The following is a 115355-nucleotide window of genomic DNA, read 5'->3' as shown; positions in this document are numbered from 1 at the left end:
ATTCTGTTAAATTTGGTCGCAGCTAAAATTCCTTCCTTTACTACCATCTACACATTAAGGTTGGTCATCCCTGGAAGTTTAAGCAAAATCTGCCATCTGGTTTAAGAGGAGTTGCGTTCACAAAATTTCTACATAGTATATAGTGAAAAAATCAACAAAGGGCCATAATTCTGTTAAATTTGGTCGCAGCAAAAATTCCTTCCTTTACTACCATCTACATATTAAGGTTGTTCATCCCTGAAAGTTTAAGCAAAATCTGCCATCCGGTTTAAGAGGAGTTGCGTTCACAAGATTTCGGGACGTACGGACAGACAAACGGACGGACGTACGGCGTGACGGACGGACAAGTGCAACGCTATATGCTCCCACTCTGTGGGGGCATAAAAATTGAATACATAGCTAGTTCAAAGAAAGTTAAAGACAAGACATCTAAGACATTCATTATGTAAATAACAAATGAAACATAACCTACATTGTAGATGGAATGAAGGAAATATTAATAAAGGTCACTGCAAAACAATCATCACAAAATTGTGTTTGTTTATAACTGGACTTTATAAAGCAATTTTGATGTCAGAAAAAATTCCCACTCTGCATACATGAAAATGAGGGGGAAAAAAGTCAGCATTTTGTTACGACTCTTTTTCCATTAAATACCTCTATAACTAAGAAGAAACCACCGAAACATAAGTTCAAATAGTAAAATTGACTAAATAAGTCAAATGAATAATTTTTTTTTTCATTTAGGAGTTGGATAAAATATGGTCCAAAGACATATTGCTAAAGAAAGCCCAGTGTAATCAAAATTAAATGGAGGGAGAAATACAGCTCTATATCTACACAAGAACACACGCAACAAACACAAACAGACACGTACAGAACTGGCTTACATTTATGTATTTCCCTGTAACAGATGGCCATCGCCTGTAATGTGGCCTCATCTGTCGGATGCTGGTCGTGCACGTCATGGAGGATAACAGAACTGTCGTCATGGCGACCAAGTCTCAACAAAGCCAGTGACTTCAGTACCTATTCAAGGAAAAATCGTATCTGATTGTTATGTTGGGTCAAAGAATTAAATTCTGTGTCTTACTAAACTAAAATACCAAGCTGACCTTCCAGTTATAACACCCATATCTATATACATGTATATCATTATTCTAGACTAGCAGTGCTGTCACTGTACAGTGCATGTTACTTTTACTGATATAAGCCGTGTCACGGCAAAATTAACATAGTGGGTTTGTGACCAGCATGGATCTAGACCAGCCTGCGCATCCGTGCAGTCTGATCAGGATCCATGCTGTTCGCTATCAGTTTTTCTACTTGTAAAAGAGTTGGTAAGCGAACAGTATGGATCCTGATCAGACTGCGCAGGCTGGTCTGGATCCATGCTGGTCGCAAACCCATTATGTTGGTTTTGTCGTGACGCGGCTCATATCTCTTCAGAAAGTATGAAGAATGACATTATGATACAGTATATAGAAAGAAGCATCTTAGAAATTAAATCATTCTGTATTCATTTTCTATCGCAATGTATTTCAAGTAATAATTTGCTCGTTTTTCATATAAGAAAGTTGTAATTAAAGTGAATTGGTCTAATTGAAGTGTATTGGTCTAATTATAGTGTACCGGTCTAATTAAAGTGAATTGGTCTAATTGAAGTGTATTGGTCTAATTATAGTGTACTGGTTCAATTAAAGTGAATTGGTTTAATTAAAGTGAATTGGTCTAATTAAAGTGTATTGGTCTAATTATACTTATAGTGTATTGGTCTATGATCAAAAGGTTTATAATTATTAATTCAATAAATAATTACGTTGATAGTATTTAGATTCAGACAGTATTAAGATTCAGACATAACTACAAAGCATAAGAGAATTATATATGGATGTTATTGCCAAGTGTGAGATACACGATCTAATATTACATTTATTACAGATAATACAAAATATTATCATTCATAAATATTCATACTTAATCACTTCAGAACTTTATCAACATTTTTTTCAAGCAAAATTTTATAAGAAATGATACAAATATGTCCAAATGATTCATTTCTATTGTTTTATTATCAATATTTGAATGTGCTAACAGAAGACCAATCCTCTTTGATCACAATCCTTACATTGACTGATAGAAAGATATCGAAAATATAAAGTATATCAATATCATTTCTTTCTATGAAAGCACTACCGCAGAACCATTTCCGTGTTCTTTACAAGATTAAACATAAAATATTAATATATACTTACCCTGGCACATTGGAGATCTTTCTGCTTCTTCAACACTTTGTCAGCCTCTTGTAATGCTTTCTTATTATTTCCATTATCCAAACAATCTGAAAAAGTAGAAATAAATGAAACAAAATGTCCTTGAAACCATACCATGCCTAATATTTTAAATGGACTTATCCATCAATTTTGACAAAACCATTTAAGCCACGTCACGACAAAACCAACATAGTGCGTTTGCTACCTGCATGGATCCAGACTATCAGTTTCTCTACTTGTAATAGGGTTGGTAAGGGAACAGCATGGATCTAGATCAGACTGCGCAGGCTGGTCTGGATCCATGCTGGTCGCACACCCATTATGTTGGTTTTGTCATGACACGGCTCATTTATCATTTGTAGGGAATATTTCAAAATATTTTCTAACTGAACAGTGAACTGTGCAGACCATGATCAGACAGCACAAATGTGCCGAATGTTCTTTGTCTGTATCTGTTGGTAGGTAGAATTTTTTGCCATAAAAATGTAACGAGGTCGCTCACCTGTATATAGCCCCCACCCCCGCAGGGCCAATTTTAACCCAAAGGCTTTTATTTGAACAAACTTGGTAGCCACCCATAAGAAGATGTTTCATGCTAAACATCTTAGCTCTAGCTCATTGGGTTTTTTAAAAGAAGATTTTTTAAGTTTTTACTATACACATAATTATAGTTAAAAACAATGACACCCCTGGGGCGGGGCCAGTTTTGACCCCAGGGCTTTTAGTTGAACAAACTTTGTAGACACTTGCTAGAAGATGTTTCATGCTTAATATCTAAACTCTAGCTATTTGGGTTTTTTCAAAGAAGATTTTTAAGTTTTTGCTATACACATATAGGGAATATCAATGACCCCCCGGGGCGGGGCCAATTTTGAACCCAGGGCTTTTATTTGAACAAACTTTGTAGACACTCACTAGAAGATGTTTCATGCTTAATATCTAAACTCTAGCTATTTGGGTTTTTTCAAAGAAGATTTTTTAAGTTTTTGCTATACACATATAAGGAAAATCAATGACCCCCGTGGCAGGACCAATTTTAACCCCAGGGCTTTTATTTAAAAAAAACTTGGTAGACACCCATTAGAACATGGTTCATGATAAATATCTTAGCTCTAGCCATTTGAGTTCTTTAAAAGAAGATTTTTTAAGTTTTTACTATATGCATATAGGGAAAATCAATGACCCCCTGGGGCGGGGCCAATTTTGACCCCTGGGCTTTTATTTGAACAAAGTTTGTAGACCCTCATTAGAAGATGTTTCATGCTAAATATCTTAGCTCTAGCTCTTTGGGTTCTTTAAAAAGATTTTTTAAGTTTTTACTATATGCATATAGGGAAAATCAATGACCCCCTGGGGTGGGGCCAATTTTGACCCCAGGGCTTTTATTTGAACAAACTTGGTAGATACTCACTAGAAGATGTTTCATGCCAAATATCTAAGCTCTAGCTCTTAGGGTTTTTTAAAAGAAGATATTTAAAGTTTTTTCTTTCGGTTGCCATGGCAACCAGAGTTCTGCATGGAATTAAATTCTTTGAACAATTTTTAAAGGTGACCACCAAAGGAACATTTCTGTGAAGTTTGGATGAAATTGGCTTAGTGGTTTATGAGGAGATGTCATTTAAAGTAAAAGTTTACGGACGGAAGACGGACGGATGACGGACCAAAAGCGATCACAAAAGCTCACCTTGTCACTTTGTGACAGGTGAGCTAATAAAATGCTATAAACATCAATATGTCTATGAATATACATGTACGCATAACAGTGTTCAGCACTAAAAAAGTCCTATGGTACAGAGGACACCAAACACGGGGAAGGGATTTCTCAAGTCACAAGACAGGTATCCCGCTGGGACTTTTAATTTTTCAATGGAAAATATAATAAATGATTGAATGGGTTGTCAAAAAACATTAAAATATTCATTAAACAATGTACACTTGCAAAAGTCAAAATAAAAATGAAACCCACTGCTTACAAAACATGAAAATTCTCAACATTGTCCACATTAGTCATTCGCTGATATTTTGCCGTATTTTTAAACATCATGGTAAAAATAATTAGCTTAAGCAGCTTATATGATATTTTTTCAAATTAGATATTAACTGGCATGTCACAGTACTTATTATATATCATGATAAAAGTAGGCAATTTTATGATCAACATTGTACTACATTTGAGATATACAAATTTGGATTATAAATATTTACTTTTTCATGCACTGATTTTTTGTTGTTTTTTTTCCGTTCAATATAATTGAATCAACGTTTTTCACAGGTTTAAATAATACTTAAATAAATTAAAAAAATTTCAAATTTGAAGTGGGAAAATAAATTTGAAATTGATATCCATGTGATTAGTAAAGGAATTAAGAAGGGAAAAACAAAATTGCTTCTCCTTCTCTGCGCTGTTTTTTACCTGGCAGACAGAGTATGTTACGTTTTTCTCTTGATAACAAAAAAACAAAAACAATTAGGGACTTCTAATCTAAATTAAGGACTTCTAATTTCTGGAAGAGGCTTCAGGATACATGGTACTAAAAAACAATGTGTGACCAGGGTAACAAGTTTGTAGCTTAACAAGAGCGATCAGTAATCACATGTGTCGCCTCATGATGGCCAATTTCATGTTGGGACAAATTTTGTGACAGACGGACAGACAGACGGACAGTGCACAACTAGACTTTGTACTGATCATTCCTGTAAAGTTTGGATAAAATTGCACCAGTAGTTTATGAGGAGTAGTTCGGACAAGCTTTTGCGTATCTGGCAACACACAGAAAAAAACTCCTTTTTATCAAAGGGCCATAACTCGGCAAAAAATCATTCAACCGGAAAACCCGTGCAATATGCGCAAGGACTTGAGCTACAGATCAATCCTGTAAAGTTTCATTGAAATTGCATAAGTGGTATAAGAGAAGTAGTCTGGACAAACTTTAAAAATAAAAATTATTAAAGTGCCATAACTCAAACAAAAATCATTGAACTGGAAAATGCTGACAATATGCACAACTAGACTTGGTACTGATCATTCCTGTAAAGTTTGGATGAAATTGCACCAGTAGTTTATGAGCAGTAGTCCGGACAAGCTTTTGTGTATCTGGCAACACACAGAAAAAGAAACCTTTTTATCAAAGGGCCATAACTCGGCCAAAAATCATTCAACCGGAAAACCCGTGCAATATGCGCAAGGACTTGAGCTACAGATCATTCCTGTAAAGTTTCATTGAAATTGCATGAGTGGTATAAGAGAAGTAGTCCGGACAAACTTTAAAATTAAAAATTATTAAAGGGCCATAACTCTGACAAAAATCATTGAACCGGAAAATCCTGACAATATGCACAACTAGACTTGGTACTGATCATTCCTGTAAAGTTTGGATGAAATTGCACCAGTAGTTTATGAGGAGTAGTCCGGACAAGTTTTGTGACAGACGGACGGACAGACAGACAGACAGACGACGGAGAAGTGATCCCTATATGTCGCCACTACTCCGTAGAGGCGACACAAAAATCAAGGTCACACCAAGACTTTTAAGGTTCATAGATGAAAGTACATTGATGGTCATATTCTGTCATCAATTCTGTGACCTTGACCTTTCAACAGTACTCCTATTTACAACACATCATCATCATGTGATGTCTAACACATTTATGATGAGTTAAGTTATTGTAAAATCCATCCAGGAATGACAAACAACAGTGCACTTAAGTATTAAAACATTGTATCACAGCTTTAAAAGTATAAATGTGACCTTGACCTTTGGATAGCGATCTGATTCATTTGTGTGACACATCATCTTATGTCTAACACACTTATGCATAGTAATATTTAAATCCATCTAAGCAGGACATGACCATCATTGCACTTTTATAGAATTACATATCATGCCCACATTTAAATAAGATGAATGATAAAATGGATGAAATATCTGTTTTTCCAGATGATATTATCCATTGTGATATTAATTATATCACTACATTCCACCACAGATTAACTGATAAGATAATACTTATTGCTTAACTGCAGATGTTTAATACCTTTCCTGTTGCAGTGCTGATGGGGGTGAAGATTAGCATAGGTTAGCCCTAATGTATGGACATTCTAATTCCGTTACAAAAACATATGTTCTGTGAAAATTTACATATTACAAAGCAAAGAACAACAATCTACATATTCTACATATAAAACAATTCTACAGATAGATACAATCATGTACACGATAACACAATATCATTTGCTTATATTTTCCACACATGCAGGTAGAACTTCATTTAAGCAAAACAGACCTGTACCACTAGCCTTACGTTGTGAACATTTGAAAAAATCTAGTTTGGTGCCAGGAAAATATCAAGAACCTATGAAAAGCTTAATATATTTTTTGTACAGTGTCAGTGAATGTTAAAGCAAAAAACAAGACAGTTATATGCACCAGCCTATAAATTAAAATACAGGAAAACAAGGAAGTAAAAATGTTGTAGCATTTTTTCATGGTTGCAACACAATAACCTGTCATATTACGTTTTGATCTATTGAAGCACTTCTGTTTAAATTAAGTGCTTTAGCCTTTACATAAAACCTGGGTATGTTTTATGTTTAATTATTCTGCTGTTGAAACTAAGTAGCGAGTTTGTATCACTATGGCAACACTTCACATGTTTTCAAAACTGGAGCGTACATATTGAGATCATGAGAAGTGATATTCAATTGCCAAAATTCTGTTAATTTTTATGAACATCATTATTTTGAAATTATAACAAAGCGATTACAGCATTAATTTAGTCAATAATAAATTCAGTGTTTTTTTCTTTATATAACTTACTACTACCCTAAAACGGTACTGTTCCCAATAGAAAATAAACATAAAAATTCCCAATTTCTTATGATTTAATTCCCAAAATGGCTGTTCAAAATTCCCAAGTGTAAGGCCAAGTGATCTCTCTAAAATCATTAAAATTCAACATAATCACATAAAAATCACCACTCAATAGTTCTACCTGGTCAATGGAAGCTGTTAGCTATCTTTATTCATGATGACTAATCTTATTTGTAGCTGCAAAATGCATAAAAAATTCCAATTTAAGTCAAAATAACGCATTTTTTTTCAGTCTGGCAGTGTTTCTTCCAGCTCCAATTTTTTGGGGGTCATTTTTGACCACCTGTATCAGATTTTAGGGGTCACTTGAAATGTTTGAGGGTCATGCCAAACCATATATTTTATTAACCAAGAAGAACATAAAAGAACTGGAACCACTAATTTATTAGCCTCTTTCCTATAGAGTCACCGTACCAGTGCTTAACCAGTTTTTCACAAAATCACATAAAAACTCTTTGAGAACAAAAAAAATGCTGGGAAACTTATTTTTATTACAAAGCTGGCCCTTTCAAACTCACACTAAGCTAAAGCGTTTTAACGACACAGATCAGGATACAATTTACCACGGAGTTCTACATAGGGTATAAAACCACTATATTTTTCAGGCAACCAAACCAGTGCTCGACCAGGTGGTTTTATCTCTATCAGAACTTTTATTTTTTAAAAACAGATATGACTTTTTATGTTCAACAATTCTATTTCAAAAATATTTTGAAACATTTATGTTTTAGTGTCTATAGGTGTAAATATGAGAGTAAATATGATACGAAGGAAATGCTATATATTGACAAATAAAGTGTTTATAAGAGTTTTGGAATGTACATTTACTGGGGTGTTTGAGATTACTTATTCTCATATTTTTTACTAAAATCACTCTGCAAACATAGTTAAGTGTGATACTTGGTGTAATATACAAATTGTCTATGCTTTTAGTGGTGTGTTCCCGATTTGTTTTCGTACAGCTGCCATATTTTTTTACATGTTCATAGCCCCTGCCTTATATGGAAAGCTGGGTTTTGATGATTTTTGGGCGCCTTTCCTGATGGAAATAAATTCGAAACATAAGAGTTTAGGCAATTTAACAAAGTATTGTCCACATTTGCCCTAAATTATCATTATTTCAGTGTTTTGAAAAGTTTTTACTGCTACTTTTATTATAGAATAGTATTTTTGTACTGTTTAATATTGTCTGCAAAATGGCCAATCTTCTACCAAACTTGTAGTACTTGTACATCGTGTAGAGGTAACAGGTCAGGTACCAATAGCACACATAAACTCCCAGGATTTTTCCACTTTAATGCATAAATCGTACACAGATAGAATTATTGGTCGAGCACAGGTACTATGACTCTAATTCATTCAGCCATTGAAAAAAAAATAGATGTTGCATGAAAAATAATTTGAAGAATCTTTATAAACAGAAGAAAAAAATTCTTTAATTATCCCCAGTTAGCTACTGTAATTCATGCAGCTTAATATGTACTGACAACTTTAAATCTTAATCAGCAAGGCAGTTGTTTACACAGTTGCATCATCCTTCCCATATTTGGTTGTATAGCTACGTCACTAGCAGTACTGTATACAGGTAAAATGTGTAACAATTGAAAGAGAGTTGTGTAGTACATACAAGTTTGTTTTGAAAATTGGATAATTAATTGATAGAAAAGTGGACAATAATTGGATATAATTATATTGTCCTCTTGGATGCATGAAAGGGAATTTTTGTCTGATTAACAGACAATTAAATTGAAAGGTATTAAGTCGTAAGTTGTATTTTAATTTGTTAAATAGTTTGCAATGGATTTGAAATTGTCATAATTTGAGATTTACTGTAAATAAATTGAGAATAAATAACTGCATCACTGGAAACGCACAAATTGAGTCTCATTGCATCAAGGCCTTAAAAAATGTGTCAAAAACACGCTCCGGAAGAAACACTGGTCTGGTACTGGTACCGGCACCATTCCTAAGGTAAAAAAAACAAACGCTGAAATTAAACCGAAATTGGACCAATATGATAATCTTAATTTAGATTAAGACAAATTATCGGTCACCTGTATTGACAATTGTCACAGTGATTTATTCGACAGAGGTGATATTCACCAGTGTGAATTTCACCTGTTAACAGGTCTAGGATTTCATGATATTTACGGACAGTCTTTAAATTTATGGACCATCTATAATTTTACAAATTTTTTTATCTGTAAATTTATAGACATTAAATGCGAAAATAGTATAAGTTGTATTAAAATTAAAAACCACAGGTAAATAAGAATAAATTTACTGATTATATGATTAAATGTAACAGTATGATAAGATTCAGAACAATTTGAAGACTTTCAATTTTCACTTTTAACAAAAATTTCAAAGTCATCATACAAAGATGAAACTTATCTTATTACCTTTGTTAATAGAAACAATCAATATAACAACTTGTTTTAAGCTGCGGATTTTAGTATAAAACTAAAAACAGCAAATTTAACATTGAGGATCTGTAAATTTATGGACTGAAAAATCTTTAAATTTATAGACTATCCATAAATTTACTGACAGTCCATAAATATCATGAAATCCTAGACCTGGTTAAAGTCAGGGGTGGTATCCACCAGTGTGAATCTCACCCGGTAAAGTGAGGATCGGAAAGGCGCAACTATTGCGGTACATTGGCAGTTACTCCATTCGGGGTAATTTGAAAAACTTGTTTAAGCTGAACAGTATCAAATTTATGATTCAATCATACAGAACTTGTAACGGTGAACCTGAAAACTGTCATGCATCTACAAAAAATGCTAAGTTTCACACATGTACTAGGCAAATAAGGTATTTTTGAAGAAAGAGAAAACTTAAATCCTTTTAATTAAAAATAAAGCAATGTAAAATTAACCATAAATAGGTCGAAGTCTTCTTTCAACCACTTCAGGGGATACTTTTGCATTATCCACATGGCTACGCGACGCCATGTTTGACAATTTCTCGCGGAAGCTTGCGAGAAAAAATCGGAAAATCCGATTCAACTACCAAAAAGAAGAAAAGGTAACAAAAAGAACACCGGAAGTATTTACAAAGGAAAAGCTGGCTGGTATTACGAGATATGGCAAATATACATGTATATGAAATGTTAATTAGATGTTAATTATATGTGATGAATGTGACCTATTAATTAGAAATAAACTCTAGTCTGTTATGTTCCATTATGTTCTTTTCTATTCTATTCTATTGTATATTCTATTCCATTCTATTCTGTTCTTGCGGGCACTTTATGTTTGACCTGTGTTTGTCTCTTCATTGGCCCATAAGAACTGGATCCTGGTACTGAAAATATTTTCATAAAATTTTATAAATGTTTAGATGACAGTGTGGTGATTATGTACATCATTTTATTTTCAGAAAAATATTGTTGCCATATATGGTAACAAATAGACTTAAAATATAGCAAAAATACCAGTGTATAATTTGTTTCCATCTATAACTATATATAATTGCATATTTTTCCGTCCGTGAAACTGACTCACGTGATCATCTCTTTTATAGTACAAAGAACTATCAAACAAATTTGCATAAAATAGAGCAAAAATGAATGACTAGTTATATAAAGTAGTACTGAGAAAATTTGATTAGCTGTTGTATAAACATATTTTCTTTAATATGAGGTAGGGGAAAGTTAACATATTTCGACAAAAGGACAAAACCTCGAGGATGTACGTAAGATTTCAAAAGTTAATTCATATCTTCCTCAATAGCATAATTTAAATATTTTTTTAGGCGTTCTTTATTGTTTCTTTTTTCTATATGGGTGGCTGGAATAATCATTTATTATATATCTTGCAGCTGCTTGAGCTTATTGATGAATAAATGATTTTTCCCGAGGGTGCCAAACTGTGTTATAATGCTTATGTCGGGGGCCTTACTCATTAATATATTTGTAATTTGCTTGGATCTCTTTTAATAAATCTCAGGGTGTTCATGGACTTAAATGATCCTTTTTTATGTGTGAGTTTTGTTGTTGTTGTTGTTTTGTCTACCGTCTTGTAAGACTTACTAAACAAATAATTATTTTCAGTTTCTTGATGTCCGACCCCATGGAGTTTATAGGGAATGGAAAAATTTCCTTAAGATTTGAATAATTTTATATAATTTCACATTTATCTGTATTAAATTCCATTGAGCATCTCCTGTTTAAAAGATTTTTATTAAATAGTGTTCCTTATCAAACAATTTGATTTTTCATGAAATTTCTTCGACATATCAGACAATGTTTTCGTTAATTTTACCCTTTCTAGAAATTTCATCTGGCATGTTGGCAGGGCAGATGAAATAGTGAAAACAAATCCCTAAAAATCAAACATGGCAAAATTGAAAATGTTGGAGGCTCAGTTTGATTGAGCCTGTTAGTGGACGGTATTAGTAATTGCATGTTACTATCCACCCCCTAAGCACCAGCTTAAGCCGAATCCAACATTTTAACACAAAAACTGTAATGTAATATGAAATCCAGAAACATCCGCAGATATGTCCATCAGGCGGTGATCATGGAACCCTCAATGTGACACGTTGGTGCCATTCCATGACAAGCGGCTATGGTCCACAATTAAGAAAATGCGTGTGAAGGACACAATACCACTCCTGTTCATTTTTCCCCAGAAGTATTCTTCTGTGGAATGGCCTACCCGTGTCCTTACAAGCTAGTCCCAGTTTAGACCTCTTTACTTAGCAGCTGCAACCTTTTTATCAGTTCTAAGCCAGCTTTGTTTTTAACTTTTATCTCAGTCTTGTAGTTCTTTTTAACTTGCTTTTATCTTATGTCTATAAATTTGCACTTAACATATTTGTTTTTAACAGCTATTCCCAGACAACGCACCTGCTTAGTGTAATTGATAACGATTTTGAAGCAGTATAATGTAGATGTAGATGAATCACGAGTTCCAAAGTAACGTCTTTTTGTGCATTTTAGAATGATACGCTGTTTTTAAGATGAAGTCATTTCCCATGATAAATAGTTTATTGAGATAAACCATTCAAAATTTAGTAATGTTTTTGTTGTTCAGATCATTTCCCTCATGACTGATGTTCTGATCCGAACTGCAAAATATGACAGATATTACCAACTTCATTTAATAATAATCATTAAAATGTAATGAAAATTTGGACAACAAAATTACATGAAAATTGCAGACTCGGTTTGATTGCGTATGTACATGAGTGATAATGAATAAGTGCAACATCCCTCGGACCCCTAGTATTGGCTTGAGCGGAACTCAATTCTCAACACTTAATAGTGCTGGCATCAATGATGAAACTTCAATTTTACTTATAGATCAATTGGTCCATGATAGATGGTTTGTAATTCCATAAAAATATATGCTGAAAGTATGTAGTACCATATGTTATCACAACGAAATAAATATATACGGAAGTTGTTTGTTAGTGTGTGATACATGAATTTATATATTGATCTAGAACAAAATATTATTATTATCATTATTTATATAAATGTCCATACAAAACCAAAAATAACTTTATTAACATTTTTTTCAAGAAATATCTTATAAGAATATCTAAATGATACATTGTTTTTATCAATATTTAAAATACATAAACGCCGGGTCTCACTTGGCTAATACAGTGGCAGTAAAGCCATTAAGCATAATTGTACAGTAGGCTGGACTTATTTGACTGACACATAATTTATTGTAACATAAAAAAAACGTTATCTCATATAAACAATACCTCGTACGTGTAGTGTATTTTGAGAAACAGCGGTTTACATCAATATCTAATTACATTTGTTCAACTTAAAGGGACTCCACTGAGTTTTTTTATATGAAGGGACCGGAAATATTTATTCAAGATTTTTGTGTAACTGAATGAAAGTATGGACCAATAGTTCATCTGCAAAATTTCAGATTATTTGTTCTCTCCGCTTCCCAAGTATAATAACTTTATTGCTACATTTGACCCCAAAATGGAAAGCGTTGCAAAGCCTTTTACTGAAACTGGTACACAAAATGCATACTTCGACTATCAATTTAGTACCAAGTATATTTACATATTGCCTGTTGCATAGTTATCCATTTTAAGTGCACTAGCTGATTTTAAAAGAATTTCAAATTTTATGATTTTAGGCCATTAGACCTCAGTGGCGTTCCTTTAATAATGTAATTTCTAAATGCACAGTAAATTACTTAAAGCTGCATGCCTCCAGATGAGCCAAAATATTTCAATAAAATCAATATTGAGAAAATGCACTAAAGTTTTAAGAAAGGTTAAAACATTCAACGTCCAAGTTATATTTTACATGTTATGTGCGGTTTAACACTGATTTTGCAGCATTTTATCACCATATTTCTACTGCGTTACTAACGCAGTGAGGGCTGTTTTTGTATATGTTGGCCACTTTTGGTAATATTCGTGGATTGTAAGTGCCGATTGCAAAATGTAAATTACTTTATTTGTTCACCTGACATTATTTTACTTTTAAATACATTTTCAAAATTTTTATGAAAATTAACATGAATCTGGAGGCGTGCTGCTTTAAATATCTTTTAATTTTTCAAGAGTTTAATCTTTAATTCATGTTTACTTCATTAAATTTCTTTCTGTATCATGAACTGTATAGAAACTATACGGATAACCTACATTTTGTACAATGGGGCAGCTTTCTGGAAATAGAACTAGATATAAATCACATTTATCTACAGCTTTCAAGTTGCTGATCGACTTTTTAAAGTACAAAAAATGTAATTAACTCTAAGGATGCAATTTTGGACCCGTTATTAACAGATAAGTTGCAACACCTGGGATTAACTATAAATTTGCAACAAGCTAATTCAGGGAAACACTAAATACTTCATAGAATTACAAATGTAATACTTGATCTTTAATAAAGCAAAAATATCAAATATATATATAGATGATCAATTTATTCATGATATAAAATATCAATGAAACACTTTGTCACAGGAACCGTTGAATGCAATAACAATACTTTATATAAATCACAGTGAGTTGGGATACAATATAAATGTTGTAAGGAATAATCATAAGTATTTAACTTTTTTTAAACAGAGTGTCGTTAAGTCACGAGCAGCAGAGGCAACAATAATCAGAAATTTACCCACAGTATAATATTACTGTGACTTTAGAATTGAAATAGATAATAAAAGTGAGGAATGTCTGTATTGTGTTTCATAAACATTTATAACAAATGACACAGCTTTATGGGGAGATGAAACTATAGCATCTTATTACAACTCTAAATTACAAAGGAAAATTGTAATAGATTTTGTGTATATAAATTTCAATGTGAAAACTCTCTCACGATCAGTCAGAGAAAGCGTGACACAATGAGTTAGTGATATTCAGTTTGCTGTTAGAAGTTCATGACCTCAAAATAGGCTTTTGGTTTATCAGCTACAGGGAAATTTGAATTTGTAGTAAACAACATCAAAACTTTTTTATTATTTAAAAAAGCTCATTATAGAAATATTAAAAAATATTCATAAAAAAATAAAACTGGAGTCGATATGAAACCAAATTTATTAATGAAATGTCGCTATTTCGGTTTTCTTGAAATTTATTTCATGCAATTTTAATAAACAAAAGTCATTTTAATATATATTATCAGTGGCATAAAGAAACATTTTGCCAATTTCAAAGTAATTTGTGTGAAGGAACCATAGAAAAATTAAGATTTTATTTCAATGTTTTAGCTCTTCAATGGCTTGTGTGTAACTGAAAAGTAGATTGTAGATCAATTCACTTTAGCAAATGAAATTTAATTACCAAGAAAAATGCTGAACAGGTATAACGCTGAAAATGCAAATGGGTCATTATAAGTCTATTTTCATAAAAAATCACTTTATATATCAAAAATGATAAAAAAATTCATAAATGTTGATATAAAACAACCAGGGGATTTATAATACAAAAGTATGAGAAAAAATATGTGGCCAGTTACGTTCATAATTCACTGATTTCAAATCATTATTTCAAAGTTTTTAGCAATATTATAATGTATCACTAAATTCTCCAGATATTGATCATTATCGAACAATTGATCCTTATTTTGATACGATTAATCTTTTACTTTATCATTATTCATTTAATTTATCCAAAATATTTTTTTCTTTCTTCACAAATATCATTTTTTGATATTTTGATTTTATACCATATAAATTTAGCCCAAGACTAATATATTTTGTAATATATTTTGTTTAATTTAATACAGTAAAGAAATTAAAATGTATGTAATTTGATTCTGATCCAGATTTTATCTGATTGAACACGAGACAAGAGCTATTAATGGATATAAATCTAACTATCTATCTCTTCGAAGTGCGAAGAATTCCATATCACCAACTACAAAACTTTAATCAAACACCAATATATGCACCATGGCCAAGACCTAGAATCGGCCATTGCTAAATACGTCGGTCGAGATCTTTCTGCTGACCTTAAATTTATGGGTGCCACTAAAATATGCAACGGAGATTTTTTGGCGCAACGGACGCAACGGGCGCAACGGAGATATTTTTTTAGAAAAACCGGCACGCCTTTTTTTAAAAAGTCAATGTGCTATATTTAAGCATCTAAAATGACTGTTTAGCACTATTAAGTAAGTATGTTTTAGAATGTTTCATAAATTGTATCTGTTTAATTGCACTGAAGGCTTATATATGCCTGGCGAAATGAAAATTTCATGGCGCAACGGAGATAATTTTGGAAAATCGGCACAACGTATGTACAAATATATGAAATTAATTAACACTAATGTTATTTGAATAAATAAATTTTAAAAAAAGATATAAAAACCTTAATCGTATATCAAATAGCTGCAATGTTGATGTTGTAAAGGATTGTGTGCCGGCGAAATGGACATTTTGTCTGCGCAACGGAGTTTTTTTTTTTTTTTTTTGGCGCAACAGAATTTAAAAAGAAAACAATGTTTGTCCTAAGTAGTGATATGAAGAAGTAAATCGTTAAAGATATTAACTGAATTACTGAAGTGGTGTAACAAAAGTCTGTTTTATTAATTTAATAAATGGAATTAAATATTGTTTGAAAGATTATATGAAAATTGACTGATGAAATTATTAAAATAACAAAACGACATGCATGTAGAATTTGCTGTTCTTCCTATTTCCATTTTAAAACAGTAAAAAAACATAAAATAATTAAATTGAACTTTACTTATAACAATTCCTTCCCGAATTAGAAAAAAAACCCGTTAAAATCAAATCAAATAATTGTTTATTTAGCGAAACTGTTTAAAAATGGTAATTGGTACTGTACGCAAAAATGTATAACAGAGCATGCTTCTAGGTCTCTATACGGTTTAATATCTATTTTAAATAACATTGAATTACCTGTGAAACAGATCCTTCAACTATTTGATAGTCTCGTTGGTTCGATCCTCCATTTTGGTTCGGAAGTATGGGGAATGCACGAAGCAACAGACGTGGAATTAGTTCACACAAAATGTTTACGTCGAATCTTATGCGTTAAACGTTCCACAAATTTATCCGCTCTTTACGGTGAGCTAGGGCGCATGCCACTCTAAGTTTACAGAAAAATCAACATAATAAAGTACTGGGTGAAAATTTTAAAACTTTCAGATAACTCATTAGTTAAAAAACGTACATTTTTCTTAAGTCAGATGTTGAAAACAGGGTAAATTATAGAGGGGAAAATTGGGCCGGCCAAGTTAAAAGTATACTGGAAACACATGTAGAAACCTGAAGAAAATAACTCACAAAAATTGTATTTGTGTCAAGACTTTGTAAAAATAACTAACACAAAATTATATTTGTTAAAACAATTTGTATGCTTTTTTCTCTTTTTGGGCCAATGTATATATTTGTATGTGCTATAAGCATTGTAAAATGTTTAATGCAATAAAGATATTGAATTGAATTGAATATTTAGCGAAACAACAGCAATTTGGTGATTGGCAGATTGTTTATCACGGGTGTTAAGTACCGATAATTAAATTACCAATGACACGTGGTTGATGTTTATTGAACAAGCGTTTTCACACCATTTAGATAATGTAATTAAGAGGAAACATGTATTGACTTTAAGATATTAAATAATTTTTTATAACTTGTTATTGTCGAAAAAAATGCTTTTGAAGCTTACTATGCCAATATTTCACTCAAACTATGAGAAAAAATGTATATTAAATGTGAGACGTAATAAAACATTTTGGAGATAAACTAAATTGTTTAAGTTACAAATTATATAAGAAATAGATGAGACTATATATTTTTTGTCAATATAACTACACTTCTTCGTATCATAATTTACATTATAGTTGAAAAAATAAAGTACATGTAATTCTCGAAATACGTTTAAATTAAAATTAATCGAAAATATGAAGATCGTTTTCAAGTAACAACCAATTATTGTTTGATTATAATATAATAAAACTATTATGATAATCCCCGTTGCGTCGAAATGTGTCCATTTCGCCGTAATTTAAATATCTTTTACAATATCCTATTTTCAACATTTTCTAAAATAAAGGAAAATAAATCATTTTTAATTTAAAAGACTGTTACTTGTTATTCTCAAATTCTTAAGTTATGTTAAAACATAAGATCTATCCGTTATGCAAATCTTTATTTTACATGTACGTTGCGCCGAAATTATGTCCATTTCACCGTCCATTTAGAATCTGATATACTCAGTATTCTACCTAGTAAAATCAAATATGTACAGTATATGTATAAAATATTAACAATACCAACTTATATAATTATTTTATGTTTTAGACATAAAAAACAGTACACAGTTTTGAAAATAAAATCTCCGTTTCGCAATAATCAATCGGCGTAACGGAGTTTATGAAAGGTATAACATCAATAAAATGAATGTTCATAATAAAAAATGCTTAAAGTTGATTCTGTAATATCAACATATGACTTTATTTAGCATATACTAATGCAAATTCAATAAAAAGTACTTTGTTTGCGAGTTTTGAAAAAAGTAAATCTCCGTTGCGCCAATGAATTTTTGCGCAACGGAGATATGAGCGGTATTACAACAATACAATGCTTATAATGTAGAAAATATTGTTTTTAAATGATTTCTATAATTTCAAAATATTATTTTATTCAGCACATACTAACATAAAATTTAAAAATGCATGGCGTATTTATTGTCACATTTTAAATTTTGCACTCCGTTGCGCCCGTTGCGTCCGTTGCGCCAAAAAATCTCCGTTGCGTATTTTAGTGGTACCGTAAATCTATACACACATATATCTAGAATAACTTCGAAGGCACATATACAGTTTCACCTTTCCTTCCTCCAAGGTATGTAGTTTGGTGGGTAGCTAGGTAGATTGTTACACTGTTTTGTTTCCACGGGCACATATTTACTTATACCTGACATGGCTAAGTGGCCTAAGTGTCTTTCTGTGAGTATGTGAGCGTCGCCTTACCTTGTTGATCTTTGGTCTCATTTTTTTTCTCGTATTTTTTATTCTTTAGGTTCATTGCAACGACCTTCACCTACAAGGTCCGCGCTGATTTCAACTGCATAATGCAAAAAGAGTCGTTTCAGTTTTTAATTTTGCATAAATTGTGAAGCGATGGCCAAAATGTACATCGATTGATAGCGTATCATTTATTGTACGATATGCGGTTGCTAAAGCCAGCGTGGGTTAACCACAAAGAAGGTATATTTTCTATTGTACTAGTTGTCGGATAGTCACGATTAAACTGGAAAAGAGTCAACTCGGCCCTATACCAACTCGGCACGGTTCAACTCGACACGGGTCAACTCGGCCAGCTTTACAAAAATATATATAACGTATTAACTTTGCTTTGCATGTTGTTAAGGTAAATGAATAATAAGAAATGTAATGTCCGATTTTAAAATTTATTACACAAATTAAAAGCTGGTGATCTTAGCTTCCTCTCAGTATATATTTCCAGGGCTCATCTGGAAGGGCGATTCAGGCGAAAACTTCGCCGTGTATATTTCCATTTCGCTCTCCCAATTGATCAAAGAGAAGTCAACATCGCCGATAAAATCTTAATTCCCAAAGAGTAATTACTTGGCGATGTAAAGAGCAGAGATTGTATCCGCCTATATGACGACTGCTAATTATCATTATCCAATCAGAGCGTCGCTTTATACTACCCGTCTACCTGTATGCAAAGCGATAGACCGCCTACTCTAATAAGTAAAATAATGAGAGCATCGGCCCGAAACGGGTTTAATTGTGTGTGACAGTTTTGCGAGTTTAATACGGGATTAGGCGATAATTATAGATTGTTTTTTCCCGAACATCTAAACACATGCAAATCTTCCCTAATTGATATACACGCGGTGTTTAACCCGAGTAACGGTGATTTGCAATGGGTTTTTCACGGCTATCACAAAACTGTTAGTCAATTTAAAATAATCAATTTCATTACTGATCAGCGACTGGATTAAAAACTTAATCATATTCTGAATGATTTCAGTCCGTTAACATCAATTAAAAATTGTTATGTCGCCCACGTCATGGCTACAAAATGCCCAAAACTAGCAGTAAAAGAAAGTTACTGATTCTGATACATCTATGCGAAAATTTAGAAAGCCAATTCGCAAAAATCTTACGATTGGTATATTGTAGACAATGAGAGTGTTTGGCATTGTTATCTTTGTAGAAATGCCAAATTTGACACAGCTTACGCACGTGGGCACGACATCCCGGAAAAACTACGAATCATGATCGGCATGCTACATATCGGTCGTATATCATGACGTGTACATGTATATAACAACAAAATAGTCAGGAAAGAAGTGTTCTTATTGTTTCAAAATAGATATGTGTTTTAATGTCATAAATATGACGCTCAGATTAAGATTGATCAATATTGTAAATATCAAAAAGCATTATTTATAAAGATATTACAAGTTTAACATTTCAGGAAAATAAAGGGAGGTAATTAGAAATTTATTTTCTATAATTTCTCAGTCAAATTTTTCAATAAGAAATGAATGTATATAATTTTAGTGATCAAATATAATGTGCACAAATGTTGCAGTACATATTTTACATATTCTTCGATGTTTGAAAATTGTTTTATAAGCATAATTATATGCACATAAATATGGCATTACAACATAATAGGTCATAAAAGAATTTCTGTAATCAGAACAGAATAGACAGATACTGTGAAACAATATCAAATGTAACTTTATATTCTATTAAAAGTGAGGAAAGTAGTTATATAAAATTAGCTTATTCATCATATTTTTTCTTACACTTCATTATCAATAAATCTACATGAAAATACATAAACAAATATTTAGAGAAAGCTTATAAATAGCTGATTTATATTATAGTTAACGGATGTATAGCCATGCATGTTAATGCATACACATTGGGTTGTTTCCCTTCTCCCTATTTTTTGCGAAGATGTCACTTCTCCCTAAAATTTCCACCCAGGATGAGCCCTGATATTTCAACACATTGTTTGACACTGAAGGTATTTAGAAGTTTCACCTACCACAATGAGATACTCAATCGGTTATCTTTACTCGCAATTCTACTGATAAGAAAAGCCTGTCTGCTGCTAGTTCCGAAACTGTTAATCCGTGTATTAAAAATAATTACAATAAATAGTGATAACACAAACCTAAACATTAATAATTGAAAATTGGGCCGAGTTGACCCATGCCGAGTTGGAATAGGGCTGAACTGACTCGGGGCCAAGTGCGTTTTAGGGCCGAGCTGACCCGGATTCGATTAAACTTATTATACTTATTATTTTTAATCAAAGAAGGGATCGTTTCGTGTGGCCGTTTAACACTGTGTACAGATTGTTCGATTTTTTGTCAGTTGTGCAATGCCCTACTCTGTACAAATGTTAAGTTTTAAGATAATGTGGATCTCAACAATAAATCCATCAACTTCAAAATTATACATTGAAATTGAAGATAATTTTACTCATCTGTCAGTTCTTTAAATGTAATGTCAATTTTTAGGTCGGGCAATATTTTGTATCAACATGATATATAGGCATTATTTTATTCATCTGTCCGTTCTCTAGAATTACAGTCAACCCGGCCCCAAGTTAACCCGGCCTTGAGTGAATCCGGCCCCAAAATTAGTCAACCCGGCCCCAAAATTGGTCAATCCTTTTTTAACTAATAATAAAAAAAGGGCCAGGTTGACCGGATATCAGATTGAATTGGGGCCAGATTGACTAATTTGGGGCCGGATTCACTTGAGGCCGGGTTGACTTGTACCGGTTCTCTAAATGTAATGTCTATTTTCAGGTCAGGGAATATTATCTATATATATTGTATTGACATGGTTTACAATTTTATCTCTTTATTTAATGTTTATTTTTAGGTCGGCCAATATTTTCCATTGACATACATCCAGATGGATCAAGGTTTGCTACAGGAGGGCAAGGTGTGTAATACTAGTGTCCCTGATAAATCCAGTATGCCATAATATGGCAATCTTTTGAATTTGAACTATAACATGGAATAAAAAAGATTTATTATGCCACTGCATCTGCATATTCAGGGTTTTCATTTTTATCTGAGGCAAGAAAACAAGCAATTTTGCCAATGGTCAAGGGTGATACTTCAATATACATGCTGAAAAATTTAACTGATTTTAACAGCATTTAAATTGATTGTTTGGATTGCCAATCGGTTAATAATAAAACTCTGTTTATTTCATGTATGTAAGTGATTTTCAGTCTTTCATTATTTGATCTGTCATTAAAACTGACCAAACATTTTTTAGCTCACCTGTCACAAAGTGACAGGGTGAGCTTTTGTGATCGCTTTTCGTCCGGCGTCCGTCCTTCCATCCGTAAACTTTTGCTTAAAATGACATCTCCTCATAAACCACTAAGCCAATTTCATCTAAACTTCACTGTTCCTTTGGTGGTCACCTTTAAAAATTGTTCAAAGAATTTAATTCCATGCAGAACTCTGGTTGCCATGGCAACCGAAAGAAAAATCTTTAAATATCTTCTTTTAAACAACCCTAAGAGCTAGAGCTTAGATATTTGGCATGAAACATCTTCTAGTGAGTGTCTACCAAGTTTGTTCAAATAAAAGCCCTGGGGTCAAAATTGGCCCCGCCCCGGGGGGTCATTGATTTTCCCTATATGCATATAGTAAAAACTTAAAGAATCTTCTTTTAAAGAACCCTAAGAGCTAGAGCTAAGATATTTAGCATGAAACATGTTCTAATGAGTGTCTACCAAGTTTGTTCAAATAAAAGCCCCAGGGTCAAAATTGGCCCCGCCCCAGGGGGTCATTGATTTTCCCTATATCCATATAGTAAAAACTTAAAAAATCTTCTTTTAAAGAACCAAAATAGCTAGAGTTTAGGTATCAAGCATGAAACATCTTCTAGTGAGTGTCTACAAAGTTTGTTCAAATAAAAGCCCTGGGGTCAAAATTGGCCCTGCCCCGGGGTGTCATTGATTTTCCTTATATATGTATAGCAAAAACTTAGAAATCTTCTTTGAAAAAACCCAAATAGCTAGAGTTAAGTTATTAAGCATGAAACATCTTCTAGTAAATATCTACAAAGTTTGTTCAAATAAAAGCCCTGGGGTCAAAACTGGCCCCGCCCCAGGGGTGTCATTGTTTTTAACTATATGTGTATAGTAAAAACTTAAAAATCTTCTTTTAAAAATCCCAATGAGCTAGAGTCTAGATATTAAGCATGAAACATCTTCTAATCTAGTGAGTGTCAACAAAGTTTGTTCAAATAAAAGCCCTGGGGTCAAAATTGGCCCCACCCCGGGGGTCATTGATTTTCCTTATATGTGTATAGCAAAAACTTAGAAATCTTCTTTGAAAAAACCCAAATAGCTAGAGTTTAGATATCAAGCATGAAACATCTTCTAGTAAATATCCACAAAGTTTGTTTAAATAAAAGCCTGGCCCCCGCCCCAGGGGTGTCATTGTTTTTAACTATATGTGTATAGTAAAAACTTAAAAAATCTTCTTTTAAAAAACCCAATGAGCTAGAACTTAGATGTTTAGCATGAAACATCTTCTTATGGGTGTCAACCAAGTTTGTTCAAATAAAAGCCCTTGGGTTAAAATTTGCCCTTAAGGGGGGGGGGTGTTGGGTTGGGCTGGGGAGGGCCTATATACAGGTGAGGGACCTCAGGGCCATCATGGCCCTCTTGTTTCATTTTGTTATTTTGGTTAGTATATAGAATGTTACAGAATGCTGATTCACCTACACATGTATGTGTTAATTAAGCCTTTACACAATTAAGTGTCTAGGACTATTCATGTACTGATTTATGTTTTTAATTTTAACTTTTTATTATAAATATATTTTAGGAGATGATACTGGAAAGATCATTATCTGGAACATGGCACCAGTCCGTGATGAGCTGGCAGACAAGAATGAAAACGTTCCAAAAATACTCTGTGAAATGGACAATCATCTTGGTAACATTTATGATTCCATTCAGTTATTTATGAATTACAACATTCCTTGAAAATTACATGAAAGAAAAAATGTAATTGAATAAAATATATTTATTGTGTGTTACTAAATCTTTTGCTGTTGAAAGATAAGTATTTCACAATGATAAAAGTATATTAAGAAAAATAAAGTTACATTATCATTCTGCACATCCAAGTTTAAATGGTGAGTGTACAGGTCAAAGTTAAAACAACTTCAGATTTTTAGATAATTGTTTCCAATTTTATAATCTAGTTCATGTGTATAGTCAATATCCCATGTCACAAGAAAATTCTATAAATATCCTTTGGAATGTCTGTATCATTAATGTTCAATTGATAAAAAGAGTGGGGCAGTCTTTTTATATGTAAGGCAGTTGTTACATTTTATCGGAAATTTGTTTCAGTATCAGTAATGAATTATATTGGCCGATGACCATTATGGCATTATGATAGTCAAAAATCTTTTTAGATATATAGCCAATACAGCTCAATTTGATAACAGAAAAATGAGCGTTATGTCACTTTAACTTATATCAACAAATATTAAAAGTGTCATTGACTGACTTATAAGAATGCATGATTTCAGCATGTGTGAATAGTGTGAGATGGTCAAACAGTGGACGATTCCTGGCCTCAGGTGGCGATGACAAACTTGTGATGATTTGGCATATTACTAAGTAAGCGGTTGGCTTATGAATTGAAAATTTCAATGTATAACAATACAAACATAAAAGGGATATCTGGTTTTAATCTGATGTGTCATGACTGACTGACTTATCATCCACTGGTATGAATTAGGGGGCATGAGAGATGATGCACCTTTGTTTATCTCTCATGGACACGCTCGATTAAACTGAGTATGCAATTTTCACCTATTTACTGTTAGTTTATACTAATTTTATTATACCCCCACCACAAAATGTGGGGGGGGGGCTATAATGGATTCGCTTTGTCGCGTCGGTCGGTCGGTCGGTCGGTCCGTCCGTCTCCATTTTCGTGTCCGCTCTATAACTCCTATACCACTTGAAGGATTTTCTTCAAACTTGGCTCAAATGTTCACCTCAGCAAGGGGATGTGCAGAACCCATGTTGCCCATGTGTCAGCTCAAGGTCAAGGTCACAATTGAAGGTCAAATATCAAACACAATCATATATATAAGACAGTATGTCGTGTCCGCTCTGTAAGTCCTACAATAATTGAAAAACATTTTCTTCAAACTTGGTTCAAATGTTCACCTCAACAAGGGGATGTGCAGAACTTATGTTGCCCATGTGTCATCTTAAGGTCAAGGTCACAATTGAAGGTCAAATCAAACAATCAAATATTACACAATATGTCGTGTCCGCTCTGTAAGTCCTACACTTATTGAAAGATTTTCTTCAAACTTGGTTCAAATGTTCACTTCATCAAGGGGATGTGCAGAACCCATGTTGCCCATGTGTCATCTTGAGGTCAAGGTCACAATTGAAGGTCAAATATCAAACAATCAAATATTACGCAGTATGTCGTGTCCGCTCTGTAAGTCCTACACTTATTGAGAGATTGTCTTCAAACTTGGCTCAAATGTTCACCTCAACAAGGGATGTGCAGAACCCATGTCACCCTTTTGCCGGCTTAAGGTCAAGGTCACAATTGAAGGTCAAATATCAAACAATCAAATATTGCGCAGTATGTCGCGTCCGCTCTGTAAGTCCTACACTAATTGAGAGATTTTCTTCAAACTTGGCTCAAATGTTCACCTCAACAAGGGGATGTGCAGAACCCATGTCACCCTTTTGCTGGCTTAAGGTCAAGGTCACACTGAAGGTCAAAATTTGACTTAGAAAATGTTCTTAAATTTTAACATATATCTGAATATTTCTGAATCTAGGAAAGGTATTTGGTTGAAACTTAAAATATATATGAAATGTCACAATTAAGATATGCTGGTCAAGTTTCATAACTCTGTATTGCATTTAAACAAAGTTATGCCCCTTTTAATCTTCAAATTTACATACAATCACATATTAGACAATATGTCGTGTCCGCTCTATAAATCCTATACTAATGGAAGAATTTTATTCAAACTTTACTCAAATGTTCACCTAAACAAGGTTATGTGCAGAATCCATGTCACCTTTGTGCAGTCTAAAAGTCAAGGTCAAAAATTGACTTAGAAAATGTTCTTAGATTTTAACATGTTCTTGAATATTTCTGAAACTAGCACAGGTATTTGCTTGAAACTTAAAAGATATATGAGGTGTCACAATTACGATATGCAGGTCAAGTTTCATAACTCAGTATTGCATTTTGACAAAGTTATGCCCCTTTTAAGTCTTTAAATTTACATACAATCAATACTAGAAATATATGTTGTGTCCGCTCTATAAATTCTATACTAATGGAAGGATTTTCTTAAAACTTTACTCAAATGTACACCCCAATTGGGCGATGTGCAGAACCCATCTTACCCTTGTGCCAGCTTAAAGGCCCAACTGGACTATAAAAGCCAGCAGATGGCGCTAGGGCAGGTTTCTTATTAATTTTATGCATGCTTCACTTCAGGGACCCTTTTTCAAAGATTTAAGATTAATTACCAAATGCATTTAAAACAACACTTGGCATGTTTGTAGGCAAAGATATTTTTGATAAAGATTGACCAAAAATATTCAAAAATATAACTTTGTTAAGTGTATTTCTGGAAAAAAATACTGGCTGTCAAATTTTGAAATTTGAATTTCCCTGGGAGGAGCCATGTGATCATTACAGGTCATGAACCTTCAGTAGTAAACAGACGCACGTGGCAGTGTTTATTTCAGGGAGAGAGATTTGTAGCAGACGATGTATATTTCAGGGAGGGAGATTTTCAGCAGACGACACATTGGAATGCTGAATAAAACAATAACTTTTACTGACTTGCTTTATCAAATCCAACAAATTTACAATAATCCATTAATCTATGATTTTTTTTTAATTTCAAAGTACTGATTTAACTTGTTTTTGAATGGTTTAAACTTCATGAAAACAGTAAAAAACTTCCAGGTATATTTCATTTACTTGTAAATATCTTGTAGTCAAAAAATTACATTTCACAAATGTTAATCAAAACTAAATGTTGGATATGCATAAAAAATTTATACATTAACAGTTTAAAAGTATTTTAAATTCCTGTCAAGAACATTTTTTAGCAGGTTGTTCCTAAAAGAAATGCCCCATGTAAGGCACATCTTTTGGATTTTGATATAATTGTCTGACTTGATGAATGACACATAAAGCATTCCAGTGAAAAAAAAAGAAAAACAACTGACTTCAAAAATAGTATCTGGACAAGATGACTTGATAATGTCTTTAATTAATCTTTGAGTATTAAACCTCTCCTGTGTAAAATCAGCTGTTTTTGTTTACATTCTCTCTGCAGGTTAACACTGCATGCTATTTATAGTTCAGGGTTTATAACAGACAGTTTTATATCACTGATTAGTCACACCCACAAATACTCGCTGCCGCGGCAGCGAATGTTGCCCCTTTAAGGTCAAGGCCACACTTGAAGGTCAAAAATTGACTTACAAAAAGTTTAGTATATTGGGAAAATGTAAGGTTATTTGTAACTGTTTCGAACATGATTTGATAATAGATATTTATACTATTACCTGTACAATAAGTCTTTTTTTCAACAGAGATAATTTCTTTTTATGTATTTGTGCGACTTAAGTTATTTCCTTAACCACCTTTCCAAGTCGTCTTCTGTCAAGGACATTGGTGGGGGTATGAATCGCATTCAGCGATAGTTCTAGTTTTAGTTTGATTGTGTTGGCAGCTATAAGCTTATTGAAACACTTTGGAATCTTTTCCTATAACCAACCAATACTTAGCAAAGATGTAAAGTTTCTTGCTCACAGAAATAACGGCTTGCCCCAGACGGGGTTTGAACCCATGCAACCAGCAATCTATAGGTTACTTCTCTGACATGTTTACTACTCAGACATTTCACCACTATTATTATCATATTTACTATGTTGTCACAGCTGTCTTGGGATCTCTACTTTTTCCAGATTTTAATACATAATCAATTTTGTAAAGAGATACAATTTATGTCACATGTTTTACTGTATGTGTAGAAATTTTCGCAGTCTTCAAATTTTCGCGATCTTTGCGGTGACATTCGATCCGCGAATTCATGTTTAGCGCGAATATTTGTGCACCAATAATTTCTTAATAGTGACATTTTCACGCTTCTATAGAGTATAGAACAATGTTTATCAATGTGTTATATGCTTTCAATACATACCATATTATTAAAATTATTACCTAGTAATTGTGTTTTGTTTTCAAAGTTTTTCATCAGTTTAAATTGTTTATGTTTGTGTTGTTTAGAAAAACACAAAATATGATCTGATCATTAGTCAAGACGTTTATGATGCAAACTGTGAAAAAGCATGCACGTTAACGGGCATTCTTTTGTTTGCCATAATGTGTTTGCTAGACAATGTCTTTGTTCTTGATTATAGCATATTATTTGACACCAGGTATTGAAAATAACTGTGAACTCCAACAATGATTACAGTATATTTTTTTTAACCTGAGGGGTGGTCTACGCGAATTTATGATTTTCAGCAGTCACCTCCGCGAATTCAAAATAGCGCGAATATTTGTATGGACCCCCAAATTGGACCTTTCCGCAAAAATTTGCTTCCGCGAATTCAAATACACACAGTATTTAATGGGACGTCTGAACAATAAAACTATTTGTTACATTGTTGTGTTAACATTAAAAAAGAAAAAAGGGTACAAATCTAACATTATGAGTTAAATATTTTTTCTACTTTGTTGTAGATATGGAGTGGGTGGTACAGTGTTTGGATCAGACTCAAAGATCGTAGAGTCCTGGAGGCCAGCTCACACCTTGAGAGGACATGCTGGAGGTGTGTGTAATGGTTTTCTCCATTTTGTTGCAATTTTTGTTGAAATACTCTTTTCTCCTATTGTACATTTGTATAGGTATTTGTATAGTGAACAAATAAGTAAATAAGTAGCCATTTAAAGCTCTATGCTTTTAGTTAGTAGAACAAAGTCTCATAAAAAGTAATTGGTAAAATAGGAAAAGTTCGAGCAATGAATAGATATTCTATATGATTCTTCTTATGCCTGTTGCAGAATTTGACTGAATTCACTTTGTTAGCTGGAGTTTACGATGAATAGCTAGATCTGCTATATTTATCCCAGTATCAGTGTCAAACAGTTTTTATGCTCCCCGAAAAATTTCGGGGGAGCATATAGTCGTCGGGTTGTCCGTCAGTCCGTACGTACGTACGTCCCGAATTCGTGTCCGGCCCATAACTTTGTTATTTGAAGTCAGATTTTAAAATTATTTCACAGAAGTGGTTTATGAGTCGCGCACAATATTTGGGTCGCTACCTTGAAGGTCAAGGTCACAGCATGACCTTGCAGCAAAATCGTGTCCGGTCCATAACTTCATTATTTGAAGTCGGACTTTAAAAATATTTTACCGAAATGATCACCATATTGAGACGACGTGTCACGCACAACATTTGGGTGGCTACCTTGAAGGTCAAGGTCACAGCATGACCTTGCAGCAAAATAGTGTCCGGTCCATAACTTTGTTATTTGAAGTTGGATTTTAAAAATATTTCACAGAAATGATCACCATATTGAGACGCATGTCGCGCGCAACATTTGGATCGCTACCTTGAAGGTCAAGGTCACAGCATGACCTTGCAGCAAAATCGTGTCCGGTCCATAACTTTGTTATTTGAAGTCGGATTTAAAAAATATTCCACAGAAATGATCACCATATTGAGACGATGTGTCGCACGCAACATGTGGGTCGCTTCCTTGAAGGTCAAGGTCACAGCATGACCTTGCAGCAAAATCGTGTCCGGCACATAACTTCATTATTTGAAGTCGGATTTTACAACTATTTCACAGAAATGATCACCACAATGAGACATTGTGTCGCGCGCAACATTTGGGTCTCTACCTTGAAGGTCAAGGTCACGGTATGACCTTGCAGCAAAATAATGTCAGGCGCATAACTTCGTTATTTGAAGTCGGATTTTACAACTATTTCACAAAAATGATCACCATATTGAGACAATGTGTCGTGCACAATATTTGGGTTGTTTTTACACTTTGAACTTTGTCTGTGACATAACTCTGACACAACAAGAGGTATACCTTCCTGTGTCCAAAACCTATTCGGGGAGCATCACCCGGTTCAACCGGCTCTTGTTTTATATTACCGCAATAAAATTATCTACTTTCATTACGTAAAGCTGTGCTTGCAAATCTTGATAATTTTTCGGTAATTTATTTGGACTGCAAGTGCCAATAGATGCAACCAAAGGTTATTTATTTGCTTACTTGACTGTAATTTAACTATGTTTAACACTATGGAATTACAATGTTTATCATAAAGCTGCAATGACCCTTACCACCCTAAATATTTTAGATGGACATGCCCATCTTCCAATTTTGACAAAATCATTTTTAGGAGAAATTTCAAAACATGCACTGCCTGACTGAGGAGCAAATACTGCAGACGATTTTTTTTAATCATATTAATAAAGTCACTGTGAAATGGTTACAGATGTGCTAGGATTGGCATGGTCACCCGGAGACGTGTGGTTAGCAACGTGTAGCATAGACAACACTATTATTGTTTGGAATGCGGAAAAATTCCCAGGTAAATGCGTGTTTTTCATGTCTACATCAACACATCAACATTACATAAATAGGCAGCTTTTATAAAAGATGTTTATAAGAAAACAAATACTGGATTCATGCTTTTTATACCCCGAAACAAAGTTTGGGGGGGGGGTGTATATAGGAGTCACTCGGTGGTCTGTGGGGCGGTCCGTTGGCATTTTCCTTGTCCGGAGCATAACTTGAAGACTAAGGTACAACTTCATACAATGGTCAAGCACATTGAGAGGAAGTGCAGTGCACAAGAATCATAACTCTATCTCCACTAATTACAGAGTTATTGCCCTTTGTTACTTTTCCTTGTCTGGAGCATTTGAAAAGTACTGGTTGGAATTTAAAACAACTTCATACTATGATCAAGCACAATAAGGGGAAGTGCAGTGCACAAAAACAATAATTCTATCTCAAGAAATTACAGAGTTATTGCCCTTTGTTACTTTTCCATTGCTTTCTTTTGTCGGACCATAACTTGAAGACTTATGGTTGGAACTCAATATAACTTCATACAATGGTCAAGCACATTAAAAGGAAGTGCAGTGCACAAGAACCAAACTCTATCTAAAGTAATAACAGAGTTATTGCCCTTAGTTACTTTTCCATTGCTTTCTTTGGTCAGGACCATAACTTGCAGATTAATGGTTCGAATTCAATATAACTTCATACAATGGTCAAGCGCATTAAGAGGAAGTGCAGTGCACAAGAACCATAACTCCATGTTGACTAATTACAGAGTAAGTGCAGTGCACAAGAACCATAACTCTGTCCAGAGTAATTATAGAGTTATTGTCCTTTGTTACTTTTCCATTGCTTTTTAGCTCACCTGTCACAAAGTGACAGGGTGAGCTTTTGTGATCCCTTTTCGTCTGGCGTCCGTCTGTAAACTTTTACTTTAAATGACATCTCCTCATAAACCACAAAGCCAATTTCATCCAAACTTCACAGGAATGTTCCTTTGGTGGTCACCTTTAAAAATTGTTCAAAGAATTTAATTCCATGCAGAACTCTTGTTGCCATGGCAACCGAAAGAAAAAACTTTAAATATCTTCTTTTAAAGAACCAAAAGAGTTAGAGCTAAGATATTTAGCATGAAACATGTTCTAATAAGTGTCTACCAAGTTTGTTCAAATAAAAGCCCTCGGGTCAAAATTGGCCCCGCCCCGGAGGGTCATTTATTTTCCCTATATGCATATAGTAAAAACTTAAAAAAATCTTCTTTTAAAGAACTCAAAGAGCTATGGCTAAGATATTTAGCATCAAACATGTTCTAATAGGTGTCTACCATGTTTGTTCAAATAAAAGCCCTCGGGTCAAAATTGGCCCCGCCCCGGAGGGTCATTGATTTTCCCTATATGCATATAGTAAAAACTTAAAAAATCTTCTTTTAAAGAACCAAAAGAGTTAGAGCTAAGATATTTAGCATGAAACATGTTCTAATAAGTGTCTACCAAGTTTGTTCAAATAAAAGCCCTGGGGTCAAAATTGGCCCCGCCCCGGGGTGTCATTGATTTTCCCTATATGCATATAATAAAAACTTAAAAAATCTTCTTTTAAAGAACTCAAAGAGCTATGGCTAAGATGTTTAGCATCACACATGTTCTAATAGGTGTCTACCAAGTTTGTTCAAATAAAAGCCCTGGGGTCAAAATTGGCACCGCCCCGGGGGTCATTGATTTTCCTTGTATGTGTATAGCAAAAACTTAAAAAATCTTCTTTGAAAAAACCCAAATAGCTAGAGTTAAGATATTAAGCATGAAACATCTTTTAGTGAGTGTCTACAAAGTTTGTTCAAATAAAAGACCTGGGGTCAAAATTGGCCCCGCCCCGGGGGTCATTGATTTTTATGCCCCCGCCATATAATGGCAGGGGCATATAGTGTTACCCTGTTCCGTCCTTCCGTCATCATCAGTTTCCGTTCATTATCTTAATAACCCTTGCACATATTGAACTCAAATTTGACATATGGATATGTCATGAGGAAATACAGGTCAAGTTCGAAATTGGTCATGGTTTCGATGATTTTTGGCAGAGTTATGCCCCTTTTACATTGAAAATAATATGAAATTTTCAGTTTCCGTTCATTATCTCCCAAACGATTCAAAACTTTCAATTCAAAATTGACATATGGATATGTCATGAGAAAATACAGGTCAAGTACGAAATTGGTCATGGTTCGATGATTTTTGGCAGAGTTATGCCCCTTTTACTTTGAAAATAATATGAAATTTTCAGTTTCCGTTCATTATCTCCCCAACGGTACAACACATTCAACTCAAACTTGACATATTGATATGTCATTAGAAAATACAGGTCAAGTTCAAATTTGGTCATGGTTCGATGATTTTTGGCAGAGTTATGCCCCTTTTACTTTGAAAACAATATGAAATTTTCAGTTTCCGTTCATTAACTCCCCAATGGTACAACACATTCAACTCAAACTTGACATATGGATACGTTAAAGTAATGCGCAGGTCAAGTTCAAATTTGGTCATGGTTCAATGATTTTTGGCAGAGTTATGCCCCTTTTACTTTGAAAATAATATGAAATTTTCAGTTTCTGTTTATTATCTCCCCAACAGTATTAAACATTCAACTCAAATTTGACATATTGATACGTCAAAGGAATGCGCAGGTCAATTTCAAATTTGGTCATGGTTCGATGATTTTTGGCAGAGTTATGCCCCTTTCACTTTAAAAATAATATGAAATTTTCAGTTTCCGTTTATTATCTCCCCAACAATATTACACATTCAACTCAAATTTGACATATGGATATGTTTTTGGAATGCCCAGGCCAAGTTCGAATCTGGTCATGGTTCAATGATTTTTGGCAGAGTAATGCCCCTTTCACTTTGAAAATGATATGAAATTTACAGTTTCTGTTCATTATCAACCCAACAGTGTTACATATTCAACTCCAAATTGACATATGGATATGTCAAAGGAATGCGCAGGTCAAGTTGGAATTTGGTCATGGTTCGATGATTTTTTGGCAGAGTTATGTCCCTTTCACTTTGAAAATAATATAGATACATCTTAGGAATAAGCAGTTTAAGTTTGAATTTGGTCGTGGTTCAATGATTTTAGACAAACTTATCTTTCCTGAATGTTGGAAAAATTTTGAACTTTCAGTTTCAGCACTCATACTTTTGTGGAAATGTATATAGCCATTATTTTGGCTACAAATATGCAATATGCTATTTTTAAAAGGTTAAGACTGAATAATTTCAGTGCCTTGAACATTGTATAAAAATGGTTTGTGTTAACATTGAAAAGTTTTAAGGGCTTTGAACTTAGAATGAAAAAAATAATTTGTGCAAACAAATTTGGAACTAAATATTATAACATTTGAAATTTTGGCTGCATGCGGGGGCATCCGTGGCATGATGACACATTTCTAGTCTTTATATGTGTATAGCAAAAACTTAAAATCTTCTTTGAAAAAACCCAAATAGCTAGAGTTTAGATATTAAGCATGAAACATCTTCTAGTAAGTGTCTACAAAGTTTGTTCAAATAAAAGCCCTGGGGTCAAAACTGGCCCGGCCCCAGGGGTGTCATTGTTTTTAACTATATGTGTATACTAAAAACTTTAAAAAAATCTTCTTTTAAAAAGCCCAATGAGCTAGAGCTTAGATGTTTAGCATGAAACATCTTCTTATGGGTGTCTACCAAGTTTGTGCAAATAAAAGCCCTTGGGTTAAATTGGCCCTGCAACATTGGGGGTTGGGGGTTGGGGGGGGCCTATATACAGGTGAGCGACCTCAGGGCCATCATGACCCTCTTGTTTCTTGTCCAGAGCATAATTTAAAAGACTAGTTTTTGGAATTCAATACTATTTTGACTCATTACAGTTATTGCCCTTTGTTACTTTTTTGTCCAGTGCATAACTTGATAACTAGTAGTTGGAATTCAATACAACTTCATACAGTGCTCAAGAAGCGTAACTCTTTCTGGATTTATTACAGAGTAATTAAATAAAACTTCATCAATGGTCAACCATATTGTAAGGAAATGCAACATACAAAAACCGCAACTTTCTTTAATTGCCCACAACCATAACTCTATTTCAATTCTTTTACAAGGTATTCTGTTACTTGGAACTTCCTCATTTCCGAAGCAGTCTTGCAGGGGTATTAATCACATCTTGTGATAGTTCTAGTTATCTTTAATTACAGAATATGTATATGGTTAAAAGTTACCTAATATTTTTTTGAGAAAAGAGAAAATATCTGAGACATGGTTCCCCAGATGTTATTATTATGTTTATATTTCAAAAGTTTGATGACAAAAAAAATAAAAAATGACTTTGATATGACAATTTAAATTTTTAGAATTTTTGTTCATCATCAATTATTTACAAAGGCATTTTTTTTTTCAAATATGTTATTTTTTAAGATGATCAAAGACATTTATGCACAAAGTTTAAATCAGTAACACTTGTAACTAAAATAAGTTGGTTTAAATGACATTTATGGTAGTACCAGGGAAAGTGTCTGTTGTCGCCTTAAACAGGGTCATTTTATATGTAGGGTATATATATAAAATAAACACTAGACTATTATACAAGGTACATTTATAAAACAATACTTATAATAATAACTGCCAATAATATAAATATTGCCAACAATAGAATACTAGCTAAAACTGTTTTGATTACTGTATAAAAAAGCTTGGAAAAAAATTCACCTTATAAACCAAAATTTAAAATACATTTTCATGAGCAATACTGGTCCTCTACACAAGATGCTCTTACTTCTCAAATGTAAAGTCAGATATTCAAAGTCAATGAAGTTGGAATCATTCAATCAATTTAACATGTTTAATGGTATTTCAAAATAATATGTGATAAAAGTGTAACGACAGGCCTACATTTTGTCGTTTTAGCTGTTTGATATCATTGAAAATTAAAGTCTCCATACTTTTTTTTAGCTCACCTGTCACAAAGTGACAGGGTGAGCTTTTGTGATCGCTTTTCATCCGGCGTCTGGCATCCGTCCGTCTGGCGTCCGTAAACTTTTACTTTAAATGACATCTCCTCATAAACCGCTGAGCCAATTTATCCAAACTTCACAGGAATGTTCCTTTGGTGGTCACCTTTTAAAATTGTTCAAAGAATTTAATTCCATGCAGAACTCTGGTTGCCATGGCAACTGATAGAAAAAACTTAAAATATCTTCTTTTAAAAAACCCAAAGAGGTAGAGCTTAGATATTTGGCATGAAACATCTTCTAGTGAGTGTCTATCAAGTTTGTTCAAATAAAAGCCCTGGGGTCAAAATTGGCCCCGCCCGGGGGGTCATTGATTTTCCCTATATGCATATAGTAAAAACCCAAAGAGCGAGAGCTAAGATATTTAGCATGAAACATGTTCTAATGGGTGTCTACCAAATTTGTTCAAACAAGATATGTTTGTAAAACATGTATGCCCCCTATCAGCAGCCAATTAGTCATGTGATAAGGTTATTATGCATGACTTCTGACCCAGTGATCAAACAATTAATAAGGGTTATAAAGTATCTACTGGTCATGACCTTGACCTTTGACCCAAAACTCAATAGGGGTCATCTGCTGGTCACGACCAATCATCATACAAAGTTTGAAGTTCCTAGGCCTAGGCGTTTTTAGTAAATTGATCAGAAACCGTTTTTACCTACAAGGTCAATGTGACCTTGACCTTTGACCCCTTGACCCCAAAATCAATAGGGGTCATCTGCTGGTCATGACCAATCACCATGCCAAGTTTGAAGTTCTTAGGCCTAAGGGTTCTCTTATTATTGATCGGAAACCGTTTTAACATACAAGGTCAATGTGACCTTGACCTTTGACCCCAAAATCAATAGGGGTCATCTGCTGGTCATGACCAATCACCATGCCAAGTTTGAAGTTTCTAGGCCGAAGCGTTCTTTAGTTATTGATCAGAAACCGTTTTTACTTACAAGGTCATTGTGACCTTGACCTTTGACCCCTTGATCCCAAAATCAATAGGAGTAATCTGCTGGTCATGACAAATCACCATACCAAGTTTCAAGGTTCCTAGGCCTAAGCGTTCTTGAGTTATTGATCAGAAACCGTTTTTACTTAAAAGGTCAATGTGACCTTGACCTTTGACCCCTTCATCTAAAACTCAATAGGGGTCATCTGCTGGTCATGACCAATCATCACACCAAGTTTGAAGTTCCTAGGCCTAAGCGTTTTTAGTTAATTGATCGGAAACTGTTTTTACCTACAAGGTCAATGTGACCTTGACCTTTGACCCCTTGACCCCAAAATCAATAGGTCATCTGCTGGTCATGAACAATCACCATACCAAGTTTGAAGTTCCTAGGCATAAGGGTTCTTAAGTTATTGATCGGAATGCATTTTTACCTACAAGGTCAATGTGACCTTGCCCTTTAACCCCTTAACCCCAAAATCAAAAGGGGTCATCTGCTGGTCATGACCAATCACCATACCAAGTTTGAAGTTCCTAGGCCTAAGGGTTGTTTAGTTATTGATCGGAAACTGTTTTTACCTAAGAGGTCAATGTGACCTTGACCTTTGACCCCTAGACCCCAAAATCAATAGGGGTCATCTACTGATCATGACCAATCAACATCTCAAGTTTGAAGTCCCTAGGCCTAAGGGTTCTTTCATTATTGATCGGAAACCGCTTTACCTACAAGGTCAATGTGACCTTGACCTTTGACCCCTTAACGCCAAAATCAATAGGGGTCATCTGATTGGTCATAACCAATCACCATACCAAGTTTGAAGTTCCTAGGCCTTAAGGTTCTTTAGTTATTGATCGGAAACCGTTTTTACCTACAAGGTCAATGTGACCTTGACCTTTGACCCCTTGACCCCAAAATCAATAGGGGTCATCTACTGATCATGACCAATCACCATACCAAGTTTAAAGTTCCTAGGCCTTAAGGTTCTTTAGTTATTGATCAGAAACCATTTTTGCTTACAAGGTCAATGTGACCTTGACCTTTGACCCCTTGACCCCAAAATCAATAGGGGTCATCTACTGATCATGACCAATCACCATACCAAGTTCGAAGTTCCTAGGCCTTAAGGTTCTTTAGTTATTGATCGGAAACCGTTTTTGCTTTCAAGGTCAATGTGACCTTGACCTTTGACCCCTTGACCCCAAAATAAGTAGGGGTCATCTACTGGTCATGACCAATTACCATACCAAGTTTGAAGTTCCTAGGCCTTAAGGTTCTTTAGTTATTGATCGGAAACCATTTTTGCTTTCAAGGTCAATGTGACCTTGACCTTTGACCCCTTGACTCCAAAATCAATAGGGGTCATCTACTGGTCATGACCAATCACCATACCAAGTTTGAAGTTCCTAGGCCTTAAGGTTCTTTAGTTATTGATCGGAAACCGTTTTTGCTTTCAAGGTCAATGTGACCTTGACCTTTGACCCCTTGACCCCAAAATAAATAGGGGTCATCTACTGGTCATGACCAATTACCATACCAAGTTTGAAGTTCCTAGGCCTTAAGGTTCTTTAGTTATTGATCGGAAACCATTTTTGCTTTCAAGGTCAATGTGACCTTGACCTTTGACCCCTTGACTCCAAAATCAATAGGGGGTCATCTACTGGTCATGACCAATCACCATACCAAGTTTGAAGTTCCTAGGCCTTTAAGGTTCTTTAGTTATTGATCGGAAACCGTTTTTTGCTTTCAAGGTCAATGTGACCTTGACCTTTGACCCCTTGACCCCAAAATCAATAGGGGTCATCTACTGGTCATGACCAATCACCATACCAAGTTTGAAGTTCCTAGGCCTTAAGGTTCTTTAGTTATTGATCGGAAACCGTTTTTGCGTTCAAGGTCAATGTGACCTTGACCTTTGACCCCTTGACCCCAAAATCAATAGGGGTCATCTACTGGTCATGACCAATCACCATACCAAGTTTGAAGTTCCTAGGCCTAAGGGTTCTTTAGTTATCACTCGGAAACCATTTGGTCTACGGACCGACGGACCGACAAGTGCAAAGCAATATACCCCCTTTTTTTCAAAATGGGGGCATAATAAGAGCCCTGGGGTCAAAATTTGCCCTGCCCCGGGGGTCATTGATTTTCCTTATATGTGTAAAGCAAAAACTTTAAAAAAAAATCTTCTTTGAAAAAAAACCAAATAGCTAGAGTTTAGATACTAAGCATGAAACCTCTTCTTGTGAGTGTCTACAAAGTTTGTTCAAATAAAAGCCCTTGGGTCAAAATTGGCCCCGCCCCAGGGGTCATTGATTTTATTTATGTGTATAGCAAAAACTTAAAAATCTTCTTTGAAAAAACCCAAATAGCTAGAGTTAAGATATTAAGCATGAAACATCTTCCGGTTAGTGTCTTCAAAGTTTGTTCAAATAAAAGCCCTAGGGTCAAAATTGGCCCTGCCCCGGGGGACATCGATTTTCCTTATATGTGTATAGCAAAAACTTCAAAGTCTTCTTTAAAAAAAAACCAAATAGCTAGAGTTTAGATATTAAGCATGAAACATGTTCTAGTGAGTGTCTTCAAAGTTTGTTCAAATAAAAGCCCTGGGGTCAAAACTGACCCCGACCTAGGGGTTTCATTGCTTTTAACTATATGTGTATAGTTAAAACTTAAAAAATCTTTTTTTTTAAAACTCAACAAGCTAGACCGTAGATGTTTAGCATGAAATATCTTCTAATGGATGTCAACCAAGTTTGTTCAAATAAAAGCCCTGGGGTTTAAACTGGCCCCGCTCTGGGGGCCTATATACAGGTGAGCGACTTCAGGGCCATCATGGCCCTCTTGTTTTATTATCCAAGTTTATTGGCTAACCAGTAAGCCAGAAAGGAGCTTACATATATGGATATTTGCTACATTGTTCTTTGCCCTTTGTTGAAGAGAAAGCATATAGCACTTTAATGCTTGTTGAGGTCTGTTTTCTTGTTCCATACATTGTCCTAAAATGTTGAGAGCTGTTTCTCTATGTCCAAGATCTTCATCTGTTTCTATGATTCTTATAAGTTTACAAAGTGCTTGTTGTTGATCTTGATGTCTTTGTAGATGGCGATAGATCTTGTATTGTAGGAAGTACAAGAAAGGTAGAGAATCAACTACAGCCCAGTCCATCCAACAGTCCTTTAGTCGATGTCTGTGTATCATGTCATCTTGTGTAGATCTGAACATTTCATATTGTAGTTCATGAGGAACACAGTTGATCTCTTCCTGTATAAATCTGACACAAAATGATGTAATATGTTTTATACAGTCCTCACTTTGTTCACTACATACCCTAATTAATTCTGCTGTTACTGTTTCTTGGAGCTGATTATGACAGGCACAGATAGGTAAAACAGGATAGGAAAAATATTGTTGTTCTGTGTGTCTCAGAATTTGTTCAGCTCTCTCCATATCTCCTGTACTGTAAAACACTGAAGCCAATTTAAGTCTGCTAGATGAGATATCTGAGTTTAAACCAGCTGATAGCCAAACCAATGCTTGAGGTGACACTTGATTATTTTCACCAATGCTGGATGATGCTAGGATTGATCCGTATGTGGTAAAAACAAAAGGTGCTAGAAGTTTGAATGCAGCATGTTCTAATCTATTACCATTGTCACTGAAGGTCATTAGTTTACCTACATGTTGTTTTATTGTTCTAATGTTTTTATTGAGGAAATGTTTTAAAATAATCTTATGCTTACCACTTATGTTATTTGCTAATTCTACTATAACAAACATCGTAACAAGTTTTTGTGTTTGAAGAGAAGAAAGAAAACAGTAAATTCCATGTAGTACCCTGTTCAGTTTAACTTGAAGTCTATGACCAAGATTATCAATATCAATACTAAGTAACCTTTGTCTATCATTCTGTATAAAATCACAAATATTTTTTGAAAGTTCATGTTTTGTCTCAGCTGTAAATTGCCCTGCCATCAAATTATTTTCTGTTATAATGAAATGTGAACAACAGTCATTTTGTACACAACTGTGTAATTTCAATAAGCAGTATGTTAAACATGTAAGTAAATTGTTATCTTTCCATATTCCTGACTCTGTGTTTTCTATACAGTGTAATAAAACTGTTTTGCACATGAAACTTGAAATGTTGATTTCATCTTGAGGATTAAGGAAGGACTTGAGAATCATTTTCAATAGTACATAGCACCTTATTTGTGTTATATTAAGATTTAACATACAAAATCTTTCTGCCAATGAGGTTGAAATTCTATATTCCAGTTCAGGATATTCACTGACCTTACTTCCAGTGTAAACAACAAAACACTTAGTCCTGACTGCATATCTTCTCATTTCTTGTGTTGGCCATCTGCCAATACCTTGTCTATCTAACCAACCTGATGCTGATTGAGGCCATGATTTACATGGTAAAGCGTACACTCTGTCTACATCATAATGTCCAGGTCCTCCTTGTGTAGCAATAGATGGTCCATGCTGCTGAGCACCCTCAAGCAATTCATTTATCATCGTGTTTTTATACAATATTCTTCCTCTTCTATCAGTAATATAATGTCTACAAGGAGTGACAGTGGCAGGAAGAGGTTCATCATTTCTTAGTAGTTGTAAGAAACAATACCCAGGGGTAGTGTTCTCATCCTGTATCATGAGGTAGTTTCTCTTGTCAGGTTCCCACTCTGACCAGTCTTGTATTATATTGTCTCTATGCAAACAGCCTAGTAAATCAATGTCTGAATGAAGTCCTAAAGTAGTTGTACCTTCACTTTGACTCCCTAGATAATATTGAGTTATATTTAGATCAGTTAACCTGCACCTGATATTACTCATAGTCTCTTCCAGCATGAATTCTCTTCTCCTTCTCATCACAATTCTTTCATTGACACCAATGTCATGTAAAACCTCTGATAACATCAATGATAAGTTTTCTCTGTAGTCAGGTTCTTGAAACATTCTGTAATATATTAGTAAAAGAGAAAATTGTTTCAGTCAGCAGTCAAATTAATTTTATCACATACTTCTACTTGTTACTTATTTGTCCTTTAAGTCCTAGAACAGAACAGAACAGGAGAGCCTGAATCTGGACATTAGGAAACATAAGATACAAAATATCGGGTAGTTATCGGTTATTGCATATTTTTCTCGCTATTTGGTTGTGGTATTTTCCTTCTCTATTACATAAATTTGAATATTTGTTTTTAGAATTTTGATATAAGAAAGACACTAAAATTTAACACGCATTCAATTAATCATGCAACACTTTCTTACATTATTCAGCCAATAGTGATGAGAAATTTTGCATATAAAATAAAGTTTTAAACTTACTTTGAATTTTTTTATTTAATTTATTTTATTTTCTTAAAAATGATCAAGAGAAAAGGTTTCTTTTCATTTGACTAGATATGTGGAAATTTAGATTTATATGACACCACAAGATAATGTGAAAGATACATGAGCCGCGTCACGACAAAACCAACATAATGGGTTTGCGACCAGCATGGATCCAGACCAGCCTGGACGGATGCGCAGGCTGGTCTGGATCCATGCTGGTCGCAAACCCATTATGTTGGTTTTGTCATGACGAGGCTCACATTATAATGTAAAAATTAATTATGTATATTTCTTTTAATTTAAATACATAATTCATTTAAACAATTTTTTTTTTTTTTTTGAGATTGATGAAAGGGAGGCACAAAAATCAAAAACACTGTCTAAAATATTACTTGAACTACTTTCTAACATAATATGTTCTGTATAAATGAGAAATTAAGTATTTAAAATAAAATTTTAAACTTACTTTGAATGTTGTATTTAACAGTATTTCCTAGAAATAATTTAGAAAAATTAACAATAATCTTGAAAAATATTATCAACAGATATATAGTTTATACACATTAACTTCCTTGAAAACATTTTGAAACAGAAATTTAATTGTAGGATTATATTAACTGGAAAATGAGAACTTGAAAAGGATTTTTATAACATTTCCTTGAAACTTGTAATCATAGGGACAATAAATATAATTAAAGTTTTTTCAGATAAATTTCCTGAAAATGGTCTCTCCACAAGTTGAAAGTTTATTGTTTTAGTCTGGTTGAGTGTATATTAATGTCCTCTTTTTGCAGTGTTGGTGTTACTGATACATAAATACTGAAATATTTTTAGCTCACCTGACCACTAAGTGCATCATCAACATTTGGGTTGTTAACACTCTAGCAGTCACAGTTTTGATTGGATCATAGTCAAACTTGGTCAGAATGTTTATCTCAATGAAAATGGATCATCTCTGGCCAAAAACTAGGTCACGGGAGCAAAATATATAAAAATTTTGTTAACACTCTAGAGGCTGCAGTTTTGATTTAAATATTATGGAAATTGGTCAGGAAGGTTGTTTTGATGATTGGGTCAAAAACTAAGTCACAGGAGCCAAAAATAGAAAAATCTTGTTTACACTTTAGTGGCTACTGTTTTTATCAAAATATCCTGGAAATTTGGTCTGTAAGTTTGTTTTGATGATTTCTTGGTCAAACTCAAATATTGGTCACCTGGGGTCAAAAACTAGGTCACAAGGTCCAAATATGAATGCTCTAATGGTCACATGTTTTACTCTTTTGTCATCAAACATGGTCAGGATGCTTGTCTAGTTAATTGTTTGGCGGAGTTCGAACATAACTCATCTCTGAGGAAAAACTAGGTCACAGGAGCTAAAAATAGAAAAATCTTATTCACTCTCTAGCGGCTACTGTTGTTATCCAAATATCCATGAAATTGGTCTGCAAGCTTGTTTTGATGATTTCTAGGTCAAGTTCAAATATAGGTCAACTTTTGCCAAAAATAGGTCACTTTGCTAAAATATGGAAAGACCTTGTTAACACTCTGGAGGTCACATTTTTCTAAGTAATTACTTGGATGAGTTTGATGGATCAGGTAAAGCCATCTAGGGCCATCTTGGGTCTCTTGTTTTAAAGAGAAAGCTGTATTAATGTTCATTATTCTTAGATGTAATGAATGTATAAACAATATCTTTCCAAATTTTCCCTCGCAATAATACAAGTGATTGTTGTTAATTTTAGAGCAAGTATCAGTATTGAAGGGACATACAGGGTTAGTAAAGGGAGTGACCTGGGACCCTGTAGGCAAGTACCTGGCATCGCAATCGGATGATAAATCACTGAGGATATGGAGGACTCGGGACTGGCAGCAAGAATCCATCGTCACCGAACCATTTAAAGAGGTTTGTAATAATGAATGTGTTTATTTTATGTATTCTGTGTATGCTAAGGGCCATAGTTTCTTGCCAATGTCATAAGTGTAAATATTTTGGTTAGCCAGCGTATCTGGCCATTCTCTGTACTGTAACAGTTGCCTGTCACTTTTAGATTTTTGTTATTAACACCTCTGAAAAAGGAAGATGGATTGTTCTGTATTAAAAGCAGGGGAAGTCTTGAAACAAATTTAGCAGGGTCAGGATGTAATGATCATCAGCTGAATGTAGTTGTTACATCCCATTAAAGTCTTGTAAAGCCGTTTAATCATAATATTATAGGTGGTTTTAATGTATAATATATTTGATAATATAAAATGTTTTAGTGCGGAGGTACGACTCACGTTCTACGCTGCGATTGGTCACCAGACGGGCATTATGTGGTATCAGCTCATGCAATGAACAACTCTGGACCAACAGCTCAGATTGTAGAGAGGGACGGCTGGAAAACATCTCTAGACTTTGTCGGACATAGGAAAGCCATCACAGTTGTTGTATGTGTATTAATAGTGCAAATTTTATTTTCTGTTGTTTCAAAATACTCTGGATCACATTTTATGATGAATTTGGGTGTGTGTACTTTTTAGCTCACCTGTCGAGCTTTTGTGATCGCTTTTCGTCTGGCGTCCGTCCAGCGTCCGTAAAATTTTACTTTAAACAAATCTCCTCATAAACCGCTAAGCCAATTTCATCCAAGCTTCACAGGAATGGTCCTTTTAAGGTCACCTTTAAAAATTGTTCAAAGAATTAAATTTCATGCAGAACTCTGGTTGCCATGGCAACCGAAAGAAGAAAAAAAATCTTCTTTTAAAAAACCAAAAGAGGTAGAGCTTAAATATTTTGCATGAAACATTGTTTTATGAGTTACCAAGTTTGTTCAAATAAAAGCCCTGGTGTCAAAATTGGCCCCGCCCCAGGGGGTCATTGATTTTCCTTATATGTATATAGTAAAAACTTAAAAAATCTTCTTTCAAAAAACCCAAAGAGCTAGAGCTTAGATATTTGGCATGAAACATTTTCTAGTGAATGTCTATCAAGTTTAGTTTGTACAAATGAAAGCCCTTGGGTCAAAATTGGCCCCTCCCAGGGGGTTGGGGGTCATTGAATTTCTTTATATGTATATAGTAAAAACTTAAAAATCTTCTTTTAAAAACCCAAAGAGTTAGAGCTTAGATAGTAAGCATGAAACATCATCTAGTGAGTGTCTACCAATTTTTAGCTCGACTATACGAAGTATATGGAGAGCTGTCCTACTCGCCCCGGCGTCGGCGTCCAGATTTTAGATTAAAGTTTTGGTGCAGTAAAATATTTTTCACTATAACTTTGTCATTTCATAAGGTATCAACTTCAAACTTCAAATATATGTTCCTTATCATCAACCACATCTTATGTGACAAGGTTCATAACTCTAGCACCAATATTTTTCAGATTTATCTCCCCTTGAACTTAGAATTTTCCTTAAAAAATAATATTTTTTACTGATACTTCTTTATTTCTTAAGGGATGAACCTCATACTTCAAATATATGTACCTTATCATCATCCCCATCTTATGTGACAAGGGTCATAACTCTAGCACCAATATTTTCAGATTTATCTCCCCTTGAACTTAATATTTTTCCTCAAAAAATACTATTTCTTACTGTTTCTTCTTTATTTCTTATTGGATCAACCTCATACTTCAAATATATTTACGTTATCACCATCCCCATCTTATGTGACAAGGTTCATAACTCTAGCACCAATATTTTCAGATTTATCTCCCTTTGAACTTAGAATTTTCCATAAAAAATATTATTTTTTACTGTTACTTATTTATTTCTAAAGGGATTAACTTCATACTTCAAATATATTTACGTTATCATCATCCACATCTTATGTGACAAGGTTCATAACTCTAGCACCAATATTGCAAGAATTAATAAACTTAGAATTTTTTACTAGAAAAATGTTATTTTTTATTTTAACTTTTTTATTTTTAAAGGTATCTACCTCAAACTTCAAATACTTATTCCTTATCATCAATTAAATTTTATGTGACAATGTTCATAACTCTTGAAGCAATATTTACAGATTTATCTCTCTTTGAACTTAGGATTTTCTTTAAGAAATATAATAACTTCTTTACTTTTTAAGGTATCTACTTAAAACTTCAAATATATATTTCTTGTCATTACACAAATGTTGTGTGGCAAGGTCCATAACTCTAGCATGACTATTTCTAGAATTATTCCCCTTGATCTTGGAATTTATGTTAACAATGTTATTTTTTTACTATAACTTAATACATAATTATACATAATTGATTTTTCTTTCATAGTTTTGTCCTCCTTACTGCGTCCAGTATTTTATTAGTCGAGCTTCGCTGTCTCCTGTGACAGCTCTTGTTAAAATGAAAGCCCCAGGGTTAAATTGGCCCCGCCCTGGGGGTCTGATTTTCCTTATATGTCTATAATAAAAACTTTAAAAAAAATTCTTTTAAAAAAACCCAAAGAGCTAGAGCTTAGATATTTATCATAAAACATCTTCTAATGAGTGTCTACCAAGTAAGTTAAAAAAGCCCCTAGGTTAAAATTAGCCCGGCCCCAAGGGCCTATATACAGGTGAGCGATTTCAGGGCCATGATTGCCCTCTTGTTATCTATCATATTTGTTACCTACTCATTATCCCTGCAGTTATGACTCCTTCCTTTCATTTTGTCTGTTCCTCCTTCCCTCTCATCTTCCATTTCTTAAAGGAGCTCCATTGAGGTCAAGAAGCCTAAAAACATAAAATATGACACTTATACATAAATCAAGTTAAGCGTATAAAATGGAAAATTCTGCAAAGGATAATAAAGAAAAATATACAAGGAATTTAATTGAATATTGAATTTTTTGTGCAATTCATAGCCCAATTGAAGTGAAAGGTGTTGAAACTCATTTAAAATTTGAGTAAGGTTGCACCATGACTAAATATGAATAAATAATTCTGGTGAAAAAGGAGAGAGGAAATATTTGCATACAAGCTATTGATCCAGACCAGCGTCAAATTGTACACAAATCATAGAAAAATATTTCAAGTACCGGCATGCCGAAAAAAACCTCTGGAGTTCCTTTAAATTTCTGATCCTGTAATTGTTCTTATAGAGAACATTTAAATGCATAGTCATTAACAGAATACAAAGTATATACATTTAAACATTAATTGATATTAATTGGCTATTTAAGGATTGCTGCAATTTGCAAATATAAGTGGTAGAACCAACATGGACCATTGATACCAAAATGCACTCTAAAGTGTGATAGGGAAAACACTTTTTAACATATTGTGCTAGATAATTGATATAAATAATATGATACAGAAGTAACAGATTTTTTAGCTCACCTGAGCATGCTCAGGGTGAGCTTTTAGGATCGATGATTGTCCGTCCACATTTAGTTTGTTAACACTCTAGCAGTCTCATTTATTCCTCAATCATCATGAAACTTTGTCAGAATATCTGTCTAAAGAATATCTCGAATGAGTTCGATCATGGGTGACCTCCGATAAAAAAAATAGGTCACAGGAACTACAAAAAAAAAAAGCTTGTTAACACTCTAGTGGCTGCAGATTCATTCAAATATTCTTGAAATTTGTCAGAAAGGTTGTTTTAATGATTTCTAGATCAAGTTCGAAGATGGGTCATCTCCGGTCAAAAACTAGGTCACAGGAGCTATAAATAGACAAAAAGCTTGTTAACACTCTAGTGGCTGCAGTTTTCATCCAAATATTCTGGAAACTTGTCAGGAAGGTTGTTTTGATGATTTCTAGGTCAAGTTCGAAGATGGTTCATCTCCGGTCAAAAACTAGGTCACAGGAGCAAAAAATAGAGAAAGCTTGTTAAAACTCTAGTGACTGCAGTTCTCATCCAAATATTCTGGAAATTTGCCAGGAAGGTTGTTTTGATGATATCCAAGTCAAAATTGAAGATGGGTCATGTCCGGTCAAAAACTAGGTCACAGGAGCTAAAAATAGAAAAAGCTTGTTAACACTCTAGTGGCTGCAGTTTTCATCTAAATATTCCCAAAATTTGTCAGGAAGGTTGTTATGATGATTCCTAGGTCAAGTTTGAAGATGGGTTATGTCCGGTCAAAAACTAGGTCACAGGAGCTAAAAATAGAAAAAGCTTGTTAACACTCTAGCGGCTGCAGTTTTGATTCAAATATCCTGGAAATTTGTCAGGAAGGTTGTTTTGATGATTTCTATGTCAAGTGAAAGATGGGTCATCTCGGGTCAAAAACTAGACCACAGGAGCTAAAAATAGAAAAAGCTTGTAAACACTCTAGTGGCTGCAGTTTTCATCCAAATATTGTGGAAATTTGTCAGGAAGGTTGTTTTGATGATTTCTAGGTCAAGTTCGAAGATGGTTCATCTCCGGTCAAAAACTAGGTCACAGGAGCTAAAAATAGAGAAAGCTTGTTAACACTCTAGTGGATGCAGTTTTCATCCAAATATTCTGGAAATTTGTCAGGAAGGTTGTTTTGATGATATCTAAGTCAAGTTCAAAGATGGGTCATATCAGGTCAAAAACTAGGTCACAGGAGCTAAAAATAGTAAAGCTTGTTAAAATTCTAGTGGCTGCAGTTTTCATCCAAATATTCTGGAAATTTGTCAGGAAGGTTGTTTTGATGATTTCTAGGTCAAGTTTGAAGATGGGTTATGTCCGGTCAAAAACTAGGTCACAGATTCTAAAAATAGAAAAAGCTTGTTAACACTCTAGTGACTGCAGTTCTCATCCAAATATTCTGGAAATTTGTCAGGAAGGTTGTTTTGACGATATCTAAGTCAAGTTTCGAAGATGGGTCATGTCTGGTCAAAAACTAGGTCACAGGAGCTAAAAATAGAAAAAGCTTGTTAACACTCTAGTGGCTGCAGTTTTCATCCAAATATTCCCAAAATTAGTCAGGAAGGTTGTTTTGATGATTTCTAGGTCAGGTTCAAAGATGGGTTATCTCCGGTCAAAAACTAGGTCACAGGAGCTAAAAATAGAAAAGCTTGTTGACACTCTAGTGGCTGCAGTTTTCATCCAAATATTCTTGAAATTAGTCAGGAAGGTTGTTTTGATGATTTCTAGGTCAAGTTCGAAGATGGGTCATCTCCGGTCAAAAACTAGGTCACAGATTCTAAAAAAAGAAAAAGCTTGTTAACACTCTAGCGGCTGCAGTTTTGATTCAAATATCCTGGAAATTTGTCAGGAAGGTTGTTTTGATTATTTCTAGGTCAAGTTCGAATATGGTTCATCTCCGGTCAAAAACTAGGTCACAGGAGCTAAAAATAGAAAAAGCATGTTAACACTCTAGTGGCTGCAGTTTTCATCCAAATATTCTGGAAATTTGTCAGGAAGGTTGTTTTGATGATATCTAAGTTAAGTTCAAAGATGGGTCATGTCAGGTCAAAAACTAGGTCACAGGAGCTAAAAAAAGAAAAAGCTTGTTAAAATTCTAGTGGCTGCAGTTTTCATCCAAATATTCTGGAAATTTGTCAGGAAGGTTGTTTTGATGATTTCTAGGTCAAGTTTGAAGATGGGTTATGTCCGGTCAAAAACTAGGTCACAGATTCTAAAAATAGAAAAAGCTTGTTAACACTCTAGTGACTGCAGTTTTCATCCAAATATTCTGGAAATTTGTCAGGAAGGTTGTTTTGACGATATCTAAGTCAAGTTTGAAGATGGGTCATGTCTGGTCAAAAACTAGGTCACAGGAGCTAAAAATAGAAAAAGCTTATTAACACTCTAGTGGCTGCAGTTTTCATCCAAATATTCCCAAAATTAGTCAGGATGGTTGTTTTGATGATTTCTAGGTCAGGTTCAAAGATGGGTTATCTCCGGTCAAAAAACTAGGTCACAGGAGCTAAAAATTAAAAAAGCTTGTTGACACTCTAGTGACTGCAGTTTTCATCCAAATATTCTTGAAATTAGTCAGGAAGGTTGTTTTGATGATTTCTAGGTCAAGTTCGAAGATGGGTCATCTCCGGTCAAAAACTAGGTCACAGATTCTAAAAATAGAAAAAGCTTGTTAACACTCTAGCGGCTGCAGTTTTGATTCAAATATCCTGGAAATTTGTCAAGAAGGTTGTTTTGATGATTTCTAGGTCAAGTTCGAAGATGGGTCATCTCCGGTCAAAAACTAGACCACAGGAGCTAAAAATAGAAAAAGCTTGTAAACACTCTTGTGGCTGCAGTTTTCATCCAAATATTCTTGAAATTTGTCAGGAAGGTTGATTTGATGATTTAGGTCAAGTTTGAATATGGGTCGTCTCCGGTCAAAAATTAGGTCACATTGCCCAAATATGGAAAAACCTTTTTAACACACTAGAGGTCACATGTTTGACTCAGTTGTCATCAAACTTGGCCAGGATGCTTGTCTAAGACATTGCTTGGATGCGGTTGATGGGTCAGGGGAGCGATCCAGGGCCATCATGGCTCTCTTGTTATGTAATTGGAATCATAATTGCGTAATATTAGTTACCTACACTGTTATAGTGTTATAAAGTGTGTTATTTATATTACAGAGATTCAATCCAGGAATTTTGTTCAAGAAATTTAAGAAAGATGCTCAAAAAGTAAGTCTGTGTTTTCTTTATAGTTTGAAATTTGTATATCGTTTCTAAAGACTAAAGCTGCATGCCTCCAGATGAGCCAAAATATTTCAAGAAAATCAGTCTTAAATAAAATGGCCTGATATTTTAAAAAAAAAAACATACAAAAGATTTAAATCTCAAGGAATAATTTACATGTTATGTGTGATTAAAGACCATATTTCTTCTGGGTTACTAATGCAGTAAGGGCTATTTTCGCATATTTTGACCTCTTTTTGGTAATTTATGTGGTTAGTAAGTGCCGTTTGCAATATGTAAATTACATTTGTTCATGTCACAATATTTTACTTTTGAATACATTTTCAAAATTTTCTTGATGATAAGCATGAGTGCTTTAAATATCACAATAGATTTTATTATTCACCAACGTAATGAAAAGAGATCAAACAATGATAATTTGAAAAAGAACTTTTGGTTCAATTGATGTCTTTTGCTTTTTTTGACAGCCTCAACAGTATACATGTTGTGCAATAGGCAGTAGAGACAGATCTCTCTCAGTATGGGTAAGTTTTATTTTGATCTTAAGAAAATACATGTAGGTATGAATGATGGTTTGTTTTAAAAAATTGTTGAAAAGGAGAAAAAAACAAGTAACACTAGTCAGGAAATGCTACATAAATGTTAGTGTTATAAATAATAGAAATAAATGCCAGAAAAAAACTACTTCTATCTTTCTATTCAATATATTAACATAAATATATCGCCCCATTAAAGCAAAAAGGTACCAAGTGACATTTTCATGTTTTCGAGAAAATCGCGTTTAAAGATTTGAAGTTCAATATCAAATCAGGTTTTTACAGCATGGCAAAGAAACTTCACATATATTTAGATAATATTTGAATGTACATGCTCAAAAAGTTGGAAAGCTTACATATTACTAATTAGTGATAATTAATCAATTAAACGCAATGGTTCCTTTTTGCACTGATAAATATTTTGACTGACAAATGCAAGAAGGTACCATATGATCGCTTGGCCCCTTTTTGCATTGTATGATTTTTTACATTTGCTGTCGAATATATCAAAAAAAGGTACCATATGGCAGTTGGTACCTTTTTGTCCCAACAATATTAACAAAAAGCATCATTTAGTTACAGTTTTATTCTACAATGATGCAAATAAAAATATGAAATTCTTGTGTTTTCAGTAAATGTCTGATACAACTATAACATTGCATGTTTTGAAAGTCTTCCTCTGTGATCAATCTCAATGCCTATGTCAAAATCTCTTACATTGTTAGTCAAATTCAGAATAATTCCCATCCAATTCCACCGTGACATAACCCTTTTCATTCCTGTTTTTTTGTTAAGTGGCATTATAATTATGGAACTCTTTTTGGATAATTTTCTTTGCACACAAAGTTACCAAGTCATTTTTCTTTTGAATAGAAACTGGCGGTTTTGGTATCATCACTTCATATCTTGTTCACCATTTGTCCACTGATACTTTCTTTCTGTCTAGATTCTGTATTTTGAACTTCTATTTCCATAAAATCTTCTGCGTTGAAGCTGTAATTTACAAATACTGACTTTGGGCTTTCCCTTGGTACCTGCATCCATTTCACCTGTCGCCAGTTTACTCTTTGTCTGTCAATGGATGTTTTGAGTCTCGGACACTGTTTTTAATGAAGTATTTGAAATAAAAAACATGGTTATATTTCATTGGCACAGCAATATTTGGCTGTGATTTTCTGGCCAGTGATATAAGAGATTGCAACTGAATGATACATAATTATACAGGAATTGTTTTTTTGCCCCTTCAAGAGTCAAGTTGCCACTCCGTCTGTGTGTGACCCGATACAAGAAATTTGTGATGATCAATCTTAAATTTGGAGCTTGCGATGATATAAAAGAAGACACGCAGCTACGAATTAATTTCTGTTTGGCCCCCGTATGAATCTGAAAAATAATGACTTAATGACATTACCACTCTGGCAAATAAAAAAGGGCTTTTATTAAGCAGGAAGCTATTTCACATGCCTCTCTTTGCAGTTTGTTTTATCCCATACATGACATACAACATTTTTGTCTCATAAGGAATATACTGTCAAAATAGAGTGAAATAGGAATCCCTAAAGAAAGCCCAACGCGACAAAATTGAAAATGTTGCAGGCTCGGTGTGATTGAGTCTAATCATGGATGGTACTGTCAAGTGCAAACTACCGTCCACGCCCCCCTAGCACTGGCTTTAGCAGAATTCAACATTTAATATGAACTGGTAAAATTTAGAATTCTGAAACATCCGCAGATGTGTTCATATGGCGGTTATCATGGAACCTTCAATGTGACAAGTTTGTGCCATTCCATGAAAAGCGGTATATGGTCACCAAGTAAAAAAGGCATGTGCCCTAAACGAGAAAACAATGGCCTGAAATAAATAAAATGGAATTTTGAAAGGGGATCAGAATTTATGAAGCCTGCATATCACAGATATAACGTCAAAAGACAAAATTAAAAAGCAGGCCTCATATCCTACGGGTGATTCAACAGTTTTCAAGTGAGGAATACTGGAACCACCCAACAAGAAAGATGCGGAATAGATAGAACTAAAATGCTTCAAGCACAACAATAATGTCGTGCTGAACGATCTTTAAGGATAGGAAAAGAAGTTGTGTTGCAAAAGTTTTCTTGAATAGTAAAGCTCACTCACTAATGAGCAAGAGGTTGTTACAACGGCCTTGAGATCAAAACATGCAACATAAACGCATGTGTCACCTTTTGCTCCAACTTTATTTTGAACCTTTACTTCTTTTGAATTTTCTTTCTGTTTTTGATGTTCAATATATTGTTCCTTGATCGTGCCATCTAGTGTGCCTACTGCCTTCCTATACGTATGTTGCTTAACAGGTTTCATTTCCTTCGTTTCACATTCAATAGTTTACAGATTCCACATCTTTTTTAATGTTTAAGTCATAGTCATAAGATAGGTATTCAGTTATTTTCAGTTGTTTTTTTTCTTGTATAATGAGATTTCATTTTAGGAAATTACTCTTTATGCTGTTTCACCAATTTAACTATATCATAATCTAGTTTATTTGCAGATGTACGCTTCCCTGTCATACTTCTCCTTCCATATAACCCATGTATCGTGTTGACACGAGTTTAGTCAATTACTTTTCTTTAAACGTCCACGTTTTTGTGAAGAAGTCATTTATACACTATCATTATCTTCACACTGTTATCATTCCTCAATTTAAAACAGAAACAATAATCTGGGATATATTGTTATATTTAGTGTCAACATCTAAATTCATTAAAAAGCTAAAAAGCTAAAAGGTACCAAGCAAACACTTTAATATATAAAATAATCTTAAGGGTCGTAAATTCTGTGTGTGCATAAAGGGACCATGTGACACATGGTTCCTTTTTGCATTAAAATAAGTGCTCAAAACTTATATAGTCATTCAATGCAAAAAGGTACTATGTGACACTTGGTACGTTTTTGCTCAAACTGGTATACATATGGTACCTTTTTGCATTACTAAATGGGAAAATATTGACATTGTACCTTTTTACATAACCTTATATGTCTGTAAATAAACATGATACTACAGAGATATTTCTACAGATTAAAGATAACATTAAAACATAATGGAAAATGGTAAAAAGTCATTTTTAGCTCGACTTTTCTATGAAAAGGGGAGCTATCCTACTCGCCCCGGCGTCGGCGTTGGCGTCACACCTTGGTTAAGTTTTTCGTACCACCCCACTTTATTTCAGAAGTATTACAAGTATGGCTTTGAAACTTACCATACTTGTTCACCATCATAACCTCCATCTACAGACAAGAGTACATAACTCTGTCAAGGTTTTTGACAGAATTATGGCCCTTTTTTGACTTAGAAAGTGTATTGAGCTTGGTTAAAGTTTTTTTGTACCACCTCACTTTATTTCAAAAACCATTGGAGGTATTTGCTTTGAAACTGACCATACTTGTTTACCATCACGACCTTCATCAACAGACAAGAGGACATAACTCTGTCAAGGTTTTTGACAGAATTATGCCCCTTTTTGACTTAGAAAATACATTGAATATGGGTAAAATCCACTTATTGCCTTAACCCTTTGAGATATTGCTTTGAAACTTTTAATGCTATTTCACATCATTACCCCCATCTGTACGCAAGAGAAGGTAACTCTGTCAAGGATTTGTTTTAAAAATTAAGGCCTTTTATCGACTTAGTTTTTTTTTCTTTCTTACCAGCCCTCTTTTGACTTAAACATTTCAAACTTTGCTGCAGTGTTCAAGGGTATCACACAATTCAGTAAAATAATTCTTCACTAAATATCTTAATGCTCATGGCCATTGTTCACTTTAAAAATACAGAGATTCTTGTATTGCCTTTTACTGCAAAAACTTTTTTTATTGGCAAGCAATAAAAAAGTCGAGCGCGCTGTCTTACGGACAGCTCTTGTTGGTCAAAATGTCGCTTGGTACCTTTTTGCTTTAATGGGGCGATATGATGAAAAATGTAAAATCTGGAATGGTTGAATATAATTGTGGGGGAAGAAAGATAGTTATTTTACAATAGCCAGATTTCTTAAATCCACAAGAAGTCCTGATTGCATTAACCAATGAAATTTTTGTCAGGCTAAAGTTTAATAACTTTTTGGTTTTCTTGTTTTTGTATTAAAAAAAATTTACAGCTAATAATGTGTATTTATATTTTCAGCTAACTGCATTGAAACGACCTTTGGTTGTTACCCATGACCTTTTTACAAACTCAGTTGTAGATATATCTTGGTGAGTTACTGATATTTTAGGGGTTTTTTAGCTTTATTTATTTGTTTTCTTGATACAATGAAAGTTGAGAAAACCAGACTCTGTGAAAAATCACCGGATGATTAATTCAGTCCCAAATTTTCCCTTTGTTAAATTATTGCATTAAACATTGACAATACGGGAATCTGTAAAATTTGAATATGGGACGGTAGATAAGGGACCATGAAGTCCAATATATACATAATTTCGTTGACAATACTGGATGGCGAAGGTGTGAATAACCTTGTGTACTTGTCAATTGGTTGTGTCTAAAACGCTAACTGGACGGTAACGGAACACTGACTGTCTGATTTGTTTATTATGTCTCTTTTCACAGTTTGAGTTATTATAAGGCATAGAAATCCGTTTTATACTAATGCCAAAATGCACGAGGAAGATAAAACAGTATGAATAAAAAATAAAGTATTTGTATACTGCGCTGCTTTTGTATATTCATTTCCCAAAATATCAACAACGGAAAAGACATTTATCAGCGCCAAGTTCTATTCAATCGCCAAAGAGAAATTGACGAGAGCTATCAATAAGTGACCAAGTTGAGTTAATTAAAGACAGTGAAACTTTATCTGACAAATATGGCATCGACAATATTAGGGGCATTATTAAAAATTAACAAAGTAAACTATGTTCGTTAAATCATTATCCAGTACCCAAATGTAAACATGTGCAGATATTATCGGACTGTATGGTTATGAGGTATCTGCTGTTCGTTTTAAATCAAACTTTTATTGTATTTAGATGCAATAAAGTAACAAAAATAATAAAACATGTTATTTTGTAATTCATAATTTCTTTATTTAGCAATATACATAAAAATGATAATGAACATGCAAATATACAGCATCTGTTGTAAGTCAATGCTCGGTACATAGGATTCTAAAGGGGACATTGAGAAAACTGGACCGCTCAGAAAAAACGAACAAAACACTAGGTCCGAAAGCCGTCCAGTTATCTTTTCCAATTAACTTTTACTGTATTAACTTCCTACACACATCAAAGCTTGTAAAATTCTAAAGATTACCAAAGTATTTTAAGTTATATAAACCTTGTTGTGAAGATAATGCTTGTATTAATTTATAGAACACTTATTTCACATTGGACATTTAGATATATAAGATACTAGCTATAATAACGAACTTTTGGTACCAATATAAAGTCAAGGCATGACTTTATGAGAATTGATACAGTTGACTGCTCACTTTTATCACCTTGGACGTTGACTGCTCACTTTTATCACATTGGACGTTGACTGCTCACTTTTATCACATTGATACAGTTGACTGCTCACTTTTATCACATTGGACGTTGACTGCTCACTTTTATCACATTGGACGTTGACTGCTCACTTTTATCACATTGATACAGTTGACTGCTCACTTTTATCACATTGGACGTTGACTGCTCACTTTTATCACATTGGACGTTGACTGCTCACTTTTATCACATTGATACAGTTGACTGCTCACTTTTATCACATTGGACGTTGACTGCTCACTTTTATCACATTGGACGTTGACTGCTCACTTTTATCACATTGATACAGTTGACTGCTCACTTTTATCACATTGGACGTTGTGTAAGTATTGTAGATACCAGCTGGTGGCTCTAATAACTTGCTTCCTTTGCTACAACTTAAAGTCAGTGTTCTTATTGGTACAGTCTAACGAGAATTAATACAGTTTATAACTTTGATATTGAAATTCCTTACACTGACAATGGACAGTATCAAATCCCACAGCAGGTCAATACCATTGCACAAATTTGGAAACATAATAGTTAAACATTTGCTAATTTTACAGAAAATTGCTCTCTTTTATTGTGTGGTTTGCACACATAGCATTAAGAGAAAATACTTTAGAACATGAACACCTGAAGTGCCGTCACAGCCATACAATCAGTATAGAATCTGGCTAGAATGTTTATCTATGAAGTTTAACCAGACTGTATATTGGACTTTGTAATTTAAATCTTCAGAAATCCCTTGATATAAAAATGCACTGTTCTATGTTCCAAGCAGGGCAAGGCCATTATGTAAATTATGTCATGATATGGGTATAGACATTGAATTAGTGTCTGAAAATAGGATTGTCCCATACTATTGGTGAGACAATATGTTATATTATACAGGGCAAGTAATGGTACAGAGCTGATGTGTTGCTCCTGTGATGGCACCGTAGCTTACGTCAAGTTCAAACAGGAAGAGATCGGCACTCCTATGGGCAAATCTGATATGGTAAGACAATTTTTATCATGGTGAGAAAAATGTGAAGCGTCACCAGGATTCGAACCAGGATCCCTTGAACACGGCTCTACCGACCGTTATTGGACTGCTTACACATCTTCTCCTCTAAATAGTGAACCTTTCTGAACAGTGACATTTTGATCTCACATGTACAATTAAAGTGTTATAAAAGAAATAGAAAAGTTTTTTCTAAAAAATATTAATTAATGGAATCATGTTCAGCTGATATTTATGAAAATTATCATGTGTGCTTTAATGTGTGGTCAGATATACATGTGAGTATTTTCTGTGTACTAAGTGGAGTATTGGGGTAGAAACTCTTATCAACAAGACAGAAGTGTATTTATAGCATATACATCCAGACCCTTTTGCATGAAGTGTTGCATGAACTTTGTTAACTAGATGAGTTGTAAATTATTGAGTTAATAAATGTAATTAGTATAAAAAAGTAAAAAAAAAATGTTATTTATACAACTACCTAAAGCATACAGGTTGACACAAAAAACATGGAATACCAAAATTGCAGTCACTGTATTTAGTTGTATATCATTTAGTTTGAAAGTTAAATTGTAAACAGTAAAAACTTATTCATTTAAATAAGGTAAAAATAATTGTTTCAGAATCGACTTCTAGAAAAGATATACGGGAAAACTGTTACTAAAAATAATACAAACAGTTCAGCCAATCAGATCATCGAGTCTGCTGATATTCTTATGCTGCAACAACAACAACAAAAAGTAGCGAACAGCTCGCCAGAGGAAAAGTCACGATTAGCTTCAAATACATCAATAATGTCAACACCATCGAAATCGCAAACATCATTTTATAAAGGAGTTGATGTCAGTAACTCTCCATTCAAGGTATATTAACAAAAAACGTTTTGCTTTAATTGCATTTAAAGTGACATTACACCCATCCAAGGGTATATAGTGAGAGAAGTGGAAAAAGTCAAAAAAAGTTTAGTTTTCAATAATTCCTTTTAATTTTATAATCTACTGGGCATCAACAATAAATAATTCATATGGCCCACCTGTAACATTCAATTTATAAGAGTTGGGGAGTCTTTTTGCATATTAGGCCGATTTGTATTTTTTCCTAAATACATGTATTTTCCAATATCAACTGTTGGTCAGTTACCATGATAACGGACAATCTATTGAAGTATTTTATCAATGTAGCTTAACTTGACAATGAAAAAATGTGTATTATGCCACTTTAAGATAAAATTTGGTTGCATTATCCTGACAAACGAGTTCACATGTTGTATCTGTTATTCTTGTTAAAATCTGTATAAGTATATTTGTTGAGAGTGGAAAAAGAATTACAAGGAACACTATATATATTTTCTGGTAAAAGTTTCAGAAGACAGGAAACAAATTATATTCTCGTTGGGCCTTCTTGTTTTGTGTAACATATCACTTTATTATCAATTCATATGGTTTTTTAGAACATCAATTCTTATATTTTTTTAATAGAATATTTCTGTATGTTTTATAATTCGGTAACTTATTTCAAGATCTGAGTCATTTTTATGCTATGTATACTCAATAGTATATATGGAGGGTTGACTGCAAAACTCAAGTAACTTATATAAGATAAAGAAGGACTTACAACAGTTTTGCAATCAACCCTCGATATATAGCCTTTATTTCAAAACAAGTGTAGTCCCAATGTGAAAGTCTTATTATAAATTTGTAATTTCAGCCAACAGATAAACAAATAGAAACAAAGACAGCAGATGGTCGTAGAAGAATTACACCAATATTTTTACCAGTTGAACCAGATGTAGGGTATGCAAATACAATTATTTATAGGGATGTCCGAAATAATACGTATTGACACAACAATTTGTGCCATATGACTGTATTTGAGAGTATGCTTTCTTGGTTTTTTTTTTGGGGGGGGGGAGTTGTTGTTTTTATGCCCCCACAAAGTGGGGGGCATATAGCGTTGCACTTGTCCGTCCATCTATCCGTCCGTATGTCCCGAAATCTTGTGAACACAACTCCTCTTAAACCGGATGGCAGATTTTGCTTAAACTTCCAGGGATGAACAACCTTAATGTGTAGATGGTAGTAAAGGAAGGAATTTTCGCTGCGACCAAATTTAAGATAATTATGGCCCTTTGTTGATTTTTATGCCCCCTCCATATAATGGCAAGGGCATATAGTGTTACCCTGTTCCGTCATTCCGTAATTCCGTCCTTCCGTCATCAACAGTTTCCGTTCATTATCTTAATAACCGTTGCACATATTGAACTCAAATTTAGCATATAGATATGTCATGAGAAAATACAGGTCAAGTTCGAAATTGGTCATGGTTCGATGATTTTTGGCAGAGTTATGCCCCTTTTACTTTGAAAATAATATGAAATTTTCAGTTTCCGTTCATTATCTCCCCAACGGTACAACACATTTAACTCAAACTTAACATATGGATATGTCATGAGAAAAAACAGGTCAAGTTCAAATTTGGTCATGGTTCGATGATTTTTGGCAGAGTTATGCCCCTTTTACTTTGAAAATAATATGAAATTTTCAGTTTCCGTTCATTAACTCCCCAATGGTACAACACATTCAACTCAAACTTGACATATGGATACGTCAAAGGAATGCACAGGTCAAGTTCAAATTTGGTCATGGGCAGAGTTATGCCCCTTTCACTTTGAAAATAATATGAAATTTTCAGTTTCCGTTCATTAACTCCCCAATGGTACAACACATTCAACTCAAACTTGACATATGGATACGTCAAAGGAATGCACAGGTCAAGTTCAAATTTGGTCATGGGCAAAGTTATGCCCCTTTCACTTTGAAAATAATATGAATTTTTCAGTTTCCGTTCATTATCTCCCCAATGGTACAACACATTCAACTCAAACTTGACATATGGATATGTCATGAAAAAATACAGGTTAAGTTCGAATTTGGTCATGGTTCGATGATTTTTTGGCAGAGTTATGTACATTTCACTTTGAAAATAGTGTGAAATTTTCAATTTCCGTTCACTATCTCCCCAACAGTATTACACATTCAACTCAAACTTGAAATATGGATATGTCAAAAAATGTGCAGGTGACAAGTTCTAATTTGGTTGTGGTTCGATGATTTTTTGCAGAGTAATGCCCCTTTCACTTGGAAAATAATATGAAATTTTCAGTTTCTGTTTATCATCTCCCCAACAGTATTACACATTCAACTCAAATTTGACATATGGATATATTTTTGGAATGCGCAGGCCAAGTTCGAATTTTGTCATGGTTCAATGATTTTTGGCAGAGTAATGCCCCTTTCACTTTGAAAATGATATGAAATTTACAGTTTCTGTTCATCATCAACCCAACAGTGTTACATATTCAACTCAAAATTGACATATAGATATGTCAAAGGAATTCCCAGGTCAAGTTGGAATGTGGTCATGGTTCGATGATTTTTTGGCAGAGTTATGTCCCTTTCACTTTGAAAATAATATAGATACATCTTAGGAATAAGCAGTTTAAGTTTGAATTTGGTCGTTGTTCAATGATTTTGGACAAACTTATCTTTCCTGAATGTTTGAAAAAATTTTGAACTTTCAGTTTCAGCACTCATACTTTTGTGGAAATGTATATAGCCATTATTTTGGCTACAAATATGCAATATGCTATTTTCAAAAGGTTAAGACTGAATAATTTCAGTGCCTTGAACATTGTATAAAAATGGTTTGTGTTAACATTGAAAAGTTTTAAGGGCTTTGAACATAGAATGAAAAAAAAAAATTTGTGCAAACGAATTTGGAACTAAATATAATAACATTTGAAATTTTGGCTGCATGCGAGGGCATCCGTGGTATGATGACACATTTCTAGTTTCACTATATACCATATAGATTTTTGTGAACGCAACTCCTCTTAAACCAGATGGCAGATTTTGCTTAAACTTCCAGGGATGAACAACCTTAATGTGTAAATGGTAGTAAAGGAAGGAATTTTTGCTGCGACCAAATTTAACAGAATTATGGCCCTTTGTTGATTTTTTCACTATATACCATATATATGTTGTCAGTGGGGGCATCCGTGTCCTTTGGACACAGTTCTAGTTTTAAAATTCATTTGGCATTATGAGAACTACTTGATTTGATGGCATGTGCACCTTTTTTATTACATGCTGGCAGTTTAGGAAATAAATTATGTTAAATATGTTGTCTTCATTCAGTGTCACAAGGAATATTATCCCCAGTTGAAATTGCCATAGATACATATCAAAATTCTTAAATTGAAACTCATAGTGGACAAAACATATTTTTAGCTGTTGAGTTTATCAGCATTTGATCTCAGGTAATGTTTATAAAAATTATACAAAGAGTGAATTATCTATACATTTTACTTTATTATGTGAGGTAGAACAGCTCATATGGAGAAAGTCTTTATTTTCAGTGAGGGACCAGTTCCTTTCACCAATAACAGTCAGATTAACTTCGAGACGTGTAAATCTGGCACTAAAATACAGGTGGAAAAGCAGGACAAGGTCACACATAGCGGGCTACTCTCTCCTCCCCCACAACCCCCTGGCAGCTCCCCACTGGGTAAACTATCAGGACCTGAGACCACACCAAAATCATCGTCATCCAAGTCACCTGTTGGGGAGAATAAAGTGATCGACTCTGTTGTACAGGTTGTGTTATATTTCTTTATGTTTAGGCGCATGAAGTCTCATAAATTAAGTTGAACCTATTACTCATAACTAAAGCGCAATAGGCTAATAGGTTGATAATTTTATGATTGGTTATCCACATGACAATCAACATGTTTTGTTAAATAGAGTATTTTACGATCATAAATTTGTTTGGTTTGTTTCTGTTGAACATATTGATAAAGGAAGCTTGTTATATTTCATAATTGTGTTAGTTTTAAAGATATGATGTAATTGCATGTTAAATGATATTTATATAGCCTCTGGCAGCATTAGACAACAAGCAGGACCAACCATCAGGGAGTAAACTGACCGATACACCAAAATCTGACAAGCATCATTCAAGTCATTCACACAGGTACATATACAATGAAGCAGAATTCTCATTAGATAACCGCCTCCGTGGTCGAGGGGTTAGAGTCAATGACTTCTAATCCAGTTACCTCTCTGGCGTGGGTTCGATCGCCGGGCGATGCTTTGGTAGATTAGTGCAGAGGAAGGTTGTCTAGTACTGGTGTAACTCTACAGGGACGATGGATAGGAAACTACCCGCCTATATGACTGAAATACTGTTGGGGAAAGGCGTAAAATGAAACAAATAACAAATAAACATTAGATCTACATATCGTCACCTTATTGCAAAAACATGTTAATTCCTTATATAATTATATGGAAATTAACCTGTTGTTGCACTAAGGTGATGATATATTAGTTAGATTAAGTCTTTAATTTGCTGGAATGGAAAATGATAACCTAAATGTAAAAAGAGTTGGGACAGGCAAGCTTGCATATCGTAGTAGTCTGACCAGGTTCTATACTTCCGGCTGACCTTCAAAATGTAGTAGTCTGACCAGGTTCTAAACTTATGGCTGACCTTCACAATGTAGTAGTCTGACCAGGTTCTATACTTCTGGCTGACCTTCACAATGTAGTAGTCTGACCAGGTTCTAAACTTCTGGCTGACCTTCACAATGTAGTAGTCTGACCAGGTTCTAAACTTCTGGCTGACCTTCACAATGTAGTAGTCTGACCAGGTTCTAAACTTCTGGCTGACCTTCACAATGTAGTAGTCTGACCAGGTTCTATACTTCTGGCTGACCTTCACAATGTAGTAGTCTGGCCAGGTTCTAAACTTCTGGCTGACCTTCACAATGTAGTAGTCTGGCCAGGTTCTAAACTTCTGGCTGACCTTCACAATGTAGTAGTCTGGCCAGGTTCTAAACTTCTGGCTGACCTTCACAATGTAGTAGTCTGACTAGGTTCTAAACTTCTGGCTGACCTTCACAATGTATTAGTCTGACCAGGTTCTAAACTTCTGGCTGACCTTCACAATGTAGTAAGTCTGGCCAGGTTCTATACTTCTGGCTGACCTTCACAATGTAGTAGTCTGGCCAGGTTCTAAACTTCTGGCTGACCTTCACAATGTAGTAGTCTGGCCAGGTTCTAAACTTCTGGCTGACCTTCACAATGTAGTAGTCTGGCCAGGTTCTAAACTTCTGGCTGACCTTCACAATGTAGTAGTCTGACTAGGTTCTAAACTTCTGGCTGACCTTCACAATGTAGTAGTCTGACCAGGTTCTAAACTTCTGGCTGACCTTCACAATGAAGTAGTCTGGCCAGGTTCTATACTTCTGGCTGACCTTCACAATGTAGTAGTCTGGCCAGGTTCTAAACTTCTGGCTGACCTTCACAATGTAGTAGTCTGGCCAGGTTCTAAACTTCTGGCTGACCTTCACAATGTAGTAGTCTGACCAGGTTCTATACTTCTGGCTGACCTTCACAATGTAGTAGTCTGACCAGGTTCTATACTTCTGGCTGACCTTCACAATGTCCTAGTTGGACCAGGCTCTTAAATTCTGGCTGACCTTCACAATGTAGTAGTCTGACCAGGTTGTATGCCTTTGACTGATACATATATTTGACCGTGTTCATCTGTCTAACTGTCCATCCCCAGACTGACAAATGATCCGTGTCCTATTTGCCCATCTCCAGTCGTCTCAGATTAGTTGAAGGTGAGATATTTAAGACCTGAAAGATATTCTCTTGCTTTTAAAGTATTTTTATGGATATCATGCATTCATGGCAATTAATTGATATGAAATTGTTGTTTGAAAATTTGAAAGTCTTCCATTGCAAACTGGTAATCATGGCCAGACTTGCATTGATGTAACTTGTCATTGATGTTGAAAGCAGTAAATTCTTTCATATTAGAAAACTATCTGACTTACATATGGAATGTTGATGGTTCTGTTCAGGGCTGCTTGTGCTCAGAATTATAAACTGGCAAGTTCCAGTCTCTTTATGATTAAGTGGGTCATAAGGCCAACAAAATTATTTCACATGTGTCATTTGGAATTGGACTTGGAACACAACATATTAAAGTGATTGTGGTTTATTTCAGCGAGAAAGTTAAGACATCGCTTTCATTAAAGAGGAAACATGACAAAGATGAAGGGCCAAAGAAGAGGGGTCGCCCTCGTTTGATTGATAAAGAAAAGACGAAATCCACCCCATCGTCCACACCAGCTATATCTACAGTAAGTTTGAAAATATCATCAGATCTTTTAATAATTTTCCAACAGATAATATCTTCTTGTTAAGCTTAGCTTTCGGACAGCTCACCGTTTAACAATTAGAAATTTTTAGCTTTAGTCAAATCTTGACAACTGGTACAATTGTTGAACATTTCCCAATGAAAACTTCTGTCCGCTTTCTGGCTGAGGGCTTGCCTTTAAGGGGTAAAGGCATCAGATTTGCAGCCAATTTTTATGGCTACATGATCGTAACAGGTGACTTAATAGGTTTCAGTTACTGGAGTCTATGCATCCCTTAGCTCCAGTAGGTAAGGTGGTTTTGACCCCTTGTGTTGCATCAAGTTTGTTACACCCAAGATTAGCCAAAATCAACTTTCCTGTTATGGTGCAATATGACCTCAATTGTGTTGGAATGCCGTAAAGACAAACCAAACCTACATATGCATTGTAGTAATTATGACATTGTCAGACAACAGATTTAAGCGGAGATACTTTAGGGCCGTCATGGCCATCTTGTTTACATATGTCTTGACTATATCAACAACAAAAAGATTCAAGTATAGTAAAAAAAATTCCATAGTTATGATAGTAAATTTAAGAAAGAATTATGTAAGTTCACTCTATAAGAACTGATTCAGAATATGTATTGTAGTCAGAATATGTAAGAAGTTATAACTGTCTTAATATATAAGTTTACAAATGTCAATATGTGTATTCCAGCCACATCATCATATTGGAGAGAAGGAAACTGTACGGTACATATCTTCAACCTCAGATCTCAATCTACGTGTGCCCAGTATAGAGAAACATCATACTGTACAGGTATTGTTGTTTTTCTTATCGCGAAAGTATTCACACTTTTCCAGGGGGGCGTCCGTGGCTGAGTGGTTATGGTCGTTGACTTCAAACCACTTGCCCCTCACCGCTGTGGGTTTGAATCCCCACAGGGACTTTGGATTCTTTCATGTGAAGGAGCTATCCAGCTAGCTTACGGAACGTAGGTGGTTCTACTCAGGTGCCCGTTCGTGCCTGAAAAAATGCACAGAGGGGCACCTGAGGTCTTCCTCCACCAGTAAAGCTGGAACGTTGCCAAATGACCTATACTGTGTCGGTGTGACGTAAAACCCAAATCAAACAAACAAACACTTTTCCAGCGGCAATAATTACTTGTTAACTAATGCAGTCAAACTGCACTTGATATTTTTTAGTTGCTGAATTTTAGGAAATTCTTGCAGATAACACACAGCTCCAAACTTGAGTGTGGGTTAGTCCATTTCACAAACTAGGCAGATAAATGGTTAAACCTTTAACCTGCTGAATTTCTTATATTGACTTGTCCAGCTTTCAGTTTTAGAACTGTCCATTATCGGTTTTGGCGGTATCAAGATGAAAATTAAAATTTTGTCAGCCAGTGGTATAGAGCCTGGTCAGACTGCTGACAGAAGTGTAGGCTGGCCTGGCTCTATACTGATGTCAAAGGTTAATCACTTTTTGTCCCATCAGGGTATGGGTTAAAATAAGATAATTACAAGACAATCGTTACATCTTTAAAATCAACTTATACAAAGGTCTTGCTCATAATGGGCATCTAATATTTTGTACCAGGTAAAGTTGTTTATTTATTTTTTTTTTATTTTTAAATCTTATTGCCTGATATACTTTTCTGTAGGAAGAGAAATCTAAAGGCAATCAGTAGCATATTTATATCATAGTGTAAGGAAAATGTGCATCTTGACTGGGACCCGAACTCTCGCACCCTCGGCATTCCGATCTTAAACTATATGAACATTTCTTAACAGTTATATTTACTTATCAAACAATGCATCTTTAAATTATAGATTAACTCAATAGATCTTTTGTATTAAATGATTATCAACATCAAACTTATATTTTTATTTTTCCAAGGTTTCGGATGGATCAGGCGATGGAAGTTTTACATTAGAAATAAAAAATAATATACAGACTGGTTCAATAGTATTACACAAGTTACAATGTATACAAGGTGGTGACACAGTCTGGGAACAAGTTCTGTCTTCCCAAATATTAGCTGCGGCAGGATCTAGGTAAATATGACGGTTTAATCTGTTTCAACACTGCTACTGAAATGTTCAATATTTTAAAAATGTCTAATACATGATTGATAGGCTGTTTATGTATAAAATGCAGAAACAGTCTCATAAATGATTGGTAAGCTCTTTCCAGTTAAAGTCTTGCCTGAGAAAAACAATAAAAAATGGAAATAAAGTTAGAATAATAATTAATAATATTGATCAGGCCTAGTGTTGATATGCCTCATCTGAAGTTCTCTTGTATCGAAAAACTTATTCTTTAAAGGCACATTATGACTCTGAAATCAATATTTTTTTTATTTTTTAGAAATGTCAAAAATGCATTTAATAATATTTATACCCCCAAAAACGAAGTTTGGGGGGGTATATAGGAGTCACCCGGTGGTCGGTCGGTCGGTCGGTCGGTCGGTCGGTCCAGACGTCCGTTGCATTTTCCTTGTCCGGAGCATAACTTGAAAACTAATGGTTGGAATTCAATATAACTACATACAATGGTCAAGCACATTGAGAGGAAGTGCAGTGCATAAGAACCATAACTCTATCTTGACTAATTACAGAGTTATTGCCCTTTGTTACTTTTCCTTGTCCGGGGCATAACTTGAAAACTACTGGTTGGAATTCAAAACAACTTCATACAATTGTCAAACACAATAAGGGGAAGTGCAGTGCACAAGAACCATAACTCTATCTAAAGTAATTACAGAGTTATTGCCCTTTGTTGCTTTTCCATTTGCTTTTTTTTTTGTCCGTTGCATTTTCCTTGTCCGGAGCATAACTTGAAGACTAATGGTTGGAATTCAATATAACTACATACAATGGTCAAGCACATTAAGAGGAAGTGCAGTGCGTTAGAAACATAACTCTATCTTGACTAATTACAGAGTTATTGCCCTTTGTTACTTTTCCTTGTCCGTGGCATAACTTGAAAACTACTGGTTGGTATTCAAAACAACTTCATACAATTGTCAAACACAATAAGGGGAAGTGCAGTGCACAAGAACCATAACTCTATCTAAAGTAATTACAGAGATATTGCCCTTTGTTGCTTTTCCATTGCCTTCTTTTTTTTTGTCCGGACCATAACTTGAAGACTAATGGTTGGAATTCAATATAACTACATACAATGGTCAAGCACATTGAGAGGAAGTGCAGTGCATAAGAACCATAACTCTATCTAAAGTAATTACAGAGTTATTGCCCTTTATTACTTTTCCATTGCTTTCTTTTGTCCGGACCATAACTTGAAGACTAATTGTTGCAATTCATTATAACTTCATACAATGGTCAAGCACATTGACAGGAAGTGCAGTGCACAAGAACCATAACTCCATTTTGACTTATTACAGAGTTACTGCCCTTTGTTTCTTTTCCTTGTCCAGAGTATGACTTTAAAACTACTGGTTGGAATTCAAAACAACTTCATACTATGGCCAAGCACAATAAGGGGAAGTGCAGTGCACTAGAACCATAACTCCATCTTGACTAATTACAGAGTTATTGCCCTTTGTTACTTTGCCATTGCTTTCTTTTGTCCGGACCATAACTTGAAGACTTATTGTTGGAATTCATTATAACTTCATACAATGGTCAAGCACATTGAGAGGAAGTGCAGTGCATAAGAACCATAACTCCATCTTGACTAATTACAGAGTTACTGCCCTTTGTTACTTTTCCTTGTCCAGAGCATGACTTGAAAACTACTGGTTGGAATTCAAAACAACTTCACACAATGGTTAAGCACAATAAGGGGAAGTGCAGTGCACAAGAACCATAACTCCATCTTGACTAATTACAGAGTTATTGCCCTTTGTTACTTTTCCATGTCCAGAGCATAACTTGAAAACTACTGTTTGGAATTCAGTACAACTTCATACAGTTGTCAAGGACATTAAAAGGAAGTGCAGTGCACAAGAGCCATAACTCCATTTTGACAAAATACAGAGTTACTGCCCTTTGATACTTTTCCTTGTCCGGAGCATAACTTAAAACGTACTGGTTGGAATTCAAAACAACAATAGTCAAGCACAATAAGAGGAAGTGCAGTGCACAAGAACTATAACTCTATCTTCAGTATTTATAGAGTTATTGCCCTTTGTTCTTTTTCTTTGTCTTTCTGGGCTTATTACAGAGTAATTCAATTAAACTTCATCAATGGCCAACCACATTGAAAGGAAATGCAACATACATGAACCACAATTATCTTTAATTGCCCACAACCATAACTCTATGTTTCAATTCTATTACAAGGTATTCTGTTACTAGTAACATCCTCATTTCCGAAGCAGACTTGTGGGGGTATTAATCACATTTAGTGATAGTTCTAGTTTAATAATGGATTTAGAGCATGTTAGATGTTCAACAACTAAAGAACGTAGTGCTGAATGTGCAGCAATGTGTCATGAAGGTAGCAAAATGTATACAAAGTTGTATTTTGACTTCCATACAAAATACTAATTCAGTATAATTAAACCAATTACCAACAGAGCATAATAATTAAAAGATAGTTCATCTATATGGCAAATGAGTAATTTTTTTTCAAACTGAAACAAACGACCAAAATTAAAATGTTTTGAAGAAATGAAAATAAGAGTTTTTAGGCATAATTGGCCCGAATTTATGTAATGGATTAGCCCAGGTTTGAATTTAACAGTCCATTCAATGTTTAAGGGATTTCAACTATTAAATGGAAAGGATGTATGAGCCGCGTCACGACAAAACCAACGTTATGCGTTTGCGACCAGCATGGATCCAGACCAGCCTGTGCATCCGCGCAGTCTGATCAGGATCCATGCTGTTCGCTATCAGTCTCTCTATTTGTTATAGGGTTTGTAAGCGAACAGCATGGATCCTGATCAGACTGCGCGGATGCGCAGTCTGGTCTGGATCCATGCTGGTCGCAAACCCATTATGTTGGTTTTGTTGTGACAAATTTTGACAAGTGTCCAATGAAAGCTTGAATATATAATTGATATTTGTGACTTAAAGGGATATTGTGCTCAAATTTGATTTTTGGAAAAAAAATGATAGTTACTATACAGTTTCTTATGAAATGTAAAAAAAAAAACAGTTTCTTATGAAATGTAAAAAAAATCTGTTGAATAGAGAAAATGTGTTATATTTTTAAATCTACACAATAAAGGTTATCACAGTATGATTAAAAAAACTGGCTATTTTTATAAGAATGGACAAGCAATAAGGGGAATGCAGCTTTCTGAAAAATAGTTTATACATTCACTTACTCAAATAAGACATACTCAGGAAGAATTTACTAGATTTTAATAAATTGCTGCAATCAAAAGTATTTTAGCCATTGAAAGATGAGCATAGTATATCTTTAACATTGAACCAAAAATTGTTATGTGTCCCAGTTTCTATGATGTTATTTTGTAGACAAAATTTGAAAAAGTTAAAACAATTTAATTCATACATTGTATGTGATGACTATTGAGTATAAAAAATATAGGTCATGTGCTATTTAAGTAACAATTCACTGTTTTTTGTTCAAATTACACACATCATCTTAAGGTAAATTTATCTTGAGTTATAATATACACTGCCTCAGCCCAATTAAGTTAAATTGGCGATAAGGCCGTTTTACATCGCCCTTTAGGCAAATATACCTTATGTTTATGTTTGCCCCTGCTGGAGGATGTTTATGTGAAATATATATTAGGTGTATTACTTGCACAGGCTCGATGATTCTTGTGTTTGATTTAGTTGGATGATATGAATCATCGTATAGAATCTGATATTTTACAGGAACACATCGTGCGCAGCTTGTTCAGATTGCTCGCTGTCGTTGTTTAACAACATAGGACAGAAAATACTACCCAGTATTGTCCTCAACTCAAAGATCTCAGTCTTACATGTAAATGGACACCATATAATGGCAATTTCTTCAAAGGGCAGCTTATATGTGTGGTAAGTTTTATATTTACTGTTTGGGGACAATTGAAATAAAATAGGTCTGTTTTAAATTTAGTGTTAAAGGGCAATTAATACTTACGTGGACTCGTACAATTTTTCTGATTGGGGAGTGTGTAAGTTCAATGGACTTTCTGTTGCACACATATTAATGAAGTGCTTGGCATAGCACATGTTATTTTATTTTAATGCAATAGTGTCTGTTGCCATTCAGCATTTATCACCTGTTTCAAATTACAGAGTATAGAGAGTATAGTTATAAGTAGGAAACAGGTTAGTTCTAGTATATAATGATAAAAATGGAAGAATACATGTAAGGTCACCGCACACCAGTATCTGAGTGAAAAACTGTATAAATGTATTTATACATCTGACCTTATTTGTTAACTTTTTATATAAAAGAAATAATGAAATATGAAATATAACGTGTTTAAGGACAGGTTTATATAAGACTGTTTTAAATGTTATTATAAACATGTATATTAGTAGTTTGTAGGAGTCTAGAATTTCTAGAAATATTCATTAAATTGAATTTGGAAATTATTGCAGGCCTTAAAACAATTGAGAGATATATGCTTACCTTGTTGAAATGCTAGAATGAATGGAAATTTCCTAACATTTGTTTTGCTTTATTCAGGAATACACAGAAATTATCATGTGTTGTGAAGAATGAACAGTTATCCTCTATAATGAAAAGTAAGTATGGTTTGTACATGTAGGTGTAGAAGGGATAACTTCCATACACCCATAATTTGCTGATTTTAAGCTCGACTATTTGAAAAGTAGGGGTAGCTAATGTACTCACCTCAGCGCACATTTCACGCAAATTGATTTCTCCAAAACTACTGAAGGGAATGGTTGAAACTTCTCACACTTGTGATTATGTAACATGATAGGCATTGGTCATAAAATTCTTGTTACCTCTTTTTAAAGAGTTATGCCCCATTTATTACTATCGAGCACTGAGAATTATCAAGCTTATGGTCTTACAAAGAGTAATTGTTTTGAACTTTACTGTATTACAAACATTATTCAGATAAACTTCCAAAGTATTGAGCAAGTTTTACTTGATATTTCAAACAACAACAAAAATGTTGACGTTCTAATAATGGCAAGAACCAAAATCGCTATTTTACACTTCTATGAGTATAACCATCCTTTAAAAAAAAAAGGTCTAAAAATTGCTTGAGCTTACTAACATTTACATATCTTTTCATATTGTTTGGTAGTATATACCTTCTTATAACTTTTTCTTAAAATTTCTGTTATAGGTGATGAGGAAATATTGAAAGCATTTGTAACCAGTGATGGTCTACCAGTACTGACAATATCCACAAATAAGTCATACTCCTTTAATCCTGAACTGGCTTGCTGGTAAGTTATATAAGTTATATGCTTGAGCCGTGCAAATGTCTTCTTTAATGCTGAAAAGTCGCCATATAATCTGTGAAGTAAAACCCAACTCACAAAAATAAAGAAGAAAAATTGTGTCACAGCTGCTCTAGAAATCATGTAGAATTGGTATTTAGTCAGTTGTGTAGAAATTGGTAATTAGCTGGTCAGATGGACCGACCACCAAGATATGACCAAAATTTGTAGACTTGTTGTTGTCTTCAAACCACTTGTCCCTCACCGCTGTGGGTTCGAATCCCGACAGGGGCTTTGGATTCTTTTGTGTGAGGATGCTATCCAGCTAGCTTACGGAACACCAGTGGTTTTACTCAGGTGCCCGTTCGTGCCTGTACAAATGCAGGGAAGGTCACTTGAGGTCTTGCTCCACACGTGAAGCTCGAAAGTTGCCGTATGACATATACTGTGTTGATGTGACATAAAACCCAACTAAAAGTAAAAAGATATTCAGCCTTGTATGTACTGAATTTTTATAATGGACTTCATCTTTGGAATTAAGAACTGTTCATTTTAATATATGGGACTTTTGATATATAACTGCAAATAATTACACAGCCAACAATATAGAGTCTGGAGCAATTTGTTAACGGCCCTAATTATAAAAGTGGTATCGTCCAGCACTATAATTAGATCAATGACATATGATTTTACAGGTTGATGGTAAATGACAGAAATGATAAAGTGCACAGGTGTTCTGCTCATTATCACAGTAACCCGAGGGTTAGCTCAACAACATCAGGGACCCTAACGTCTTTACAAATATCTCAGGAGAGGTAATAATATTTATATCACACCTTGTAAAATATAACCAATGTAATTTTATTTGCACAATGTGATGTTCAAAAAGAAATCATTTTTGGGTCCAGTCTTATCAATTTAGCCTCGTTTTCATTTCCAGAGCCAAAAAAGGCCATATTAAAATCCATATCACACCCCATATAGCTAGAATCCAAAAAGTCCATATCAAATCAATATCACACCCCATGTAGCCTCATTTTCATTTACAAGGTCCAAAAGGTTCATATTAAATCCATATCACACACCATAGCGTTGTTGTCTCTTAGAATGTAAATTTTATAGTTTTTGATACTGACATTGATCATAGTCTGAGTGACCTCTGTTGCTGAGAGGTTAAATTTGAATACTTTAGGTAGACTTTTTCAACTTACCAATGTGAGTTCAAATCATCTCAGGTCTTAAATTTCTTTCATACATGGCAGCTGAACAGATTGCCCTTGAAACGTGAGTGGTACTATTATGATGCAAACTGGTGTGAGATATTGCATGGAGGGGCAGTTGAGGTGTCTTCCTCCTCCATTAAAGCTTGGAAGTTGCCATATTACTTTTACAATTTCAGATTTACCGAAAACCCAGTCCCCACTGCAATATGACATTGCTATTGACATAGGCATATCTTGAGGGTTAATTTTTTATTTGTCAAACTGATTTGAATAAAATAAATAGAATTTTACAAGAAAGTTACTTCAGTTAGCTTAGATTGTTCATAGAATTGTCCAAATAGTCTTAATTCCTTAAATGTAATTACAAAGAACATCAGCAGTCATATGTATATAATGTGCATATGTACATCAAAGATTTTCTTGTCAAAAATTGTATGTTATTTTTTGCTCACCTCTTAAAAATATATTTTTAATATTAAACAGAGCTCAGGGAACATCTCGGGGAGTTATACAGACTGGGCCGGAGATCAGACAACTGTCTACATTAAATCATCTAGAGAGCCAGCTACATACATGCTTGCAGCTCAAATCTGCAACAGAATATAAGTTCTGGCTACAAACCTATGTTAGGTACTTAGTACAAGAAGGTAGGTGTCGACTAATTTAAATATTATCAAGTAATGCAATTATCCATTTTATGTTAAGACATTCATGTCACTTTGATTTTATGTTGGTCCTATTGCAACACAGCATGATCATAAGAGGCGACTAAATGGGTTTGAATTACTTGAGTTACTTTAAGTTTGTAACAGCCAAGGTTAGTCAGAATCATCTTTCCTGTTTCCGCGCCATACAACCTAAATTGTGTTGATGTGCCGTAATACCAAACAATATACCCTGTTAGTGACTGGTTCCAAATTCAAAAGAGATAACTTAAGTCTTGTCTGGAGGCTCATCAGCTAGTTGAACACCTTAATCTGCTGAATTTGTGTAATAGATTTGTCCAGCTGAGAATTTGAAACAGTCCATTCTAATCAATAGGAATATAAAAATGAAGTTACCAGCAGTATAGACCCTTGTTCTGCACTGCAAGCTGGCCTGGCTCTGTATACTGGTGGGAAAGGTTAATCACATTTTGTTCCCCGCAGGTTATGATGTTATTTCATGTCATGATAATGCCTGATTGGCCTCCAAAAAAGATAATAGGATCTTCCTTTGGCAAGTTTAAATGATACATGTTTTATATGCAATATAGATTAATATTTTTATATATGTCATAAGGTTGTAGAAACTCTTGACAACTCATTGAAGAAAGTAGATACTGATACATGTACTAAACTAGAAAATTCGGAATTAGTCTATACAAATTTGTTTTTAGTTCGATTGTGTAGGAAGCTATAAGCTTATTATAAACAAACTTTCGAATCCGTTCCTGGAACCAACTGGCACTGAGCAATGAGTGTAAAGTTTCTTGCTCAAGGAAACAATGACTTGCTCCTGACAGGATTTGAACCCACATGGTCAGCAATTTTAGATAACCAGTCTGACGCGTTAACCACTCGGCCACTCCGCCACTTGAATCCAGAATTGAATTTGTTGTCATTTGTTTCACAGTGTCGTTTATTTTTATTGAATGGTTATGTCAGAATAGTTTCTTAGGAAGGAATGATATGATAAAGTGTCAGAATAAAAGGTATTATATAACATGATTTAATCATTTTTGGATAATTTTCAATGATTTATTATAAACAATTTACAGGTATTGAGATAAGATTAAGGGAAGTGTGTAGTGATCTGTTAGGACCGGTTTATAAATCAAAGGGAAAGAACTGCTGGCAACAAACTGTATTGGTGAGTACTTTTCATATGTGATGTAACTTTTACTCAGTGTTGAATCAAAAACTTAAAATGTATAAAGCTGCTGCAAAAATAATTGTTTGAATTTTAGAAAAAAATACTCCCAAAATGCTTGTATGAAGTAAACATGGCAGATAATTGCCTTAAAAGCGAATGACGCATGCACAAAGTCATTGTTTAATGGATAAAACCTTACTTGAAATAGCAAATAATATTTTGTTCCGGAACATTTTATTCTGTTTACGTACAATATTCATGTGTGTTAAATAACAAAGACATTCTATGTTAATAACAGAGACATTCTATGTTAATAACAGAGACATTCTATGTTAATAACAGAGACATTGTATGTTACAACTTTTTTTGGGAATCAACAATATAATAATAGAACCAATATAAATTTGCTAATTTTTTATAAAAATATTTCGTAAGATATAGGTTTATACCCTTTTAAACAGTTATGTCAGTCTCAAAATAATAATATGCAAATCCCACTAAAGCACATTCCTTATCCAGCATGGTGTCTGCAATACATTCTACCAATGCAGCCAGTGCAGACCAAAATCAGCCAGTAAAACCATGCCATCTGATCATGGTCTGCACTGTTTGTTTTTTAGTAAGTACATATTTTGAAATTCCTATAAAATGATTTGTCAGATTGAAAGATAGGACACATGGACCAGTCCATTTAAGATAAATTAGAGAGGAAAGGGTACAAAAGATATAAAGCTTTTTAACAGTGTAAAACATTATTTGATTTTATAAAGGAATACTGGATTATTATAAGCTAGTACTGTCATTCATGGTCAGGTGTGAGTTATAAGTATTAATGAAAAATGGTGCACTAACTATTGCTTTTCAAATGAATAATGGTACCCATTTAAGAAATGCAAAAATTTGTTCATAAAAGGGATTGGATTTAAGCCTTCTTAGGGGACATTCACTTTCATAAATAATTATTGTGATAAATAATTGATTGTACATGAACTGCCCATCCTCTTCCCTTTGAATAGATTTCAGCAATCTGCTACACAGTGATCTCCCCTTACCAGTACAGAGATCTGTGCCACCACACACATTTTTTAACGATATTTTGTTATTTTATATTTTTTAGCTTTTGAATTTATTTTTTGTTATTTTGTATACATTTTGTATACATTTGATAATTTTTTGATTAACTATAATGAACGTAGGTACGAAAAGTTTAAAAATAAAACAGAAAGAGAAAAATGACATCAGATTTTCTATGTAACGGTGGATATTTAGATATGGTCAATATTTAGATTTGAAATTCAATGTTACATCATGTGACTTTCATTATAATGCGATGTATGTGAAGGCAGTGATTACAATCTGTTAAGGGAGGTAATTACTGTGAGGAGTTTGGGATTTCAGGTCAGCTGGGTGAAGGTCACTGCAGATGAAAATAGATCTCCCCCATCATAATTTTTCTTTAACAACTAAATACAAATGCAGATCGACATACTTGGATAGATACAAAGATAGATTGTTAGAAAATTGTTACTATAAAAACTTTTACATTGATTTAATTTCATTTTCAGGGATTTAACAAGAGGGATTTGTTGAAAGAGTTACTGCCCTTGTTCAGTGAAAACTTAAAGGCATTACAGAGATTATATACAGAATTCCAGGAACAGTTAGATATAGCGGAGACTGGTTGAACACTCCTTTACTTTATTCATGGTGTGTAACTTGGTGTTATTACTGATAAAATTGACCTTTCCAGTGTTTTTTGCAGTGATTAATGTAGTCTGCTTTTCTTTTCAGTACTTGGTCATTTTCTCATAAACAGAATCACAAACAAAAACAATATGTTCTTTTCATGTAAAGCAGGTCAATTGGTGATTATGTGTTATCCCATGGAAGCTATTGGATAGTCATCTAGCATAATATTTTAAACACTGGAAAGATTCATGATCAGTTAGATATAATGTTTAAGCTTGTAAATCAAACATAGCTGACTTCAAAGTTATTTATAACAGTATGTTGTAGATATTTTAATGGATTTGCCAAACTTTGTAACAGAAATAGTCCTCTTAAAGGATTTAGCACCTTAACTTAAATAACTAGATTGAGTACAGACAGTATATTATCCCCTCAATTGTGTGTGGAAAAAATGATGTCATCACTGCTCATGATCTTGAATGTTAACTGTATGTAACTTAAACAAACAAATTTACTGTATGCTTCAATTGTCCTTGGGATGACTGAAAAGTAAAAGGGTCTGTCAACTGATACGTATTATAGCTGTTAATACATTTATAGTTAGGAAATCACTATTTTATAGCTGCTTAATCATAATCTTATTAGTACATTTTAATTTTTTACTTCACTTTCAGTAAAATGAATTCTGACGAAGAAATTTCCTTTGGAAGTGACTTGAATCTTCTGAGCAATGCTGGAAACCAGTAAAGAAACCGAACACTTTCATTGGTCAATTTCAAATGTTAAGCCAGTATTAAACCAATCAGATGTTGGTATTGAAGACTGGTACCTGGACTGTCGGGGTTTAGTACAGTGTATTGAGATAGTAGTGTTATAGACTTGTTTTCTCCAGTAAAGATTTCAATACATCTGACTGTATGAAGTTGGAATAGGAAAACCATATTACCATCGAAAAAAATGACGATTCCACTGCTCAATAATCAGATTTTTACATGAGATTATTGTTATAAGACATTTTAAGGAAACGTTTTTTTCCAAATTTAGTATTTTGTTTGAGACATTTTTATTCATCAATCATGTTAAGTCATGTATTTAGAATATCATTCAGGGATTTTTACTAATCATGATAATATGTATAATTTAATCGCTGAAACAAAGCTGCTGTATTAAGCAGTCTTAATTTTTCCTTTGGAGCTTAAAGTCACTGGTTTGGTCCTTCCTTTTATCTGTTTTTCCTTCATCACACTTGCTTAGATCCTTCATTCAAGACTGATATTTTACATGTTTGGGGTGTTGGTATCTTTCGATGACCTTTACCTTTCGGTTGGATTTTGAGGTCATTCGGGTGAAGGTCAATGTGGCTAAAAAAGATAAAATTTCCTACTTTTTCTCAAAGATAATTTTTTCACTTTGTCAAAACAACAAAGGGGGAGCATTTATTGGTTGAACTGATATTCTTGTTAATGTTAAAGCCAAATGTTGCATAGGTTGTTTTGTTTTGTATTAACACATAAGGTATTATTGTAAAAAAACAAATTGTTTTTAGATGGGAAATGCTTTTGAATAATTGTTGTACCCAAGCTTATGTGTAATGAAGGATAACTCCAGGCCGGAATTTTATAGTTTTGCACCTGTTATAATATTCATTTTGTAAATGTGCTATATGCTTTTGTGATTATTGACCGTTATGCAGACAAGCTTTATTTGTGATGTTGGTGATCATATTTTTAGATACATAGGGTAATTTAGTATTGTCAAGTTATCCAGTTTTTGTATATATAAATATACAAAAGTCAGTTTTTTTTTAACAAAATCTTTGTGTAGGAAAGAATTAAGTAAGATCCATATGTAAAAGTGTGAATAGATAATATTGAGTGCTAATTTGCTGACATTTTTATAACTTAGTTTGTCATTGACTTAAACTGTTCACTTATTGGGGGAGAGAAGGTGTTAGCGGCCAGATAGCTCAGTCAGTAGAGCCTCGGCACAGTTTTCCGAGGGTCTTGGATTTGAGACCTGGTCAGGCTGCTCATTATGCTTACTCTGTGACAGAATTTCAAATATTATGACTAAAAGATTTGTTGAATATTTGGTGCAAAAAAAATTGATGTTACATTTATTGTATTACCACAGATTTATCATGTGTATAATTTAGAATAGAAGTTCAGGAGAATTGTAAAGATAGTTTAGAATTATGTACAGACAGAAGTTGATGATTTGCTGTTGTTTTTTTTGTAATTATGCTATTATAGCTTCCAGTAAGGTGTTGTCTAGAATTTTTACATGAGAATGTTCAGATATATAAAATGTACTGTATGACTTCAAAGTCAGATGCCTCGGACAGTCTGAATCATGTATTTTTACTACAGACAGGCATTATGGCCGGTGAATATATCCTTGAAGGCAAGAGAAGACAGTCTTCTTAGTTGCTTGCTTTATTTCAAAGATCACCGTAAGCTTTCAATCACAGATGTCTTTTGATTATACCATTGGGTCTCATTTTTGTGGAAATTTGCCTAGAATTTTGTCTTTGTGTTTATGGCTACCTTTTCTGCTGATTCTCAAAAGATGCTTTTGATTTTCAGCCAACTATGTGCCATTCATTCTTTTTGTCATTCTGTATTGTGAATTTGTGAATATAAGAAAGGCAGAGTATGGAAGGTAGATAACTACTTTGTCTGTTGTAGTGAGGGATAACATAGAAATAGATATCTTGATGTTTCCCATTACCAGTATTGTTGGAAAGTTGTCATTTATTAGTGACTTTAAAAAGTGTCCAAAACACCCTTGTATGCCATTCTGAGGACTTGATTTTTTATGAATTTAATAAAAATGCATGTTACACTTCTGCTTTTTTACTCTAAAAAAAGGTTCTTTGTTACCTCCCTTGATTAGATGTTTTAAAGTGCTAGTTATCTCTCTTGATATATAATGTTGAATAGTGCTATATAATGTGAAATAAAACATTATGTTATCTGAATTTATCTTTTATATATCTAACACAAATCATTTCTTTTAAGGCTGTTTTGTAAATTCAAATTGAAATACAGGGTATATTATTTGACTTACACAAATGGTGTTAATATACCAACGTCATCTTCCATTGTTTATGCTCACTCTGCCAAATTGTTGTAACGTGCGTGCTCTGCTTTGAATTTAGATCAGTCCCATTAGTGGATTTAGGGAGATGAGTATCACAAATAGTAAAACATAGACGCTAACAGTATAGAACATGATCTGACTGCACCGATGAACTCGGTACTTGTGTAACTTTCTTTTTGTTGTGTCCATTGTTCTTTTTTGTCACTCGGACACAAAAAGTTTAAGACCAAAAATAGCTACACAAGTCAATACTGAATGAATAGGATCAAAGAAAATGTACTGTTACCTAAACATTGTCCCCGTAGTCACACACAAGTATCCCTGTGTCTGTACGGCAAATTTGCCTGGTTCTATACTGATAGCACATGGTGGTTATTATACTCGTAGTCTCTTGCACATAAAAACTTTAAAATTGTAGATTAGAATAATAGTAAAATGTATATTATAGTAAACAAAGTGCAATGTTATGAATGTGCTTAATAAATGTTTAATCAACAATTGTTGTTGAAGATACTGAAGTAAATAAATCAGTATAAAAAAGTATCCTGGTTTCCTTTTATTTATGTACCTTCTTTCACCGCTGTGGGTTCGAATCCCGAAAGGGACTTTGGATTCTTTCATGTGAGTTTGATAAACAGCTAGCTGACAGACGTCTGTGGTTCTACTCGGGTGCCCGTTCGTACCTGAAATAATGCACGGGCAGCACCTGAGGTCTTCCGCCGCCAATAAATCTGGAAAGTCCCTTGAAGACCTAACTTGTAAAACCTAACCAATTAAAAAAAATCACCTCAACATATCTTTGTGAATCTTTGGCCCAAACCGTCGATACCATGTTATTTTCATGAAAACGAAACCCACGTGACCAACGGGGCACCGGTAACAAAGACATTTCTCGTCATATTCGCAATAGCACACTCGGTTAAGTGATAACCTTATATACATGAGAGGTCTGTGGTTTGATCCCTACTTTTGCAATTGTTATAAGACGTATTATTTCTTTATTTTTTGAAGTGTAGTTTAATGAAAATGACCAAGTGCTCGCAAATTGTCTACACGGACATGACACAACTTAAAAACACTGATATGTCTCGTTTTGTATTGTAATTTACGGCACTGAAAATAACATTCATTGATTTCAATCCGAATGAATTTTTAATATCAATTCTTAAACTAAATTGATAAAACAAAGAGTATAGACTTTACCACAAAAAGTGCAAAACATATTAAAAAACAAAAAGAACAACATAAAAACAATCATAGCTTCAATAATGTTGAAAATAGTTTTTTTTTTTTTTTTTTTTTTTTTTTTTTAACAGAACAATACTTTATTATCTCAAATCAAAAGACATATGAGATTACAGAGTAAATGCAAATTTCAAAACACATGACATGTGGTGTATGCAAACAGTATTATAAAGCGATATTTTCAGTAAATTTAAATATTCAGTTATTATAATAAGTACATTGATGAGGGGAGTGGGGTGGGGGGGCGATGCGAGAATTATTCCGAACGGTGAAGTCGTATGTTTATACAGGTGTGAAAATGGTATGAATCTTAAAACAGACTATAGACAGTTGTAGGAGTATTGACATTCGTGTCTATTTCAGTCTTATCTGATTGGCTCAAATTTGTTGACCTTGAATTAGATCGTGCGAATCGTGACAGACTTAAAGTGTGTCGCGCTTATAGAAAGTATGTCTTTATTTACTAGTATAAACAAAAACAAACACGGATTAATGTGCGTACTTGTCAACAGAAAAAAGGTATTTTGCGCAAAACTAATTGTTTAACCCTTTTTCTTATGATATTAATTTATAAATTTTGTTGCGTTTTTTAGACTTATGCCATGTTTAGATAGGTAGGGAAGTGGTTGGGAACATTAATTTGATTTGCGATGTAGAATCGGGTTACTAGTATATATTGCGTTATTATACAGTTTGCATGTTATGGCATTAATATACATTCTATACAGCATATTAAAGATGACAACAATAGTCAGCGTGAAGCAAACATGAAGTCTTAATATGAACAGATAATGGCAATGGACAGAATTTCGAAAAATATAAATAAGCATTTTTTCCCTAACAAACATTATATTGCATGATTTGTTACAAACATTACCTCCGTATTGTTTCAAATAGTATTTTAATGAATTTACAAAGTTTTTGTAATTGCATAGGACTTGAATTCGTTAATAACATTTTAAATTTAATAATGTTTGGATTCCTATAATAATATCTGTTAATATATTTTTTTCTGTGGTCATCAAAAAAGGTGCATTTCAACAGATAATGGAGTTCATCTCCTATGTCATTTAAACTACAAAGAGAACATTTTCTCTCAGAGATATCTGTACCTTCCCATCTGCCGATTTCTATCGGGAAAAAATGGTTTCCTGTTCTAAATTTAATCATATTTATAAAATCTCCCTTATCAAGAGTCAATAAATAATTTTCAAGGCATATATTTTCTTTATATATAGAATAATTTCTCCCTTTGCTTGAATTTTGTAGAGTTTCATGCCACATTTGATAATTCTGATCTAAAAGTACCTGTTTAATAACACATTTGATCGTTTTGCTCTGAATATTTGTCTGATTTAGCCATAAGTCATTCCTACCCGTATTTGAAAGTATACTTTTAATATAACTGAGCCATTTAAATTCAAAATCTTGGCAATTAATCATATATTGATATATTTTGTATGCAATTTTATTTTTGTTTCCTAATATTAATCTGTTCCAGAAACCAATCATCCTGCATTTAATTGTAATATTAATTGGGTATCTGCCAGATTCTGCATATAGCATATACAGGGGTGTACTTGTTCTAAGATGTAAGACTTTCCTAAGGAACTCACAATGTATTCTCTCCAGGATTTTTAGGTCTTCATAGCCCCAAATTTCAGATGCATATGTTAAAATTGGCAGTACAGTATGATCAAATAATTTAAATATAAGGTCTATAGGCAAATTTAGGTTATGAATTCTTTTATACAATAAGTGCATAGCCTTTTTTGCTTGCTGTGCTAAATGTTTTCTGTTGTTTAAGAAACTGCCTGATTTTGAAAACAATGTCCCTAAATATTTATACGAGCTAACAATTTCTAAAGACATCTCCCCAGTTATAAATAAGGGGGAAACATGGACATACGCGATCTCTATCTTACAACATGTAGGACATCTGGAAATTATAAACCCATAGTTAACACTATTGCACTATAACGGCCAGTAGAAACAAATTTAATCTCATCACATCTTACTATGTACATCTCACAAAATTACCGAAAATTTATCGAAAATTAATATATTTTGGGCATTGACCGTATAATCACTATTCAATTGACAGGTTAATAAAATCAAACATTACCATGTGTGTGTATGATAAACATCAGAAGTACACGTATAATTTGTTCATCAATTGTTCCCCACGGGACACCATAGTAAAATATAAAATAAATTCATAAGACCAAAGTATTTTGGGGCATTTGATACAAGAATCGTGTTTCCCTTTTGTTCAGATTTTTCTATCAGATTTCGGTAACATAAATTTTAAAAATACATATTTCACACCCTGTTAAATTCAAATAGAAAATAGAGTAGCTGGCCATTAAAATACTCTCCTATCTTTAAATGTATCAAAAGAAACGAAGATAAATACCTTGTCAAAACATCTTATTATTTAACAAAAAAGTCATGTTTCAATATTTTCATTTCAGTGGCTTTAATTTTAAGAAGAATTTGTTTTGGTTGTTTTTTTTCTCAATACAAAAATATATCATGTTCTGAAATTTTACTTGCTGGTTATAAAAGTAATAAAATAAAAAAAATGATAAAATTAACCTAATGCAAAATATACGATATGTAAAGATAGTATCTAGTTTTATCTAATAATTTGTTTTGAAAATTTTGCATCTCAAGATCTTTTACGTTTGGTAATGTTATATTCTTTCAGTTTTATATACCACAATAACTATACCCTCTTTTTATATAACGTAAATTCATTGTAAGAAAATCAACCAACGTGGACTTGCTGTTAAGAAGATTTCTTTTTTTTTTTAAGTCACGACTGTGTTACAAACGTAATTTCATTCCTACTCATTTAAGAATTATTATTATTATATTTCTGGTATGAACAGATTGTCATGATATCGTAATTAGAATAAAAAGATCGTAATTCATGCTAAAAAACCCGTCCTCACCGCATTTTAAATCAAGTTGGTATACAGAAAGTCTAGTTTATGTAACATATCTCATTTCTTTCATCACATGTCCCCGTCATGTTTTACTTTATATTACCGTGACAAGAACATTTCTAATTTTTTTGTAATGTTCTCTGTTCCAATATTCTTGTTCATTACCCCGTGTTTTTCGGGATCGTTAACTGTCTTTTCATTGAAGATGAACTGATAACATGGATAAAGACAATACTATCACACGAGAGGAAATATTGACAGAAAAACGCGGACATCGATTTTCTAATTACGGGTTTTCTGTTATAAAAGTTAATAGCTATGATTGTAAGTGGGGATTTTTTTTTATCTGTGAGCATAAATAATAAATAGAGTGAATATCTGCAGAACAAACGACAAAGTGTTAACTTTTAACAGAAGAGAAATATTTGCACCAGAAATATTTTGTTTTATATATAACCGCAGTCATCTGCAGAAAAAAAGTTAATATTTTATGGACTAAATGCATTTGAGTATTTCGGTCACGTATTAGTTAACAGTCACTTACAGTCGGGAATATAGGTGAAGAAAATGCGTCGATGTAAAATACTTAAAAGGAAAACGCGAGGTTTAGAAGGGAAGGAAACTGGGTCATCACAAAATGAAGTACACACTACACGTGCACTTGGAAAATGTACATGTGGAAATAGCACGGGAATTTCATGGTGGTGGCCGTGGTTTATTGTCGTGGTTACTGCATGTGTAAGGATACGTTATGTTATAATGCCAGGAAATTGGTGGATCCTGCACCCGGATGAGATATTCCAATCTATAGAGGGTAGGTTTTTTTATCAAACAGTAATGTTATATAACGAATAGCAGACGACATAATTTAGTACACTTTCTTTCTTAATAATTTAGTTATAAAGTTATAATCAGATAATAATACCCTATCGGCAAGTTGCATGTCTCGATCTTTGGGGTTAAATAGGTCCGTTGACCAGTCGATATACTTCGACTTAAATCGGATTAATTCAGTTGGAAATAACAAAAAAACAACAAAGATAACAAACATTAAATGGATAAAGTGTAAGCCCAAGTGGAGCCATTATTGTATCTTCTGTCTCCGTTGAAGAATTGATATGTTAATTTAAAGTTTGTTTTTGTTGTTGTTGTCGTTGTTGTTGTTGTTGTTGTTGTAAGGAAGTTTGCATAAACCCTAACCTCGCTAAAACTGTTAAATGGAATTGCCCAACTGTTTATATAGACAAAACCATTCATCATTTATAGGGATAAATTTGGAAAAGTGAAAAACATAGTCTGCCTCGAATCACTGCCGCCAGCAGACTAAGGGTTATAACCCCCCCCCCCCCCCATACACACACACACACACACACACACCAACGCACGCACGCACGCACGCACGCACGCACGCACGCACGCACGCACACACACACACACACACCTAATAAGAGGAAAAAATGTTGTGCTGCGTGATAAAGTATTCACACAACACTGGCATGAACATTCCTGTCGGATAAGCTGTATTACAGTTTGAATTAGGTTTTTAGACGTCTACAGGGCCTTGTGGTTTCGATTCCTTTCATAGACTTTGGGTTCCTTCACACGCGGAAGCTGTTCAACTAGAAATGTCGAAAGACCTACGTGAGTGTCTGATCGTGCATGGAATAATGCACGAAAGAAATACCACCAGTTAAGCTAAGAAGTAACTATATAAATGTTACTTAAATAGATGTGACTTAAACTGTTAAAAGCCCAACAAAGCAAACAAATACCTAACAAATCAAGCTGACGAAATATGACAGTATTTAGCTGTTTAGACTCATCTATCATAAAATTATTGATTCTTGTTACAATTTAAGTCTGCAAAACAGATTATTTATTTATTTATTAACATAAAAACACTTGAAATAATCTGAAAAGATGAATGCGGGAACTTGAGTCTGCTTTTCAATAAATATTTATCGATTTTGAGTCCTTTCATGAATTGTTTATATAAATGTTCGGATATATTGAATTACAAAAAAGTCATATAAGCAGAAAAAAGGTATAAAATGTGATCGGTCACGCATTAAAATTCAGTTAAGATTCGTAAATATCAATACAAATGTAATTTCATTTACTTATACTAGATTTCGTGTATAAAACTAGTTTGAAACGCTAATCACTTGACCCTTCGAGTTCATTTCAATTACCCCAGCTTAATAACCGCTTTTGGGGGTTCAATTCGAATATTCCTTTTTTTCGGTGGTGTTCATCTATATTGATTGTTCTTTTGTTGTTGTTGTTTTTGTTTTTGTTGTTGTTCAGCTCGATTAATTATTGTTCAGCTCGTCACCTCTTTTGTCGTGTCGTGTTCTGCTCGTCACTGCTTTGTCGTGTCGTGTTCTGCTCGTCACTACTTTGTCGTGTCGTGTTCTGCTCGTCACTGCTTTGTCGTGTCGTGTTCTACTTGTCACAGCTAACTCATGTCGTGTTCCGCTCGATTTTCAATTTCCAATGTCGTGTTTAGTTCGATTACTGCTTTCTTTTGAGTTTAGCTAGATTACCGATTTCTCAAGTTTAAATCGATTACTGCTTTTCGATCATTGATTTTATTGTTTTTTTCATTGATTACCAAACGTGAACTTCTCTTTTGTATATATAACGAAGGTTGACCGATATAATTATAATACACATTTCATTTTCAACTGTCGGCCTTTGCTAATAGGTTCAACTGTAATTACATTTCACAATTTAGATTACTGAATAAAATACAAGTCACTGGATGGCGGACGAAATTAGTTATTTTTAACGACAAAAGTTAATTAAGCACAACATTCTTATGTTTAATTTGTGGGAAAAAATGAAAGGTGTTTTTTTATCATTAAGATTATTTTTCTTCAAAATATTTAAGATTCTATCAGTATCACAAGCGTGTTTACATACGCCATTAACCCAGATAAAAATACTAATGGGTGGTATTTCTTTAATCACAGATTGTTAATGACACAAAAGTATTCAGTTTCAAGCCGAGTGTTAAATGTGTCGCATTTATTTTCATTTTCTTGTATTATACTAAGATATGTTTCAATGAATTTGTTTTAAAAAAAACGGCGCAACACGTTTTAAATTTGCAACGGTCTGAATGCTACAAAATGTACATGGTGTACAGTGTTAATTTTAATACTACTGTATTATACCGATCTTTCAGATAAACATTATATTACACCAATGATTTTCTATTGCAAATTTAACATTATTAGTATGGCGTTCTTTTGTTTTCACACAAATTCGTCACGTGTTGTAAGATACTGGTTATGTCAATTCAATTCAATTTATTTACAAAATGCACAAGTCCCACAATAGCGGGAAACATCAGCAGTATACATACATAAACATATACAGATACATAATGGAAACGGCTATATTACATTTTTAGGATAATAGTAATATATAGTTACAATTTGGTGAGAAAAATATATAATATAGTAAAATATTTAGTATGAGTAATGGATCAAATAGAATGTTTACACCTTTCATTATAACCTGAACAAAACGAAACGAAAGCCTATCGAAAAAAAACAAACACGAAAGATATCCAGGTTATAAATAGGTTCTAAAAATGTGCTACATGTATTTGTAGTTTATTTATTTATTGATTTATTTATTGATTGATTGATAGATTTATTTATTTATTTTATTTATTTATTTATTTATTTATTTATTTATTTATTTATTTATTTATTTATTTATTTATTTATTTATTATTTATTTATTTATTTATTTGAACATAAAAGTTATTTCCTTGGCAATATTTCTGTTGGCAAAACGTTTTCCAGAAGGCCACTTTTAAAATTCAGATATTGTGTTTTGAACGATAATATCTTCTTCATGTGTACATTCTTTAAAGAAATACCATTATTATTATTATTATTATTATTATCATCATCATCATCATCATCATCATCATCATCATCATCATCATCATCATCATCATCATCATCATTATTGTTATTGTTGTAGAGCAAAAGAACAGTAACTTTTCACTTCATTACTTTTTATTATTACGCTTTAATAGTTTTCATTATTTTCATATTTTAGTACGGGCTATAACTCAAAACGTTAAAGGTAAATAATCAACTTCATGGGTGAATAAAGCTATTATATCCCGGCCTTGTAGTGTTTTGCTTATAGTCATTTGATGTGAATTTAAATGCACATTTTGCCTCAGAAACAAATAAATTTCGGCAGGAGAGTTGGCAGTTGATTCCTTTTGTTTGTTTTATACTTGTTGATTTCATTTAGTACAAACAAAAAATGAGAAGGCATTCCTAGCTATATCTATATAAGTGTGTATACATAATATGTCGGCGCTTTACCAGTATGAAAAGTATAGTATAGTATGAAATGGAGTACATAAATGGAAAAAGTTCATCCCAGTTCTTCTGTAACCACTGTTTAACCTAGTATTATTAATATTAAAAAGTATTTATCTTTACAGTTGCATTTTCTGAAGTGTACGGATACGGCTTCCGTCCGTATGAATATCTCCGGGCACCGGAGAATATCAGTATCCCAGGTGAGGCACAGATGTTGGCATCCGGAATGTACGGCCTACGTTCTCCCATATACCCAAGAATGTTCATGCTATCCCTTAGACTTGCCAAGATGCTAGGGCTGGACCAGAGTCCATTCGTGGTAAGTTTCTTTATTCTCAAATCAGGGTTGTCGTTCGATTTACAATATAACATCAAATGAAATGTAAACCGGTGTGCAACAAGTAGAGGTTTCTTTAATGAATATCGCTAACACGAAAAGTGTCCATCAGATTTAAAAATAATGGCACACATTTTATCTTAGTAACAATCTGTGGATCTGATAAACTTCAACTAGCAAATGAGAAGGTCAATGATTGCCTGAAACTTTTGTGTCTTATTGAAGTTGTTAATACCTATCATGAATTATGACTTCATGAGAAGATGTATCTTTTTATCAATATCGTTATTATCATTATCATTAATTCGACTTCATCATCATTGTAACAATATACGACTTCCACTATTACTTTACCACATAGACTCACATGAATGATTTTTTTGTTTAATTTTGTGTTTTATTGCCCGATTGTAATTTATTTTCTCTTTCAGGTTTGTCGAATTTTTAACGCAGCGGTAACATCATTATTGCCAGTGACTGTTTTTTGGTTTGTACAGAAACTGTTCCGCTGTCGGCTGCTTGCATTTCTGACATGCGCACTTGCTGCGATTGAACATCACCTCATGGTTTTTGGAACGCATACAATAGTCAACAGCTTTATATCGCCGTTGGTATTTTTAGGCTTGACTTTATGCCTACCAAGTTATAAAGCAACTCAAAATGAACAAAGACAAAGTAAAGAGCTTTTCGAAAAGGAAGCAGACGTGAACGCTAACTTTGTTTCAAAACAATCTTCAAACAAAATTGTTCATGTGGACACGGTATTGCAGAAGAAGAATCTAAGCAATGGTGATGTTTCTGTCACAGAGCAGGATGGCAGTCTGGCAAATCTTGTAACTGATGTAAATCGTCGTAGTTATACTTCGAGAAAAATAGAGAATTCAATTTTTATAAAGATGGTGGGAGGGTTTCTTCTTGGAGTCGTCTGCTACGTGAGACCAGACACTATTTTATTTTGCATTGGTGTAATCCTGCCAACATTTTATTCAAAGGTCTGTTTGGACAAACGACACTTAAAAGCCATACTTTCGTCTGTTATAGGTGGCGCTTTGGCATGTCTGCTCTGTATTGCAGACGACATATCATGGTATGGATCGGGTATAGTTTCTCCCGCGCAATGGTTCAAATTTAATATATTATCAGGAAAAGCAAGTGTATTGTTCGGGACAGAAGGTATACACGTGTATCTACAAGTGTTTAATGGAAGTGTTGCTAGTATGATCTTAAATTTGAGTGTAGTGACTGTTTTGGTCTGCAGTTGGCTGAAACGAAAAGACTGGCCATCAATACCTCGGGAATTTTGTGCAATATGTTTCTCACTGGTATTTACCATAATCGTGTACTCATTCGCAGAACATAAAGAATCGCGTTTTATACATAACACGATCGTTCTTTATCTAATTATTGTTTCATACAGCGTTCATAATTTGACAATAGTTCTTTCACATATATTTAAAACATCAACATATTCTAGTCTCGTATCATCCGGTTTTCTATTTATATTTGCAATAGCGTCGTACTATCAATTCCCATCAGTTAATTCTTCGTCGATTTCCGGATGGACATACGGAAATGCTAATGATTCTAATGACGTCAACATTTGCTTGGACTGGTTGCGACGTCAACATGACGTCACAGGTGTTCGAATCGATGCTAGTTTATATGATACGGCAGGTTTCACCACACTGAAACACGACGTGCCTTTATTAGTGAAAATACATCATGAATTTTATGTGTTTGATGCTGATAGAACAGATAGAAAGACTCCTATAAATGGCCGACTTCGCATTTTACGAGACTACAGCGATTTTATACATGAGAGCAATTCAGTTTATTTGACAAAATTCTTGTCCAGAAACACAAGATTTAACTACGTCGTCACAAAACGCGGCGCATTTTCTCTAGTCAATACAAAGTATTCTTATAAGAAGGTTTTCAGTTATGGACGATTCCACGTCTTCTATAGGAATTTCAGCTCGACAAAGGAACAAGAGATTATGATGTTATCAGAAAGGCTCCCTGTGGGTGCAAATGCAACAGTTCTTGAGTACGAATCAAATTGGTTAATCACGAACGCTATGTATCGTTTGGCAATTGAGAGAAGCAGACAGGCTATGGAAATCGATAGCTCACGTGTAAGACTGTATCAACAAATGTTCGTCTGCTACTCGAAGTTAAATGACGTAAAAGGGTTGTATTATTATCAGGAAAAATGTTTTAGTAAATTTGGAAAGGAGGCCTGCGTTAAAAAGCAAGATAAAGTCGTGATTCATGAACATTATAATAAATATGATTAGTCAAACTAAATATAAAAATGTTTGATATTCAAACAAGAATATGTTTTCCTTAAAGTATACTTAGAATACTGTGTGTTTCCATTACAGTATTTGCTCTGTGTGCCTTGGTATTATGGACAATTGGAAGAGGAAGAGGTGTTTTTCGAAATTCTTAATTAGGAAAGCGTGCTGGAACCAAATGGTGAAACCCTTTGCAACCAATACACGCACCCTTGCAGTCTGTGTAATTTATGATCACTGTTTCCCCCGAAATGGATAATGATCAGTTCTAAAATGTACGCCGGATGAGTTCATTTACGAAATTCAGGCGGGTAATGAATTTTGTCACACGATTATATTCAAGGGCCGTAACCCTTTTCTTCCTTTATTTCAGACAATCTCAATTCTTTGCATTTTGAAAAAAAACCTTTATAATTTAAGACAAAAAGCTTAAACCAATACATTTGTATTTCCCCGCAAAGTCCAGTAAACAATATTTCTTTTGATGTCCACAGTTTTAGTTAAACATTTTCTTAGAATTGTGTATATAAATGCAAAACAGGTATCTTCGTTTTAATAGAAGTAAGGCATTTGTTAATAAAATTTTTAGTAACATCGGAAAAATGACGGTTAAAGAATCAAGACATCTTCGTTAAGAATCGCTATATAATCAATCAAATTTGATTTCTACAAACCTCTCAAAAGAGTTTTTATCCCGAAACCAAGTGCCTATGATTCGGAGTACTCTTGTCTGAAGTAAATCTTTTTTCTTATTTATTGTTGTTATTGTTTACAGTGACAGTACACACGAAATTGTATAATTTGAATTCTTGAACTTTTGTTTGATATTGTAATTCAGTATCTATTCTGTATGTGTTTTACCCTTTAACCTACTGAACTCTCAGGAAGGAATTGTTATGCTTTTACTTAAAGGGACTCCACTGTAGTTATTTTTTACTTAAAGGGACTCCACTAAAGTTTGTTTTTTTTAACTTGAAGGGACTGGAAAATATTTTCCGAGATTTATGTTTCGTTGATGTAGATCTTGACCAATAATATGTGTGCAAAATTTCAGATCATTCGCTTTCTCTGATTTTTTTTCCAGAATGATTATTCTAATTGTGAAAAATGACCCAAGCTATTTTTGTGTATTATTTTATCATCTTTTGCACATCTATCGTTTGTATATATTTCATGTTGTATGTGTTGTAATCGCTGAAAAGCGGAAATAAAGAGTATATATATCTGTTTAGTGCATAATTGATATATGTGGAAAAATCAACTTAAATGTTTTTAGGCTTTTGAACTTCAGTGGAGTTCCTTTAACATTCCATTTAAGTGTAAAGTATTTAAATTTTTAAATACTAATATTGAGCTACCAACAGTATAAATGCACGGATATGTTCTATAACAAAATGGGTGGCAAAGGCTATTCTCTTTCGGTTCAAATATGTCATAGGTTAAATATATGCATACATGCATGCATAATGCAAGATAAGATGCAAAGAAAATAAAAGATAAAGTAAAAACATGTGTTTCAATCATATTTATTAATTCTCCGACTCATTTGTGCAATAAAGTAAAACATGGAATTCAATAAAGGGAATACATAAAAAGTATCCAAGTCAAAGACAAAAATAATTTAAAAACATATCGAGCCAATGGTTTGTTATATATTTCTTGTTAATTTTTCAAAATATGCACACAAAAAATTTGTTAATTTAGTTTTTAAAACTTTTTATTTTAACACTGATTGTTTTTGTGTATGTACAAGAAATATATAATCTATGGCCGAATGGATTTTGAGACAGAATCTTCCCCGCAAAGGCTGTAGACAATTTTGCCTTTTGATATTCATAGTTCTAGTTTGCCCATTGAAACAGACTGACCAGCAGTCGTATTTGTGTTGTCACGGCAACGAAAAACAAAATAAAACAATCGAAAGATTTAAACATTAAAAGCACAATCCTGAAGTTAGCCACGCCTGTTCTTTTCAAATACTGACACATTCAAAAAGATTTTTTGTTGTTGAATATTAAACGTTTTCGTAGTTTGAAAATCCGTATAAAGATAATTGCAATTTAGTTAGTTATTGACTAATTTATAGAACTCTTTGTTTCATAAGAGCCTGGAGGAGTGGACTTTTCTTTGGCTCATTGACGGGTCTGTGTGGTCTCCTCATTGGGTGGGCTCTAATTGGCTCCTCCTCTTGCACGTGCGCCATCATGTCCATCTCGTGTTCCATGGCAGCAAGACGGTCCTGGAGGAACATGTTTCTGACGGTCAACACACGTGTCTTTAGTCGTCTGCAAAATAAGAGAAAATATATATTACTTGTATAATTGTATAAATCCAACTAAAACGTAGACATACTAGTGCTAATAGTCATGTCACAAAATTTTACGTATTTATGCTAATATTTCATATCCTCAACTGTTTTAAAATTATCGTCTGCTGCAATGAACGCGGTCACCGTCTGCTGCAAATGAACGTGACTATGGTTACATTAGAATGTTTCAGTGAAATCAATATACTTACGCAGTCATAAGGTCTTCGATCATTTCCTGGAGGATTTCTTCGGGCATCTCACCGGTCATAAGTCCGTGTCTGACGGCCATGATGTGGTGGAACATTTCTTCTTCGCTCAGCTCGTCCAAGCCGGGGTGTTCCATTGCTGGCTCAGCTCCTGTGGAATTAACAAGAAAAGTTTTATAGATATTCAAAATAGATACATCTAGAGCTTTGGTGCTATCTCATATCATAATATGTCATTTTGAAAGGGACTGCATTATTTGAATTGAAAAAAATCGAAAGAAATTTTTTTTTATCAAATAAATATCTACAAATATAAACTTTATCTTCTAATGATGTCAGGAGATTATTATGAATGAGAAGACAATGTTCGAACCTTGGAGATATCTTGGCATCATTGGCATCATTGGCATGGGGATCATTCTTGGTGCGGCTTGTTCAACATTTACTTCAATGTCAAGGTTGATCGCTGAAACAATATGGTTTATAACATTTTTAATTTTGATCTCATTATTTTTCTTTAAGATCGATGTACAAAACAGGTTAGAATACTGTATTCATTATGGTATTATTTTGAAAGCGAATTTGAGTTGTTTAAAAGTCGTATAGTCAACCTGGAGTTAAAAAAGTCCCTCATCGTCGAATAAGAGTAGGAATCAAAAGCAATAACGTAGAAAAACAAAACTGAATGTGATATCTTTCTATGAAGAAACTTTTGATCTTACTCCTTAATGGAAATCAGAAAGAAAACATGTTTTCCTTAATTCGCGTTCTTGATAAGAACTATCGTATTTACTAAGAATATGAATAACACTGTACAAAACTACTTACGGATCTTTTGGTTTGGCATCATAGGTGGCATCATTGGTGGCATGGGTGGCATTGGGTGTGGTCTGGGTCTCGGGAAGAAGAAGTTCATGATCATTGGGGTCACTGTGGGGGATAAGATTAGTATACGTGTGTGTTTGTTGGATAAAATGCAATCATGGTGATTATAGTTACTGCAACAAATACGACGATGATGATGATATGATGGTGATATGATGATGATATGATGATGATCAGGGGTATTATCAAAATGATGCGTGGGGTGTCAGTATTAGTACTGCAGGATTTGATGAATAGTTAAGTGTGTACTTTTGTAATCGTCACATGAAAGGACACTGCTGAGATTGAATGCTAGTCGTCTTTTTTCTGTTATTTCATATCATGGGGACATGTGTACGTCATGTAAAATTATTGTCTAATTTTGGAAGCAGATTTAAAACATTTCCATAGGTTTGCAATAAATGAAACAGTAAACGAATGATGACAGTTATCTAGGATTTAGGATGTCATATAAATAGTAAGTTTTCTTCTAGAAAATATGGTAAGTACAAAACTGTTTTGCATATTTCTAAGATATTACATCTTTTTTTCACCGTGTTGGCAATGGTGAAATGCAAAAACTAGTAGGTAAATATCTGAAACGTTTTCGCTCACATTTTGGATGATGACATTTGAATGAGAATAAAACCATTCTTAAGTTTCAGATTAAATTGACCAAGGACCCTCGCACAGTCCATGTTTTGTAATCATCGATTCGGGTTACTGGGTATATGCATGTACTGGGCGGGATGGTGGAAAATGTTAAATGTGAAATGTACAAAAGCAGATAAATATGAAAGCTTAATATATGCATGATGATACATGATGAATAATAATGATGATAAAGAAAATAAAAAAGAGAAAATAATGAAAATATTACAAAATCTGTATGCATATACAAACCTTCAAATTTAAAAGCAAATATACAAATCAGATATTTAACATTTTTTAGAATAAATAAATTGTTACTCTGTAGTTAATTTCAGTTAATTTTTATTAACATACTATTTCAATTGTTTGTATATACATACAGGTTAGTTTTACAAAAATAACATAAAGTAATAAATAATCATTATTTATCATACACAATTTTAAATAATATTTATAATAATTTAAGGTCAGCACTTTTTTTCGAGTCTATATAATTGTTTCTATTTTTTTTAAAAAGCATAAATATCGGCTTGGCTATATACATGTACAACACTGATTTTTTTCTTCAAAAACATTCTAGAATACAGTCGTTTCCTTTGGCATGCTGTTATAGTCTTTTTGTGTTTTAAATATATACAAAATGATTGTTTATATTATCTAAATGTAGAAATTTACAGATAACTGCTATATTTGGTATTAAATGAGAATTTATTATGTCGTCTGCTTTTACAGCTCTGTATGCATCGTGTTGAATTTACCTGATTTCATCATCTGTTTCATGACTTTGTGCATGACGAATTTCTTCATGGCTCCGAAATCGTCTGGAAAACAAATGGTAAAAATATATGAACATTTTATACAACTGTTTTTTTAGTATTGTTTATAATGCATTGTCCATCCCAATCAAGCATTCCAATTAGCGTTTTGTTCTCATTTACGATACAATTTTAACAGCAACATGTTTAGATAAAATTTAATCAATTTAATTTCAAAGTGCTATTTCTATACAAGAATTAATCTGCATTAACATGTAAAAAAGGAGAGAGAGAAAAAAGAAAACGCAAAGTTCACTTACTGATTGGAATGCCCATCTCCTGGAGTTTATTCATGGCAGCTCTGTGGATCGAACCTGTCTTGAAAGCATCAGCCTTAATACCGACGATTTCGTTCAAGTGTTTGGTCAACACCTTGTCCATTTCTTGCATGAGTTGTTCTGGTGTGCTGTCTGTCAACGAGATAAATATAGATTTGTAAACATTCTGTTAAACTTAACAAAAATAATTTCCATTATTTTGTTTACCGGTATGCTGTTTCTTGAATGTAAACTTATATTGCACTTATTCATTATCCCTCATGCAAACCGAGTCTGCAATTTTCATGTAATTTTGTTGTGATTGATGCTTCCGAGGGATCACTTTGTTTCCTGATTTTAATAACAGTGGAATAAGATTTACAACCAATTATACTCATAATGATTTTGACAATATCTATAAATATGTTATTGATTTTTAAAGAAAAGGAAAATCTACGGAAAAGTGACAACATATTTAGATGAAAGTTTTAGCCGATCTCTCGGGACTGTCTCTTCATCACCTCTACCATTTTTTTCGCAGTTTAAATAAACACATTACGAGTGTATAATGTGAAAGTTGTGTACAGTAACACTTACCCTTGGATACGGATGCTCCCAGCTTGCTGGCCTCTTCTGTGAGCTGTTCAATTATTCTGTCCTTGACAACGGTAGGGTTTTCATCCTCGTTGATGCCGAGCATACGGAAAGCCTTCTTCATCATAACCTGTGACAATACTTCTGGGTCCTCTGTTATAATAAAGTATGTGTTTAGTATATACTCATTAATATATATACAAATTATATACAACAATAAGCAAAGAATGAAAAATCCCAATAAAATATGTTGTTTTTCAGAAACGTGAAGCAATTCGAGTTATATTAAAGGCATTATGAATGTGTTCAGAAATAATAACAACCAACTCTTGATAATAAAGTAAGGTATAAATCCAAATGTCAATGCAAGGTATGTAAGATGGGAAGTAAGTACAGTTTTCATGGTAATGTAAATGATTTTTTTCTAATAGGAGAAACAATGTACATTGAAAATTCGCGGTAAATCAAGCCAGAAATTGTAGAAATTTTATTTATTTAACTGCGACATAAGAGGCCTTCCATATATAAATAATTACTGATGACTTACTGAGCTCCTCAATATCCTTGATTCCTACGAGTCCAGCTTGGTCCAAAAGCCATTCCTTGACCTTGGTCTTATCCTCTGTAAAAGTATAGATATAAAACGTTAATATGACGTTTGGGTATTGAAAAAAATACAGATATAACTTGTAGATAGAACGACGAATGAACTAAAAATACAATGTACAAATAAAAGGAAAGTACAACTGCATAATGGACTCGTATAGGAAAAAAAGAAAATGTTCCTTATTTTAATATACATTTTTTGTCGAGGTAAGTTAGTTTATTCATAGACCTAAAAATAGAAAGAATATGCAGGAAAATGACAACAACGTTACCTGGGAATCCCATAGCTTCAAGCTGTCCGTGAACCATGTTCAAGATAGAGGTGACATCAACACCTGGTGGGAGGGGAAGGCTCTTAAGTTTCTCGTGCACAAAGTTCAAGAACTCCATTGGATCATCAACTGAAGAAAAAATATCAATAAAATTATGAAAAATCAATTTTATATGCTATTTTTATTTACATGGAACGAATGTTATTTTCAGTCACGAACAATATAATTACATTACATCTGATGAACTCCACTATATTACTTTATTTAAAACGTTATATAAACTAGCGAAAACTACTGTCAAAACACTACATTTTTCTTGTTTGAGGCTAAATTATTACATTGTCAAGTAACAAACGATCTATATGGATCAAGATATTTTGACAAAGAATATGTGCATGTATTTATCTAGATGTAAAACAAATGTGTTTGAATGAATTATCACCTGGCATGCCCTTGCTCTCGAGGTATTCCCAGGCAAGATCCCTCATGTCGAGGAGAGAATCGAGGTTCATCACATCCTTCAATGAACTGAAGTCAAAGTTCTTTACCATATCCTTCATTGCGCCGAAGTCCATGTTCTTCACCATACCTGGAAATACGTGATTGCAAAACTTTGTAAATGATATTCAATGATTTAAGATATGGATGAAAACATTTTGTTGTTGTTTTTTCAATTTCTGATTCTCTATTAAACCTATTAAATTAAGACTAGCATGTATAACTTCATAAAAGTTCAGTTACAAGTCGTTAAATACACAACGAGTTTAAAATGAAATGTTACTTGAAACTTTGTAAATCTGAATATTTATTAATTACCTGTAATTGCACCAACATCAATTTTGCTCATGAGTGAACCAATATCCATGTTCTTCATGAGTCCGGAAATAGCTCCCACATCCATGTTCTTCATGAGTCCAGAAATAGCTCCCATATCCATGTTCTTCATGAGTCCAGAAATAGCTCCCATATCCATGTTCTTCATGAGTCCGGAAATAGCTCCCATATCCATATTCTTCATGAGTCCGGAAATAGCTCCCATATCCATGTTCTTCATGATTCCTCCAATGTCGACATTTTTCACGATATCTCCCATTGCACCGAGATCCATGTTTTGCATCATTGATCCGATATCTACGTTCTTCATGATATCACCCATAGCTCCCATGTCCATATTCTTCATGATTCCTTCAATGTCGACGTTCTTTGCGATGTCGCCAATGGCGCCGAGATCCATGTTTTTCATCATACCGCTGATATCCATATTCTTTGCCATGTTTCCAATTGATCCCAGGTCAATGTTCTTCATCATACCTCCGATGTCCATATTTTTCATCATATCGCCCATGCTTCCAAGATCCATGTTCTTCATTATTCCGTCAATATCGACATTCTTTACAATATCACCCATAGCACCGAGATCCATATTTTTCATGAGACCACCGATGTCGACATTTTTCATGATATCACCCATGGCGCCAAGATCCATATTCTTCATGATACTGTTGACGTCGACGTTCTTCATAATATCTCCCATTGAGCCGAGGTCCATGTTTTGCATCATGCTTCCGATGTCGACATTTTTCATGATATCACCCATGGCGCCAAGATCCATGTTCTTCATCATTCCTTCGATGTCCATTCCTAAAAGAAAATGAAAGAATGCAAAGATGATTCGCAAAGGTAGAATGAGATGGTGTCCTGGTCAAATATATCCCTTCCGTAAGAACCTCTATCATTGTTTTTTCTATGGTTTATTTATTTCTCTTTTATCATTATTGTTATTACTGATGTAAATAAATACACAATTGTGTCTGTTTTGAAAGGGCATATGAAAATTTTTCTTTTAAACCTTTTTGCCGTTATATTTTATCTTTTTGAAATGAACATTTTTATTATAACCATTCAAATAAAATTACTATGTGCTGTCATGTACTCAAACATGGGGTCTATTTGAAGGCATCATTTTTATCCTTTTTTTTACGGTTCAGGAAACATTCTTTAAATTATAAACTTTTATTAACACCTTAATGACAATTTGTAGATCCATGTAATGACTCGAGCTATTTTCGTACATTCTTATTCGAATAGTTATTGTACGCAACTCGGTAAACACTCGGAAAATATTGGAATCGGACGAAAATCGCCAAATATAATTTCTTATCCATTTAATATGATGCCGTAAGACTGAACAATTTTCGTTCTATAGAAACATACCTTTCATCATGTTGCCAATGGAACCGAGGTCCATGTTTTTCAGGAGGTCGTTCATGTCAAGACCACCGGCTGCTGGGGCCTCGGTGTTTCCGGATGGTACTTTAAATGTACCATCGTTAGATGCACCGGCTAAAAATAGAATTGAATATGATGGTATGTTTTTACTCAGTTCATTTTTTTTGTATGTTTTCGTCAAGTATTTAGTCATAAATCTTGCTTATCTTGAGTGCAGGTATCGGTATTTCTATGTTATGTAAAAAAAGAATTATACGTGCGTCAATTTTAAACTTTTCTGGTAAACAGGTAAATGTTATTTCTATTTCTGGAACAACTTTCTCTAAGTCGGTATATGTCTGAAATGAAGCATCTCAGATTTCAAAATGCTGGTGTCTGTCTTAACTGTAATTTGAGGTATTGATCATTTTCAAAGGCCAGGATTGATAGACATATTCAAATAATATATGATTTAAAATTGCATTCGTATGCGTTTAAAAGTTATTGTTAGTACGTTATCGTCAACATTTCATTCGTAGAATCAGAACGTTCAACAATGTCGTGCACAACGACATCAAACATCCTTGACCTTTTGTGGAACACCGTTGCACCATGCTTATTACCAAATACATAATATAATTTTGAGCATGCCATGTCCATAAGTAGTAAATAATTACTCGTAATTTGAATTACATACGGATGGAATAGATACTAATTCAACAATAACTTACATTTGGCATTAAGTAATTTGCATGTATTTTAAAGCAATAAGCAAGGTGTACCGGCTTTCAACAATAAGTCCAAACATGTAAGTGTTTGTATTATTTGAATGCGATTTATTTTGGATAACTGTCTTGATTAGAATTTTTTTATATGTATATGAGTAAAAAGTCTTATAATTTTATAAATATGAAACTATGAAAAGTATTTCTCTACCAAACAAACAAAATGATTTTTTTTGAACTTTTAAATGGTAATAAATCTTAAATAAAACGCATTCAGACTTAGTAACTATGACTGGCTTCAACGAAAAACTATTGTAATATGTATACATAAAGAATACAAATAATAGTTTTTGCGTTGAATCATCAACAAAACTTAAAACAACTCTTTATTCAGCTCCTTCATCATTTGGGCCAAGCATGGACCTACAAAGACACAAAATCCGATTAGTTCTACAATATTTTATTGAATAAATACTATTTTATAAATAAATTCACAGGAAATTAGATAAATTTAAAGCTCAAACTTCGGGCCACCATTGCCTGCCTTGCCCTTCTTCTTGGCTGAAATAAAAGATATTATTTAGATCCTTTTGTTGTAGCGGAGCCATTTGGATACAGCAGTGACATCTTAACGGGCGTACAAAGGCTATTGATACGTTATCTTCCTGTAGAACGGGCTCATTTAAAGCATACACTTTTCAATAAAAGTAGTAAATATATTAACTTGGACTTCATCTGGAATATTTATTTGACCCATGCTAGTAAGAAGGTACTTATACCAAAGTATTATACATATTGGACGCAGCAATTTTTAATACCGTGCATTAATCTAACAGCTACCATCATGTAATGTCTATTGAAACTTACCATTCTTTTCAAAATATTCCTTGAGTTTCTCTGGTGGGTTGTTCAATGCATCTTCAACATCATCAAGCTGCATACCAAATGCTGACAAAGTAAACAATAAATAAATTTATAAGTTTGTTTAGGAATGCTGTGAAAAATGTATTCGATATATGCGTAAGGACTTACCAAAATAATTGTCCGTATAATTTTCACATAAGCTTATTCGATGATACTTTGGTACCGTTACTACACGAATAGTAATATTTAGTGTCATATTTGTATTTATTGTTTTATTGATGACGAATATCATTTAACTGGTTCGTGCTATTTGCTTTACATTCTTTATACAAAAATATCTTAAACTGTATTTTGCAAAATAGAAAAGGAACTGCGACATAATTCAGATCTGTAACAAAATCATATGAATTATTATTTCAAACTTACATTGTGCCATCTCGTTGAGTCTGTCTTTCATTGAAGGGGGCATGTTGTAAAAGGCGTCTTTGAGATCTTCAAGTTTCATTCCTGCGGGAATTTCGGGTATCTTACCCCCAGCCAAGTTGTTCAATTTGTTTAAGTCTGGCATGTTTGGGATGGATGGACCTGAAGGAGATATAGATCAATTAGTAAATTAGATATACAAAACATTTTTTATGACCATCGTGTTTTTCATAATTAAATCCCTAGAGTTTGTGCAGCTTGTAAGACACCAAAAAACAAACAACGCAATGTGTAAGTTGTTAATGGGCTTTAATATTAAGCCGATAAATGGATAACATTTTACATCTAGAAGTTTTTCATGTCTTAACTGGGGAACCAATTCGCCTTTTAGTAGAACTTAATGGCATTCTATTAAATCATATAAGGACCTACTCGTAACCCAAGACAACTCCAGTTTTAGTAGAACGTAGTGGCATTCTGTTTTCGTAAAGTATTTGATATTCAAATTGTTATTGAACAAAACAATATATGATTTTCTGGTTTCTTTGCGGAACTTTTTCCAAACATATTTTCATGTAAATTTAACATTTTAAACGGTTTATCTATTTATGACAATTTTTCTATTTAATTTTAATTGTTGAAATTATTTCTGCCCATGGCGTATATAAATTACAAAGCTAGAATCAATTTAATTGGACAGACCGAACTATTCCCGTCACTCAAATACACGGAAATAAGTTCAACTTCCGATTTAAACACACAACCCCCGGGCATTTTCAAAAAGTGTATTGCTTTCCATGAATAATGTTTCAGCTAGACGTTTTACAAAACCACCAAAATATAAAAACAAAAACAAAATTAAAAGCCGTCAAGTAAAACTCAAAATTGTTAGCGAGATTCACCGTCATGACATTGTTCTTTGATTGAGCGAAATATTAATATAACGCTAATTAGAAACAGGTTGAAGTGAAACTGCATAACAAGACGTAGTTGCTTGAAAGCAACCAATGTCAGTCAAAATGTCAATAAAGATAGCAGGTTCATCGTTAAAAACTTAGGATGGAGTTCTTAGTTTAATACCAGATTATGTACGCTATCTTTATTTAGTGAAAATATTGTTTGTCTAAATTTCTATAAGGTTTCAAGTATTCTTAAAGCGAATGACATAGTAATTTATTTCGCGATGTCATATAATTGTACAAGTTGCGTGCAGAGATATTTTTGCGCTATGAGTGATGATAAACTTTTCCCGCAATCTAAACGTTTCTTACAGATTATTTGCAACTAAATTTGCATTTAAACACAATTTTCAAGACTATCATCCTTTGCATACTAGTATATTATTCTACATCATTATTCTTAGTTTAATTAGAAATATCATGTACTGGTAAATTAAATGTGTACATTAAAACCACAGCACATTAAAACAAGCAATACCCACACGCAATTTTCTAATTGAGCGGTAATAAGGTTTTGCTTAGAAGTCAAAAGAAAATGGCTTTATTTTTAGAATTTGATTATAATGATTATAAAATAAGTGACTCACCATCTCTGTGATCGGCCAAGGCCGCGGAGACAAGAGCTCCGAGTATAAATACAGCTACCTTCATATCTAAAAGAAAAAAAATAACCAATCATTAACATAGTATATAGTTTATCTTCCTTAAAAGATATATCTTCATTCATTTTTTTTCTTCATTTTGACCTTAAAAGCATTTAACTTTCGAACACAGTCAGAAAGCAAATTTATGTATTTCACAAGTATGCTTGCGACGCAAAGCATAATTATGATGTTCGAAATAATCATCTTAGATACCACAAAGAGAAAACTTCCTTCCTGCATTATTTATTGATTAACACTTCTTTTTTTTAAAAAGTAAGTAATTCCGATTTTTTTTTAAAATAAACAATATCCAGATTGTTGTTTTTTTCTCTCTCACATTAATGTCCACTTCATTTTATTTCCCTTAAGAAAGAAATTAGAAGAGTGTTTACGAAAAAAAAACTACTTTTTTTGCAAAACTTAACCAAACAATAAACAAAACACTTTCTTTTATTTTTTCAGTTCAGAAATTAAATATATATAAAAGAAATTAAATCGTTTAATTACTTGTTTTCAAATACAGTTTATTTGATAAATTCTCAGTTGAAACTTACCTTTAGAAATCCTTTTCGTGTATGTGCCGACCATAGCTTGAACTTAGCAGATATATATAGCAAAAGCCCGCGGCCTCTTAATTCATCTCTACTTCCGAGACATGTCAAAATTTCATCAAAAATCTTCAACTTTGAAAGAAAATATACGTGGCTCAAAATGTATCGATTAAAACCCGTGGATGGGCAGTTTGTTGGACCAGGTAATTACGTAAGGTACTTGAAGGCCACATCATTATTTCCTGGTTCTCTCATTTGCATTATTGTTTCATAAGCCCCCCTTTTCAGTCTGCGTGCAACAGTTTGAACTTAAAATAAATCGTCTTTTTTGCAGTAAGACTATATGAAAAAGGCAGGTTTCTCTACACAATATCCTTACTGCGAACATAATAAAACAACAAAGCATTTTAATCATTTAAGAGTTCCAAAGATTTAGACTAAAATATCCGGATCCCTAGCATACAAATGTATACTGAATGCTCGCTAAATCGCCATCTTTTCACTTGTTCCCGCTTATCATTGTTCAAATAACAAAAAATGTATTTAATATATTTCAGATTTCTTACTGCTTTTGAAAAGTAAAATAAAAAAAAATATACGCATTTGCGTTACTTTATTCTTATTCTTTTGTTTTTTTTCATAATTATCTCAGTCACAAAGTTATTTAGATGCAGGTAAAGGTAGATTCAATTGTTAATAAAATAACAAAACCTAAAGAAAAGTAAGGTATATGAATCATTTATTGATTTCATAAGTTATATTGAAATGGAATTTGGTTTAAAGATGTTGAATCAGGTGTACCCCACAAAGTTAAAACAATGTTTCATAGTATATGTACATATATAATGGTGTGAAATCTTGTGCAAGAGCAAATTGTTGCCTGCCAGATTATTTCGTGATTGAGATGGGGCTAAAACAAGGGGAGTCACTTTCATCTCTATTATTTATTGTCTTAAAATGATATGCACGAAAATGTACAAATCCACTATGTCAATGATGATCTTCAAATATTTTCACTATTGTTTGCCGCCTATACACTTTTATATTCTAATTTCTTAGAAATGCTTACGCTTCCTTCTGTATACCTATTGTACTAAATAGGGTATCGTGGATTCGTTATCTGGAAATAGAAATGAAATTGTAAAAAGTATATTAGAATAATTGGCTACCTAATGTTGTTCAGTCATTCACTTATCTTTGAGTTGCATTATCGTTTAATGCAATTTTTGAAGACCAAAAGGATATCAATCATACACTTAAAACAATGTACATTGTACTCAATACGTTCTTTATTTGATTTTATTGCTCTAAATGATACAGAAAATATTTAAAATGGAAACTTTGTATCATTTGTTATTAGTATGTCCATATTATAATGACTTAAGAAAAATATGATTACCTCGATGTTATTGTTCATGGTCTAAAATAAATAAATTCATTATTTAGCGATGCACCTAAGAATTGAACTTGACTTGATAAATATTGTTTTTAATATTGAACATTTGTATATACAATGAGAAAAATGCAAATAACAGTAGAATCCCTCTTTAAGACCACCCCGGAATTAAGACCACCCCGCTATTAAGACCATTTTTTAAAAGAACGGAATTTTCTGTTCTTTATATCAATAGTGATATGATCCAGAATTAAGACCACCTCGCTTATCTAAATTTAAGACCACCAGATTCAGTTCCAATTCATTGTTTTATGCTTTATTTGACCCCACTATTGAGACCACTTATGTTAAAGTCAGCACCTACCAGGATCACAAATTTGTTGTCATTATCTGCTTGCATGACACTTGATTTCACAAGGTGTGAAAAACTGTTGTTATTGGGTTATTGTATGAAATAAGGTGGGAAAGTAAATTTTAGAGTGGTTTAATGAAGAATAAATATCTTATTTGATAGGTGAAGTATGTACATCATATAATAATTAATATTGAAATCAGACGAAAGAGAATTTTATGCTAAAATTCTTCAGAAATATATCTAGTAAATATTATAACATACTTTTATATTGTTAAGATACATTTTGTTTGTTCATGTAACATGTACTGATTAAAAAAGACCGTGGTCATAAAGTATGTAAGCAATAAGAATATTCACATTTAAGACCACCCCGCAATTAAGACCACTTTGGGCCAGTCCCAATGGTGGTCTTAATTGAGGGTTTTCACTGTATACTGTATTTATCACATTTTTCTGTATTTTGTAAATACATGTATTGCACGGCCAAAATTTTACTTAGCGATGAACATGTATTTTTTGCCAATACACTATTTGACTTTTGACTTGGGTTGATTTGATTATCACTATGGTACATGTTAATACATTCTTAGTTATGTTAAGTAAATTTTATTACAAACTGGAGACATAAAAGATCTCTAAATACAAATGTAGATAAAACAAACATCGAATCTGTAAGTATTAAATTGTATGCACTGGCAACATCAATCGGTCTAGAAGTTTGTTAAAGCATATTTTGTAGATGAACTTGTAAAAAAAACTCCATATTCGAAGAAAAATAAATTGATTAAAGGTACTGGTATATAACGCAGTATCAAATTATATGAAGGTTTAGAGGGACTCCAATGTCGTTTTTCGACATGACGGGACTAGAACTTTCTTTCAGTTTAATGTTCCATTTGATATAGGTCTAGACCAATAAATTGTGTGCAAAATTTCAGATCATTCGCGCACTCCGTTCAAATTGTGAAAAATGACCCTGAAACCCTTTTCACTCACTTGGGCTAAGAATATGTTCTTTTTATTTATAAGAATATTTCTTAATTAACTTTTGCATATCTTTCTGTTTTATGTGCCACAGCCGATTTATGTAAGATATTCAAATTTTATGTTTTAGGCTTTTGGACATCAGGTGAATTCTTTTAAAAGACGTTCATTTTTGAATGCGGTATTAAATGGACAAAGTTTTATTGACTAATTCTACCGAGAGGAACAATTTTGTTATTCCAGCAGAAGCATTATAGCTGTCCCTGTTATCAATCAGTAAGGATACTAATTATTAGTAAATGTTATGTTATACAACGTACTAGTAACTTGGTCAATCAATTTGGCCACAAATTGTGAGTTGGCTACAACGGTGTGGGGAAGATACATCACATAGGACTCAAACTCGCTATAATTCATAGCAAGCTACATAAAATCATTTGATTTGACGCAAATATCTAAGTTTACAGGTTTACATATTTCCTATTCAATATATACGTTTATCTTAAAATTACCCAAACACCACCGCCGTAACAAACATAATGGGCCTTCACTGAGTTTTTTTTTAACATGAATGGGCTGGAAATATTTTTCCAATTTTTGAACCATTTGACAGTATGGGTTAATAACTGGCATGCAAAATCTCGTATCATTTCCTCAGAACATTCATTTTATTTAGCGACATGACCCCAGAGTGAAAAGCGATCAAACGCTTTTGACTCGAATCGGGCATAACATCGGCACAAAAAATTCTATTTCCATTGTAATTTAGAGTATATTTCATGATTGTGTTTCCGGTTGATCTAGGTCAGTGGAGATCTGCAAAAGATCATACGATGCCTTCATCATCAGACAAGTTCGATCCTTGCACAAAATGAAATCATTACTTCGTGTCTTCGTCATTATATATTATATCCTTATCTTATTTACACGACAGACTGGGGCGTGTAACTGGGAAAGCAAATCTACAAAATCTACTTGTATTGGTAACAAATGAAGACAGAATATTTATTTTATTTTTCCAACTGTTTCCAGGAAATGAAAATTTTGTGAACGGACAGAATGACAAAACACTTAGTAAATGATCACGGAAAGGGGACAAAATATATGATCAAGGGACAGATAACGGGTGATCAACGTTTGATGTAAGGAAATATTGTTTTATCCTCCGGGCAATAAAAATTTGTATCAAAATAACAACAAAACACCTCTATAAACTGCACATTTTAATCAATTTTTCAAAGCACTGTCAAATGATAATAATAAATGGACATTTAACAAGGAAATGAAAGGGAAAAAAATAATTTAATGCTTGCAAGAATCAATCTGACAAAATTAATGATCAAGGAAAAATGACAAGTGAAGTAAAATTACATAATAAACCAGTATAATATTGTATTTATTCAAAAATGTTAAATCTGAAATTAAATTCACGGGTTGGTTATCATTCATGATCCCAATATATTATATTTTGTATAAGTCTTTGATGCAAAGACACTTTTTTCAGGGTTGTAAGCTTGTGTTAGTTTTATTTTCCACACAACAATTAATCAAGTTATTGGTATATGTTCTTCAATGATAAGACTCATATACAGTTATATATATGTATATATTCAGAATTCTTATCAAACTTCAGAATTCTATTTTTTTCTGCACGACATCAAATCTTCCTTAAACCTGATAGAATCTTCCTTACATTCTACAACCAAGAAGGTGTAGGAAAATAAATTTCTACCAGGAGAAAATCAATCAAGAGCCATTGCATTGTAGAGCTTACTGCATTTTAAGTTCACCTTGAACTGTAATTTACAGCAGTGTAAACTCACCTTCTTCACAAATTACAGTTCAGATATGGTATTAACAATGATGATTATTTAATCAGAGTCAACTTACTGCATTCTACTACACCTTACACGGTAATTTACAGGAGTGAAAACTCATCTACTTCCACAAAATGACAAGTCATGACACTGAAAGCCAGGGCCAAACTTACTGCATATTGTAAGTACACCTAACACTGTAATTTACAGCAGTGTAAACTCACCTACTTTCTCAAACTGAGAGTGATGACATGACACTAAAACTCTGAGAGCCAACTCTTCTAACGTTGTAATTTTCAGGAGTATAAGCTCACCTTCTTACCATTAGAGAGGGATACTAATCTAGCAATAATTGTTGTCGACAATTTGACACTAAAATGTTACTCTTTTCTCTGTTTAGTTAGATGGTACAAAAAATTCAAGTATAGATACAACTTTTCTTTCCATGGGAGAAAAAATTTGAAATGATTATGTTTTTAAAAACACTAAAGCTGCCAAAAAAGAAAACTTGTGACAAATGAACATGTTATATGAATGATTCAGCTTTCCGAGCTCGACAGCCAATTTTAGTATTAATGACCCAGTCTAAGATTGCAATCTTCTGATTGGTCCTTTTTGAAATCAGGTTTTCAACCAACCAATCAGATGCAAGTGCTTTATGACTGGTTCCAGACCGATAACAAATTACCTACAGTAGCTTCTGAAGAAAATGTTAACTCATCTAGTTCATAGGAACAACAATTATATTATATATAGTACACAATAAATGTTTAACATCTATGTATAAGTTGGGCAATTGCCACAAAAAATAATGAAAAAAAAAATACCGCAAAAAAAACAAAACACGAATAATGAAAATTTACATATCAATATCATACATACACAAAATATTTTAAATAAACAACAAGAAAAAAAGAAAAGTCCTATGAGCTTCGACTAAAGACAAGGGATTCCCCCTAGCCTTTTCCCTCTATACATCAAATATATTACATAATATTTCAAGATATCTGTTAATAAGTTTTTACATCACCACAAATTCATATACAAATACATAAAAGAAAAAAAAATATAAAAAGTGTATATTAACTTCAACAAATATATCAGCTATTTATTTACTTATATGCATAATGCTTCATTTTGTTTTAATAACTTGCTCTATCTTTCACACACCAAGTTGTACATTCTTAAAATTTCCATCTCTGACTGTATATTTTTTTAGCCATACACAATTTTTTGCGTGTGCAAATCACATGATCTAAGACCCCATTAAAACAAAAATACCATTAAATCTTTTTCAATAAATGGAATCTATCATTCTAAATAAAAACTAAATTCCATTACAAACATAATTATGGGGTATTCAGCTATGAAGTGTATCTACACTTAATAAAACCATCAAACCTGAAACTACCCATTTTATATAGTGGAATATTCTTTATCTACTTATATGGACTGTTCCAAACAACTATGTGGGGGACCAATAGGTTTACACCAGATAACACATTATTACATGATGCATACACTACAACAACTAATACAAGATGGAATATTAGAGAAAAGTGACTTTGATATATACAAAATTTGAAAGGAAAAAAATATATATCACCTAATATGCACAAAAAATTCATAATAGTCCCAGCAAAATCCACGCAAGTTGTATAATTCAACCAACAGAAAAGAAAGAAAAAAAAATAATACTAAAGATTAATTAAGCAGTCCAAAAAGTGTTAATTTTTTCTTATATTGAATACTAAACAAAATGAACACCTTCACCTGCTGAATTTCTTAAATGGGCTTGTCCAGCTTCTAATTTTGGAATGATCCATTATCAATTTTGGGGATGTTAAGATGAAAATTTGAAGTTGGCCAGTCACCAGTATAGAGCCTGGTCAGAGACCACATGGGCAGGTTGACCTGGCTCTATACTGGTGGCATATGCTACATTCTTTTGTTGCATGCCACACTGGCACACTGACTGTCAAGGCTGTCATCAGTGAAGGAAGACCTAAAGTACTCATTTGTGCATTTTTTTGGGCATCATAGTCACTTCAGTATAACCAATGACATTCCGTAAGCTAGCTGGATAGCTTTCTCACATAAAAAGAATCCCCCTCCCTCCCCCCTTAACATTAAAACAATACCCCCCCCCCCCCCCGCAAAAAAACCCCAAAAAAACAAGAAGAGAGAAGCATTTCTTAAATTTTCAATACAAAATAATAATAATAATTTTACAGAAATTTTAAAGCAAAAGTCCACATCTAAACATAAAAACATTCACATCAACACTCCTCACATAATTTCCAATTTAAAGAACAATTATTTGTATATATCATGAAATAACATATAATACTGACTGCCACATTGTCTAAATCTTCTGTCCTGAAATTGGGGAAAATTTTACAAAACTAATGTTTAAACCATACAAAAATGATATTAAAGAAATTACACTCAAATTAAATGATAAATCACAAGAAAATGTCTGAATGTTTTTTTTTTTTACCTCTGTTACAGACATTTCACTTTTCTCTTTTGAGTATGGATTGATATTATTATTGCCCCCTAGAAATTTCAAAGCTTTAACGTTTTAATAGCCTAAAGAAGTAGAACAGACCATTTCGTAGCCAATTTCCTAACCAATATTAGCACAGTGGACCCTTTTGCAGCCAATATTGGCACTGTGTTTTATGTTAGTGTTAAGTAAAGTGAATGCACAGTCATCCAAAAATTGCTTCATCAACAATCTTAGATTTAAATGATATCAAATAATGGTTGCTACTCAATTTTCAGTTTAAAAAAAAAATATAAAATCACGTAAAATAATAATGGACTAATCAAAAGCACAGTTAGTCCATTATACATTATAGTGTGAGCAGTGAGGGGAGGGGAGGGGAAAGAGTCTATATAGGACAATACTGCACCACCAAGTAGACATTTTACTACAGTTTCCTTTTTTTTATCAATTGACTTCCTGAAAGTGTAGGCAATTCAAGCTGAACAAGGGGACTTTCTCACACATCTTCACAACTTACTGTCTAAATACCAGAAACTTTTTCATAGGTCAAAGCTGGCATTTAAAGAGAAAATAATTTAAATCCTGAATATGTCATTTTTATTTTAAGACTAGAAATGTGTCATCATGCCACGGATGCCCCCGCATGCAGCCAAAATTTCAGATGTTATAATATTTAGTTCCAAATTTGTTTGCACAAATTATTGTTTTCATTTTAAGTTCAAAGCCCTTAAAACTTTTCAACGTTTACACAAACCATTTTCATACAATGTTCAAGGCACTGAAATTATTCAGTCTTAACCTTTTGAAAATAGCATATTTCATATTTGTAGCCAAAATAATGGCTACATACATTTTCACAAAGGTATGAGTGCTGAAACTGAAAGTTCAAATTTTTTCCAATATTCAAGAAAGATAAGTTTGTCGAAAATCATTGAACCATGACCAAATTCAAACTTAAACTGCTTATTCCTAAGATGTATCTATATTATTTTCAAAGTGAAAGGGACATAACTCTGCCAAAAAATCATCAAACCATGACCAAATTCCAACTTGACCTGCCCATTCCTTTGACATATCCATATGTCAAATTTGAGTTGAATATGTAACACTGTTGGGTAGATAATGAACAGAAACTGTAAATTTCATATTATTTTCAAAGTGAAAGGGGCATTACTCTGCCAAAAATCATTGAACCATGACCAAATTCGAACTTGGCCTGGGCATTCCAAAAACATATCCATATGTGAAATTTGAGTTGAATGTGTTGTACTGTTGGGGAGATAATAAACAGAAACTGAAAATTTCATATTATTTTCAAAGTAAAAGGAGCATAACTCTGCCAAAAATCATCAAACCATGACCAAATTCGAACTTGACCTGTATTTTCTCATGACATATCCATATGTCAAATTTGATTTGAATGTGTTGTACCGTTGGGGAGATAATGAACGGAAACTGAAAATTTCATATTATTTTCAAAGTAAAAGGGGCATAACTTTGCCAAAAATCATCGAACCATGACCAAATTCAAACTTGACCTGTATTTTCTCATGACATATCCATATGTCAAATTTGATTTGAATGTGTTGTACCGTTGGGGAGATAATGAACAGAAACTGAAAATTTCATATTATTTTCAAAGTAAAAGGGGCATAACTCTGCCAAAAATCATCGAACCATGACCAAATTCGAACTTGACCTGTATTTTCTCATGACATATCCATATGTCAAATTTGATTTGAATGTGTTGTACCGTTGGGGAGATAATGAACGGAAACTGAAAATTTCATATTATTTTCAAAGTAAAAGGGGCATAACTCTGCCAAAAATCATCGAACCATGACCAAATTCGAACTTGACCTGTATTTTCTCATGACATATCCATATGTCAAATTTGATTTGAATGTGTTGTACCGTTGGGGAGATAATGAACGGAAACTGAAAATTTCATATTATTTTCAAAGTAAAAGGGGCATAACTCTGCCAAAAATCATCGAACCATGACCAAATTCGAACTTGACCTGTATTTTCTCATGACATATCCATATGCCAAATTTGAGTTGAATATGTGCAACCGTTACTAAGATAATGAACGGAAACTGATGATGACGGAATGACAGAATGACGGAAGGACGGAATGACGGAAGGACGGAAGGACGGAATGACGGAAGGACGGAACAGGGTAACACTATATGCCCCGGCCATTACATGGCGGGGGCATAAAAATAAGTTTTAAATTGAAATAGAAGATTAAGTAAAGTATTAGGGTGTCTGAAAATCTAAAATATTCATTAACAGTTTTATTAGATCTCTGATAGATAAATGTTAATGGTCAAAGATAATAAATTGAGCAGATTTCCACCTGTTTTATAAATTACTTTAATATTTTAAAACTTTCAAGATTGTTAATCATCCAAGCAATTACTAAGACAAGCATCCTGACCACTGAGGAAAAAATGTGGCCACTAGAGTGTTATCAAGGTTTTTCCTTATCTGGGCAGTGTAACCTGGTTTTTGACCCCAGGGGACCAATATTCAAACTTGACCTAGAAATCATCAAAACAAACTTTCAGACAAATTTCCAGGATATCTGGATCAAAACAGTACCCACTAGTGATAACAATTTTTTTCCCATTTTTTACTTCCTGTGACCTAGTTCATAATCCGAAGTGGCCCATTTTTGATCTCATCTGAGCTATTACCTAGACAAGCATCCTGACAAATATTGATGCTGATGGAGGCAATAATGTGACCACTAGAGTGTTAACAAACAAATGTGGACGGACGATGGACATTCAACGATCCTAAAGGCTCACCCTAAGCTAGATCAGGTAAGCTAAAAAACAAGAATGTCGAACGACACATATACCCCCCTTTCTAGCAATTGACTCACATAATTGGTAATTTTATTACAGAAACTTGCCAAAAATGGGTACATGGAAGTGTTCAATTATGGAAAAATCAACAGAAACCATTTTGACATTTAAGGCCCATGTGACATTGACCTTTGACCTAATGACCCCTAAATCGTTAGAGGTCATCTACTACTTATGACCAATAACTAGGTGAAATATGAAGACTTTGTGATGAATACTTTTCAAAATAATCAGCAGAAACCTTTTGACATTTAAGGCCCCTGTGACCTTGACCTTTGACCTAGTGACCCCAAAATCAATAGGGGTCATCTACTAGTGATGACCAATCACTATGTGAAATATGAAGACTTTGTAATACATACTTTTCAAGATAATCAGCGGAAACAATTTTGACATTTTAAGGTCCCTGTGACCTTGACCTTTGACCTAGTGACCCCAAAATCTATAGGGGTCATCTACTAGTGATGACCAATCACTATGTGAAATATGAAGACTTTGTGATACATACTTTTCAAGATAATCAGCGAAACCATTTTGACATTTAAAGCCCCTGTGACCTTGACCTTTGACCTAGTGACCCCAAAATCAATAGGGGTCATCTACTAGTTATGACCAATCATTGTGTGAAATATGAAGACTTTGTGATAAATTCTTTTCAAGATAATCAGCGGAAACCATTTTGACATATAAGGTCCCTGTGACCTTGACCTTTGACCTAGTGACCCCAAAATCAATAGGGGTCATCTACTAGTGATGACCAATCACTGTGTGAAATATGAAGACTTTGTGATACATACTTTTCAAGATAATCAGCGGAAACCATTTTGACATTTAAGGCCCCTGTGACCTTGACCTTTGACCAAGTGACCCCAAAATCAATAGGGGTCATCTACTAGTGATGACCAATCACTATGTGAAATATGAAGACTTTGTGATACATACTTTTCAAGATAATCAGCGGAAACCATTTTGACATTTAAGGTCCCTGTGACCTTTGACCTAGTGACCCCAAAATCAATAGGGGTCATCTACTAGTGATGACCAATCACTATGTGAAATATGAAGACTTTGTGATACATACTTTTCAAGATAATCAGCGGAAACCATTTTGACATTTAAGGTCCCTGTGACCTTGACCTTTGACCTAGTGACCCCAAAATCAATAGGGGTCATCTACTAGTTATGACCAATCACTATGTGAAATATGAAGACTTTGTGATAAATACTTTTCAAAATAATCAGCGGAAACCATGTGGTCTACCGACGGACAGACCGACGGACAGACAGACAGACCGACATTAGCAAAACAATATACCCCCTCTTCTTCGAAGGGGGGCATAAAAAACCCAACCTAACAATTATTGTCACTGTTTTCATCAAAGTGTAAACCCGCACAACCTGCTTAATTTCTTAAATGGACTTGTCCAACCTGCAATTTTGGAACTGTCCATTATCAAATTCGGGAATATCATTATGAAAAATTTGAAGTTATTCAGGCAATAGTATGGAGCCTGGTCAGACTGCATCGATGTGTAGGCTGGCCTGGTTCTATACTGGTAACAAGGGCTAATCACTCTCATTGCCAGCAAGTTATAGGTTAAAGAGTAATTGAGTCGTGTCATGACAAAACCAACATAATGGGTTTGCGACCAGCATGGATCCAGACCAGCCTGCGCATCCGCGCAGTCTGATCAGGATCCATGCTGT

The 115355-nt window shown here is 33.7% G+C and overlaps 4 protein-coding genes across 4 annotated transcripts; 2 read left to right on the top strand and 2 right to left on the bottom strand.

The window, feature by feature from the left end:
- Positions 1-890: 890 nt before the first annotated feature.
- Positions 891-10134, bottom strand: LOC132721049 (phagocyte signaling-impaired protein-like; the record flags this gene model as incomplete). Its single annotated transcript, XM_060705300.1, is given in 3 exon segments — positions 891-1029; positions 2256-2341; positions 10029-10134. Coding segments are annotated over 3 exon segments (301 nt in total), but the record flags the coding sequence as incomplete, so codon positions are not given.
- An 8512-nt stretch (positions 10135-18646) lies between these two features.
- Positions 18647-80116, top strand: LOC132721091 (protein HIRA-like). The gene is made up of 27 exons (XM_060705343.1): positions 18647-18824; positions 21498-21560; positions 23471-23581; positions 24186-24276; positions 28412-28500; positions 30186-30281; positions 43312-43472; positions 43829-43996; positions 50033-50083; positions 50566-50622; positions 54792-54862; positions 57026-57131; positions 57761-58000; positions 58845-58930; positions 61555-61792; positions 62071-62168; positions 64212-64347; positions 65065-65166; positions 66250-66407; positions 70173-70334; positions 70975-71033; positions 71609-71711; positions 72401-72520; positions 73412-73575; positions 74688-74779; positions 76348-76489; positions 77146-80116. Exons 1-26 carry the CDS (start codon positions 18785-18787, stop codon positions 76465-76467), a joined length of 2982 nt encoding a protein of 993 aa, XP_060561326.1. The 5' UTR covers positions 18647-18784; the 3' UTR covers positions 76468-76489; positions 77146-80116.
- Positions 80117-83904: 3788 nt separating this feature from the next.
- LOC132721080 (uncharacterized) lies at positions 83905-92238 on the top strand. Its single transcript, XM_060705332.1, has 3 exons — positions 83905-84583; positions 88250-88446; positions 88896-92238. Exons 1-3 carry the CDS (start codon positions 84337-84339, stop codon positions 90759-90761), a joined length of 2310 nt encoding a protein of 769 aa, XP_060561315.1. The 5' UTR covers positions 83905-84336; the 3' UTR covers positions 90762-92238.
- A 33-nt stretch (positions 92239-92271) lies between these two features.
- Positions 92272-103785, bottom strand: LOC132721068 (uncharacterized). Its single transcript, XM_060705322.1, has 16 exons — positions 103712-103785; positions 103101-103166; positions 101558-101716; positions 101135-101215; positions 99549-99677; positions 98151-98975; positions 97777-97923; positions 97335-97463; positions 97004-97078; positions 96460-96609; positions 95866-96015; positions 95549-95611; positions 94104-94205; positions 93649-93741; positions 93279-93426; positions 92272-93046 (listed from the first exon to the last, which is right to left on the bottom strand). Exons 1-16 carry the CDS (start codon positions 103743-103745, stop codon positions 92842-92844), a joined length of 2556 nt encoding a protein of 851 aa, XP_060561305.1. The 5' UTR covers positions 103746-103785; the 3' UTR covers positions 92272-92841.
- Between the last annotated feature and the right edge of the window lie 11570 nt (positions 103786-115355).

Source organism: Ruditapes philippinarum, unplaced genomic scaffold (genome assembly GCF_026571515.1).
Source record: "Ruditapes philippinarum isolate M1 unplaced genomic scaffold, ASM2657151v2 ctg2733_1_1_1_1, whole genome shotgun sequence".
NCBI classification, from domain to species: domain Eukaryota; kingdom Metazoa; phylum Mollusca; class Bivalvia; order Venerida; family Veneridae; genus Ruditapes; species Ruditapes philippinarum.
The sequence above is the reverse complement of the archived record's forward strand: the minus strand, read 5'-3'. Positions and strand labels throughout refer to the sequence as shown.

Coding starts and splice junctions, on each gene's coding strand:
- LOC132721091 (XM_060705343.1), top strand. CDS start 18,785: ATGCGGTTGCTAAAGCCAGCGTGGGTTAACCACAAAGAAG. Junction 57,132..57,760: donor CTATGGGCAAATCTGATATG/GTAAGACAATTT, acceptor TAATTGTTTCAG/AATCGACTTCTAGAAAAGAT. Junction 71,712..72,400: donor AATCCTGAACTGGCTTGCTG/GTAAGTTATATA, acceptor ATGATTTTACAG/GTTGATGGTAAATGACAGAA.
- LOC132721080 (XM_060705332.1), top strand. CDS start 84,337: ATGCGTCGATGTAAAATACTTAAAAGGAAAACGCGAGGTTTAGAAGGG. Junction 84,584..88,249: donor GATATTCCAATCTATAGAGG/GTAGGTTTTTTT, acceptor TTATCTTTACAG/TTGCATTTTCTGAAGTGTAC. Junction 88,447..88,895: donor TGGACCAGAGTCCATTCGTG/GTAAGTTTCTTT, acceptor TTTCTCTTTCAG/GTTTGTCGAATTTTTAACGC.
- LOC132721068 (XM_060705322.1), bottom strand. CDS start 103,745: ATGGTCGGCACATACACGAAAAGGATTTCTAAAG. Junction 99,678..101,134: donor GGAATATTTTGAAAAGAATG/GTAAGTTTCAAT, acceptor TTCTATTTTTAG/CCGGTGCATCTAACGATGGT. Junction 93,427..93,648: donor GATGCCAAGATATCTCCAAG/GTTCGAACATTG, acceptor TTAATTCCACAG/GAGCTGAGCCAGCAATGGAA.